General features: G+C 42.8%; 7 protein-coding genes across 19 annotated transcripts in view; 5 read left to right on the forward strand and 2 right to left on the reverse strand.

Moving 5' to 3' along the window:
- Positions 1-1,394: 1,394 nt before the first annotated feature.
- Positions 1,395-15,079, forward strand: kcnj12a (potassium inwardly rectifying channel subfamily J member 12a). Its single transcript, XM_071462293.1, has 2 exons — positions 1,395-3,270; positions 8,781-15,079. Exon 2 carries the CDS (start codon positions 8,941-8,943, stop codon positions 10,240-10,242), a length of 1,302 nt encoding a protein of 433 aa, XP_071318394.1. The 5' UTR covers positions 1,395-3,270; positions 8,781-8,940; the 3' UTR covers positions 10,243-15,079.
- A 5,735-nt stretch (positions 15,080-20,814) lies between these two features.
- Positions 20,815-34,885, forward strand: med24 (mediator complex subunit 24). Of its 3 annotated transcripts, none has more exons than XM_071462283.1 (26): positions 20,815-20,954; positions 21,252-21,385; positions 21,485-21,567; positions 21,657-21,695; positions 21,782-21,855; positions 22,764-22,987; positions 23,170-23,281; positions 23,406-23,556; positions 24,072-24,185; positions 24,586-24,639; positions 25,380-25,462; positions 25,554-25,640; positions 25,919-26,030; positions 26,441-26,583; positions 26,758-26,795; positions 26,907-26,989; positions 27,245-27,423; positions 28,392-28,491; positions 28,829-29,004; positions 29,134-29,398; positions 31,287-31,468; positions 31,562-31,655; positions 31,786-31,885; positions 32,848-32,928; positions 34,023-34,171; positions 34,500-34,885. In XM_071462283.1, the coding sequence occupies exons 2-26, from the start codon at positions 21,256-21,258 to the stop codon at positions 34,614-34,616; spliced, it is 2,970 nt and encodes a 989-aa protein (XP_071318384.1). In that variant the 5' UTR covers positions 20,815-20,954; positions 21,252-21,255; the 3' UTR covers positions 34,617-34,885. The 3 variants fall into 3 exon arrangements, with proteins under 3 accessions (XP_071318384.1, XP_071318386.1, XP_071318385.1); XM_071462285.1 differs by having other exon boundaries at positions 25,931-26,030; XM_071462284.1 differs by having other exon boundaries at positions 20,845-20,954; positions 21,255-21,385.
- Positions 34,886-35,325: 440 nt separating this feature from the next.
- On the reverse strand, positions 35,326-39,618 carry csf3a (colony stimulating factor 3 (granulocyte) a). 9 transcript variants are annotated; one of them, XM_071462305.1, is made up of 6 exons: positions 39,355-39,616; positions 38,962-39,067; positions 37,294-37,466; positions 36,331-36,438; positions 36,108-36,248; positions 35,326-36,018 (listed from the first exon to the last, which is right to left on the reverse strand). In XM_071462305.1, the coding sequence occupies exons 3-6, from the start codon at positions 37,444-37,446 to the stop codon at positions 35,827-35,829; spliced, it is 594 nt and encodes a 197-aa protein (XP_071318406.1). In that variant the 5' UTR covers positions 37,447-37,466; positions 38,962-39,067; positions 39,355-39,616; the 3' UTR covers positions 35,326-35,826. The 9 variants fall into 9 exon arrangements, with proteins under 9 accessions (XP_071318406.1, XP_071318405.1, XP_071318404.1 ...); XM_071462304.1 differs by having other exon boundaries at positions 38,962-39,087; XM_071462303.1 differs by having other exon boundaries at positions 39,248-39,616.
- Positions 39,619-44,041: 4,423 nt separating this feature from the next.
- lrrc3ca (leucine rich repeat containing 3Ca) lies at positions 44,042-48,638 on the reverse strand. The gene is made up of 2 exons (XM_071463365.1): positions 48,423-48,638; positions 44,042-45,424 (listed from the first exon to the last, which is right to left on the reverse strand). Exon 2 carries the CDS (start codon positions 45,339-45,341, stop codon positions 44,547-44,549), a length of 795 nt encoding a protein of 264 aa, XP_071319466.1. The 5' UTR covers positions 45,342-45,424; positions 48,423-48,638; the 3' UTR covers positions 44,042-44,546.
- An 8,442-nt stretch (positions 48,639-57,080) lies between these two features.
- top2a (DNA topoisomerase II alpha) lies at positions 57,081-69,791 on the forward strand. 2 transcript variants are annotated; one of them, XM_071462918.1, is made up of 35 exons: positions 57,081-57,236; positions 58,087-58,236; positions 58,464-58,554; positions 58,660-58,723; positions 58,909-59,054; positions 59,634-59,731; positions 59,827-60,039; positions 60,539-60,712; positions 61,093-61,194; positions 61,373-61,510; positions 61,605-61,743; positions 61,825-61,982; positions 62,230-62,355; positions 62,479-62,589; positions 62,877-62,982; positions 63,158-63,267; positions 63,434-63,526; positions 63,614-63,728; positions 63,813-63,934; positions 64,298-64,446; positions 64,565-64,796; positions 64,885-65,019; positions 65,151-65,351; positions 65,444-65,639; positions 65,902-65,993; positions 66,099-66,245; positions 66,365-66,448; positions 66,678-66,884; positions 67,046-67,166; positions 67,556-67,720; positions 68,088-68,268; positions 68,366-68,421; positions 68,512-68,631; positions 68,954-69,192; positions 69,314-69,791. In XM_071462918.1, the coding sequence occupies exons 1-35, from the start codon at positions 57,219-57,221 to the stop codon at positions 69,461-69,463; spliced, it is 4,749 nt and encodes a 1,582-aa protein (XP_071319019.1). In that variant the 5' UTR covers positions 57,081-57,218; the 3' UTR covers positions 69,464-69,791. The 2 variants fall into 2 exon arrangements, with proteins under 2 accessions (XP_071319019.1, XP_071319020.1); XM_071462919.1 differs by having other exon boundaries at positions 67,559-67,720.
- Positions 69,792-70,298: 507 nt separating this feature from the next.
- On the forward strand, positions 70,299-72,150 carry LOC139608825 (gap junction delta-3 protein-like). The gene is made up of 2 exons (XM_071462920.1): positions 70,299-70,432; positions 71,077-72,150. The coding sequence occupies exon 2, from the start codon at positions 71,145-71,147 to the stop codon at positions 72,009-72,011; it is 867 nt and encodes a 288-aa protein (XP_071319021.1). The 5' UTR covers positions 70,299-70,432; positions 71,077-71,144; the 3' UTR covers positions 72,012-72,150.
- A 36,185-nt stretch (positions 72,151-108,335) lies between these two features.
- Positions 108,336-143,281, forward strand: part of raraa (retinoic acid receptor, alpha a) — a 142,777-nt gene continuing 107,831 nt past the window's right edge. Inside the window, exons 1-2 of one of the 2 annotated variants that reach the window (XM_071463666.1) lie at positions 108,336-108,739; positions 126,317-126,386. The gene's annotated coding sequence lies outside the window, so the exon portion shown is untranslated. The remainder of the gene's footprint in view (positions 108,740-126,316; positions 126,387-143,281) is intronic. The other variant, XM_071463667.1, reaches the window with a different exon arrangement.

The following is a 143,281-nucleotide window of genomic DNA, read 5'->3' on the forward strand; positions in this document are numbered from 1 at the left end:
GACATAAGAGGGCGTTTTGCACATTTTTTAAAGTCACACCCAGTCTATTAGGCTCATCTGTCACTCTATCAAAAGCTCCCTAAATTAATCTTCACCTAAATTAGAAAAATACACATGCTAATTTCATTAACTTCAAGCATCACACATTACTAAAGCAGCATGTGGTTCATATGCATTTCACTTTGTGTGTCAGGACCCTGTTGAAGATATTTCTTGATTATGATGGAGAGAGATTGAGCTGTCAGCAGCAATAAGTCAATAGAGCTCCTGTGCAGTGTGTGCCCTAGGCGAGCGTCACAGTAAAAGATGAAATGCCACGATCACTATCACCAGAAAGATTGTGAAAAGTTTATTCTTAGGACCCTTCTGATTAATGCAAATTACACCTTACTGAATACAACTGACAAGAGCGGAGAAATCTCCAACTCTCCTTTGTCTTCACTCTCCCTGCTCAGCTGCTGTTTTAATACCTGAGCGTGTCATTTCTCACTTCTATTTTCATCTTCAGGCTTTACTTCAAAGATCCGTCTGTTTTCAGTTACACTATGACTACAATTTATTTTTTTTAAATAGCAATTTATTTTTTATTTATTTGGTTAATGAATTATTTTCCCTCAGAGATAAAAGGGTCACAATACTGCATTGTAAGGAGGAATTTCAGTTCTTTGCTGCAAAATTAGAGAGATGTTTGTGAATATTTAGTGACTGGAGCCAATCACACCAGATATGGTGTACTGACCAGAGTAACTGTAAAACATATTTATAAACATGCCTTAATTCAAAATGTAGCCATTTATGCAAAGTAAAATTTCACTTTCAAGTTTTAACTGCTTATGATGTCCATTTTTCATTTTTACAAAACAGTCTTTCTTTGGTGAGTCATGTTCACAGTGGCTTTAGTGTAGCCACAGCCTCTAGTTGACCAACAGCCCTCCTCTCTTCTTTCTTTGTCAGTCTCTCGCTTTGCTTCATTTCCACCAGTTCTTATTGGTCTGAAAATAGTCAAAATGTGTTATACCTGTAGCCATGGAAGCGGCAGTGAATCCCACTTAGCCATCTCCCTAGGAGGCAAAACCTTTTCATTTAGACACAGACATGCAAAGGATATGTGAGCTGCCACCTGTGATTATGGTGCAGTTACATAACGAGGTTTACAGTCTGGATGTGTGAACCTTGTGATCTACTGTTCTCCAGGCTTGCAGTGCCATGGCGGCGAAGCCTTACATTATGCAGGAACCGGTACAGTGCCTGTTGCCGACACAGACCGAGAGGCGCTTTAAAAGGACGCTTTGAGCTCCATTAGTTGACGTCCTCAGCCAAACACAATAGCCTGGTGATGATCACACACAGGCTATTGCAAATCACCCTTAGAAGTCTGAAATCAGAGGCTGTGAGGGAGAAAGAATAGGAGCACAGAGAGAGAAAGAGAAAAAGAGAGAGTTCCTGCACTGATGAATCATTAGTGATAAAGCTGGGGCTGAGCCAGTACGGCTGTATTTAGAAACTTCTCACTCTTTCAGCCCCCCTCCCTTACTAATTGTCATCTCTTTTAGCGTTTGACTGATGACCGGCTCTCTGAAAAGACGTGAGAAAAGGGGAGTAGGCACTCAGCTCTGAGGATAATGTCACACTTTGAAGCTGTCAAGGGTAACGGTAATGTACTCAACAGTGTTGGCGACGGGGAAAAAGCTACAGCTTGCTCTCAAAAAACAAGTGAAGGCAAGAACCAGGGACACTGAAGAATTTGTCAGCGATGCAGGCATAGTGAAACATATAGTCATGGTTTCCTAGAAGACTTTATATGTTCAACAGTGTTACTAAATATAATGAAACAAGAGAGATGACTAATAGAGTGATTGGCATACTTCAATTTCAATTCGTCTGACATGAGAGTCCTGGTGTGGTGAGACTGTCATATTGTCAAACACACATGCACACGGGCACACATACGCACATCCTCAGGTCAATTGTTGTTGATTAGTTGTTGGTGACAAGTGTGAAAGGCATCACTCTGCACTGAGACACAGCACCCAGCAGCCTGATATATTGATACACACTTTGCACTGCACAGCACACAGAGTCTTTCATTACGGCAACTGCAGGTCAAACTGATACAGGAAGATTTGCCCTGGTCATGTTGCAGCTGTGCAACAGTTAATATTCTCACCTGATGCTGCAAAGGCCAGGTGAGTTTCCACTACTCTAATAGAGGAACCTTAATGAATCAGCCCTTTTTCCCATTAGGGTTAGGGTGAGACAACACGACTGATCTCAAATTAAAGCAGAGCAGATGGGCTAAAAAAGGCAGCAAACTCTGGGTTGTTAATTTTATGTGGGAAGTCATTGTGAAAGCCTTTCATCCTCATAATGTCGCCTCCATTTACTTTTGATTAACGTGTGATCAAATACAATAGTGAATTGTCTGCTCATGTTTTCTCAATGATACGTCTGTGCATCAAGTTGCTGTCAACTGGTAGTGCCATGATGTAGGAGGGAGGGAGAGAGATAACAAGCGCGAGAAAGAGAGGAGGGGAGGAGAAAAGAGAGGGAGGGAGGGAGGGAAGGAGGGAGGCTGCAAATGGCAGCTTCTGTGACACCACGGGAGAGAGGAAGGGAGGGAGGGAGGGAGAGAGCGATCAAGAAATAGTCAGAGGGAGAGAGAGTGTGAGAGTGAGAAAGACAGAGAGAGAGAGAGTGAGAGAGAGAGAGAAAAGCAGTCCAAGTAGATCAGATTGCAAAAGATTGATAAAGAGAGCTATTCAGTTAATAAGTCGTAAGGGAGCATTGTACAGTTTTATGGGAAATGTGAAGGATAGACTTCATGTTAGCAAAGATGAAGGATGAGCAGAAGACCAGCTGAAGACATTTCCTGAGACGATGGAGATACAAAAACCTGAATTTTCACTGGGATAGTCCTCATTAAACGTGTCACACCTGTTTCGCACATCCAGCACTCACTGAGCAGCGGCGGCTTGGCCCAAGGTTCTGCTGTGATTCAGCCTGGGCACAACTGCATTTCATCCGCGCTCGCAACAGCTCCTGAAAAAGAGAGAGACAAGAGATCAAGCAAGGATGAAGAAATTCAAAGAGGGTCTGTGCCTTGTGCTGAAGATGATGGAGTGGTTTTCTCCACTATTAGAGTAACACACAAAGAAGGAGCAGCTGCGGTGGCAGATGCAGAGAATGCCTCAGTTTGGTTAACAGGGACACTTGGAGAGAAGATACAACGTTTTACATCTGCAGGCTGGTGGAGGACAGGTGGAAATAAAGGTAAGAGAAGGACAGAAAACTTCACCGCAAACTTGCAGCCAGGTTGTCACATCAAGATTTGTCAGATGTCATTGATCTGTTGTGTTATAAAAGTGGCAGTGGATGACAATGTGTACTCACAGTCATTGTACTGGAATTCAATCATACATGTAATTTTATCAATTTATATATGTTTAAAAACTGTTCAAATCAAATCAATTTAAATTATACTACACTAGTAATTGATTGCAAAGGATTTGCAGCCAAAATTAAACATGATGACTTTATCAATGCTCATCTCCAAGCACATGTTGTCCGTTAAAACAAAAAGTGTAAAAAATGTATAAAAATGCTATAATTACTTGACTGTTTGCCTGATGTAAATGTAAACACAAAGTCTTCACTTTAATCTAATTGGTTTTTTAAAATCAATTGTGTCGGAATTCAGAGCTAAAAGAAGGAAACAGCACTGTCGCAGATTACATAAATACAAGTTCACTGTATAGTTTTTATAAAGCAGAAAACCTTTTCTGTAGAAATATGGCTATGATGTTGATTTTTCCAAAACTAAGGCTCTCATGAGTGTTGATTACCTTTAGTCTTTAACTTAGATTTTGGCCTTTCCTGTCAATCGATATTGACAGATATTGACAGGCTGCCAGCTCCCAAAGGGTTAAAATGTAGCTAAATGTAGCTAAAGGTAGACAAAGACAACAATTAAAAGTTGTCAGTTAAAACAAAAATTATATCCTTTAGCCAATGAAATTTGAGTCTATCATATCACAGCTTGTTCACTAAGACAGTAAAGCAGAGTGAGAGGATTTAAAAGCATTACGTTACGTGATAATTGTATTGCTGAAAAGATCAAATAATCAATTATTCAACTGAAAGCAATTTCATACTGACAATCAATTGAATATTAATAACAGATCAATAAATAAAGTCATTTCTTTTATTAAAAAAACAAAATATTTCCTGGTGACAGCAGCATGACAAATCCAGTCAAAGTAAACAAACAAGCATATTTCTGCATTACATCTTCCCAGTTCAACTTCAACAAACAACCTTGGTAATAAATCCGCTGGTTAACACTTGAACACTTTTTAGGCGCCTAATTTTGTGCAAGCGTTACATCAGATAACTAATAGTGGCATCTAATTTAACATAATAATACTGGAGGGCAGATATGGTCAGGTATTAATGGATAAGTGGTAAGTACTGCTTCAGGTACTGCACATTTTTATCAGTGTATAATGAAATCACTGATGTGAGGGTACAAAAGAGGACGAAGAGGACGAAGAGAACAAATATTATGCAACATTGCCTGACAGTTCAATGACCTCATCCTGCTTTTCATCTCAGCTTAGTTTTGATTCACTTCATTATCCAAAAGGGATATTTAGTGTGAAATAGGACTGAGAGAAAACACAAAATATAACACATTCACAAAAATGATACAATACAATATCAAACACATGGAATACACCTTATATATCTTCTTCTTCAAGGGAGACTGTATCAAAAAATACTATATGTAAGCTTGTGTGCTTTGACCAACAGGTGTCACTTAAAATTGGAAATTACAGAGTTCAGGTTTATATGGGTGATTCAGCCTTTGTGAATGGGTACAAGTAATTAAAAAACTGCACAAATAGAGATCAAAAAAGCCCAGAGAGAGAAGCTCACATGTGGGAATGATCAATCAATGAGAACCAGGTGTTTGAACGGTGGAAAAGCTACAGGTGCAGCTAGCAAAAAACTACAGATTCTGTTCTACTTGCATAGATTATACCAGCTGTTCTAACAGTGTGAGAAGGTGACTCAGTTCTTTATGAACACTTCTCTCTACCACTTCTCTCAACAACCACCTGAGATGGCATTTCAGCACAGGGGATGGCCTATATACAGAGTCTAACTGCCTCCAGGGTGGGTTACTGTCTGGTTCTTATATTTGTACTTATGTTTGTGCTTTGTCACTTTGTCTAACAGCATTTTAATATGCTGTTACAAATGGAAATGTCACAAATGGAAATGTCACAAACTACATTTGAAAACAAAAGCAAATAAAAAGCTGTGAACTAGTTTGGATGAGATACTGCCAATCAGACAGGATCTCTGCCTGGTGAAGTGGTGTTCCTTTCTATAGGAAAATACCTGTAGGTCACTTGAGACGAGATGAGTTACGCGCAGTGAGCTATAGGAAAATACAATGACACCTGAGCCTCGACTCTTCCTTCACAATGGCCTTGGGAGGTGGGCCGGGATCGTAGTGGTTGAGCTCAGTTTCCTGCATCCTTGTCTTGAGTTGAAGTACCCTCTCCCGCTCCACCTCATTGTTCCTCCCAATCCCTTCCATTATTTTGCACATCCAATTATTCATTCTATTCATCCTAATCAGCTGCAAGCTTATCATCTCCCCTAGTAGCTCCTCTCCACTCCCCAAGAGGACACACAGCAGACTAGGTCACAAAAGGTTATTCAAGAAATTATTGGCAGTAGTGCAAATCACTTTCTGTGTCCCGCCTTATGAATCAAAGATGCATATTCTTTGGTTATAGACGTATTCTAAACTCCAAGTTTTTTCATAACAATACACTCCTAAAGACCTCCCTTTCAGCTGTCACTTCATGTTGCTTGTAGTATAAGATTTGCATGGTAGTGCTGCAGTGCTGTAGGAATTAACAACGAGTATTAAAGGCGCATCTGTGATCTCAATATAAACAAAAAGGTCAACCAAAATTCAAAACACAGCATTGGAGCATGCTATCACTTCAGACTGATTGACCAGACAACAACTACATCCATACACCTTTAAAAGCTGCAGTAAACTCACATTTAGTTGCTGAAACAAACAAAACAAAACAAAAAAAACGTTGTTTGTGGGTAATAGCTGGTTCCAATCCTGTGTTTTGAATGGTGGGCATGTGACTATCCTTTTGTTTAAATTTGAAAAAAATGTAAGTTGTAATTTATTCGAATCAAGGTAATTAAGATTTATTGGTATTCATCTGTCACCTGCAGTTTCTAATCCAAGTCAAAGAGCTGGTGACAACGATTAATCTTTAAGCACCATGTAGACTGAAACCTCACATGCAAAACCCATCAGAGGGACAATCAGATTTAAAGAAATTTCCACGTGGCTACAGCAAAAGCTTTCTATTGAAACTCGAAGGCACCCCCTGTATCTAATGACTCCAAGGACACAAGAGCGTTTTTACTTTCATTTGACCAATTCACTCGACACCTGACACCGCATGACCACAGTATGATATGGAGACTGCTCACCGTGTAGGGCTGCTCAGGTCATGTGCGTAGTGTGGAGACAAAGATGTATAATGTGAAATGTTGAGATGACATTCAGGCTCAAGATTACTCTCAATTATGTGACATAGTCAGTCAGCTCACCTGCCACCTGCCAACACAAACCTGGTTAATTAAACTGTCTGTATAAAAATTAAGCACTAGACACGATAAGAAAGGATCAGACAATCTAGTTTGGTTAACATACTAACAGATTTAAATATCTGAGAGGAGTACGAACACTATCTTTAGCTTTAACAGCTGTGCTCTTTTGGGAACGTAGTGTGATATTGTCAAAAAGCAAAAAGAGCCTTTGGAAGTATAAAAATAGAACATAACATTTAGCTACAGTATGTTTTCCTGGTACAGATATGTGTTTGACTCCTAAAGGACAAATTTAGGATTGTGCATGAGGTAATGTGGCTGCAGATCAGGAGAAGAGTGTGAGTGAGGAGGGAATTAGTGTGAGTGTGTGGCAGACGGCAGGGCACCTGGGATTTGGGAGCGCACATGAGTGAATCGTCAAGTCTTTAGGGCCCAGATCAGGCAGGCAGACACAGAACGGATGTGGCCAGGCGATAAAAGCTGCACCCAGAGGGGCCTCAGTCCATTTCCCCTGGGTATAACTCCTTGACCCTGAGGCTCAACATCCACCCCGTGGTGGACATGTCAGCTGTACTGACATGTAATATTTTGACACATACACTAAGAGTATGTGCTTCATGTTGTCAAGTGTGTTGTATGTTTAATCAACACACTTGATATTTTGTAAGCTTAAGTTGTAATTATAATCAATATGTCATACATGGCACTGCACAGGGGAGAAATCTACTATCTACTTGTATGGAGCACTATGGGAAGGCGCTATAAATTTATTGTATCTTCATGACATGATTAATAATACCGCAAATTGTACATAATCAGGTCAAATCCTTCTCTCTCCATCCCTATACGCAGCATAGGGAAGTGCATGTCTATGCAATCAATTACATACATACAGTTCCCTTGGGAGTTTAAATACACACACATATAACCCTCTCTACTCCCCTTACAAAAGTATTGTAGTGAAAGGACTATGGTAAACTTAGGCCATAAAGGAACAGATAGAGAGGCGCGGCTTGTCTGTTGGATGTGTGATGACTGCATGGCACGCTGCTGATAAACTATAAATACAACCAAGACGTGCTGAAAACTAACGTGATAGCTTTCCCTATCACTGTTAGGCCTCAAACATGACAGGCATCCACACTTCATAAAACACTAGATACAAGCAGTGACTCTCACATCAGCCATTTCTTCATTACATCAAAATAAACATCTGGTAGGTGAAGACTTAGTTTGACTCTACTGCCAACCTTCTTTATAATTTGAAAGAGAAAAGCTCAGGAAATGCCATGTGACAGAAGTGGATCTGCTGTGAGCTGTCAGCTCTTCACTTACCCAGCCGACATCAAAAGACATGAGGACCCTTCAGTGAGGGCCAATTGGATTTTGAGTCGTGACGTTTAAAGAGAGCAAGATGGCGGGGAAAGGGAGTGTGAAGTAACTGGTATTATGGATACTAACACGATAAACCATGTACTGGGAAGTTGGACAGGGAATGAAGTATAAACCATGACAATGTAAACCTACTGTAAAACTTCATTGTTAACACAATTATGACAATCTTACTTGTTTCCTATTATATCTATTATCAGTTAGATTTGTGGCAGGATAAACGTCACGGAAGTTGCACTCTAATTAATGTGGACATCAGTTACTGGTTGATCTTATTATAGGTCACATTAATATAGAAATACATGACAAACATGGTAAAATAGTATTTTTTTACTTTAAAAGGTATTGAGAGAAACTGCTGAAAAATAGATGTCTATATATCAAAAATCAGTTAATCTGGTGCAGGATTATTTCGTATTTGCGGCCAAAAATATATTTATTTTATTCACATAAGAAAAACAAAACTGTTAGTGATGGTGGTGATTGGTCATTTCGGCTCTAACACACAGACAGTTCATTCAGTGTAATAACCTATTAATATCAGTATCCTTCTTTTTGGGCCAGTTACAAAAATCTGTGTGTGAGTGTTACTTATGTAACAGTGTTTTGCCATTCAGTCTCTAAAAGCTTTCATGGTTCGCTCTTTGGTTATGTTTCATACACAGGTACCGTGTGGTTTGACCATTATGTCACAGAAAGATGCTCATATTGTTCTCTCCTGACACACTCTACAGGGATTGGATTAAAGCACAAGGCTCCGACCCAGCTCCCTGTCTATGACTCACTAAAATGCAGCTTAGCCAGTGATCAAGCTGTGAGGGGCCACGATCACACACTGGGACTCCAGGCCTGCCCTTCTGCTCTGACCCTGCAGCTGGAGGTGCCGCCAGGAGCATGAGTGTGGGAAGGATCAACCGCTACAGCATTGTGTCATCTGAAGAAGAGGGCCTCCGCCTCACTACCATGCATGGCATGAACGGCTTTGGCAATGGCAAGATCCACACACGCCGCAAGTGCCGCAACCGTTTCGTCAAAAAGAATGGCCAGTGCAATGTGCAGTTTGCCAATATGGACGACAAGTCACAACGCTACATGGCTGATATCTTCACCACATGTGTTGATATTCGCTGGCGATGGATGCTGGTAGTCTTCACTCTTGTGTTTGTTGTCTCCTGGCTGGCCTTCGGCTTAGCCTTTTGGGTCATTGCTTTGCTGCACGGTGATCTGGATAACCCAGCCGGAGATGACAATTTCACTCCATGTGTCCTGCAAGTCAATGGATTTGTGGCTGCCTTTCTATTCTCCATTGAAACACAGTCTACCATAGGTTATGGCTACCGCTGCGTGACTGAGGAGTGCCCAGTGGCTGTCTTCATGGTGGTCTTCCAGTCCATAGTGGGCTGCATCATTGACTGTTTCATGATTGGCGCCATCATGGCCAAGATGGCGAGGCCTAAGAAGCGAGCACAAACACTGTTGTTTAGCCACAATGCTGTCATTGCCATGCGCGATGGAAAGCTGTGCCTCATGTGGAGGGTGGGGAATCTTCGCAAGAGCCACATTGTAGAGGCCCATGTCAGGGCACAGCTCATCAAACCTCGGATCACTGATGAGGGGGAATATATTCCTCTAGACCAGATAGACATTAATGTGGGCTTTGATAAAGGCTTGGACAGGATTTTCTTGGTTTCACCCATCACTATTCTCCATGAGATAGATGAGGAGAGCCCCCTTTTTGGGATCGGCAAACAGGACTTGGAGACAGCAGACTTTGAGATTGTCGTCATCTTGGAGGGGATGGTCGAAGCAACTGCCATGACCACGCAGGCTCGCAGCTCCTACTTGGCCTCTGAAATCCTTTGGGGTCACCGGTTTGAGCCAGTCTTGTTTGAGGAGAAGAACCTGTACAAGGTGGATTACTCTCACTTTCACAAAACCTACGAGGTGCCGTCCACCCCCCGCTGCAGTGCCAAGGACATGGTGGAAAACAAGTTCCTAGTCCCCAGCTCCAACTCCTTCTGCTATGAAAATGAGCTGGCCTTCCTAAACCGTGATGATGATGAGGAGGATGTAGGTGGTGGGAGCAGGGCACTGGCGAACCTCAGTCCAGATCGGAACAGCCGACATGAGTTTGAACGCTTACAGGCCACCAGGGCACTGGATCAAAGGTCATATCGTAGAGAGTCGGAAATATGACCTCTACCCATTGACCCAGGGTCAACTTCAATAACTTTATCCAAGGATAATAATGCAGAACAATGCAAAGTGCCATAGGAAAAGCTGACTACTGTGAAAGATTGGAAAAGAAATAGGATGACAATATAAGGAACTTAACTCAAAGGAAAGGGGGAAAGCACGAGTACACAGCTTAGAATTGTGGTGAGGAATGTCTACAATCAAGGAAAAGGCTAGAGAAAGACCTTCTTCCTTCATGGAAACTTGAATTTTTTTCACATGGTCATTTTGAGTTATGAGTGTTCAATGATAGTGCATAAAAAACTATTATGACAGAACCTTGTAATCAAATTTTAGGTGTAAATACATTACTTAGGTAAGTTATGTTTTGTGTGCAGTATCGGTTTCCAAAAGCACCTCTAAAAAATAGAAGTTGCAATTTCAACTTGTTCTTGGGCACAAATAACAGTGTTACAAGGCTACTCTTAAGCTCTCCTTGCATTGCTATAATTTGCTGGACCTGTGTTCAGTGACACGTTGAAAATTCATGCACTGTAGAATTCAGATGCAATGAGCCATGATAAAACATCTGACCGTGAGTCACTGAGAACAACATAATTCAACACCTTCATTTTGGTATTGATGTGATCCCAAAATCTACCAATAGGCAAAATTAATTGCACTATAAAGAACATGAAGGAATATGTTGAACAGAAATAAAACTGTATAGAGAAATACTATTTATATAATCTCTTAATGCCTCATATTTTAATCTTCTCTTACAACTAACATCTTACAAGCCACCAACATCATAATTTGGCTGCACTGGCCTATAAATGTTGCTAAGCAGTCAGGTAAAACAAAACTATAGCACAAATAGTGGACAACCAACTAATAATAAACATCTTGTAATTTCACAAAATTTAATTCTTGCAAGATACAGGTTGCAATATTCAGGTCTGCATTGATCAAATCAATAAATTAATAATAGCAACTTGTACTTTGTAACCCCACTAAGAAATGCACCTTAAAGTCCACCTTTACTTTCACAACTTGTAAAAATATCTAATAAACCAAGTTAAACTAAAACCTGTATGTTAGCAGTATTTAAAATGTTTTCATCCATTCCATATGGAAATTAAGACTGTAACTTCTGGCATAAATTGATCACACTTAATTTGTTTTTGTTCTCTTTAAAAATGAATCTATGCATAATCTTAACCGTATCAGGGGACAGAAATCCTAACAAGTTCTGGGTGAGATAAAATTATGTAATGACATTGCTTTATTCAATGGCTAATGCTTAGAAAAACAGCCTGAAATTAAAAAAATGCATAAACCTAATTTCTGTTTACATATATCAGATCTACTTGATGAGTTAAATTACATATATTCCAAAATTTCATGTCTTATATTTTTTAAATGTACACAGGTAGAAAGCAAGAAGTTTTCCTGATGTCCTACTGTCAAGCTGAATTTGAAATGTAAGGTTTGGGTGTTTCTAACCATCCAACAAACATCCCTTCCAACTGCTAAACAAACCCGCGACATAAGGGCAAATGTGTCTACAACACTTTGCATGTTATGGTAATAAGGTTAGAATTGTCCAAACATATAAGCCAACTTACAATAGCTGGGCCTACATTTCGATTCATTTTACATCAACAGTGGGTAAATTTAGCTACTCTTTATAATGATACTAGCAGAGTTAGTACGTTTCAAATTTTGCCTGGTTTATAGACTAATGATAAGACAAAATATGATGTGATTATCATAACATCATTATTACAAATGTATCCTTTAAATGTAAAATGAATGTGTGCAAGACTAAGTTTTGGCTAAAAACCTGTTATTAATGTCACTGCTATCCAAACATATACATGAGCAACAGCACAAAGAGAAAATAGCCTGCTCTTTTTCCCTCCTCTTATTGATCCCTCTGACATTTACAAACATCACGAACTGTAGACATTTAAATGCATTTTAGCAATATGCTATTATGGTGAGTTACAACACTGGACCAAGGTCTGAATGGAAGCAATAAACACTGAAGCACACCTTTTGGAATAATTTTACTAAGCATATTCTTAATGAGTCTCTTGTAATACACTGAACAAGCATATTTATGATTCTTGATTCACAGATAACAATTGAAAGGAATGGTGTGAGGAGAATGACCCTACGTTTTTTAGTTTTTATTGTGCTTGTATGCTTATGATTTCTTTGTGCAGATGTTTAACTCAGATTTGATACCAAAGTAATGGCGTGTAGCTCAGACTCGAGTTTTAAAGTGATTGTTTCTAAGGTAATCTTCCAAAAACAGTTTAGGCTGATCTTGAAAAATGGGTAGTCATATGGCGAAAAGGTGTTTGAATCCCCGGTTTGTAAATTGCCTCTTTATAGATGTAAATTGCTCCTAATTAACAAAATGTATTAATTAAAGCAAATCTCTGTTCAATCAAAAGTCCAAACAAAACCAACTAATACTTTAAGTTGTATTTATAGATTAAATCATTTGCTATCAGTATATACAGTAGTTTAAGAGACAAAATTATGATGCATGACAACTTTTTTTCTTTGGCATGAACAATAGCATTCTCCCTTATTCCCTTCTGAAACAATTTCAGTCAACTTTCACACATAAAATTTATGTATGTGTGAAGCTGGAAACCTACAGGATGTGGTGAAACTCCATGACATGAAAACAAAGAGAAGAACCATAAAATGGTTGTTATGTTGGTCACAATGACTAATACTTTCTTAATAGTCATTTAACTCTAGCAGTATGCTTGACTCTATTATATTCCTTGGTTATATGTTGCTTTCTTTTAGACTATAGTAGGATGTAATAAAAAAAATTTTGTCTAATAAGTGAAGCGTTCTTTACCCAACCCTAAACATTTATTATGCCCATTGCCTTCTGGGAAGGTTCTATACACTGATGTGTGAAGCCTCTGCACCTAAAAAAAATGGTCAAGCATCAACAGCTTCTATGCTGCATCACTGAAATGCATAGTTTAGTCATTTCTTTCTATTGTTTTTTTCAGATTGTTTTAGGTTTGATGTTGCCCACCTGAGCCCTTAAAAAGAAACACATACAAGTTTTAGACAAATAGATTTATAGTGTAAAAAACATAGTAACATTATAAAAATTATAATAGGAGCAGCCAGGCTAAATAAACCGGCTTATTTTTATACAAAGTTCTTTTTGATAGAATATAGCAGTCAATATTTATCTGTTTTTATCAGAGTAATACGATGAAATCACTATTGAGAGGCAACAATTTGATTCTTGTCTCAGTTTTCAATGATTTAACTTCTGTTGTTTCATTTCAGCACAGATGCTCATGATTAAACAGGTATTTCTCTTAAAGGGATGATTGGAAAAACCTTTGACCTCTGTAGAAGTCTTCCTATGTCCAGCAAATGTCTACTGGGCGTTTGAGTTTAATTTAAAGTCATTTAAATTATTCAATTAAAAACTAATTGTGAAAAAAGATGGGTTTTATCTCTTTTGTTGAAAGTGGTCCACATGTCTGGGCTGTATTGAAATGTAAAATCCAATACAAACTGCGGACCAATCAATGGATGAGGTGGAAGCTGAGGTAATACATCACCATGAGGGGTGGTTTGAGATGAGAGATCAAGATTCATGTCACCAAAGTCAGATGATTCTCCAGTCTTGGGCCAATTATTCAAGAGGGCTCATCAATTAATCACTGTGACACACAAACAACCAGCAGGGCCAGGGGCCTTTTGGCCCTGCTGAACTAGGCAAAGGGCCTTCAGCTGACTTTGTCAGATCAATGGGGGAACAACAGACAAGAGATCATTAGTACCCTTCTACCTCAGAACTGAGGAAACCTTAATAGTTTTTAGTATTAAATTTCACTGTGGGCCTTTTTTCACTGAAGACGTTTTGACATGTCATGGTAACAGCAGCACAGATGTAAATAATAACATTAATAATGCCTGAATTCTGTTCTGAGCTGTTTCTGTTTCAGGGTCCTGGTATCGTGTATGTTTGACCACTGTCACACTGTCATGTTTACCGAAATCATCAGAATGGAGCCTTTGTTCATGTTACAAGTAACGTCTGTGTATTTCCCACTATGACATGTCAAATGTCTGCTGTGAAAGAGGCCTACTGCATAATTTTGCATATTAGCTCCTCTTGCATGTTAAGGGTCCTGCATGGTTCAGCAGCCTAATCAATACCAGATATTTTAGGCCTACACTGACTATGGTACTTGAAAGTTAAAAAATGTGATATGTAATATCTGAATGATCAACTACTATTTACTTTTTAACCTTTAATGCATCATTGAAAAGACAATTTTTGATTTTTGAATCAACTTGTCAGTTTTCTCTGGCTGACAACCTACATGATGGCAATATTGTTTCTACATTACAGCAAGAAAATATGTTTGGCATTTCTGTACTGCAATGTCTTGTAACTTATAGGCCAACATACACCATTTCTTCTCTATGATGAACTGATATCAGCCGATATTATTGAATGACACATTGCACGCAACATGGAATACAATGACCACGAACAACCAATCAAAGAAAAAAATATATAAAAGATATACATAACATAAACGTAACCATGAATGCATCTGTGATAATTCAGGGCCACCTTAGAGAAAACAGTTGAAAGAGTTATGCAAGTACCAGAGCTTGCTAGTGCAAAGCCGTCATCAGCGCCACTGAACAAATTTTTTACTGGTGATGAATAATCCTGGATTCTTTGCACGAGATCTGTGGCCATCAGTTCTTTCTAAATAATTCAGGTTGGGGTGATTAAGTCACCCACAGTGAGTGACAGATGTAGGATTAACATGCTGGCCACTGGTTGTGCTGAGCTCAGGCGTTGGGTCTCAGAACTAACTGACACTGGGATCACAGAGGCTATGCTGGAAGCTTTTGCCAAGTTTGATTATGTAACATGGCCTGGGCAGGGTTTGTCAGGCTTTGTGTGGCTTGGTAACATAGACATAGTTTAAGTGAGGCTTTCAGGATTAGTGGTGGACAGTGTTAATGAGTGCCTAATGCATGAAAGCATTATAGATTTTTTTCATCAGTGTTACATGGGTTGTGGAACTCTGAATTTGACTTCACTCTGAAAGTCAGCCATCTTTTGATAGCTGTGATGTCAAACTGGTAATGTCATAGTAGGATTAGATGCCAAGAGGTCCTGGATAATTAAGGGCATGTCAGGATAAACTGCACTGCAAGTGAGATAGTTGCTATATAATCCCAAACACATGGCATACAGATGGGATGAGTATATAGCCTATTGGGGTGGGTAGACTATGATTTCAGTTACTTAACTTGTTCTGAACAGGTAGAATACCATGGTAGTGTTGTATTTTTGGGCAACCATGTGTCCATGTCCACCATACATCATAATTTATCTTTACCATCTTGGGCCACGACTCAAGGATGCGAAATGCTGAAAGGTGCCTGTTGTTGATACACTTTGGCAACAAGATAAGGAAATGTGAAAAGCATAAATACCTGAAAATGACCTTTTTTCAGTATATTCTCAATTTTTTACTACCTTTTTCCCGTACAGCATACTGGCTTTGTCTACCAAACCATAAAATGGTACAATTCAATAATGTTTGTTAACAGTTGTTTGTATCTATAGAGCTATGAATGCCACTGGAGCACCAGCCTCTCCCTTCACACTCACAGCTCCTGCAAATAAAACCTATTAATTACCATATGGAGGCTGTTGCCACGTAACCCGCTGGCCAAAAAAAAAAAAAAAAAAAAAACCAACAAAAAAACATGCAGCTGGGGAGCAAACCAGACACAACCTCAACAGAGACCAACACTTCCAATTACGTGTATGCTATAATTTGGTTTTATACAGACCGACAGACACATAGATAGACAGACACATAGATAGATAGATAGATAGATAGATAGATAGATAGATAGATAGATAGATAGATAGATAGATAGATAGGTTTTCACGATATTTCCCTATGTCTTCAGGATATTTTGTCTAAATTGCGTAACAGTAGACACCCAGGATCCCTTGGGAATGTCCCTTCTGTGATTCCCAGGGAACAGTTGATTAAGCCAGCTGGGGCCAGGACTCACACATTTGTTCACATGATATAAAACAAAAATTGTTACACCTACTGAAGACTTCTGGAGACAGTTAAAGGATGTGAAAAGATGCAAGGAAGTGGCTTTGCCAGGCTCTCTGCCAGGCAGCCCGTATAGACTAGTTATAATTAATGCTGGAACAAACTCCCTGTAGCCTAGACTCTTGATGACAGTAAAATGAGGGGAAATCGTGTTGAAGGGGCTATATAAAGCTCTTCAGTGTCAAGCCGCATGTGGCTCTGTGGCCAACACTTTCACCGGTAAAAGTACTCCCTGTTAGTTCCTGTGATAGTATCACTCAATCAAGGATACTTACTGGGTGTCTGAGGTCAATGTCATTATAACTACGCCTTTTCTCCCTTGAGAATATTATCCACCACAGAGGAATTTATATACATGAATATATAAGCCATTGAGTTACAGTGATGGACAATATAGTATGTAATTTAAATCAAGTAAAATTAATAATGTGCAAAGTGAGGGGTGCCTCAGTGGCTCACCTGGTAGAGAGCGTATCATTAAGGTTCAAATCCAACCCTCATTGTGACTATGAATAAAGGCATAAAAAGCCTGAAAAAAAAGATGTAGATAAAGTAATCAGATTAAGAACTCCATTGTTAAAAGTGTATATAACAAATTATGCTAGAATGTAAAGACCAGTGCAAAACTTTCCATCGTGATAGTATTAATAGAATCCAGAATTAACACAGAGACTTAACAACAAGTGAGTGATACATCGTACTGTATTAGGAGATCAGTACACACTGAAGTATAAATCAAGTTTTTCTATAAAGAGATACTGACTATGTGTTTTTTAAAGACAGACTTCACAACAGAATGCTTGCCAACACACAGGCTTGAGTCAGAAAAAACTAAAAACGAAAGTGTTGCTGAGTTGAGAAAAAGTACAAATGCATCCTTCTTAGGTCCTCAGGTGTGATGGGAATTTATCCAATCACTAAGACATGTTTTGTAGTCTGTTGCCCAAATGGAAGAGACACGACAGCCCTGTCCCATTACCCATGTTTGTCGTCCTGTGTAATAAGCCAAGAGCCCACTGGGGTAGCCCATTAGCTGTCAACAAGGCCCATTACAACATTACAAACACACAGGGTTACCCTCAGTAGATGCCATCATCCTATCACACACTTAAGTAAATACATGGTCTTAGAGAGGGAGACACTTGAACATAACAGAGCCATCATTAATGTTATTAGTAACACCTGTGCTCTTCCTTCTTGGTAATCTTAAACTGTCACAGACTGTCATGATCTCATCCTGCTGATGAGAATCAATAAATTACAAATTACAGAGCTAAAACCATATCAGAGGAGCTGATGACTAAATTTTGCCTTACTAATTAGGTTTAGGTTCTAGGCTATCTTGGAAAAATACAGTAAACTTGCTGAGGGCCTGGCACACCCACACGGTTGCTTTCACTTAGTCAGGTATGCGAGATGTCAGTAGACCTTTTTGATGGCACACATTTTGGCAAAACAGGAAAAGCACAGGTGTAATTAATAACATTAATGATGGCTATAGGTGAGCTACTTCCAGGGTTTGGTATTGAATATCTTGGCTTAGTGGATTGGCTTTGTGGGATTCTTAATTGACACTGCAGTTGTTAATGTTTGTGGTTCCAACCTTGCTTTTCCTGTTATAATAAGTCAAAATGTCTCTTGTGAAAAAGGTCTACCAAGCACAGGACCACCAAGTCCTGATAACAAGTCTAAGCAAGCACAATAACTGAAAACACCTATGTGAGTGACCAAATGTTGTATAGTTTCTTAAGAACTGCAAAAACAACTGATAAAATGTATTATACCAGGTATCAATAGTTGTATAGAGCGTTGCACTGGCCCTTTCACTTCCACTATTAAAATAGGACCATATGTATTGCTTTCAGGTGTGCATTGCAGTGATTAGATTTTGGTGGTGAAAGGTCAAAGGTCAAGGTCAGCATGACCTCACAGAACACTGAAAGGGGCAGAGAGAGGGGAATGACATGCAGGAAAGAGTCGGGCTAGTCAGGGAGTCGTCATTACTCAAGACTTCACACAGCAATTATGAATTATTTCACACAAGTGGTTAATATTTTATATGACTCTGGATAAACAGGGATGTAATCTGAAACTAGTCTGAGTGACGGAGGCATACAACAGTAATTCTTGTTTTGTCAGAAATTTTTAAATCCTCCACATACACTTGATTTGCTGCAACCATAGTTGCTCACTACAGCTTTGACATGAGATGTTTGCAGCCAAATGATTATGTCTCTCACTTTGTTTCTTCATTTCTATTATCTTAATAATCAGCCACTCCAACACTGACTGCATCCTCCCCTGACAAGGCTGTAATTTAGAGCTCTAACCTGAGACAGGGGCAGTGTGCAGCATTAAGCATAGTGGTACATGTGCCTTATCTTCTCCTAGTCACACCAGGTGCCTCTAGTCTATCCTGATTCATGATGCAACATGAATGGACAACCGGAGGGGACATGAAGGGGCCACTCTCATTTCCTGGCTCTCAACCCTTGGTAATTACCTCTGTGTGCCCAAAGGCCCTCAGTGTGTTGTAGATAAAGAGAGAAAGAAAGAGGAAGACAGTGAAGTCATGTTGAAAAAACAAAATAGCCTTACTGTACATATACACAGTTCGACAACAGCTCAGAGGCACAAGCCATGATATATTAGTTCTATTTACTTGAATATCCTCCTATATCTCTGTGCACACCAAACAGTATGTTTTATGCATTAGTTGCCAATTTCCCCTAATGGATTTGATACATAGTTTACGCAAAAATACAATAAATATAATCCACATAGTTTCAGCGTTATTTTCTGAGGTTGGAAGATAGCAGCTGTTCTTCAGCCCAATACAATGGAACTCAGAGGTATTTTGTTGTGCTCAAAGTGCTTGTAAAATTACATATGAGAAACTGATGAACACCTCCATCAAAATAATGATCATGAAAAACAACAGAACATGTTGTGAACATTGTCTTCCTTTTGGATGAAGTTAGACAACTGGTGGATATACACTTCTACAAAAACAAAGTTTTAATTAAAGTATTTGCACTGAGGTCATTTTGGGGGACTTTAAGTACCACAAACCAACTGCAAGTGAGCTCCATTTTAGTGGGACAAGTCAATAGCTTCAAACTTAAGCAATTCACATAATCTCACAGAAGAAAAATTGGAGTCAGCAAAACTGGGTCTGTACCAGCAGTGAAGTCATGAGAACAGACACAGAGCTGCGACTACAGTCTCTCTGGTCTTCCCAGGGGTAGACTCAAATCTGTCAGCACCCTTCTCTAATGCAGCTCTCAGTAGAAAGCAACGTGGATAGGATCCTTCTCCCCAAATATCCCTCCACACACACAAATACACCTCACACCCTCATCACCCCTCCAACTCCAGCCTACCTCGACTATGCCAACAAGCATGGATCATCTCTTGCTGGCTGGCACTGCTCTGTCCCAGGACACAGGCCTCGCACTAACCAGGACAACATCTCCAGTGTCAGGCAGAATGAGGCTCTTTGTTGGCACAGACTCAATACAGGACCTTACTTGCAGGGGTAGTTTGGTGGTTTTAATATGGAGAACAGCATCCTCTTTAACACATTGAAGACCTGAGTGCAAAAGTGGAAATGAGACAGTTAGAAAAACTCTGCAGACCATGCTTGAATTTATGTGGGGTTTTTATTTTTAAATTGAAAACACTTTCAGTACTGCTTTAAACTAACTGTGGTGTGTGGAGGCTTCTGTTGTGAGTAACTAGGTTAGTATTTACACTAATAGACTAGTATTTTTATCCTCTCAATAAAGAAACCATTCCCAAACGTTTGTGCATTAGATTCTGTTTCTATCGGATTGTCTTGAATGTTGTCAAGACGGCTGTTATTTTTTTATTTTGCTTTTCTTTCCACCTCAAATGTGTGACATGATAGAAAAAAAGAACCTGTTAGAAAAGACTGAACTGACACAACTGAAACACAAAACAGAAACTGCAGTGAAGCAGTGAATCACACAACTGAATGGGGTGGTTACATAAGACAACAAAGCATTTCACTGTTACCACTGAAATACACAATTGAAAAAACTCACATTATGTACTTTACCAGACAATAAGACTCGACATTATAATATTTATTTTGTATATATGAACATGCTAGGTGGCTGCTAAAAAGCGTTTTCTAGGAAAAAATGAAGTTCCTAGCTTTAATTAATGGTAAATTTCAGCTGGGCTCGGGAAAGTCCCAGACTTAAAAGTAATGTATTTGTATTTCTTGAGTTAGTTTTGTTTTAAGCCACTGAATTAAACGTTTATCTCACCTTCCTCTCTGGGTTTTCATTAGCTGCCGAGCTCAAACCCTTTACTTTGTAAAGTGCGACATCTTGTGATGCTGTTCAGTCATCACTCCGCCGTTCAGCGTTGAGCGATTGGGCCCCTTTTCTAACCAATCAGCGGAAGGAATACTGACACGTCCTGGGATTAACCAATGAAAGCTCTCGTCTATTAAATGAAAAATGGCGTATGTTGCATTGTGAAGCGGAGGAGCAACAAACAAGTATTTTTTGTATTTTGAAAAACTGGAAAAGTTAGGTAAGCATCAAACTTTGTAGTAACGCAGTGTGACTGTGGTTTGTCCTATTTGCTGTGACATTTGTGTGTTTTTGCCGCCAGCAAGACGGCTTTATTTTTTTAATCCATTGGTGAATAACATCTGTAGCTAACGGCTAACGTCAAAGAGCTAATGAATGAATAACGTTAAGGATGCTTCTGTGCCGTATATAAAGGCGCGTATAAGTTACGACGAGACTTCTTCTTGAAAATTTTATATTATTTGTTTATTTATTTATTTATCTATTTATTCTTTTACAAATGTGTGGTCGTTCCCAGCAGGATGAAGGTGGTCAATCTGAAGCAAGCCATTCTGCAGGCATGGAAGGAGCGTTGGAGTGACTACCAATGGGCTATTAACATCAAGAAAAACTTTCCAAAGGGAGCAACATGGGACTACCTTAACCTTGCAGGTTAGCAGAAAGAAAACAGATACCATGCTCATTTTTAGTTACTGTGCTTGTCTTACTGTCGTTTCTGTTGTGTCTCTAATTGCTGTTTGCGTATTCCAGAGGCTCTGATGGAGCAGGCAATGATTGGTCCCTCTCCTAACCCCCTTATTTTGTCATACCTCAAATATGCTATAAGTTCCCAGGTAAGACAGAAAATGGTGTAAGTGAGCAGTGTTTCAAACAGTAACGATAGTATTTTGCAAGCTGTCAACGTTGCCCCCTCTCTCCCTAGATGGTGTCATATTCCAGTGTGCTTTCAGCCATCAGCAAGGTAATTTATGCTTGATTAAAATGATGGTAACATGCATTTTACTATAACATGCAAGATATTTTAATTTTATGTCTTTTTTCTGTTAGTTTGAAGATTTTTCTCGAGAGCTGTGTGTCAAGTCATTGTTGGAGATAATGGACATGTTCTGCCATCGTCTCAGGTATGTGAAATTATCCATTCAAATTGTGTATTGTCTTAGTTTCATATATTTTGCACACATTCCAAATTTAACACTGCAGCCAATTGTGAAAACCATGTTTTGCATCTAAGGTCATATGCATAACTCACACCAACATTATCAGTACAAATTGCTCAAACTAAATAATTTTCAAAATACAGAACTAAACCTCTTTCAGTTGCATAAATGTTAATGGTATAGTTTTATGACATTTTAAGATAAAATGGCATGTCACCAAAAACACAACAGATGCCTGAAATCTATTTTGCCTCGTTTAAATGACAGGCTAATGCATAATATACAGTTTAGAATACACTCAGTACACAACAGTGCAGTGACTTGCAGAACTTGGCTTCAAACAGAAAACCTGTAGCCAAGAATCTGTTTTTGTTTGCATAATAAACATGCTGAATTGGATATGCAGTAGGAATTCCAGTTTCTCTTGTTTTGCCAAGATGTTTTATGAAAACCTGCAACTCATCCCGAGTACTGCTGTGTTCCGTGATAGAAGTAGAGATCATGTAAAACCGAGATCAGCCTTCTTTCATCGGTCCCTTTTTATTTACTGTTTTTGAGTAATGAAACCATTGACTATAGCTGTATGCCACTAAGACTAGATGAGTTATTTAGGATGTTTGGGCATATTTTGTGCCTGTTCCATCTCAGTTTAAACACCAAGAGTCCAAGCATGTGAACTTATTCTATATTATTTTAGTGGAGTTTTTAACCTTAAACTACACTAACTGGTCTTTTAATTTTACTTTTGGAAGTTCCCAGGCACTTTGTTGTTGTTTTTTATTGACTGTTATTACTCTTTACAAAAAGCTGCAAATTTATTCTCATTGTTCTTTCATGTTTTAACTGACTGCCTCTCATTTCTGACTCTGAAGCTGTCACGGGAAAGCAGAGGAATGTATTGGGCTGTGTCGGGCTCTGCTGGGAGTGGTGGTGTGGCTCCTGCAAGGCTGTGCCTGGTACTGTGAGCGGCTGAGAGAACTGGGCCCATCAGCCAGCACAGAGGCCAGTCTCAGAGCCTGCCAGGAGAGGCTTCACAATCTGATGAACAGCACCAAGAACAGAGCCCTGGTCCACATTGCGCGGCTGGAGGAACAAGGTGTTAGGATTGTTTGTGTGTGTGTGTGTGTGTGTGTGTGTGTGTGTGTGTGTGTGTGTGTGTACATACACAGGGTTGTGCACAATGCATTAGGAATGTTTTTTTTTTTTTTTTTTTTTTGCTGCCAATACTGTGGTGATTCTTTCCCTGCCAAAGCATCATTCTTCCTTATTCCTCCACAGGATCCTGGAGCAGTGTGGAGCAAGCAATGCTGAGATTGACAGATGGTCTTAGCAGCGTATCCAACCAGACACTGAGGGCTAAACTAGAAGAGAGCTTGTCAGTAGTGAAAGGGTGAAGATTCCCATCTCATTCCTAAACTGTGAATACACACAGAGCTAAGTAACTGTGGCATTGCATTCCTTTAAAGACCATCAGAGTCTGTCTCCCTCATGCTAAGTCCTCACTTTTTCCTCAGTATTCCTCTGATGCTGTCAGTGCAGTGTGACCCACCGCTCCATGCCTCCTTCCCGTCCGTCCATGCCTTCATCATGCTGGAAGGGACCATGAATTTGACAGGAGAGACACAGCCACTAGTGGAGCAGCTGATGATGATCAAGAGAATGCAGGTGAACATTTAGATGCAGAGCAATATAATGTTAAATCTATCATTGACAGTTTTGCTTGAAAAGTCCTTTAATGCCCAGAAATTAATTTAGCATAAAGGGTACTAAGTGAGGTAAGTTTTATCTGAATGGCCAGTGTTATGTTATGTGTCATGATAAAAATGAAAAAGGTGCAGGAGAAGTAAAGTATCTAATGTAAGAGAGTCCAGCTTTGTGCAGACAGCCATGTGATTTGTCCGTTAACACTGCAGTATTGTAATGTAAAATGTTGCCCAGTGTGCCTGTAAATTTAGCGTAAAGGTTCAGGTAATGGAACTTAATCTACCGAATTTTCACTTACACTTTGTTATAGTAAAATTTTCACAGCATGTAACTAAAACCACTCAAAAAGTTTTAATGTACAGTTTGTACTTGGAAAGTTTCAGTGTTACACTGGCCAAATTAAAGGCTGCACTCAGTTAGTCTGTATATTTGACTTTTATTAGTAGCAGTCTTCTTAAACTGTTTGTCCTCCTCAGCAAATTCCGGCTCCTATTTTTGTCCTGGAGATCTGGAAGGCTTGTTTCACTGGCCTCATTGAGTCACCAGAGGGCACAGAGGAGCTCAAATGGACCGCCTTCACGTTCCTCAAGGTGAGATCTATTTCAAAGATGAGGACTGGACCCTCAATCTGCTCTTCATCTACAGTTCTCTGCCTTCTCTGCCCCTGAGTGTTGATTGTATTTGTGACTTTAAATAATGACAAAAGACAGTGCTAAACTCCTGAGGAGAGATTAAAGTGCATTATATTATCCACTTTCTCATTCATGTTTGCGTTGTCAGGTTTTCCACTGAGTAATGGATAGACTTGATTCTGTTTTATATTGTTTAACTTTAGTTTATTGCTGCAATTTACTGTGCAAGGTAAAATAAGGTCAACTGATGTGATGATGCCTCTGTGAGCTGTAGGTGCCACTGTCAGAACGACATTGTCACCACCAGACACAACACAATGACTCTTAAAGAAATCCATTTCTTGTTTCTTTATCCTAGATCCCACAAGTTTTACTCCGACTAAAGAAGTATCCTCAGGGTGACAAAGGACAGGTCTGTCTTTCTAACAAATGAACCCACTGATACATCATCGTGGGCATTTAGTCCTGCCAAAGCAGACGTAGTCTGACATAGCAATAACTGTTGGTTATGTGTTTAAAGCTGGGGTAGGCAGAAATCTAGAAAAAAAATGCCAGGATTTATGAAAACCACCATCCTCCTGTAGCTCTCCCCTCATAGGCATATGCACACACTTCACACACACACACTCAACACAAGGAACACAGCGATAGACGTGAGCCTTTGGCTACAGTTAGCAGAAGGCTAACCGATAGGCAACATTCAACATAAACACTCATCATATGCTTCATGGTAAATCTGCTTACACATCCAACCACTACAGTACATTCAGATATTACAGGAAGATGACGTTAGCAGCCTGTTACCTGTCCACGGAAAGTACAGCAAGTTCTCTCCATCTCTGAAGGGACATGCACGTGCATCTGCGTTTGTAGAACAGCCAAAAGGAACGCTCTGGCCAATCAGAGGCCTTTTCAGAAAGAGACAAAGTCCCCCGTCACAGGCTAGATTTCCGTGAGTCTGAAACCAGAGCCAAGAGGAGGTGCAGATGTCTAGTTTGGTCTCTCAGACCACTTGAATTACAATATTCTGAAAGGTGATAATGAATTTTTTTGCCCATTGATGCCAATAAAAAATGACTGCCCACCCCAGCTTTAAACTGTAATGTGTGATCCTCCACTGCCACTTTTAAACTTGACAAACATATTTTGCAGGACTTCATGGAGGACGTAAATGTTGCTTTTCAGTATCTACTCAAGCTCACTCCACTGCTGGACAAAGCTGATCAGAGATGCAAGTAAGTGCTGCAGTCTGTAAAACAGTCAAGATTAGAAAGCTGCCCAAATGCGTGTAATTTTTGATCCTTTTTCTTGTGCTTCTTTACATAGTTGCGACTGCCTCGGCATGCTCCTACAGGAGTGTAACAAGCTTGGTCTGCTCTCAGATTCAAATACAGCCAGCCTCACCTCAAAACGGTACGAGTTCCCATCTCAGAAGGAATACGTATGATGCAGAACAGGAAAAGGGCTGTATCCAGAATTAAGTGCACCAGAAACCCTTGTTATCAGTCTTTTTTTCTGAGCTTTTGGTTAATATGATCATTGATGCAATTTTATTCACCATATTCACACAATATCCCTCACACCATATCCCCCAATCCCTGCATTCTGTCTACCCCCCCGCCCCTCTCTATCTCTCTTTCTCTCTCTCCTCTACCCCTTCCTGTCCCTCTCCCCTTGCACATTTGATTCAGGACCGAGGACAGGGAGTTCGCCCCAAGGTTAAAGACAGCAGAAAATGCTAACATCCAGCCTAACCCTGGGCTTATCCTGAGAGCTGAGCCCACTGTCACCAATATCCTCAAGGTAGAGCCCTGCAGCCTCATCTCAACTGCACAGAGAATTCTTAGAGTATTAAAGTGTTGATGTAGAGCTGATAATTAATAGTCTGGCCAATAGTGTTCAGAATGGGTACACAAATGCCCAAGCTTTAGAGAATAGGAAGAGAAATTGTATTACACATATGTATATGTAATACAATATATATATATATGTATATGTAAGTAACAGTGAGTGATCCACAACCATTTAGTTAGTAATAATACAATATAAAAGAAATGTTACTTATCTCAGGGGAAAGAGTAAGAAGAGAAGGTACTTGCTCAAGCAAAAATGTGTCAGTGAATTAAAGTGGTTCTCAAAAGATGACATCACTATAGTGAGTAGACCTGTGTAAAAAAGAACAAGTGAACACATTTTTCGTTCATGTTGATTAGACGGTGGATGCAGATCACTCCAAGTCCCCTGAGGGCCTTCTAGGTGTCCTGGGACACATGTTGTCTGGGAAGAGCCTGGATCTTCTCCTGGCAGCAGCAGCAGCCACTGGGAAACTCAAATCCTTTGCCCGAAAGTTCATTAAGTGAGTAATGACTTGCATGCTCATTTAGAAACCACATTTGAAAGGTTGGCGGATTATTAATGCTGCTGCATTTGCCTCATTGGAAACTCCAGTTGGCTTAAGAAATTGATTTTTTCGAGGATGTTTCATATCTTATACAATTTTTTTTTTTTTTTTTTTTTTTCTTTTGTTCAGGCTGAATGAGTTTCCCAAGCACATCAGCGGCGAAGGATGTGAGTTCAAAAACAAGAGTGACATGTACCAATGTGGGAATTTCTTTTTTCACTGCCACTCCGTCTTGAATTAGATACTAACACTTAGGATTTTTCCCTCCTCTCTCACAGCCAAATCTGCGTCAGTGCGGGCCCTGCTCTTCGACATCTCCTTCCTCATGCTCTGCCACGTGGTACAGACTTATGGTTCAGAGGTTAGTTCATGACAGTTCAATCAGAAAAAGAGTATGGTGATGATGAAGGGAACAGCATTGTGTGTGCAGTCTGCTCTTCCAGTGTAAGGCCACAAGATGTCCAGAGAGGGTTGTGCATTATTGACCTCACGTTTTCTGCAGCACCTCTGCTTGCTGAACAAAGTATTGTAGATTAATTAACTGTCATCTGTCCATTTTGATTAAGCCTTAATTGATTCACACATTGCATGGCTGCCCTGTGTTTCCCATCTCCAGGTGATCCTGTCAGACCCCAGTCCTTCAGGGGAGACGCCCTTCTTTGAAACATGGCTGCAGACGTGTATGCCTGAAGAGGGCAAGACTCTGAATCCAGACCACCCTTGCTTCAGGCCTGAGCCCGGCAAAGTGGAGAGCCTGGTGACCCTGCTGAACAACTCCTCAGAGATGAAACTAGTGTGAGTTGCACACTAATCTTGAGTTAAAGAATGCTTTAACCCCTTTATTGATAATCACTTCACATACTTCACCTCACTGCTGACAATTTTCCTTAAGAAAAGATGTTTAATAGTCTTTTAAGAGGGGTTTCATCCAATGTTCCCTCTAATTTTTCATGTGTCTGGGCATACACACAAGCTCCCTGAGCACACTGAGGACCATTGTGAGCAACATCAGATATGCACACTGTGGCCACACACCAGTATCACACCTGATCAACACCTGGGATCATAGCAAGTTACATGGCTGATTAAAAGAATCAAATTACAGCAGCAATTTCCATTCGTTTACTTTTAATGTAAGTGATTCGGCCCACTTAAAATGAAATGCACTGTTGTTAGCTAGTTAACTTGCACGGCGCCACGGTGCGTATGGGAAGGGCACCTACGTAAGCAATGTCAATGCTATGATTGGCTGCGTAGCGTAAGTGAACCGTATCGTATCATTGGCTGGACATCTGTCACTCACAGCGTTACACTGCAAAAAGTTACAGAAAAATGTTTTATCGCTCTAATTAATTTACAGTTTATGTTGAATTTTATTTTATGCGCTGTATAGATTTTCTTGTGCGCTGAGAATGTGTGAGCAGTGCGCGATTGCGCCATCGCGCAGCTTAGAGGGAACATTCGTTTCATCTCTTCTGAACAACTGGTTTCTGTTCTGTTCATTTCTAATGACATACCATACATACCTGATAGCTGTTCACATTCCCCTAAAACTTTTTTGTGCCAGAAAATAATTCACAGTAAACATAAATAGCATTTGTAATTGCAGCTCTTTTTGGCTTTGGACTATACAGCACTTCAAACTTCTTTACCATTATTTGTGTTTTCATTTCAGTTTTGTTTATGTAGTGGACATTTCTTAAACCTGGTGAGTCATGCTCTAAGTATGGAAATTCCTCTGAAGTTCTCTCCTGTTGTGACAGTCAGGTGAAATGGCATGAAATTTGCCTCAGCACTCCAGCGGCCATCTTGGAAGTTCTGAATGCGTGGGAGAATGGTGTGCTTTCCGTTGAAGCAGTGCAGGTCAGTCCGCCTTTGGATATTGGTTTTCCTGTGATTGGAATATATTCTTGTGAGATTTCCTGGAAGTCAGTTGATTGTGTAGTTCTGGTGACCTCACCTTAGTTTGCCTTAGTTTTGCTGTTTGACTCATTATTCAAGTGAGTGTGATGTATTCTATGGAAACTGATGAACATTGCGTCAGGAATGACGTCCCAAACTCCTATGGATGTAGCTCACTTCTCATTTCTTGCCCATTACATTCTAGTTTTTCTATTACGCAATGTGGAAGGATGCCATTTTAGTCAGAACCCTCTCCTTCCTTCCTCTTTTCTTTCTGCTGTCCTCCCTCTGAGTATAGAAGATCACAGACAACATCAAGGGGAAGGTGTGCAGTATGGCCATCTGTGCGGTGGCTTGGCTGGTGGCCCATGTCAGGATGCTGGGGAGGGACGAGAGGGAGAAGCCCCAGACTATGATAAGACAGCTTGTGACTCCGCTGTATGGGGAGAACACGCTGCAGTTTTACAATGAACGGTAACAACTGAAACACACATTTATACCTCACACCCTTCGCCCATGATCAGGTGCAGATGACAGTATGTTTAACCAGTCTCCATTATTACATGGATTAACAATTACGCCCTCTCCCCACACCCTCCCCAGTGTCATCATTATGAGTTCCATCATGGAGCACATGTGCGCTGACGTCTTCCAACAAACGGCCGCAACTCTGCGCCCCCCAGTGGAGGGCCAGGAGCCGATTCCATACCGCAACCTGCTGCCCGCCAAAGAACCAATCCACAAGGCCCTCAGCAAGCAGTTCCAGGCGGTGCTGCGCAAAGGCTGGGTGGACAGCCGGGCCCTTCATCTGTTTGAGAGTCTTCTCAACATGGGAGGAGTTTTCTGGTTCACAAACAATTTGGTCAAGGTAGGAGAACGAAGTAAAGGGGCCGATAGCTTAAAGATCAACATTAGCAACTCTGGATATGCACTCACCAGCCATTTTATTAGGTATACCTGTTCAACTGCTCGTTAACGCAAATATCTAATCAGCCAATCACATGGTAGCAACTCAGTGCACCTAGGCATGTAGACATGGTCAAGACAACCTGCTGAAGTTCAAACCGAGCATCAGAATGGGGAAGACAGGTGATTCAAGTGATCTACTGGGATTTTCCCGCACAATCATCTCTAGGGTTTACAGAGAATGGTCCGAAAAAGAGAAAATATACAGTGAGCGGCAGTTCTCTGGGTAGTAATACCAGATGTCAGAGGAGTATGGCCAGAATGTTTCGAGCTGATAGGAAGGCAACAGTAACTCAAATAACCACTCATGACAACCAGGATCTGCAGAAGAGCATCTCTGAAGGCACAACACATCGAACCTTGAAGCAAATGGGCTACAGCAGCAGAAAACCACACCGGGTGCCACCCCTGTCAGCTAAGAACAGGAAACTGAGGCTACAGTTCACACAGGCTCAACAAAACTGAACAATAGAAGATTGGAAAAACGTTGCCTGGTCTGATGAGTCTCAAATTCTGCTGCGACATTCGGATGGTAGAGTCAGAATTTGGCATCAACAATATGAAAGCATGAGCATCGTTTAAACACCACAGCCTACCTGAGTATTGTTGCTGACCACGTCCATCCCTTTATGACCACAGTGTACCATCTTCTGATGGCTGCTTCCAGCAGGATAACACACCATGTCACAAAACTCAAAAATCATCTCAAACTGGTTTCTTGAACATGACTGTACTCAAATGGTCTCCACAGTCAGATCTCAATCCAGTAGAGCACCTTTGGGATGTGATGGAACGGGAGATTCACATCATGGACATGCAGCCGACAAATCTGCAGCAACTGCCTGATGCTATCATGTCAGTATGGACCAAATCTCTGAGGAGTGTTTCCATGTTTCCTGCACCTTGTTGAATCTATGCCACCAAGAATTAAGGCAGTTCTGAAGGCAAAAGGGGGTCCAACCCTGTACTAGAAAGATGTACCTAATATAGTGGCTTGTGAGTGTACACAATACAAGACAATATTTGCTTGAAAAAGTACTATCAGTTGATTATTTGCCTCTTAATTTTCTGTCGACCTGCTAATTATTTAATGAACTAATTTGTTTTCAAACAGCAACACCTGTCAATATTATGACTATGCTAGAGTAACCTAATTAGAGCATACTATGATCCTCCTTTATGGCTTTTTCAGCTTACACTCACACTACAGAAGTCACTGTGGGTTTTACCATCTGTGCCACATTTTGATATCTGTGATGATCAGGAATAAATTTAGTGTGTTGGAAGCAGCCTGCTGCTCAGTAAAAGAGGCAATTTCTTTTAAAGCTGTTGCTCATGTTGGGAAGGCACCATGACAACAGACTCACTGTATTTGAGGGTACCCTGTAGAGTGGTGATGAGAATTTTCCACCAAAATGCATTGTGTGTTGAACACATTTGTTTCCTGACTGAAATATTTGTTTAGCCGATTTGGTTTTTGAATATTTTCCGCTTTCGTGTCTTTTGCTCACACATTGGTCAGTTTCTTTGCACATCATCACCGCCAACTGTTGGATCAGTGGAATAGCATTAAACCATTCGTGTATTGGTGCAACTTTGAGAGATACACAAATATGTGTGCATATCAAACACTCCATTACACCAGTAGTGATCTTAAACTCCATATGACACAAGACGATGAAAACTCAATCGTATGAGATGAAAGGTTCTTGCAAAAAGACTTTAATGGAGCATGTGAACAGCTGGATGATAACTGAGGTGTGTAATTGGAGTACTGCACGTTATTTCAGGAGCTGCTGAAGGAGACACGACAGGAGTGGGCCAATCGGGTGGTGGAGTTACTCTACAGCATCTTCTGTCTGGACACTCAGCAGATCACCCTCACCCTGCTGGGTACCATTCTGCCCAACCTGCTCACAGACTCCGCCCACTGGCACAGCCTGGCAGACCCACCTGGAAAAGCACTGGCCAAGTAAGAGAAGCTTAATACTTTGATGTCAGCAGTGGTTTTGTTGTGTTTATTTTGGCATGTGGTGTTAACTTTACTCTTGGGATGACTCCTCAGGCTGTCTGTGTGGTGTGCTCTCAGTTCTTACTCCTCTCACCACAAAGGCTCATTCTCGGCTCGTCAACGCAAAAGGCAGCGAGAAGATATTGAGGTAAAACTGTCAAAGGGGCATCTTATTGTTTTACTTATGGCAATAGTATTTTAAGCATGACAAAGCAAAAATTATTATTTTAATGATTTCTAATACACTGTTGTCTAAAATAATATATTATTGGCCACAGGACTACAACAGCCTCTTTCCCTTGGATGACACTCAACCATCTAAACTCATGCGTCTGCTCAGCTCCAATGAGGATGAGCCTGTAGCCCTTTCCAGTCCAGGTCAGTCTATTAATGTCTGGTTTTTAATACACACAATCCTGTATTAGGAAACCTCCGACCATTCAGTTGTTAGTCTGTCAGTCTGAGCTGGGGCTTAAGCAAATGCCACATGGTTTTCAAAAGAAAATAGAGCAGCAAGTTGCTTCTTGTAAGCTCTTTCAGCTAACTCAGAAAAGCAATAAGTTAATTAACTGTTGAGCATCTTGCCCGTCAGCGTGTCCCAGCTTGAGCACTGCAGCGTATTATTGGAACAATTGAATACCAAGCGATAAGACTGATATTGATATTATAGAAATGTAGGTATTGTATAGTGCAGCTGTGGAAATTTTCGCTACAGCTACACAGGGAAATCCCCAGAGAGGGTGTAAAAAAAAATCAGTGTGTTGTGTGACTGAAGGGGAAAAAATGTATTAGCTATTTCACTTGGTGTTTTTTTTTAACCCAGAGTCAATCAGCTTGATCTTTTCCATTGTTAAAACCAGTCACTTAGAAACTGTCTGAATGATTTAGATTTATAGGATAAGATGAGATTGTCCTTCATTGGTCCTACAGTGGAGACACTGACAGTGTTACAGCAGCAGAGTGAGCGGCACAAATATGACTGTTTTTAAATTTTTAATAAAATAGAGAAAATGACTAGTACTTTTGTTGAGAATGTGGCTTTTGTTTTGTCTGTATAAATAGAAAAGTCTGTCCAACATCTTTAAAAGAACAAGGTTATTTTTGGAACAGCAGAAGGTTGTGTAAGACAGCAGTGGAAGGAAGCTTTTTAGACTTTCACAACCTATAGTTGACACACAATATGGATAACTTCAACTTCCCTGTTGGTTGATATTTTGTTTTTTGTGTATGGGTTTTTTTTTTTTTTTTTTTTTTTTTTTTTTTTTGGTCAAATGATCACATAAAATGAAAACAAAACTCATCAATTGTTCTGCTGTTTCTCATGCCATGTTATATCATAGGAGACCGATCTATGAGCAGTTCCCTCTCGGCCTCCCAGCTCCACACAGTCAACATGAGGGACCCTCTGAACCGAGTCCTGGGTGAGAACCTTGTCCACACATTTGCACAGAGAAATGAACCCTCAACTGTTTCCTCTGTATGCCTCTCTTTATAGAATAAAGAAGGTACAGGGTGTTCTGGTGGCTGAATGGTTATATCACACACATCCATGGTTCATTTCTGGCCATGGTCCTTTGTTGCATTTAATATCCCTTCTCTGTCCCCATGTTTCCTGTCTGTATCTTCGCTGATGACTATAAAATAAACCAACAGATAATCTTGAAAAAAGAATAACTAAGCTCTATAGGCAGATGGAAATCTTGACTAAATGAGTCATAATGAATGCAAATGCTTCCATAGGGGTCGATGAATGACCCCTATGGAAGCATGCCTGTTGTGTCAGTTAACACAATCAAAACACAAATTCAGTGGAAACCGCTTTTGTAAGGCTGGTTTTACTTCCCTCCACTGGAGTTAGACAGGCTCGTAGAATCTATGCCAAAGAGCAATGAATGTGTGCAGGTGGGTGCCTTGTGGTGACCTTTCTAAAACACTTTCTGTTGTTTTGTTTTGTTTTGTTTTGTTTTGTTTTTTTTTTTTTTTTGAATCCCTAAATTTGTCACCCAGCTTAAAGTTAGATAACTTTCATATGCAATTAAGTAAATGTTTTTGTAATCAAAGTTAAACTAATGGGAAAGTAGTTCTATACAGCACAGGTACTTCCATGGCTGCCAAACATGAAATTGATGTTTTATATTGTTTGAATGGAAGGAATCAATGTGATCATTAGTCGAAAATGTCCGTTCTCCACAATGTTTTTACTGTACTGTAGTCACTCTGAGAAACCTGCAGAAGCTACAGTTGCACAACTATGATTACATGATATTATCTGTCAGGATTTCAGTGAGTCAGCACTTCTGGCAAGTTTTTTTTTTGCCAAACGAAACTTTCGACAACTGCTCTGACGTAATGGGTAACCTTAAATTTAAAAATAAATAAATAAATAAATAAATTCTTTCTCCGGAGGGCAGAAATCTCTGCAATAACTGCTCCTCGCCTCAAGAAACTGGCATGAACACAAAAAAAAAATGTTTGCAACCATGACGATGCATACCACCTGTTCTCTTCTCCCCAGCCAACCTTTTCCTACTAATTTCCTCCATCCTGGGCTCTAAGATGGCTGGACCCCACACCCAGTTTGTACAGAGTTTCATGGAGGAGTGCGTTGAGTGCCTGGAGCAGGGGAGTCGCGGGAGCATCCTGCAGTTCATGCCCTTTACAATGGTGAGTTATGAGGTGGGGGAAGAAGAAACAGGGAGGAGGAGGAGGTCAAACCGTTGGAGATAGGGAGGGAGAGGAGTGGCTATTACATCAGACATTACTGGGAAGGGTTTGGACGTCCTCCTTAAGTGTTCTACTGATTGAAGACACATTTTTTCAGGATTAAGTGCTTTGGTGAACAATCTTCAAAGAGAGAGAATCTAAGGGTCATGATCGATGGCTGCTGTTTTTATTTACACTTGTAAAAAGAGTATTCAAGAATTTGGGCTGTATGAGTTGTTAAAAATGTACTTTGATCTTCAGCTGGTTACTGGTCTTTCTGTGCATCCAGGTTTCTGAGCTGGTGAAGCTGCCTGCTCTGGCCAAACCTAAAGTTGTCCTGGCCATCACTGACCTGACCCTGCCGCTGGGGAGGAGAGTAGCTGCCAAAGCCATATCTGCCTTGTAAACTGTGGGTTTAAATTTACATCTGTACCAAATTAACACTCTGTTGACCCAGTGCTGTCTCAGTGGGTCAGGTACTGCAGAGAGGTAAAACACAGCTGTAATATTAAGTTGTTCTATACTTGGCAGGATCATCCATATAAAGGGATTCTCTTTGTTGGAAAATAACATGTCTGTAACCATGTATCTGTAAACACTGTTTTGCTACTGTTTTTTTTAATGTGGCTTTTCACTCTTGAGGAAATGTGTAAATAAGATTTAGACTAAAAACCCGTTTCTGTTTTTATTTACTTACTCAAAGTGAGTTAATTTGGTTGTGTGGTTATTGCTCAGATCATATTATGATTACATCACATTTGGACATTACAGTAACATGACATCCAACCTCTGTGATCACAAACCCTGAGTCACTTGATTGGTCACCTGCTAGTTTACCACATGACACTACGTATGGACATCCTCTGACTGACAGAAGCTCATGGTTGCCAGGCACCCACTCACCACTTGCAAAACTCCCTCAAGGAAATCTTGTCTGGCTGCTGGTGTAGCAGAAATAATGACACAGAAGAATCTATTTCACTTTTAGTTGTACTTCCCTATTACAATATTAACTTTACTGGAATTTATATCTAATTTCATTGATGAGACAGCATGCATTGGCGTGACCCAGTGCCTTATGTGTCAGAATACAGTCAGTGACAATAAGGAGCAACTCCCTTTTTCTTTTTTTTATTAAAAGATCAGAAAATACAGGTTTTAAAAGAAGCTTCCACCGAAAATAAGTTACATGTAATAATATATATATATATGATTACAATATTAATGTGCTCCAAATCCCCTACAGTGAGTTTTAATAGTTGATTAAGTGCATGACTTGCTGTTCTCCTCCTATACATTATTATCAAACTCTGCAGTGGAGAGCAATTGTAAATATATTTTTTGGACAAATGAGTAACGGTTTGTTTTTGTTGTATGGGAGTTGAGAATTGCATTTTCAGTTGTTTTACAATGTAAACAAAATGAAGTCAGCAGACCTTAGCTTTCAACAGAAAAACAGTGAGGAATACAAATTTTTTTTTTATCAAAAATAAATTCCCTAAATAAATATTTCCAGTTCATGAATAAATATATAAATAGATGAAGGAAAAAAATAAATAACATAAATAAATTAACATTGTGCCATAAAAAAATGGCAGGAGTATGGCACCTATTGGTCAGCTTTCTGTCTCCTCTTCATTGCTCTGGTCCAGACTCCTGAGGCAGCGGACTGTGTCCTGCCCAAAGGCCTGCAGCTGCACCAGAGTCAGATGTGCTGCAACCTGCACGTCGTATTCCCCTTGTAGACGTAAAGCCATAGGGGTTGGGCTGGGCTGCACCACAGCGTCTTTCTGGACCATTTTCAACAGCTGCAAAAAAATGGGAAGAGGCATTACAAAGGTGCCAAAAGTGCAAAATATTTGTCAGGACAGACAGTGATTTAGAGGAATTCTCCTACCTTATTGATCTGAATGGTGAGGTCTCTGATGTCTGCCATTAGATCAGTCACTTTGTTTGTGTTTTCCAGCCGCTCGGAGATGGCGATCAGTAAGGCCTGGTGCAGCTGAAGACCTTCAGACACCTGTGTCAAACTGGTTTGCTAATAGAAAAAAAAACAGCGAATGAGTCCTGATGTCCCTTCTTTTTACCCTCATTACATTCAAGATGCAGAAGATGCTTACCACAGTGACGCTCTCTGACACTATTCTGACTACAGGAGCAGAGGGGATGCCAATCTTGGTTGCCATTAACTCAAACTTTGTATTTTCTGAGGAATTCAGTTGTAGTGTCTGCAGTAGAGAGATAACACAAAGATGTCATGGATAAGATTAGAGCTTGACATGCAGCAGCAAACAAGCATGACCTTCACATGCTTGTAGGCTTATTTATTTGAGAATGCTCGGAACAGTGATGGCAGAAGTCTCCTATGAGCCAGAAAGGAGCCTGAGATCCTCAAGTAAGGCCCTTTTAGTTTCCCACAGTCCAGGCTCAGACAAAGGGTGACTGCGCATTTGCTGTGAGGGCACTTGTGCTCTGGAACAGCCTGCCCGAGAATATTAGGTTAGCAAAATCCATTGAGTCCTTCTTAAAACGCACTTTTATACACAGGCTTTTGTGTGAGTTTATTTTATTTTATTTTTCATTTTATTCTATTGTATTTTAGTTCTGTATCTTAAGGGATAAGGATATTAATTTTATGTAAAGCACTTAGAAAAGTGCTATATAAATAAAGTTATTATCATAATAATAATAATAATAATTATTATTATTATTATTATTATTACATATAAGTAACTTTCCTCCACTGTGTAGAAAGCATACAAGCATGTGAAGACTGGCAGGCTTAGTTCTGAAAATAAATCCAGATTTAAGAGATTAGTGCTGGACCCTCTTACGCAGCGTCAAGAAGCACTGTGACGACTGCAGCAGCTGACTGATAAAAATCACATTTGCACAGCAACAGTTTAGCCCTAAATGGACAAATATCAGACCCGACTCATTAAACAGCCTCTCAGAGTAGTTAAACAGGCTGTGCACTGCAGGGGGAGCCCCTTTTTACGGGCTGGTTCACAGACCCACAGTCGAACCGGGCTGCGACCTGAAAGCTCCGCCTGAAGCAGCAGCTCACATCCGCCGCGCCTCACCTCCGTGTGGACGCAGGAGCTGTGCGTGTCGGGAATGGAGAGGAGGATCTTCTCCACCAGGCTGCGGCTCCTCTGCGCCATGTCCTGGAACAGTGGGTCCTCAACAAGCGCGCTGCTCTCCGGCAGAGGCGCGCAGCGAGCGGCGGCGGCCATGTAGGAGGAAATGACGAGAACTGCGAGGGGAGATAAATCAAAACGTTAGCGCCGTAGCATTAAAAAAAAAACCTGTTACAACGTGTGTGTGTGTGTGTGTGTGTGTGTGTGTGAGAGAGAGAGAGAGAGAGAGAGAGAGGCAGAGGACAGGGGGAGCAAAGCCTGGCTCTCTCCTCAGCTGATCCCCTGCGCTGCAGCACCGGGCATGCCCCCTTTCTGGCTAGATAACTGCATGAGTTGAGAATAGCCCCTGTAACGGGAGACCTTGAAGTAACTGCAGTAGTTAAACATAGAGTCCGTGACAGTTGAAGCAGATGCAAAAACAGCAGCGGAGCTAAACTTTAAAATAAACTGTGCATCCTCAACGGCACCTGGGTGTTTCCCGGTGGCTCCCCTCTCTGAGTCTGTGCTGCCTCTGAGGAGTCTGTGGGGCTGATCAGCCAGAGGGAGGAAAGCAGCATTTTACAAGCATTACCTCACTACTCACCAATCAGGGTGTTCATGGCCTCTGTTGGGGAATGTCTTAAAGTATTGACCTCAAGTGAACACTATTAGTGATTTATAGTGCGCTTATAGGCATATATATAGCAGGTCCTTGAGGGATTTCCCATCATTTGTTCATGTGAAGTAGTATCATAATGAGTGACAGGATGTTTCCATGAAATCCACACTCATTCAAAGGATTGGCTACTTTTCTTTTTCCTTCAACCTGATGTTATTCTAATTTTGGACATGGTGTTAAATTGAACCCAGGCACGATATCACATTTTCTGTTCATTCGTTTAACATTGGGTCTCAATATAGTAATAAATAACAAATCAAACATGACTTATTCAAATTATTGTTATTTTTAAAAGTGATACAGGTGAAAAGAAAAACATACCAGTATGATAAAATGACAATAAAAGGGTAAAAGTGAATTTGACTGTATAGAACTCTATGTCTATTTTTTTTTTTTTTTATTTTGCAATACAATTTTCAACGAAAGCCTCCAGAGTAACACAGTTCAAGAGTTTCATTTTGAGAACTGGAATTCCTTTATTACTGATTTTTTTTTTTTTTTATATTAAGGTAATTCAGAAGTAATTCAGAAGTTGAAGTAAACGTCACGGAGAGGAGATCGGCATTGAAATTGAAAGTACTAACCGCTTTGATGAAAATTTTGGAAATTCTGTTTTTTTGCGTAGGAATTTTTCTTATCTCATGATCTCTGTGGTCACCCTGAGAGCTTTTGGGCCATCGTGATTCTCCTGCAGCGAATGACTTGCAGTTTTTGGATTTTTTTGTTAATGGATAAGAAAGGCTGACACGCACAGGGCGGATATATTTGTGAAAGATGATGAAATGGGAGCGTTAATTACTCCATAGAGATGCGTTCAAGTGCACACACCAGCCGACTGAAAAAACCTCAAAAGAAATGATTATTATACATTTCGAATGATTTTTAAAGTGTGGCCTTTTTTTTTTTTTTTTTTTTTTTTTGCAGCTGTTAGAAAAATCCAAACTGTGTCTTACCTGGAGTGTCCGTGGTCTCAGCAGGTGCCCACTGCCTCAGGCATGGTGGGCTCACCAGACTTTAAAGGCACATTGTCTCACGGTTTGGCAGGTACAAGAGTGCCACCTGGTGGAATTATATATGACCTACAGAATAAACCTCAGCTGTTTTCACTCTGAAAAAAGTGTGATGCACATGATGACAAAATCTCAAAGGCTGAAAGATTTCAAATAGATTTTTCAGTTATTCTTTGCCTTAAAGGAGCAGTTCAGTTCAAGTTCATGGGAAATAAATGCACTTTCTTACCTAGACTCCAGCAAGTGGATTGATACCACTGATGCCACTCTGTTTGATCCTCATTTCAAAAGTGAAACCTCCAAAACATATACGGTTATAGTGAGTTATGTAATCACCTCAAAGGTCAATCATGTGCCTCCATTGTAGCAGATCGGTTTTCTTCATGCTCTGACGCGAGGCCCCTTGATCAGTCAGTGTAGCTATGTTACATCTGGCCATGCTTGATAGGCCGTGAAGTGAAGCTGTCAAATCTGATCCCTGAAATCCACACTGGTCCGATCTCCAATCAGTCCTGCACATGAAAGGAGGGCATTATTCACTGCTGAGGCCTCGCTCTGTGGCCCCGTCAGTGACCCAGTTGGAAACCAACCACATGGTTTATTTGATGTACGATATAACACAATGTCACCTTTGTACCTGCTCGCTACAATCCTTTCATTGCAGCAAGTGAAAAGATACGTGGTGCCCGAATAGATTTACCCTGATGCATCTGTAGCCTGTGAAAGCCTTACGGTATTAAGAGGAATTTAAAATAAGAAGTTTAGGTTTGAGATGGCAGGGAAGGAGCGTATCCACAGTGAAAACAGAAAGAGGTTTTTACACCCAGCCCTCACCTCTTCATTCTCTCATTTACTCAGGAAGCCATTAAAGGACCCGGGGTTATAGAGCCCAAAGATGGACATAAAACGACCCAGTATTTAACATGTTAAACAAAGGAAATAGTTTCTAGGGTTAATCCCGATTTTTGGGAACAATTAAAAATGGTAACATCATTTCCACAAAAAAATTTGTTATCAAATCCTTGCTTTGCTTTTATGTTAAAATGCGTAACATAAAAAAATATTCATCTAATTGATCTTGGAAGATAAGTAAATGGCTTCTAACATTTAGTACTAAAAGAATTTAGTCTAAACGAACTGGCACTGAGTCATCTTAGCATTAGTGTTAATGAGGAACATCAATCCTGTAATAAGAAAAATTTCCCTTCTGAATACTACATGTGTTCCCATTTGACAAACAGAGAATTCTACCGACTGTATTTCAGAAACAGTTTGTCAGAAGGTTTTTCCCATTTTTGCAAAATCATGGGAGTTTAAGATAAAATGGATCGGTGTTCTTGGGTCAGATCCAAGAACAGGCTGTTGTGTTTACGTGGGAAGACTAATACCCGTAATCCACCAGGACATCCAGGTTAGATTTCTTTTGAAACCAGGTTTTAACGGCCGATTGTATCATGAGATTTCATGTGGAGTCAGAGTGCGATACTCGGCTGGTCTTTCTCTCAGGAAATTGTAGAGCTCAGGAATTGGGAAACGTGTTTTAGCTGGAATGTATTAAGCCAAGTCAGGAGCATCTGTGTTGAAACAGGGTAAAATGAACAGAGGACTCTGCTCTTCCTCAGGAAGGAGGTTTAGACAGGAATGGACGTTACTCAGGAAATGATTTCACAACAAATGTGATGATGCCATGACTTTTCATTCCCAAAAATCTGACTCAGACACAAAACACCTTTATCAGCTTAATGTCACTTATCAGTACAACTGCTGTATTTCATCTTTTGAGGGTGATTTACATCAGAATAGATACTTAATGTGAAACTGCCTATTTACCCAGTCACAGGAAGATCGCATCCACATGGCCATCACTAAATCTGTTTCATATTAATAGACTATTAACCTCCTGTACACTTGTACTAATGTAATACTTACACCAAGGTTTCCTGCTGCACTGACGCTTTACTGATGTCCTCCACTTGTTTATCGCTTTGCATAAAAGCATCTGCCAAATGAGTAAATGTAAATGTAAGTGTAATACCCATTTACTGTGTAGTAGCTGTGTGAATAACCACTTGTACGCTGGTGTGTGCACTTATATTATAGTATGACACATATGGTATAGTAATACCAATATAAGGGGATATATAATCTCATCCTTTAAATACCTTTTGATGATAGTATGCTTACATATCCCCTTAACAACTTTGAGTTTAATCACATTTTCAGCTCTTATCATAAAACACCACTGTTTGCTGCTACGACTGTGTTTTTTGGTTCTGTATGCCTCTAACATGCACTGTGTGTTGTTGCAGATCTACATTTCTTACATGTACAAAAGTGTATATGACTACTAAATTCTAATCTTAATGTGAAAACATAAAGGTAAAGGCATTTGTTTTACACACACTTACAAACTTACCACAACAGAGGGAGCTGTGTGACACAAATTGAGTCTGAGATCTTGACACAGTGCTTTCTCCTCAGACAGCACTAACCTTCTGTCTTTCGTCTCTGGATCATCCCCTGGGGGACACCATCAAAAAAAAAAATAAAAGGAGACCATCTCAGAATGTTGATACTTGATGTCCTCGTCACTCTCCTCAGATGCAGCATCTTTGGTGTCACTTACCTTTTTAAGCTAAAGGAGGAAATCGACGGGTGCCCACACAGGCCCCTGCTGGGAGACCCCATGCGATCTCGGCGCTTGGAAACATTTTCACCTGCAACCCAATCCCAAACTGGGCTGCGCTCTGTGGGATTGGATGCGTCACCTTATCCCCCACTTTGTGTCCCATTACCCAGCAGTTGTAATGCTCACACCAGTGTAACGTGTCTAAGGTAGCAGGTGGGGCAAGCTGAGCTGGCCTGAAATTTAAATTAACCTCAGCGACATTTATGTGCGCTGGGGAACAGAGGTGTTACATTACCAGTACCCTCACTCCTGGCATGCACACACACCTGTCTTACATACAGGTGAACAAAAGAATGCGCACACTCACATACATTAGCTCAGAGAAGTACACAGTACGCACACTAGTCTGTTACTAGCTTTATGTTTATCTCCTCGAGCGCTGAGGCTCCCTTAACAGTGGCTGATTTCAAAGCCACCGTGAGATTCTGTTATCAGGGAGCTGTGTATGTGTGTGTGTGTGTGTGTGTGTGTGTGTGTGTGTGGCAGGAAATGTCAGAGAGAGAGGCTTACCATCTATTTTTCAGTACTGTTGAACCTCCTGCTCGTCACAGGAGGCTGTACCAGGGCTTCCTTAAGATTAACTCTGTCAAGATCAATATCATTGTTTTCTGTAAAACAAACTCAGTCCGTTAAAAGAAACTATGGAGCATGGATGCTGTTAGCAAAAAAAAAAAAAAAAAAAAGCTAAGCCAACTGCCCCGGCTACATATTTGCCATACAGACTTGAGAGTGGTGTTAATCTTCTCATTGAAGTCTGAACAAGAATGTAAATAAGAGTATTTCCCAAAATGACAAGCTGTTCCTTTAAAGAGTAAGTGTTGCCTTTGGGAAAGAGGCAGTTTGAGGATGAGGTGGAACTGACTTTGGCTGCCACTGAGTCGTCCGGACCCTCACTGAGCTGGCAAAGGGCATCTGAAAAAGTGCTTTAGCCAAGCGAGGGTAAGCCAGACAGCAGGGAGGAGGGCATCTGATCCCCTGTGGCATTCTCCCTTAATTTCTCCTCAAGAAGTGGGTCATACAAGATGATGGGTCTTTCTGTTCAAGTGTTTTTTATGGCCATCATAAATCATTTATTGGTCTTGCTCTGCGCTAGAGGCATTTGTGTGTCTGACAGAGGGGAATCCTTGTTGACAAACCATTTCCCGCATCTTAAACATCAAATTTCATTATTCAAGACAGCACTGGGTTATTCTTACCATGGAGCACATCTTAGAGCACAGTCTGACATGGATTGAATTACCTCTCCACTCAAATACATTTCCCCTTTTTGTTTGTATTGATGATCTCATCAGAGGAGACATAAATTTCTCTTCGTCTTTGCCATTGTCTGGTGATATAAGAGATTCACATCTCTGGCAGCTCTTTAAAATGGACCAACAGGTCATAAATTTTATTTGGAAAAACCATGGAATTGACTGCATCAGACGATTTGTCTCCAAGAAGCACCTCCGCCGCTCATTAAAGACATGAGAGAGAATGAAAAACAGCACAGAGGCAGGTTCCCTCTAGATAACCACGGATGATCATGAAAGTTCCCTTAATTACTCTGCGTGAAGAGGTGAGAGTAATGAGTGTTTGCTGAAGGGCTTTTCCTACCAGAATATGAACAACTTGTTTTGATTAGAGCCCCCCCTCCCCCCCGCGCTGAACTGCAGTAACCTCGAATTCTCAGCTTCTCAAATCAACCTTTTTTGACAATTAGATGGTATTGCGGCTTGTGACTAAAGATTAGCATGTCAATATTAGCGTTATGCTAATGAGTAATTCAAGAGCGTGTCTCTGGTATCAGGTAGGAATTCAATGTAATACCTTTGCAAAGTTTGCTTCCATCAGGTAGATAACAGGACTCTTCAAATCTTCTATCACCCTTGGGTGACAATGGGTTTTGGATTGTTTCCTCTTCACAGACCTGCAGGTTTCTGTGTCCCTGCATTTGATAAATAGACTTTTAAAGCGCATCAAGAAAGCAGCAAATTAAAAGTGAAGGATAGTCTCTTTATGTGCAGTGCAGAGTACTGATGTGTTGTATAAATTATTTAGGGTATGTGAAGGTTATGAAGGTGAACTATAGCCACGGGTTTCCTGTCAAATGGTCTTAACAGACAGAGGCAGCTTGGAGGTTGTTCTCATCAGTATGGCGCTCTGGTACAGTGGCTACTATCAAAAACCTTGTAGAATAACTGATAAGTGCTTTAGTCACACAGTGATCTGATGCATCAGCACAATCAGCTGAATATGCATGTGCCAAAAAGTGAAGTGATCCAAATTCTAAATACTGTATGTATTTTTTCACTTTTCACAGTGAGTTCAGTACAAAAAAACTCAAAACAACAATTTAAATGGAAAAAAAACATTTTACTTGTTATATACTGGGGAATAGTGTAAGGATTTTAATGGAAAACAGTACACAAAGTTCCATGTTCTAGTGTTGCCTTCACACACTATTCATTTTGCTGTTTGACGTTGCCTCCTGGATTGTCTGTATGTGAAGGAGGCACATCACGGTGCATGCACCACTGGATAAATCCCATTTGTATCCCATATTTGGAGTTCACCAAAATCACGGAGCTGCTTTTACTCCCTTACCGTGCAGACTAGACCATCAACTCAACCAATAAAAACTCCTAATGGGGCGCAGAAAGATGAATTATTCATCAGGGCTAGGTTGCATTGGCCCGGTTTTCTTGTGCAGGCACATGTCTCGTTGCCCACCTTGACTCTGTGAATATAGCTGGGCAAAACTGTCTGAGACTGATGTTGATTGTGTAGTGGCAGGTTGTAGCTCCATCCGATTTTGTGTGGGTTACAACTTCTGGTCCCATGTGTAGCTCCACCAGCCCTATACCACAGTACTAATGGTGGAAGACTCCTCCGACTTGCCCTGTCTGCTGGGCAACGACTTGAGATACTCCAGATGTCTGCGGGCGTCCTCTTGGTTAGCCCTGACATAGTAGACCAGGTAGGAGATGACCATGGTGAACCAGCCGAACATGACGACCAGCATGGCCACATCTGTAGTCCTCTTCATCACCACACATAGGTCTATGTCTGGTTCCAACAGAAAGGCAAGTCCTTGAACTCCTATTTCCTCGGGATCTGAAGTCTGGCACACAATGCCCGTCAGTGACGCAGGCTCCAGGTCCACACGAGGCAGAGCCATCTGTAAGTTGCAGTCACAGTGCCATGGATTGTTTGTTAGATTGGCGCGAGCCCGCAGGCCCTCGAAGGCCTCAGGGTTAAAATTGACTAACTTATTAGAAGAAAGGTCCAGGAACTGTAGTGAGGAGCCCAGGCCTCGGAACGCCCCTGGTTCAAGCTGGCTTAATTCATTGTGTGATAGATCCAGTTCAACCAGATGGGGCAAACCTGCAAAAGCATTCGTTGGGACGGTGGTGAAGAGGTTAAAGTCCAGGTAGATGCGTCGTGTGTCATTGGGGATGTCCAGGGGGATCTCTGTGAGCTGCAGATTACTGCAGCGCACCGTCTTGCCGCTGCTCTCATTCTCAGAGCAGTAGCAGCTCTTGGAGCAACTGGTGGCAGCATGGTGGAAGCAGAAGGTCATTAGCACCAGGCTGTGGAGCAGCAAACACATGACCACTGAGTGGCGCAGTAGCCAGTCTGCAATTAGGGACATTGTGGGACACGAGCATGCTCCAGGAGGGACCTCCTGGTTGCATGGGGTGAAGTCCACGTCAACCTCCCCAGAAGCTGTTGAGCCTATGACATTAAAAAATAGCAGAAAGTCAAATTAGCAGTGGTGGGAAGACTACCCTTTGAAAAAAAGACATTGCAGATAGTACTGTGAAACACTTCAGCCATAGAAAACAGGGATAATTAACAATCTTCTTCAGAGGCCACGCTGTTATTTAACATAGCAAGTGGGGGGTGTAGTAGCTTGTCTAATTGCAGTGAGAAGGCAGCGGGAATGCTGGATGCTCATTTCAGCATGTTGTGGCCAGAAACAACTCCATCTCTGTTGTATTTTCAAGAAAGTCTGGGGATCAAACATTTCCTTCAAACCAGCACAATAAACAAGCAAAGAAAATCCTTTGGTGTCACTGTGCCTCCTTTATAATTGACATCCCTGCAGTGCAGGGCTATTTCCGTACACAGACACTGGCATTAACATAGTGATGTGACACCATAAGGGACAAAATGTTCTGAACAAATAATAAAACCAACAATATATTTAATGGAGTTGTATATATCATATTTCCAGTTTCCAGTGCTTTCTAAAGGTGTAGCAGCCATTGTGATGCAACATTGTTTTCTATAAAAGTGGCCATTACAACTTGGTGTCAGTCAAGCATTGCAGTTGCTGGTCCATAAGGTCAGTTACTCAAAAGTTTGAGTAACACAGAGGTAACAGCTTGTTGTGTCAAGTAAATTACACTTTATATTTTGTGTGTAAGAAAATGGCAGGTCTACCCACCCTAACACACTTCATTAATAGCTGATCAGGGCTACCTCCTATCCTGTTACTAATCCTCTTAAGGAAAAACTCCTTAAGTCAGTGTAGCATCAGTGTTGGCCACCCAATCCTTTTGTTGGGGTAAATGCTAATGCTATAAACAGCGCCAAGCCCAACAAAACAGACAATGTGATGGCCTGTCGTCTTTGAGACAAGAAGGAACCACAGAGTTCAACCAGACTTCTTAATTTTTTCAAAATGTCTGGAGACTCGCCAAGATCCGCTTACCAAGATTAAAAAATGAAATCGATCTCTAAGTACCTCTAAGTATCACATGACGTTGGGGGGTAGAGGACAGAGTGTAGTGGCAACAGTGGCGTGTATGTGTGTGTGAGGGGGGACCGATGATTTGTCTACAGGCACAGCTAATAACACTCATTGTGTTACGGCAGTTAAAGAGATGCCTGCCAGACAATCCCAATAATGAGCCATTGGGGGGGTTGGAGGCTGGTGCACAAGAGCAAAGCGCAGATGAAGCTGGTGCTATTAAGCTCTGACTGCTGTAGTTTGCCTCCCTCAGACATGAGATGTTTTTTTACATTTATCTTCAAGGCCAGGCAAAGCAGCGTCCAAAGGATTTCCCTCTGCGCACAGTGTCAACAGGGTGTATGAGAAAGTAAAATAGCATGACAGATGCAGTTAAACACCCAAGGAAATAAAAGGTCTCGCTTCAACTAAATGGGTGACGTTCTGCCCCTGTAAAGACTGTACTTTTCCTGTCACACGGCATGCCAGCCTAGTATTTTGGTGAGAGGTAATGTGGGGGGAGAAGTAGAAGGTTGGTGACAGAGGAGGAGAAAGCATGTGGGCAAGAAGGGAAATTGGACACACAAGCGCAGGGTTTGTGAGAGAAAGCATGATATCAAGAGGATTTAGAGGGAGAGAGGGGTAACATTACAATTACAACACAGAGAACAGTGTGTGACACTAATGAGATATCGAGGAAAGGGGAAAACGTTAGTAAGTCACAAGGACGGCTCATGAAGACAGCTGGCAGTGAGAGAATAACAGGGAGAGGAAGGAAACAAGTGTTGCCTGCAGATGAGATACACACACATAGGGGGTGGGGGTGTAAAACTAATGAGGAGCAGGGTGGGGCACCAGAGTAATTCAGATTCATATTTTGATAAACTGGTCTCCATTCAAAACATGCTTCTCAAAGACATCATTGGCAAAAAAGAGTCCTTTTATCAAGGGGCTATATCCTTAAAACAAGCATAACTCCTCTCAGGGCCATATGGTGTGAATGTAATAAATCCACAGGTGAGGTCTTCATCAGTGTTCCTAAAGTCATAGCCTACTCCCGTGATGAATAACTCTCCTGCTTTTAATATACACAATAAATACAGCGCTCATGCAGCCAAATGTGAGTCTCACTACATAAATTCACCGCTGTCACTGCTATGCTGACAGGTCTCTGGCACCAGTTGTATGAGAGGCAGTCATTTTTCAAACCCAAACACCAGAGGCATTAAAATGCAGCACTACTTTATTATGGTAATGTTTTGTGCTATATTGTTTTTTTGTTTTTTTTTTATGTGGGAATCTGACCTTTTCATGGCGTCACATCACAGCTGAAAGCAATGCATGAATGGTAAATAAGCTGCTGGTTTCTAATTATCAGTGACAGGTATGGATGACAGGGAGGGAAAAATGAAACATCCTTGTCATCTTGAACTTGAAAGGCAGACTTTTAATGCAACTATAATCATGTTCCACTGCTTTTAGCTCCATCCTCCTCTCCCGATCCCTTACTCAGTGTCAATCTCAATTTCTTGGAGATGCACTTTTTGTTCTTTAGAGCAAAAGCACTGTGCTTGGCAGATTTCTATTGTACTTTGAGTCCTCATTACACTAAATTGGTACTGATCCAATTACTGTCAAACTTCAAATCATATTAATCACAACACAAGCTCAGCACATTTAAGAGGCAAAAGAGAGTTAGGCTAAGTAAACATCAGTGGGTTAAGAATCATGTTCTGCTGTAATTTAAATTCTGCCCATGAGCAACGAGCATCTGGTGGGAAATTAACCCAAAAGACAGGAGATAATGACGATTCTTCCTCTTGGGAGCTCACAGCCTTGTTAAGTTTGTCTTTCATCCTGTTTTAGTCCGAGCCAGCCAGAACTTGTTTTCAGCACCAATAATTCAGCGACCTTCATTAATACTGGAAAACATCAATATCACAAAGACAACACATGCGTTTTGGTTAGTACCACACACACACACACACACACACTCACGTCTGTGCCGCTTTTCCTCTCCTGTCCATGGTGTGTTTCCCGGCAAGTGCTCACATGAAATGCCCCAGCAGACCAGCGCGCTCTGCACACACCGTCAATATCTTTGGTCCGCTTCCATCAGGTCCTCTCGCAGCCGGTGAAACTTGCGCTGAGAGCCGCTCTGGCCACCACGACGCGCCACTGGAAAATGCTCCCACAGTTCAGGGCTTGCTCAGTGCAGCCCCTTTTTTTTTTTTTTTTTTTCCTTTTTTTTTTTAGTTTCCACGCAACCAGAAAACCAGGCAACACTGGTGGAGCCACTGCGAACTGACAAGGACGCAGCGCAAGAGCATGACTGTCACTGATGGCGGCATCTCACTTACTCTGATCCTGGATCCTGCAAAAAAAAAAAAAAAAAAAAAAAAAGCCTAATATTAATGCAAAGTTAAAATGGCAGACGCATGGGGCGCACTGCATTTACGCACGGAGGAAAAGAGCGTTGATGGCTGGATATGTTCGCTGCAGGGGGGGGGATCTGAGTGTGGGGAATGCACTCATGCAAATATGTAACGGTGTGACTGATAACATTCACTCTGTCGATTGGTGTGAGTGAAGTGGATTTGTTGTGCATGCAGCAGGTGCTAGGAAAGTATGGAGCACCCCTCCCTCACATACACACATACACGCAAACCCTCTCACACGCAGAAACACACAGAAGTGATCTCATACACAGTCCAATGCTCATACACAGAACAGTTGGGCTGGAGCTGCCTCCATTAATCATACTTGATCTGAAGCTTGTTGTTTCAGAGATGCAGCCTGGCTGCCAGGGCGGTGGATCGTTGGCCGTCTCCAGGTCCTTTTCCTGCCTGCTGCCAGCAGATAAGGGAGCCCAGTCAAATCCACTATGAAAACAGACGTGCATGGGCACCGGCCTGGGAGAGTCTGCCAAGCAGCCAGGCATAAGGTATTAATGGAATTAAAATCAATAAAGTGGGATACTCCACCCAAGCTCTTGCTCTGGAGCTCCAGGATGGCAGACTGTGTATGATTAACTGCAGCTTTGGTCTTTCTTTCTTTCTTTCTTTCTTTCTTTCTTTCTTTCTTTCTTTCTTTCTTTCTTTCTTTCTTTTTTCTTCCCTATCATAGACTGTCTCCATAACTAATAAGAGTGAATAATAACCATGAAGGCTGAAAAATCACTGTTCTCTAACATTGCTGGCAATTACTTTGTTATAATTTGATTATTTGCAGTTTTGTTACAGCACTAAGACAAACTGAGGGTGAGGTCGCTCATGCAGCTTTACCTCATCTTTTGGCTCTATCTCATACACCGGCCTGTATATTTCAGTTGATATTATGCTTAGATAGAGTCTTTAAATAAACTTGAGATGAATCATAATTTTCACAAATTAACTTACAGGGTAGTATTCCATATACTGGAGTGCTGGTTTGTTTCTGGAGCTCCAGGCAAAATGGGTTGAGGAAACAATTGTAAGGGAGGAGAACAACAGGGGCCACACAGCTAGTATTTGCTCCAGGGCAGTCTGATCCAGCCTGGACTACATGAGCTTGTTTTCTAGTGATCAATGGGAGCTGTTGATAAGAGGAAGGAAAACAGGAAAATGAAGCTTCCTTGATAAATTTAGCTTGAGTCACAAGTTTTTAATAGAGCTTACAGAGTATTTCAGTGCTCAGTGGTAATAACACAAACTGTTATGTCCAGGAAAAGTTTAATTTTAGTTTAACATATCCTTTTCACATCACTTATTTTTGGACAGATTATCCATAGGTTTGCCAAATTTTCTACTTTCCACCACTATTTTAGGTCATGAAAACGCTGTTGGAAATTTTGTCGGACCTTTCAGTTGTGCTATCCAGATCATGTCACTTGTCCCACTGTAAACTCACACTGACGAGCAGGAGCAGTTTGCCAGTGCAAAAGGCTGTCATGTCTCTGTTATTGGGCCACAAGGTTTTATGTTCATCCTCCAAACAATTGCATTCCTAATTAAGTTTAGGTTTCACTATTTATAGGTCTGCAGAGGCTTGTATTTCTTTGCTTCATTGGACTCTGTTGTAAAGCCGCTTCCTGCAGAGAACTAATGTCTGCTACACTGAAGAGGGTGAACACAGTGTCACCTGTATTTTTGCCGAAACAAGCACAGTAAGACGCAGCTCATAAAAACAGAATCTTAATGTTATCATGGTGCTTTTTCCTAGTATTACTTGCTAGTGTTGATGAATTGATAGACGAAACCATCATAATACAATGGTTCCAATGAGAAACACATACAACGTGGTGTTCACTGCTGTTGCTCTATATTCACTGCTTTTATAGCCCGGAGGTTGAGGGGCTGCTCTTGTCAGCTAGAAGAAGATCAGATAGGTGGAAGAGCGTATGACAGTGAAACAGCAGAAAATGGGATTACTTTCCTCATTGACAGAGGAGAGTGCATTGGTAGTCAGTCCTCCCAAGCTTTATCAGATTACTTCAAATGCACCACTGCGGTTGGCAGCTATACGGGGCGCTGTATGCATTATCAGCCAAGCATTAGTCCTGATAGACTACACTCTCAAGTGGATCAAAGTTTCTTTTTTTCTTCCTTACTTTATTTCTCTCCAGTCTGTCAAGTATCGCAAAGCAGACTCAGGCATCCTCTATGTTATACATGTGCAGGTGGCGTACAGTACCCGCAGGCTAATACTAATTCAAGAGGCCAAAAGTGCTGAGTGGGAATTTTGCAGAGGAAATACTCGTACCGAAGTTTCCACAATGTCACCTCAACAGGGTGGGAATGCTGTTGGCTTTTTCTGTGTGCTCCAAGTTGCAGTGGAACAAAAGGACCCACATTATCCTACCTTGTCTTTGCCTGCTAACACAAACACACATACATGCAAACGTATATACTTAAGCACACACACTCTGTCTCTGTCTCCCAGCTTACTCCTCGTCCCTGAGCAAGATCAAAGTCCTGCCTTGTCTTTGTGAATACAACATTACCCTGCTTTATTTATTTATTTCCTTGCCTGTCTTGAACCTTTTAATCTAAAGTTGTGAGAAAGGTGTATTAAAAGGATTTTCCTGCTCCCGCTAGTAACAAGGGAGTTCACCTCACCTCATCTTCCTTGTGAGGAGCCTTGTCTTTGAAGTCTGATATCACTGACATTAAGGAAACAATGGACTAGCCGTATGAAAGTGTTGTAGGTATTCATTGATCTTAGTTGAATTCCCCACCGGCAGAGCCATGGCTGACTGAGTGTTGTCAAAAGCTTCCAACCACCAGCTTTGGAGTCTTGTGGAAGCAGATTAGAAATGGCTTTATGCTCCGCTGGCTTGTTCCAAATAGCTGGTGCTGTTTGTAGCTCATAATTCAGTGAAAGTGTTTCCAACAAAATAAAATAGAATAAAATGTGGGACCCTACAAAGCAAACTTGGGGGTCATGGGATGATTAGCCTACGGTTCCAATTTTTTATTTTTCTTTTTTTTTTTAAAAAAAGTCTTTCTCTAATATTTGCTTTTTTATTTTCTAATAGTTGGGAAGTAAGAGTTGGGAAGTTGGTCTGTTGTTTTTGTTTTGCTTTTAAGTCTGAATGTGGAAACAACATGGACACAACAAAGACAAAGTGATGTAATTTATTGTTCAAAGCATTCAAATAACACGTTAATAGCTGTTTCCAGTATTTGTGTTACTTATTATGAGGGTTACTGCTAATAAATAACTTTACAACCTAATTCCCTATTACAAATTAATAAATCAAAAGTTTTTCACCATCAATAGAAATATTTGTCGCCATGTTTCTCCTTATATGACTTCACTGGAAGTTGTGAGGCCAATTTTCCGAGTCGTTGTTCCAACATGATGTTCGCGTGAATTTTCCCAGTCAGAAACAAATTTTTCCAATTATTCTGACACCACATGAATGCAGGGTAAGACGTGGTGCTGTAAGCTAAACGCTACAATCAGCACGCTAACATTAGCACAGTGACAATGCTAACATGCCGATGTTTAGCATCAATGCTTACTATGTTCACCATCTTTAGAGTGATCTTTGAAGTTACTTTGGGTTAGCATAATAACTTTTGCTAACTAGCGCTACAGCATTTGCTCGTATTTGCCTGCTAGTATGGCTTAAGATTAGCATGAGAAATGATAAACACAGGCTCGATCTGCTCACAACTTCAATTATGAAGTAGATACAGCTTCATATCAAGGGGTCACAAGCAGAAAAGGTTGCTAACTACTGTTTCAGGGGTTAAACGCACTCAGCTGAGGTGGCACAAGGTTTGGTCAGAGCAGTCTGAAACCTAGATGTCTGAACCTGACTGCAACAAGCACAGGAACAGTTTATTCATTCATCGACTTCTTCAGTCTCAGTCAGCACTATTCAGGTCATGGTACTATATTTCACTCTATCAGCTAGTGAAGCTGGTGAATGTTTGGTGCGACCTTGCCAATAATGTGACCACACGGCGTTCCATTTGCCGCTAAATTATAGCAGTTATTTCTATGAAACACCTCGTGGTAACATTTCTTACAAGTGTGAACAATCAACAAAGTGGCGTCACTGACTGTGAAATACAGCATCCTAAATGTTAAGTTGTTATAGTTGCCTGCAGTTCCTGCCAACACAGGATAGAGTTGGTAGAAAATGTTTTCCACTGCCCTTTTAAAGTAATTAATAATTCTTAGTCCTTCATTGTGTCTCTCAGACATATTCACAATGACAGCCAGGGTGGGGTGTTTACCTTAAAGGTCATGTTATGGGCGTCCAAGGACATTGCTAGAAATGTGATGCTGAAAATATGACCTCAAAATAAAAGTGAGTAGACACAAACTGTCTCTCAATGCAGCAAATTTTAGAAAGTCGCTGCAGAGGTTTATTTCTCTAAACACTGTCGGGATGTCTGTAAAGGTTATGGTATGAAAGGTATAAATATTTATGAGTCGCATCTCGAAAAATATCACCATGCTTTTCATTGTCATTGAGTTTAGTCTTCTCTTTTGTATTTTTCCTGTGAGCGTCCACACATTCAACATAGCTTGAGCTGCTGAGATTTGTTTTTCTCTCGTTTCCTCCGTCACACACCTGGTGTCTGAGCTAAAAGCTGGCAGAGAACATGGAGCTGTAATTTAATTTTCAGAAGTTTCTCTTTTTCATCATTATTTCATTTCTAGATGAGTGTTCGTATCAGTATGCACATTACGCTCTACATGCTCCACGTCCTGTCAGGACTAGTCTTTGCCAGAAAATAATTATTCAGAAACATTGAAGTGAACTCAAGCGAATTCAATTAAGCAAACTAATTTTAAGAGCAAACTCCAGGGGGGAGCACACATCTCCAAGTCCAACACTGACTTCTCTCAAAGGACATTTTTTGAACAAATTGGTGCTGAAGGCTAAAGTTGAAACATTGCAGCACACAAATGGGGGCAGAGGTAGTAGAAAGACACCACTTTCATGTCTGCATGGTGTATATGAACCTACCGCCAGTTAGCTTAGCTTAATATAAAGACTGGAAACAGGTGGAAACAGCTAGCCTGACTTTGTCAAAAGGTGAAACAATTTGCCTGCCAGCACCTGTAAAACTAAATAGTACAAAGTTAATATTGAATCTGCTTTTTTTTTAAGTGTATGTATGTCAAAAACAGCAATCAAATTTCAAATAGCTCCGTTTTTGCAGTCTGTCATTGCATGAGTTTTTTTTTACATATCTCTGATCATGACTTTAGATATTGTATCTTTGGCTTTAGTGGGTGTAAAGCCAAATGAAGAAAAAAAAGATGCATGTTGACAATCATCCTTATCACTGTCAGCTGATATATCTTTTACACACAACCTGAGCTCTCTCCTAGGACAAGCTCTGGCATACCTGTCAGATGCTCAGTTGGAAGCAGTAGCTGTTTACCTGTCACCTTAATATCTGTAAAGCAGCCCTATCCTTGTATGACACAGGGCATCACGCTGCACCAAACAGGCCCGTTAGACACCTATCAACAGATCTGTGACACATCAAGTTTCTTTCTCCCCCACTTCCCCAACAGTCAAGCTGCGTCGGGCCTCGGCAAACACAGTGCCATCAATAAATAAACAGGAAAGCCGGTGGCACTGAGAGCACCGGTGTCCAGCTACTTTGCTAACGTTTCTCGACAATTCAGATGGGTGACTATTTTTGGACAAGTACTTAGTATTCCATTTCAAACTGCCCATTAGTACTAGAAAAGAGGAAGTCACTGTGTGAGCCTGTGTTTGAGTGAATTTCGTGGTTAGAATATTAATGTTGCAGTTGCAAGCAAAACTGTATTGTCTCAAATAAACAGAAAAACATGTATTCTTAAGCTGGATATTACTTAAGGAAAAAGTTATCAGAAGTCAATGGAAGGTCTACATCTCTAAAATGCAAATGCATGCACAATTCAAACATAACACTGGCTTGGAAAACTACTTGATTTTCAGATTTTCTTGCATGTAGCATCTTAACATGAAAGGACTCATTTGTTTTCTTGTCGAAAGGTAGAGAAGATCAATACCACTCTCATATTTGTCTGTGAAATATAAAGCTTGCTCTTCTCCTTTACCATGTTAAGTAAAGTACAGCATTTTTCATCTAAAACATCTCAGGTACAGAATAGTTGCATATCCAATCCTTTGTGTTGTGTGTATGAAAAAAGGATGAGGGCAGCTGACACATTCTTTTTATTTCTTAATGGACATAAATCATTTTTTCCAGCTTCAAAATCGAACTGCAGTGTGTTTTTTTCACCTTCAATCACCTTCATTGAGAGGTTGTGGGTGTATTTATGTACATACACTGCACTTCATCCTGGACTACAGCTCAAGCTCTTCAGCCCTATTATTATCATGCCAAGGTCAGATGAGTGGGCAACATAGCAGAGGAAGACAGATAAGAATGACAGAATGGTTAGATAAACCAGGTTACTGCATTTCCACTGACTGATAGCCACCAGAGCAGACACGTAAAGGCTCATGTTTGCTTAGTATTGAATGAAATCCTCTGTTATTTCACTTTGGTGCTTTATTAAACCCTGCACTTCTGAATCACAGCTGTAAGACACAAACCAAAGCTCTGCATGATGATACATGGCTGCAAAAACACATCAGCCGAGGGCTATCATAAGCTACAGTAACACACTTCTGGGGAGATAAACCCATTAACCACTAAATAGCTTTTAGGCTATCATGTACAGTGTGTATGCATGTGTGACAGAGAGATTGGAGGAAATGAGGAACGGGGGAGGGGGACATTGATAAATGAAGCAAAATTGAAATGGAGCTCTTTCGGAAAAAGGGAACACTGCACTCCTACAAAACGTTACGTAACTCCTCCTTGCAAGGCAATTTTTGTACATTTGTTAAAGGCTAAACAGTGATGGTTTGTGCAAACATATGACCACCAGGAGCCTATAAACATTGGTGTAATCATCAAGAAATAGTGAGAAAATCAGTGTGCTTCTTTCCCTTTGCCCTCTCAGTTTGGAGGAAAAATGTCTATTCTCCATTTTCCTCTCTGTGGCTGAGGAGTGTGAAGAGGAAGAGAGACAACATTGACACAACAGGCAGGAAATAATCACCTGCCAGCCTCATTAGGACTGAGCCAACTGAGCCTGGATCTCAGCAGTGGAGAGTTCATGGTTGCCCACCCGGGCGACCCAGTCCTTAAATCAGTTTTCTTCTGTAACAGAATGTAACTTTACTTCTGACTTGACTCAATATATATATTTTGAAATGTATCAGTGGCCACTTGTTAGTTTCTTGTGAATCAGACGATATGCCTTTCAAACCTTATTTGTCCTCATTATTGCACATCTTTGAAAAATGTACATCTCTCGTGCTCAAAGTATTTCCTTCTGTGTGACAAGCAGTTGCCACTTGGCTCTGTACTGTGGCTGATACAAAAACCTTGGGTCTTATCTTGATCAACACCTGACTTTTCAGAAATGATATTTGCTGGCAGGTGTGGCTTCGAGAAAATATGCACAGATATTGAATATTGCACCTTCTCTTAGAGCTTTGAATCGCGAAAGGATTATGAAGCCACGAATCTCACAGTTTCCCTCATCACTGTAAATCCTGCTGGATTAAGTAGCTAACATATTAGGGTTCAAAGAATATGAGAAAGATTCAAAAAGTGCTATACAGTATGATATGCCATCAAGAAAGAAAGGCCCATGAGTTGGTAACCAACTGCATTATACATCTACAATTTTATTATGGAACAGAATAAAATTAATGGATAGACCTGAGAACAGGCAATAGATTGTTGATATTTGGTCTAAGCCCAAAACTTAATATTAAGTTCACAAATGTGAATCTCTCTCTCTCTCTCTCTCTCTCTCTCTCTCATGAATCACAAGCTTTACAAAACGTAACGTTAATTTCCACATTGGCCAATTATCCAAGATCAGAACCGAATGGACAGTTTTTTTTTATAAAGAACAATAACAAAATACAAATACTTCGTCGCACCTTTCATTAATTTTCACTTTAAATACACTTACTCTGAAAATATATTTCCTGGGAAACTGATTGGCTGCGGGAACAACGTGGGCGGGCTTATGCGTCTTCTGCCGCCGGGGATTGGTTATTCACTTACAAAAAGACTCTGTGAGTTCCTCATTGGAGAAGAACATCGAGGCTTGATTGGTCAATGCGGCTGGCGCCAGAGGTTTCCATTAAGTTTTGAATTTTCAAAGCGGGGTCTTGATTCACTGCGTTTCAGTGCAGGCAGGCAGCAGTTGTTGTTACGAGTTAGCTAGTTATAAACGTAGGGTTTGGCGATAAATATAAGAAGAATGGCTGACCCACTGAAGGTAACTTTATGGTCATTTCGTTAATTATATATGCTAATAACTTGCTGTGAAACTAGCTAACCGTTATTTTACGTGTTAGCTACAGAGGAACTTCTTAGCAACGGTTACAGTTAGCTTGCTAACATCGTGTAGCACAACATTAACATAATCATCGTTAACGATACTTAAAACAAAGTAATGCAACATATAAAAGGCACATGCTGTTGTTTTTTTAAAACAGCAGTTCTTAATGTGTGTCTGTTCGGAAGGTAGTAACCCCCCCTCTCGACACATGGCAGGACATCAAATGTTATGTAGCCCAAAATAATATAATCCATGACATTAACGCCACAATTAAAATTAGTTATTTAGTTTTTTAAAACTTAAAAATCTAAATGTGTTAGCAACGCTAACATTAGGCAAAAGCATAATCTCTTGTCAGCAGTGTTTAAATTTCCAAACAATATGATCTCAAATTGGTGAGGTAATGATAGATAGTATGACTTACGTTCGTCTTATTTAAAATAAAACAGCAAATGGTAAGCCCCAGCATGTCTAACCTTCTGAAGTGTCCTTGAGCAACACAATGAATCAGGTCACAGCAACATGAAAGAGGTGTCTTGTAGACTGTGAACAGATTATTGAAGTTTTTCAGTGGGCGTTATTGTTCTCACTAAATACCCTGAGGTTTTTCAAATAAAACTCGAGAATGAAGTATTTACAACCATGTTAGGCTGTTTGTGCAAATGGCATTGAAGATGTTGTTTGTCATTGTATGAAGGTTGCCTTTAACACAAATAGATGCCCTGCTACTGTCTTGCCTGCAATCCAAGAAAATTCACATAAAAGGATAATCCTGTGTCATTCACAGCAAACCTTCTTTGAAAACAAGCCGGTGCAAAAGACAAAGAAAGATCCGAAACGGCTGTCAGTGGAGAGGATCTATCAGAAGAAGACACAGTTGGAGCACATTTTGCTTCGACCAGACTCCTACATAGGCTCTGTAGAGCCTGTCACCCAAGTAAGAAGTCACACTGCTATGCAAGTGTCTTTTTTTTAATTGATGGCTTCTCTAAGTAACCTGTATTGATTTTAAGTCCTTCAGTAAATCTCACAGGGGCTGGCGTGAGGGTGGGCTATTTCAGATATTATCTGAAGAATTTTGCTCTCACTACAAAGTTGCAGGATGTCAGGCTGCAGGAGAACAAATTGTTAATGGTTAATATTATATGAATTTTTTTTCCTTAGCAAATGTGGGTGTATGATGAGGATGTTGGACTGAACTGCCGTGATGTGACATTTGTACCTGGGCTTTACAAGATTTTTGATGAGATCCTTGGTGAGTAATTAATTTTAGATGGTGTATAATCTAAATGGACAAAATCTTTGTCATCTCATGCCAGGTCTATTATAATGAAACTATTTGTTTTTATCCTCCCTACAGTAAATGCAGCTGACAATAAGCAGAGGGATAAGAACATGTCCTGCATCAAAGTCAACATTGATGTGTGAGTAATAAATAATACTGTAGGACCAGTTAAGATCTCAGAATATCCTATAATCCTAACACACTGTACCTTGGCTTGTAGGTTGTTATATATCAACAGCTTTCCTAAGTATCACAGAAATACATAATATAATATAATAAATAAATAAATAAATAATATATGTGTGAACAATCTTTTCCTTTTAGTGAAAACAACACCATCAGTATATGGAACAATGGGAAGGGTATTCCTGTGGTGGAGCACAAGGTGGAGAAGGTCTATGTGCCTGCTCTCATCTTTGGACAGCTCCTCACCTCCAGTAACTATGATGATGATGAGAAGAAAGTCACTGGTGAGAGCCATTGTAGAATTACGAAGACACATTTGTTGGTTGATTGATGTATTTAAATGAAAATGCTGTTTGAACAGCCTGGATTTTATTTGTGTAGTTTTGATCATCTTTGGTTCATCATTGGTTATAACATGTTTCTCACCAATGAAATTGCTGTGATTTGGGCCCAATGCCAATGGTAGACACAACTTTACAATACAATCCAACAGTGTGAGCAATAGGTGCAGTTTAATGATCAGGCATGTTTTAAAATCTTATGTCTAACCATAATATCTGAAATATTTACTTGTAAGTGAAAATTACAGCAAATTCCCCCAAAATGTTTGTTATAGTCAGTAATAATTAATCAATGGATCATTGCACAGACTCCTTGATAAGAGCACTGATCCAGATACAATGTTTCATCATAATGGAGGTTTGGGAAAACTATGAATATAAGATCCAGGTGGTAAACGGAAATGTAATGTAAAGCCGCGTATAGGGTTTTGTATAAACTTGCCACAAGCAAGCTTGGTATTTATCAGTAGACCCTTTTCTAGCATCCTAACCCACATTTTCACACCAATACTTCTTCTTCAGGTGGACGTAATGGATATGGTGCTAAGCTTTGCAATATCTTTAGCACAAAGTTCACTGTCGAGACTGCCTGTAAAGAGTCGAGGAAAATCTTCAAGCAGGTGAGAGGAAGACCAAACTACATTTGCTCTTTTCTATTCATTGCATCCTATAAGGGGAAAAATGTAATTTTACACTAAATCAATGTTTTCCACAGACTTGGTATGACAACATGGGCAGGGCAGGGGACTCTACCATCAAATCATTTGATGGAGAGGAATACACATGCATCACCTTCAGGCCAGATCTACCCAAGTTTAAGATGAGCATCTTGGACAAAGACACAGTGGCTCTGATGACCAGGAGGGCCTATGACATTGCTGGATCCACCAAGGGTGTCCGTGTGTTTTTCAATGGCAAAAAGCTGCCAGTAAGTTAATGCGCTGTTTCACTCTTCTGTGTTTTATTCTTTGCCTGTTGCTTTCTGTCAAACACCTATCAACTGTCTCTTTCCAAATTAGAAATGGGTTTTATTTGTCCTTTCAGATATCAATAATTAGATAGAAATTGTCAACAAATGAAGAGACCACTTCTACAAATGTCAATTTTTAGTTTTAAGTTTCAAGCAAACTGTCTTCAAAAAATGTAACCATTTTTTTGTTTGGTTTTTTTGGGGGGTTTTTTCCAAGCATTTAGACTGATACTGTGTATTATTTTGGCATTTCTCATTTTCTTTTTAACATCAACTTTTACATAGTTTTGATGTAGGAGAGAGTTTAAATGACAACAATAACACCGTCACTCTTTTTCTATCATTTTAAACTGCCTGCCTATTGAGTTTAAACTCCTTTGACTTTGCTGGTGATTACCTAAGCCTGTATGGCTGAAATCATGTGATTTAGACTAAGACAGTCACTCTTGTACTCCAGATTACGGGCTTTCGTAGCTATGTGGACATGTATGTCAAGGACAAGGTGGACGAGCTTGGTGGTACCCTCACTGTGATCCATGAGGCTGTCAACGAGCGCTGGGAGGTCTGCCTCACCATGAGCGAGAAAGGTTTCCAGCAAGTCAGCTTTGTCAACAGTATTGCCACAACCAAGGTAATGCCTCAGTGTTTTAGCTCTTGTGTAGAGCATTTGGGTTTTAGTGTATTTTATATATATGTGTATAGTTTGTGTTTGTGTGTGTGTAATGGAGTGATTGATACACCTCCATGACAAACCCATAATGTAGATCTTTTTTATTAGTCTTTTGAAAAACTGATTGTCAATTTTAATTTTATCTAATTTTGTCAGTCCTGTTTAAATGTACATCTTAGAGCAGCTATGAATCATTTTAAGGCTGACTGAACTAGTAGACCAGGTTCCTTTGGCAGCTAAGTAGAAGTTTGGCTCCTCTCCCAGCCACTTTGTGTCACTGTGATTAAGACTTATGACATTTATTCTGTAAATGGGATTGTATTTTTGTCCTCTGAACCCAGGGAGGGAGGCACGTTGACTCTGTGGCTGACCAGGTGGTTGGTAAGCTTATTGAAGTGGTGAAGAAGAAGAACAAAGCTGGGGTGGCTGTCAAGCCCTTCCAGGTACAGTTACATTGTAAACTCTGATCTTATTTATTTATTTATGTTTTATGAAGCTAGAATTCACTCATTACATTGTTGTCATAGTAGCTGGAGCAATACTGAGTAGCTAAATTTAACATATTCCAAATATTCTGTTAAAAAAACCTAAGACAGTATACCTCACTCCCTCTCCATCCAGGTGAAGAACCACATGTGGCTGTTTGTTAATTGCCTGATTGAGAACCCCACCTTTGACTCTCAGACTAAAGAGAACATGACACTGCAGCAAAAGAACTTTGGGTCCACCTGTCAACTCAGTGACAAGTTCATTAAACAGGTGCTAATAAAAAATTACTGAATTTCCATTCTTACCCTCAAAAGTGTAATCATCCAGATTTCACTAATTCCTCTTAATTTTTCGGTCTCCATAGGCCACATCCTGTGGGATTGTGGAAAGTATCATGAACTGGGTGAAGTTCAAGGCTCAGTCCCAGCTCAACAAGAAATGCTCAGCTGTCAAACATACAAAAATCAAAGGGGTGCCTAAACTGGATGATGCCAACGATGCAGGTACTGCATACCAAGCTCCTGTCTGTCCATATCAGTCTGGCCATTTATATAATGTCCTGTGATAACCATGTTCTCTGGCAGGTGGGAGGAACTCTATCGGCTGCACACTGATCCTTACTGAGGGAGACTCAGCCAAGACACTGGCTGTGTCTGGGCTGGGAGTTGTCGGCAGGGACCGCTATGGCGTCTTCCCTCTCAGAGGAAAAATGCTCAACGTCCGGGAGGCGTCACACAAGCAGGTTGGGCCCAATGGAATTTTGCTCAGTTATTAGATGGCAGCTGTCTGTTTTTACAGATGCATACAGATTCATAAAAGGTGTCAGTAAAATAAAATAAAACCATATTTAGTGTGATCGTTTGAATGAAACATTTTGAGCTAAAGCAGGAATAAATGTTTTTATTTCACATATTACTGTTTAATTATGAATTTCTGTAAGTTGAGAACAAAACTCCTAAAAATGTAAATTGTTTGGTCTTCCCTCTCAGATTATGGAGAACGCTGAGATAAACAATATCATTAAGATCCTCGGTCTTCAGTACAAAAAGAACTACAGTGACCCAGAATCCCTCAAGAGTCTGCGTTATGGCAAGATCATGATCATGACAGATCAGGTGTGTTTGCCCAATGTAGTGATGTGTGACATGTCTGTTTTCTGTGCTTTTGACTCTTACCAGTTTTAGTTCATTTGTTCAAGTGGCAGTGTTGACTAAACTGTATTCTTGTGACTGTGACAGGATCAAGATGGCTCCCACATTAAGGGCTTGCTGATCAACTTCATCCACCATAACTGGCCGTCGTTGCTGCGCCATAATTTCCTGGAAGAGTTCATCACCCCCATCATCAAGGTACGTAATCTCACATGGTGTGTTGGTCAAATTTTGGTTGAAGTTGCCAGCCACTCACAGGGATTGACAGTTGAATGAATGGAAACCCATTTCCCGCCCTGATAGCAATCCAATCTGTAGTCTGCTTGAATTTGCAACAATACTGCCATCTGGTGATAAAATCCTGGAGCTCTTTGAACAAATTAATCTTTGATTTTGGTCTGTATTTTTATTGTAATCATGTAAACACTGATATGACAGGATGTAAAGGTGTGAAATAGTTTCAGACTTTCTGTTTATCTCTTTAGGCATCTTACAAGAAAACCCAGCTGTCTTTCTACAGTATCCCTGAATTCAATGCATGGAAGGAGAGCCAGTCCAACCACAAATCTTGGAAAATCAAATACTACAAAGGTTTGTTACAAACCCCTGTGTGGTAGTAAAACAGACAAGTAAGCAACCCTTCATATCTGACAAATGTCACGGTTATAGTCTTGTGCGTTATTATTATTATTATTATTATTATTATTATTATTATTATTATTATTATGCTTTATCTAATGGGCTCTCTCTTCCTTTGTGGACACAGGTTTGGGAACCAGCACATCGCAGGAAGCCAAGGAGTACTTCTCTGAAATGCAGAGGCACCGTATCCCATTCAAGTACTCTGGACCTGAAGACGATGAAGCTATCACCCTTGTAAGATGTTACACATCTGTTTGGCTCATCTGGGGGAGGATCGCATCGAATTCAGTGTTTTTTAGACTGTACACCCAAAGGATACACTATAAATTATCCCAAATTTCAGAATATGATTCGTATTTGGAGCATAAGTATTTTATTATTGCATCCTCTTTTTTGCCAGGCCTTTAGCAAGAAGAAAGTGGAAGAGCGGAAAGAGTGGCTGACTAATTTCATGATCAACAGGCGCCAGCGCAGAGAGCACAACCTGCCTGAGGTAACGTAAAACATTTTTGTTGAACATTATGAGAATTATTTCTGTCTTGTGTGAAGTTTCACTGTATCTCTTGCTGTCTCTTCACAGGAGTACCTGTATGGTCAGACCACCACATCACTCTCTTACAATGACTTTGTCAACAAGGAGCTGGTACTTTTCTCCAACTCTGACAACGAAAGGTCAATTCCTTGCCTGGTGGATGGTACGTGAGATAATTATGATCAAGATCAAAGTTGTAACACTGAGAGTGTGGTCTAATGTGTGTGTCTGTGTGTCTGTGTGTCAGGTCTAAAGCCTGGCCAGAGGAAGGTGTTGTTCTGTTGCTTCAAGAGAAATGACAAACGGGAAGTGAAGGTGGCGCAGTTGGCTGGCTCAGTGGCTGAGATGTCAGCCTACCACCATGGAGAGGTGAGACGACTTTACACTTGAGTGAGCTGGTTTTACAGTTAGTTTACATTAGTCTTTTCAGCACTGAAAGTACACAGTTGTTTGCTATTAAATGACTACCAATTGTACCATTTATATATGTGGAAAAACAGTTTGCCTATAATTTTTTTAGTTACCTCAGCTACTTTGCTATTGGACATTTTCCTTCAACTTTTACATTGGTTAAATTTTTTTTTTTTTTTTTTATTTGTAGAGGAATAAATGCAAAACAGCCTCTCATTGCAAATATGTATTGTACTGACTGTGGCAAGAAATTCTAGCCATGTTTTGATACAATTTTGATAACACTGAGTATTTAATCTCTTAAATACTTTTCCTTTTCAGGTCTCTCTAATGATGTCCATCATCGGTTTGGCCCAGAACTTTGTGGGAAGCAACAACTTGAACCTGTTGCAGCCTCTGGGTCAGTTTGGAACCAGGTTACATGGTGGAAAAGACTCCGCCAGCCCTCGATACATCTTCACCATGCTCAGGTCAGCAGTTTCCCTGCGTCCTACAAAAATAGTCTGAAGCTACAGGCCTCCTAATTTAATTTCACGGTTTGCTTAGTCAGTGATTAACTCAAATTCTCCCACCTTTCTGTCCTTCCAGCCCTCTGGCCCGCCTTGTTTTCCCACCTGTGGATGACCACCTGCTCAAGTACAACTATGATGACAACCAGCGTGTTGAGCCAGAATGGTACATGCCCATCATCCCTACTGTGCTGGTGAATGGTTCCGAAGGTATTGGCACAGGCTGGGCCAGCAAGATCCCAAACTATGACATACGAGAGATCATCAGCAACATCCACCGTATGCTCAACGGCGAGGAGCCTCTGCCCATGGTGAGGACAGGAAATGACTTGACATTGCTATCTTGTGTCCTCTGGTGTACAGAAACAAAAAAGGATGTAATTTTTTGTTGTCCCATAGCTTCCAAACTACAAAGGCTTCAGAGGAACAATTGAGCAGGTGATGGACAACCAGTTCATGAACAGTGGAGAGATCGCCATCATTGATTCCACCACCATTGAGATCTCTGAATTGCCTGTCAAATCTTGGACACAGGTTAGTCACAAAAACTTTATCCTTCCTCTTAGGAATGTATTCAGGGTGTTCCATTCAATTCTGTTAATTTTAAGTACTTTTGAGACCATTAATGACCTCTATACTGTATGTCATTTCACATTACTTTCCAGGCCTACAAGGAGAATGTGCTGGAGCCAATGTTGAATGGCACAGAGAAGGTCCCTCCTCTGATCACAGACTACAAGGACTACCACACCGACACCACTGTGCGCTTTGTGATCAAGATGACAGAGGAGAAGCTGAGGGAGGCAGAAGCTGCCGGCCTCCATAAAGTCTTCAAACTGCAGAGTCCACTCACCTGCAATTCTATGGTAACTGCTGCCACTTATATGCACACATCTAATATTCCCACGACTACGGATGACTCCGAACCTTAGTGTTTGTTTTTTACCCCCTTTGTTAGGTTCTGTTTGACCATGTGGGCAGCCTGAAGAAGTACGAGTCTGTGCAGGATATTCTCAGGGACTTCTTTGAGTTGAGGATGAAGTACTACGTGCTGAGAAAGGACTGGTTGGCTGGCATGCTGGGGGCAGAGAGTGCTAAGCTCACCAACCAGGCTCGCTTCATCCTGGAGAAAATCCAGGGCATCTTGGTCATTGGTTAGTAGCTTGATACAATTTTAGCTTGAAGCACATACTGCAAGTTAATTTTAAAAACATACAAACAAGAAAGATAAAAGTTTGTATTTTTACATTTCTGCCCACTAAATGTGAGTTATAGTGAGCTAAAGTGGAACATCTGAAACTGTAACAATTATAATGGCAGTCACAGTTTAGATCATTGCTTTAGCCATAATTGTGCAGATTGTGTGTTTTGATTTTTCCTTGATCAAAAGTATTAATACTGTTGATCTACTTGTAGAGAACAAGCCGAAGAAGGAACTGATCCGCATGCTGCAGCAGATGGGCTACGACTCTGACCCAGTCAAAGCTTGGAAACAGGCTCAAGAGAAGGTTAACACTTGATTCAAATGGCTCTCAGCTACATCAGTGAGGAATGCTAAATAATCAGCTGCCACCTGAGCAAATAATGTTATATATCTGTGTTCATGCTTTTAGAATGAGGAGATGGAAGATGAGGAGGAAGAGGAAGGAGCAGAGAAGGAGGACACCAGTGGGCCGGACTACAACTACCTGCTGAGCATGCCCATGTGGTTCTTGACCAAAGAGAAGAAAGAGGAGCTGTGCAAACAGAGGGATGCTAAGGTGTGATGCTCTGCTGCAGATGCTATGCTGCAATCCTACCGATGGTTCCAATGTAAAATTTAAAATTGGTCTACCTCATCTAAACTATGTCCATTTTTGACCAAACTGCTGTTTTATAGATGACAGAGCTGAACACCCTGAAGAAGAAGAATCCAGAAGACCTGTGGAAGGAAGACCTTGCTGCTTTCTCTGAGGAACTGGAGGTACTGACTCTTTATCTTTCCTCACTTTGTTTTTCATTGTTGTTACTGCGTGTCATCAGTCACATACGATCACATACATTGTGTCCACCATAGCTTTAGCCAAGGATCACCAATATGTATATCAAGTGTTGATCCCAGCCTCTGGAAAGCCAGGTTACATTCAGTGATGTCATTGTCAAATATTTTGCTTCTCAGTCATCCATTGACCTCCATTCTTTCTTGTCCTCAGCGCGTTGAGGAAAAAGAAAAAGAGAGTGCCACCATGCCTGGTGTAAAGAAGACTGGAAAAGGCAAAGCAGTGAAAGTGAAGCAGGAGACCCTGCCTACACCCCAGGGTCGCCGCGTTGTCCCTCGTGTTACCAGCACCATGAAAGCTGAAGCTAACAGGAAGGCTGACATTAAGAAAGGAGAAGGAAAGAGGGGCAAGAAAATCAAGGTATATATTTTCAAAATTGGTGTTTGAAAAGAAATTTCAAACTTATCCATACTGTCAGAAACAAAACTCCTTTGCATGTTGTAAGTCAGAGGTCTGCATCACACTTGGATACAGTACAATCTCCAAATGAATTTAGCTTGACCTTATTTCTGTAATTGCAGAGTGAAAATGTGGTGGTTAAGATGGAGTTTGAAGAAGATGCAGAGAATGTAGGCCCAAGTGAGGAGCTTGGCTTGGCTGCACGACTGAGCAAGAAAACGAAAACCCAGCCAAAGGAAAAAGGTGAGGTATCGGAGATAAGACATGACATATATGCTTTAAAAATTTACAGCAGCAATTACTCCACTCCCCCAACCATGATAACAAACTGACTTGGGTGATGTGTTGTCATAGAGCTTGAGGTGCTGAAAGAATATAAAGTTTATATTCCGAGTAAGATAAGCACATTGACTTGTACTGGATGTTAGTTGAATAACTGATTGCAATGTGGTGCCAAGATTATGTGGATAGTGCTGGCTACATTAGTTTGCCAACAACATAATAACAACTCTGCATCTGTATTGTGGTTTGTTCAGGGAGACGATAAAATATTACAGATTTTTTTAAATGCTCTATCTAGACTTACTGTTAGGCTTCATTGCATTTTTAATGACTAACATACTTCTCCACAGCAGTATCAAAGACGGGCACGCAGAGCACTCTTCAGTTCAAGCCTGTTACCAAGAAGCCCAAGAAGAGCCCGTGGTCGGACAATGAGTCTGACAATCTGTCTGATAGTGAAATGGAGGCAGAAGAAGTGGTTGCCCCCAGGGAGCGTGTTGAACGCAAAACTAAAGGTGAATCTGCTAGATCACCCTGACCATCATCATCACTGATAGTTCTATTGTAAAGACCCTGTCTCATCCATCTGTTTGCTCATATACACTAAATACTCTTAGCGCTTCATTTACCCAGACTGTGAGGCAAGATGAAATCACTCCAGTGTGTTTTGGGGTTTTGAATTAAAACACTGATAGAAGTAATTTCCTGAGGCTATTTAAATTTCTTATCTCAGTTTACTGATCTTTGCAACAACTGCTTGGTGACTCATCTGTTATGGGGCTCTCGTAAAACAAAATTCTCATACTCATTTTTGTTGGAAAATAAATCAGTAATACATGACAGAATTGTTAACTCGTCTCATTCTGTTGCTCATTTCTTTAGCTGCAGTGAAGTACAGCATGTCAGACAGTGAAGATGAATTTGATGACTGGGGGAAGAAGGATGCTCCAAAACGCAAAGCTGTTATCAGTGATGATGATACCAGCTTTGCCCCAGAGCCCAGCACCATGGCTGACAGTGACATGGATTCTCCAGCTCCACCTCCCAAAGCCCCAGAACCTGTGTGAGTATGACACAACAGACTTGATTCAAAAAGCTTTTTTCACATCAAGGTTTCTTCAGTCAGTTTATTTACCTCAAATGTCTTCATTCCTATGCAGGAAGAAAGTTCCAAAGAGCAAATCAACAGTAAAACGAGCTGAAGTCAAGTCAAGCTGTAAGTATTTTCACAGCACACCCATGTGATGAGTTTGAGAAATGTTCAGTCCGTGAGTTTTAATTATTTGCTCTTTGTGGAACTCGGCAGCTCAGTCGGATGATCAGGTGCCTGCATCCAAGGCTCCAGTTCAACGTAAAACCAAAGAGGCTGCCCCAAAGAAAGCTGCAGCTGCCAAGAAACCAGCTGCACCCAAGAAGAAGGCTGCAGGTACTTATACAAGTGTTTAACCTAATTACAAACAGCTCAGTATGACGGTATGTCACACAGACTGAAGAGCAGATGCATCAGATGCATAGTTAAAATTCAAAAGTTGTAAATGTGCTATTTTTTTTCATATCAAATGATAGTAAGTAGTAGTGACAATTACAAAAGTTAAATTGTAACAATAGGTTGCCACACATTTCTTGTAAGCACATGTAGATTAGGCACATAAGAAACATGATGGTAAAAAAGTAAATAAATAAATTACACACATCCTTCCCTTATCTATATTCAGTATGGTTTGTTTTTTTCTGTTACTTTCTCTCAGATGTGAAGCAGCCGTCTATCTTGGATGCTCTCTCTAAGGCCAAACCTTCATCCAACACTGCTGCTTCCAAGAAGGTCCCTTCATTTGACTCCAGTGACTCGGAAGGCGAAACTAAATCTGCAGCTGCAAAGGCAAAGCCTGTTCTCAAACGGAAGCAGGCTGTCAGTGACGACTCCGACAGCAGCAGCTCAGGCAACCTCATGTCACGGCTCAAGAGCAAAACAGCTGCCGGCATCAAGGTCAGCTTTCGCATTGATTTCTGATTTCAGGAAGGCCTTAACAAGCTTTCATGCTTTTAGTTGATTCATTTATTTAGGCATTGTATTAATACATTATTATGCCTGAAAACCTTCTCTGTAGAAAACCAAGAAATGCATTGAGGATGACAGCTTCCGGGTGTCAGACCAGGAAGCAGCAGCTCCCATGGCTGTGGCACCGCGGGACAAGCCCTCACGAGCCCGGAAACCTGTAACCTACAACCTGGACTCCGACTCAGATGAAGACTTTTAAATTTTAGCCTTTAAGACAGTGTTCATATAGGCACTTATTTTTTTTTATATTAAAGACAAGTTCTTTAGTAAGTTATACATACACCTTGTACCATGATATTAATATGGCTTCACTTTTGTTACTTCACTAAGCATGTTTGCATTTACTCTCATGGCTTAAATGGACCTTAGACCTGCAGTCTGTTTGCGCTAAAAAAAATGTGAATGTTGAGGGGGAAAAAAAGTTAAAAAAAAATTTCTGCTTTTGTAATTAACTTGTTTTGTCTTGTCTTGTAAATATTTCAATGGCTGTTCATTTTATATGATGAAAAATAAAGCTAACGTGTTTGTACTGATTGTGCAGTGTATGAAACCCAACTCGAAGGTTAACCTCTGGTGTAATATACAAGTCAGGGTCTGAGGCGCACATCTGACAGGTACACTGGTGAACAGGTCATCGGGAAATTAGAAACAATCATAACAAAAAGAACAAATTTTGATCTTAAAACCACTAAGTCCAATTTAAAAACACTGCTGGTCATTTCTAACTGAATGAAGCAGACTGCATGAACAATTAATTGGGGGGCGCTTTAGTCATGTTACATGTTCTCATGTTATCCCTTGTGACGAGGGAAATTGGTGGTACAGCTTAGAATATATCCTTCCTGCCATTTAGGAAGCTCTTTGAAATGCTCATCAAGAGTTAGCCTTTCTTGGGTAAACATCACTTCTGTCTGGACTCTAGATGGTTGCAGATTAGGACTTAACAGGAATTTCCTTAACTGTTGCCGCCCTCTCAATTAGAAGTGCTGCAAACCTAAATCATTTGCCATTTGGAGAGAGCTGGTATGGACATGAACTTAACGCCTTGAGTGGACACAATTTTTTGTTTTGGTTTTCCATCGCTTTACCTGAGGACATACCTGAGTGGCAGTAGACAAACGAGACGAAGTTCATCAGAGGAGTTAGGTTTTGCATGTCTCTGCATAAGGTAAGTAAAACAGCCTCGGTTGAACCTGTTTTGTCATCTTGCTGCAATTGATTTGTGCAAAAATGATGCATCTCAGTTCGATTTCAGACCAGCTATAAGCAAACCAGCCAGTGTTCTTCCACAAGTAGCTGCTTGTGGGCGACTGAGAATGTATTCATAAATTCTGAGCATTTAAAATGAAGTTCAAATGTGTGGAGAATAACCAGTATTAAGCGTATTTCTTTTACGCACAACCATAATGTCCAAAAGGCATTGGTCAGTATTCGAAATGGCCCTAAATGATTTTTACCTTTAATAATAGCTGATTAAGAATTGACATTATAGCAACTATTGTTTTTTCAGGTGCCCCAGGATTAAACTGTTTTCTCTTACAGTCTCTTCAAATGAAAAGAGACATACCTTGGTGTTTATTGTTTTATTCATTGAGTGATATGATTGATATGCTTGAATTGCTGTTATTGCCGGTGGTATAGTCGTGTTACATTTTTGGTTGTGGGCCATTTGAATGTGAACCCTGTCACCAAACCTTGCACCCCAACCCTAACCCTTTGACCTGCAGATTAGTCTCACTATGAGTTGTGAATTGAGCATTATGAGATATATCTTAGTTCCTTTTTTTAATTTTTTTTTTTTTTTTTATCCAGCAACAGCATTTGCCCTGCCAAGGACAGGTGGATCAATCTCCAGTCATACCTGACACAGCGCTGCAATCATGGGTGAATGGAGCTTCCTCGGTGAACTCTTTGGTAACCTCCAGGCGCACTCGCCGATGCTTGGTCGTTTCTGGCTCTTACTCATGCTTGTGTTTAGGATACTGATCCTGGGAACTGTTGCCAGTGACTTGTTTAGTGATGAACAGGAGGAGTTTGCCTGCAACACCCTCCAGCCAGGCTGCAAACAGGTGTGCTACGACATGGCCTTCCCTATCTCCCAGTACAGGTTCTGGGTGTTTCATATCGTCCTCATTGCCACACCTTCCCTGGTTTTCCTCATGTATGCCATGCACCACCATAACAAGAGGAACAGCCGCCCCAAAGTCATCCAAATAGGTAGCCAGGAGTACAGAGAGGCTCGTCATTTAAGGAGGCTCTACATTGTCAACGTGGCCTTCCGCATAGTGGCAGAAGTTGGCTTTCTAGTGGGCCAGTGGTTTCTGTATGGCTTCAAGGTGGAGGCCCAGTTCCCCTGTAGCCGCTTTCCTTGCCCCTACACAGTGGACTGCTTCACCTCCCGCCCTGCAGAGAAAACTATTTTCCTCTGCTTCTACTTCATTGTAGGGGTGATAGCAGCGGTTTCCAGTTGTGCAGAACTCTTCTACAGCTCCACAAAGCTGTTTTGCTCACGCCAGGGGCCCTCGTCCCTGGAGCACCAATGTGTCTGCCAAAACCTCCACAACTTGAAGCAGGAGGAAGCAAAAGCGGAGGTGAAAGCAAAAAGAAAGACAATGTCAGACAGCGAGTCCAGCAGTGTGAGGCAGAAGGGAGGATCGCTGAGTAGCAGCGCCAGCAGGAAGTTCTCCAGCATCGGCTACAAAAACAGGAGAGGCAAAAATATGAGCAGCCGGACGCTCACGGTGTGATTCAAACATGCATGAGTCTCTTTTTTATTTATACGTTATGACTGTATTTCTATTTCCTGTATGCCATTTCATCTAGTAACTATTGCATAATATGTTAGTGATTCAAGGAGTTATTATGTTGGGAGACATAAGGAAATGCTTGGGAGGTAGTCACAAGATAAGAAAAGAAAGCAAAGACAAGAGTGATGATAAGACAGATGCATGCAAGGCATTGTTTGGTCGGTGACTCATAAGAGACTGTAAACAGTTCAGGAGGGAAAAGGCCCTGGATTACACTTGGTACTCTGTTCAACACTGATTGCATCTTTGTTTCAAAGAGAGGTGATTGTACATCCCTGTGCCGCACCCTGTCTTTCTGCACCATTTGAGCTTAGCTTTACTGGGGAAATGGGGAAATTAATTGAAATGAAAAAGTCGAACCTTTTCCTTTTTTCATGAGTTGAGCTGGTCCGACAGGGAAATAAGTTATTTTCTGTATTATGGCACTAAACATTTGCACACTGACATAGCAAGGTTGTAAGACTGTCCTTGTCTGAGGTCTGGAACTACTTTATAAAGGGTTGTAGGTAATGACTTTTACTAAAAACAACTTTTCCATTGCCAGGTTGTGAAAAGTGCCTTTGACTTGACCTCTAACCTCTGATTGGACTGAATGATCACAATACCCTCTGGAAAAAGGCTTTAGAGGACTAAAGATCAAACCATTCATTAACAGCTTATCAAACATTATAAGTTGTATCCATAACTGTGTTCTTACCAAATAGAAAGTATTAAAACCAACCAAAGGGATTCTTCTCAATTTTGCCACTCAAACATTGTTCCTATTGATGGCTTGTAACTAGTCTATAGAGCATTAGTAAATTATCGCCTAAACATTAATATATTGATTAGTTACAACTTGCAAAAACCTTTTGAGGGGTAATTTATTTTAAAGTAGTGCTCAGTTTTTTAAACAGGGACAGTCAAGGACAATATGACCTACCTACTTCAGAACCTTTTGTGAGATTTATAATATCATGCACTTTCATTATTCTCACCGACTGACGTGTGTTACCTGCACTTCTGTTCGAGACAACACTTAAATCTACAGAAAACTGTAAGGTTTTGGTTAAAAAATGTCATTATCATTTCAGTATTGTAATATTCTGAAAACATGTTATCTATTGAGAAAGTTGTATGTATTATTATTATTATTTTACCCATCACCTTTGAGTGAATTCATTTAACAGAAGGTTGGCAGTGGTATTGAGGACCACTAGATGGAACTGTTAGCTGCCTCACGAGCGCAACATTTGGTCAAACCGTGCTGTCAGTGAAGGGAAGTAAATATTGGAACAGCAAACCACTTGCAATAAGGGAGTGTCCCACATATCCCACTGTCAAGGCACATCTCAAACACTGGCTGGAGTCAGACCAGATCTGTGATCACTGTTAACTCAGCATGTTGCGTTTCTCTTTTCTACATGTCTGTTATATGTTTGTATTTTTATATTTTGACTTGTAATGTTCTTGTTTCATGCCACCTGCCCATTCTTGCTACAAATACACACATGAAAACGGTTTCTGCTTGAGCAGCACTATAAATGTGCCGGTTGAGTACAAAGCAGTTCCTGTAGCACGAGAGGACTTTCATTTCCTACAGTATGTTTCTGTTTGTGGCTGTGAGAAATCAGCCACCAGCATCAACAGATATTTAAACATGCTATAGTTATCCTTCAGTTTTACTTTTACGTTCCACTTGCTTTGGTGTAAAGAACTGAAATAAAACCAGCCTCATTTCATCGCTCTTCACCTGCAGAACATGAATATTAAAGCCCCCCTCCACCCAGAAATGTGTTTCGTGTGTTGTCACTTGGCTCGCGATGATGACCTTCACTGTGCAGAGTGGTACATTTGTTGGTAAAAGGCTGTTTTCACATTCAGCCACTGAAGAGGGGGAAGTATTGTCTGTGCTCACCTTTGGTCTCTGGTAAACACTAATATGTACCTACAGCACAGCTGGTGTGGATATGTTGTTGTATGCAACTGCCACAAGTCAGACGTGGAAAACTGGACGCTGCACAGACATTGAGAATGGACTTTTCCATGAAGTAGGAGACATACTGTTAGTATGAGCATGTGCATATTCAGAGATTTTTTTTATTAAGCGAGAAAAAGTAGATTTTTAACAGGGTGATTATTATTAATAATTCAGAGCAGAGGCAGGGTATCTGGAAGTGGAATTCGCTGGTTAATACTTTCTAATAATTTTCTTAATCAGATCTGTGGGAAAATCTTTCTGGCATTTCAAATTAAAAGACTAAATATAAATTTGACAGTTTACTTCTCCATGGTTTGTCCTTTATGTATGTGACTACGATCCTGTTGTTCCTCTGTGTGTATGTATGTATGCATGTATTTTCTAAAAGCAGATGAAAGGTTTTTGATCTAGCAGCTGCTGAACAAGCATCATAACACCTGCACCATCCATGAAAATACAGTGCAAAATCATTCGAAAATAAACATAAAATGACACTAATCAATTTCCTGGTAACAAATAACAGCCTCAAGCGTTAAGTCGAGCAAATGCTCTTGCATGAAACTGCGTTTTGTAAGCAGCAGGTGGCAGCAGCGAAACAGGAAATGAGGCTCACTTGCGTTATGAGGCCCTGATCTTCAGTGAGATGACTTCATTTGCAGCCACATTATTCCTTTGACAGCATCCACTATTCCAAGTCGTTACAAGGGTGGATTTGTTTTTTCTCGAGACCACTGCACAACGCCGTGACTGCTAAATTCATGGATATTCAAACAGTGTGATGTCTCACTCAGCCATTCCACCTTGAACAAGCTCACAGCTCCATGTAAACTGGATTACTTTCTTTTGTTTTTAATAATGACTTCCACATTCACAGTCTCAGATGAAGAAAATGTGATTTTCTTTTTTAAGACTTCAGCAATCACAGATCCAAGTGGCTAATCTAAACACAAAGTCATCTGAGTACTCTCCAAAGAAGCTTATTTTTGACTCAAACAGTCTTTCCAGACTGCACACACACACACAAACACACACACACACACACACACATACGCGCACACACACCCCTCCTGCTGTTCCCTGGACGCATCATATATGCAGATTGCAAAGCGGTGCAGGCTCTTTGATGTGCATAGAACAGAATTCTAGATGTGTTTTATGTAACCACTGGAGAGGGAAGGAAAGAAGAGTCGAAGAGGATTACCGTCAAAACTTTCCCTGTTTCCTTTTGTATGCCTGCGTCTCTACCTTTTCATGTCTGCCTTGTCAAACTGGAAGCCTGCCTGTTTCTTTCTTTCTATACCTTCTCCCCAGACTTTCTTTTTTTTTTTTTTTTCTTTTTTCTGTGCCTCTCCATTCTTCGCCCTGTCTTTTCTGAATGCGGGGAGGCCTCACTGCTGGAGTCTCTGTCTCAAAGAGAATGTAGGTCATCTGTTTTCAGTCTCCCTTCACACCAACACGGAGGAGGAGATGGAAGCGATCACTACCTCTTCCATTCTCCCTTCACTTTGAGTGAGACACTTCAGGGGCGTCCTCTGTCCCCGGTCCGCTCCACGGAGGCTCTGTCAATACACACCTGGCTGACTGACAGCTCTGCATGGAGCGCCTCCGAGCATCTCACATTCTGCTAAGTCATGTAGGGACAATACTTGAGCAAGTTGCTCTTTTTTTTTTTTTTCCCGAGAAACATCACCCCTGCAGTTTGCTTTCTTTGCTCCAAACAAACAGTATTAACAGCTCACTCTGTTGCATTACCCTTTGATTTGGTTTGTTTACGGCACAGTGCCCAGTTCTAAGCAAATCAAGCCAGTTGTTTACTGGCCTGCGTTTCGGTAACTTGTGACCCAATAATTTTGAGTCCAGTCTCTTGAAATTCGGATAAACATGACGTATTTTAAGAACATGAGAAAATTTACACCTAATTTTAACATGTGCTATAATTTCTCAGTAATTTGCAAAGAGGCTTCCAGGGAATAATAGTTTTATTTGTGACTTAGAGAAAGAAATAGACAGTGTCCTGTGGCAGGACACGTGGTAAGCACCCATTTATTTATTCATTCAAGTTCATTTGAGAACAGCAAATGTGAGTTAAAGTTAAAAGTTGATTTCCAGGCGAGTTTCCTTGAAAGAACTCCTAAAATGTTCAAGGAAAAAATTACTCAAGTAAGACATGACCCATTTTACATTTGTGCATCAGCTGACCTGCTGTGATATAAGGGAGCTTTATATTTTAAACAAAACTTTATGCTAATTTTTGGCAAAAGAAGGTTATGCTGTCAATGGTTTAGATTGAATCATAAATGTATCAGTTGAACACAGTTTCCATTTTTCTTATATTGGATTCCACATTAGAAAGTCTGTTATAAAAACTGTGCTTTTTGCAGTACACTGTACATACTGGCTTCTTTCTAGCAAACTAATTGGAATCAACAGAAAATAAAGCATTACAAAAGAGAACTGTGGAATATGAGCATTTGTCTTCGCTGTGTTACCCTTTATTCTGCTTCACTTTCCAAGCATGACTACCTGCTGGCTATCAGATGTCAACATCTACCCCCTTGTACCTACAAACCCCTGGCCTCATGCCTTGATGTGATGGTTTATTTACTTATAGTCAGGGCCAGATTAACCCACCAGGAGGCCCAGGGCAAAATTAGGAGTGGGCCCCAACTCACTCCTGGGTCCTACCGCACACTGCTGGTTGGTCGGGGGGTTTTTTTTCTTATTTTTTTTGCACAACTATACAAGCGAATGCAACACCAGGAACGCTTTTCAGTACCACTTTTCACGGCAGTGCATCTAGTGGACCTCAAGACATTTTGCTTTAAACAACAAATGTCAACCTCATGGTGGAGCTAGAGGAAATATCAGGAGCTCACTGGAGTTTCATCGTGAATCTCTGTACAGAATGTCACAGAAATCCGTCCAATAGTTTGAATCCATCCTGGAGCCATCTTATAATTTCAGAGCTTGCATAGATGTTTTGTATGTAAACAGTAGTGCGCCCCCGTAAAGGATATTCCTTTATGACCATCTGCAGTGCTGACGATGCCATATGCATTACTGTGTGTACCCTCTGACCTCTGGCCTGCCACACAGCCAGCGACAGAACCGGAGGCCAAGGATAGCGTATATCTCTCTCTTCCTCCAGAGCTGCTGAAGCGCGCCTCCCAAGTTTATGGCGTCACCGAAGAGCTCGGGTCACCGCACATCACACCTCGCCACTCCATCTCCTTTTCCCTCCTTATCCGTCCATCTGCACCCTTCCCCCTCCCTCCGCCTCTGTTTCTCTTTCCATTGCCACAGGGCGCGCTGTGTGAATGCAGCATTTACAGTGAGATACCCTTGCTGCCTCATCTATTCCTCTATTCCTTTCTCTCATCTCCCCCTCCATCTGCTTTCTTCACTTTCCCCGCCTGAGGGGGGGGCTGCAATGTGAATGGTGCACCGTCATCCAAACTTGCTTCCTCTCTCCTTCCTCCCTCCCTTTTCTCTCATTTTCTCAAAGAAAAGACTGTGGCCCACAAAGCCATGTTGCATGAAGTGACCGGGGAGTGGATGGTGATGATGCTCGGCCCCCGCTGACACAATAACTTTGTTTGATGAGGATGATGCTTCTCGGCTGCTCTCTTCGCCCAGCGCGGCAATGTGTTTGACGGTGGTAAAGTAAATTGTTATGGTTCATTTGTAGCTTTGTGAAGTCTGCACATCTGGGTTTGAAGAGCTTCTTTCCAAAACAAGATTTTGCTTGTGTTACTGAAGAGCTGAACCAAGAACATCAGGTTGGAATATTTGAACATGAATACACAGTGTTTTGGGATGGACGGACATCATTTGGCTCTGATTTCTCCTTCTCCAATCATTATTTCCATTGAGTGTGCACATTTTTCTGAGAAACAGAAAAGGGAAATACATATTCCTCTGTGATGACTGTACCCACAAACTGCTGATAGGATGGATAGAGTGCTGTAATGATGGATAAATGAATGGATGGATGGATGGATGGATGGATGGAAGTAAAGTTGGGAGGCCGAGCACTCTCCCCTGGTTTCTGTCAAACCTCCATCGGTGCTCACTTGTTTTGGATGTCCTTGTGGTCCTCGTGGGAGATTACAAATTGTGTGTGTGCACTCAAGTGTGGGCACTGTGTGTCCTTGTGAATTTAAACCTATGCGTGTGTGTTTGTGTGTATATGTGTGTGTGTGTGTGTGTGTGTGTGTGTGTATGTGCCTCGCCCCATGTGTGCAGAGCTGTCCAGAGTGGTGTGCTCAGCAGTCGTGCTCGGCTGCACACTAACACGATGTGACAGGGTAGAAATACCAGTACCGACCGCGCTCTCGCCCACCCACCGTCACACACACCAGCTCTACCCGCCACAGCCACCATCACCCCCTACCCACTTCCCCATCCCCCACTCACTTCCCACTCCGCTGCAACCGCGCCCCCACCCCATTGGCTGTCTACTTCCGTCACTCCACGTCTTCTGCTCAGAGACAGAACCATAAGCCCTCCATGTCCTCCCTCCCCCTTCATTTCACCTCACCCAGAACAAACCTTCCCCGTTCGCCTGCTTACCATCAGTATTACACGGGGTCCTAATATGCATCAGTGAGTGACGTGGTCTCAGATGGGACATATTATGCAATATCCCATTATGCAACACGACATTTTCATATGTTCATCCACCCAGTCTCTTGAGAGGAGTTTTTTTTTTTTTTTCACGACTTTGCTTTCTCTCCTTTCTACTTTCAATATCTTCCTGCTGCTTGGTTGGCTTCCTAAACGATGAACCAAGGTGACAGCCACAGTAGGGGACGAGTCATTTGACATTTGCGATTGTCACAGTTTGAACCCTGACCTCTGTTCCTTCACAGCTGGCGGGTTCAAGCTGATAGGACCAGGAGAAATTTAAATGCCACACTATCTTCTCATCCTCACATCCTGACGTCACAGAACAAGGAGACACCTTTCTTTTAACCTTGAGCTACAGTATCTGGTGAAAGTTGACCTGTCATGCAACACCTTGCCTCATATTTATACCATTACACATTTTCACGCCTGGGTGCTGCTGGATAAAAGCCCAATCTCTGGCCACTAAGCAGCTCCACTGAAGCGTTTGAGTTTTCGATGCCTTGCTCAAGGACATTTCTCTTTCACTTGTTGGGTGAGGAGAAGGCTGCTGTGTACTTTTTTCAACACGTATTGAGCAACAAAAGACCATGAAAAAGGCAAATATAAGAAATCCCTCTCTATTCAGTCACTCAAGGGCTGCACTGGCGCAAGCTGTGGGCTGTATGCATATTTGCATATGCAAATACACGCACATGCACATGTGCACACACACCTGCACATTTCATACACAGCAAGGTTTATCATTAACAAGGTCATACTTTAACTTGTTCCGTGTTTTCAGACCAAATGTCAACACTTCCTCCCTTAATCCCATGCTTTCTTCTAATATTGGATATACTCATATACTTAACACTGTGGATGATGTGTATTTATGGAGAAGAGTTTAATATTATTCCAAACCAGTAGAAGGTGAATTATTCAGAGTCTTTACTTAACTAACTTCAGTAGCCAAACTGCAATGTAAAAATATTGCATTATAAGCAAGAGTCCTGGATCTAAAGTGTCACTTAAGTAAAAGTCTGAAAGTATTGTTCGTAAAATGTATCAAAAGTAGGAACAGATCATTCAGAAAAACAGCCTCTCTGACTTTTATATTATGACACATTATGTTATTGAATTACTACTGATGCATTATTGTCTATTAGCATTTTACTGTTTTAGTTGATGGAGGTGAAAACTATTTTAACTTTGCTTCATAATTAAATCTGTAGCAGTGCATTGTGTTTCATGAGACTGTATGTAGATTAAAAGGTAACTAATGCTGAAGATGAACTGAAGTAGCTATGTTACATGAAATGGCACAGTGCTTGAGTAAATGTGCTAACAATGTGTCAACTTGGAGCCCGTTGTTACATTTCAGACATCTGTGACTTGTTAGTAGCTCCACAAATTGTGTGATTTCCCCAAAATAACATCTAATGTTTAGACAAATGCAAAAATTAGAGAGAAGTTGGAAAAAGAAATTCTGTGGGTGACTCACTGTTGGGGGATCAACACCCATTTGACCAAACCCAACAGGTAGCATTTGGCTAAACAAAGCAGGTAAAAACAGCTCCACCTCACAGCAGTGAAATGCTAATTACAATCAATGCTGATGAATCGGTATTTACTATCCAACAATTTCAGTAACGCAGGTGTATTTTGCCACTGTTGGTCCTGTACTTAAGTAGAGATCTGAGATCTTCTTCCACCGCTGCCGACAGTGAAGACGTCAGGCTGAGAGAGAGGGAGAGGAAAGGTGCTCAAAGCCACAGAGGGGACAGCATTACTCCCTCCTTTCGCCACTTTGACCTTTTATACAGAAGAATCTATATTAGGACCGAACACGCTGTTTATATTTTCTTCCTGCATCACTCTCCCTCTCACCTCTCCTCCACTCTGACGGTTTACGTGCACTTTTTCTCCCCCTCCCCCCTCCTCCTTTTCCCTCTCACCCCCCCCCCCACCCCCCCTTCTCCATCCTGTGTTTTTCTCCACCCTCAGGGAGACAGCTGCATGCAGAAGCATTGTGGATCACTGAGCTTCAAGTCACCGTCTCTAAAAATTGCTCCATTTTTCCACAAAGCATTTTTCTAAAGCGCTGAGCAGGACAAGCAGCTTGATATGATGCTGCAATTTCTGCCTTGGAATTTCTTCTGTGAGCTGATGTTTGAGTCACAAAATGGTTCAGATATTGATGCATTATTGATGTAATGCAATTTATTTGTCCTAGCCACAGTTTATTGAGTCATATTTTTTAAAGTAGTTTAAAGCAGGCAGTTTTGGGTCAGAAAAATCACGTGATGTGAATGTGTTCTAACATCAGTTCTTTTTTAATATATAAAAATTGAGCACTGGTGGATGCAAAGCTGGTCTCTTCCAGGTCTCATCTATAATAGTGTAAGTTTCACAGTAGTACAGCCCTGGAGGCATCCATCTTGGATCTTCTCCAGTCCAGTAGAGGTATGAGGGAGCAGGGGGTGGGGGTGGGAGGGGGGGGGCCTGGCGGAGACTTCATTTTGGCTCCCTTCCAGTCCAGTGGGCATGAAGCAGGCCTCAGAGGCTCCTGGGACCTCCCTTTAAACCAGACCCCTCTGTCCTCCATTAACCAGTTAGAGGAGAGAATTGCTTAACTGGACATATAAAAGACTTCGTGCAGGCTGCGGGACCAGGGATAAATCAAGAGTAACTGGTGTCACGAAGAAGCACCAGTGGAGAGTAGATGAAGGAGAGAAGGCACAGAGAGAAAGTGAGTGTGTGTGTGTGTGTGTGTGTGTGAAAATGGTGGATCCCTAATATAAAACACAGAAAATATCATAACCTTGCCCCCTTCTGCTCCATTGCATCTGATTCATCTGCCGCGCATTCCACACTCAGACGTGTGTTGCCGAATACACAGGCCTGTGATAGATGTTTATGAGCTAATGTCAATTTTCTTCTGTGAAAATTTACTGTCAGTGGATGATGAATGCACTCAATATCGCTGGTTATTCATCTCATATATTCTCTGCAACGGCTCCCATTGCGGGACAGTGTCTCGCAGGCACCAATAGGTGTCGTCATTGCCCAGCTTGTCGCCGAGGCGACCAGGCTGACAGAGAGAGAGGGAGAGAGCTTCCCTTTCAAGACAACTATAGGGCATGATGTGGTGTAAGGCTGCATTGTTGCCATAGCTGTCAGAGGAAGTGTGATGAAGACAAAGACACCTTCCCGCGTGTGTGTTCGTGTGAATTTCACTATTTTATGAATAAACTAATGTTTTGTGTGCGGATGCTAAGTTCAGAGGGCGCACGTCCACGCTGCAGATGAAAGCAGGTGACAGGTGAAGGACAGCATGTGTACACAATGTCACTTCAACCTTGTGGGTCATCTTTGTGTGTGTGTGTGTGTGTGTGTGTGCGCGCCTGTGTGTGTGCCTGTCCTTGTCCTGGCCATGCTCCTGTAAGAGACCCACATCAATTCATAAGGCCTCTGCCCTTTTCCTGGGGCTGCCTGGGAAATGTGATGTGACATGTGGGATGAGCAAGACGGAGCGAGGGGCGAGGAGGAGGGGGAAGGGGGATAGGTGAGGTTGTTGTAGGTAGATTCCAGAGGACACTTCAATACACAAGTGTGAGAGATGAAGAGAGTCGGGCTGTCAAACAGAGAGACAGACTTGCTGTGCCCTGACAAACTCCTGCATACTTTAAACAGACAACGTGAGACAGATGCTCTGTAAAGGGAGATATACATACAGAGACATGAGCTTTTATGTTGACAGGACACTAGAGCAGGTTGCACAAAAGCAACAAAGCATAAATGCTTGCTCAATATCATATCTAAAGTTGCACCAAAATATGCCAGTGTTGAAATAACACAGCAATTCTGACACAGGGTATTTTTATGATCAGCTGATAAAGGCTCCTCACCTCTTGAGACACTGACATGTGCCGCAGTGCGTCGGCTGATGTTGAAATCTGCTGGCTTGCTGTTAGGCACGAATCATTCATTGTGTTTGGTTTTTCAAAAATGACATTTTCCATCAATTGCTGACGTCACACTCGATAGCATTCATCGTGAGCATGTTAGCATGTAGCTGAAAGCACAGCTGTGCCTAAGCGCGGCCTCACAGAGCTGCTAGCATGGCTGCAGACTCTCGGTCCGATGTCACATTAGCTGACCACAGGAGAGTGTGTGGTTGCTGAGTTTAACACTTTTCATCAGCTTTTGAAAAGTCCTCACATGCACGCCAGGACCGGACTGTAGACATGGCGTGTGACAGACTTGCGCCATGAGCAGCAAGTTTGAGGAAGAAAATGTCTCCGCTTTGAAAAATTTTTAATTCCAAAATGGACATGTTTGCCACTTCACTCCAGATATTCAATCCTGACCCCCCCCCCCCCCCCCCCCCCTCCCCTCAGTGCATTCAGCTACAGTAGCTTGTGGTCAGGCAGACGCTTGTGTCTGTAATGGGCAGCAGATGAGAAAGAGGGTGAGAGAGGGAATGACAGCAAGAGAGAAAATGAGAGAAGGTGAAATCTATTAGTGTGACGGGCTCCCTATAAAGCTGGAGACCTCCGGGGACACACTCCAAGCGCTTAGTGCAACAACAAGCGAGAGAGGCAGAGACTGGGTAAAAGACACACAGGATGAGACAAGACATGAAAATTAAAGGAAGTAAAAGAAGCCAAAAAATGACAGAAACAGAAAGAAAATAGTCTTTATGTGCATGTAGAGAAACCACTGAAACTGAGGGATTCATGACTTTATGCACTGGATGGAGGAGTGAATTTACTGTGTACGTAGATAGTGTGTGAATGCATGTACCTGGAGATTGATAGGCGCATATGTACATGCGTGTACGTCTATGGATTTGTGTGTGTGTATGTTCTCCCGCCTCCCCCCTCTTTTGAGTGCTACCAGGATGAGTGTGCTCCATATGTATGTCAGCTCCAATCACTCAGTGAACCAGGGGGAGAGAAGAAGAGGGGAGGGGAGGCTGTGGAGGCTCATTCATGTCTACATCAGTCTATGGGTGACTGAGCATTTCAGACCTGGGGTGAGAAAAAAAAAAAAAGTTACTGTGTTTTTGGGAGGAGGTGATAGATGAGAGTTGAGAAAGGTGTTCTTTGGGGAGGGATGGATGGATGGAAATAATATTCTTTTAGTGGTTTCAGCTTCTCTGGAGAATTATTGGTTTACTGCTAACATTCATTCCTCCCTCCCCTTCTTTCTTTCTTTCTTTCTTTCTTTCCCTCCTCTTCATGTAGCCTCTCTTCACTCTATCACTTTCTCTCCGCTGTCACTCTCTGGCCTTCTCCCACTGCACTGCCCCACCCATGTGTACTTTGACACCCAACTCCTGCTCGGCACGGCAGAGGGCCAGCTCCGGCTTTCAGTGTCCTAGACCTCAGTCATGTGACACTGACCTGCTATGTTTTACAAGGCTGCAGTGCAGCGAAGGGGCCTCCGAGGAAAAGGGTTGCGTTCACCAGCAGCAGGAAACAAAGCACAACTCGGAGGGGAGAAGGGGAGTGTATGTGTGTGTGTGTGTGTGTGTGAGTGGGGAGATTGCGTGGGTGGGTGGGTGGAGAGGGGGAGTCAGGAAGCAGTATTTCAAGAGATGGAACTCCACTATAAAAAGTTTGACATCAAGACACACAGAGTTTTCAAGCGAGGCCGCGTTCAAACGTGCTGCGCTGTTGTCTGCCTGAGACGGAAAGTCTTTGATCAAAGCAAGTTGGATTTTTTCCACCTGGCTGACATTAGATTTTTCAACTCTTATTGACATGCTTAGATGAGCTCTGGCCTTAATCTCCTTTCTCCTTTACTCTCTCTTCATCTCCCTTCCTCTCCCTCTTGCATTAAATCTCACGCATCTGAGCCTCCTCTCCCTCTCTCTCCCCTCCTCTCCAGCTCTAGTTTATTCCCAAATGAGTTGACCTTCACTACGGCTCAGCTCTGTAAAGCCGTAACTCTGCTCTCGCTCGCTCTGTGGCCGTAATCTATGGCTGTAGACGCAGACGGATCCTGTTGCCCTCCCAGCCTCCCACGCACAAGTACTCACATGTACCAACAGGCACATAGAGTATATGCACGAAAGGAACTTCACACAGCAAAGTAAGTGCATGAAGGATGATCACAGATACTCACAGGCAAGCATGCAGTCACACACACACACAGAAATAAGCACACACACATCTGTGTCATTCCTGGGAGATTTTGGCCCATTAAATGAGCGCAGCCCAGTCCAGTCTCTCAGATCGCTGCCGTTCCCCCCTCTTTGTTCCCCAAATCAGGAACAGCTGTGCTCCTCCACAGTTGTAAGTCACTCACTCAGTGGAAATTTAAAAGCCATTAACCGAGCCCCTCATTGCTACCCCACCCCTTTGTGCGCATGAATGTGTGTGTGTGTGTGTGTGTGTCTGTGTCTGTCTTGCTTATCTGCTTCTCCACACAGAGACACATTTATGTGCACACTTGTGGGTACATGTTGAAAGTCAAAATACCCCCTTGGCCCTGCGGAGTGCATTGGAGACAGCGTCTCTTAAAGTGGCCTCCCTTGTTGAATCACAGGGTTTTTCAAGTAAAACATTTTTGGGCAAAGCACGGACTCATTTGTGTTCGGTGCACTGCGTGGTTGTGCCGTGATCCGCCTCCCACACCTTGAACACTTCGCCGTGTTCCAGCCGTGAGTAGTTGGGAGAGGTCACATGAGGTCATGTTGTCTTTGAGCGTGGAACAACAAAAACAAGGCCCTGCTGAAATAGCTCGCTGCTTGTCCACTTTCTTGGCTTAGCCAGCGAATTACTGTGCCAGGAAAGAACAACAAGCCTGGAGCCTTTCATAAGGCGAGCCCTTCGAGTTCACTATATAGACGCATGCAGGCACAGCTGCATGCACGAACACACACAGCAAGCAGATGTTCACGGAGACAGAGACAGAAAGACAGAGAGACAAGGAAAGCAGGAGATAAAGGAAAAGGGAGCAGGACCATGACATGAAGAGTGGACATTTGGATGCCAAAAGTCAAATCTATGGTTCTTTCCGCTGTTTTTCTTTTGTCTCCTCCTCCTCCTTCCCTCCCTCCTCTATCTCCTGTGGAGATCTCTCATTTCCTGCAGGCCCAATGTTGATTTCATACTGAAGCTCGGGGCTTAGAGTGGGAGTCTGTGAGATGGTAAGGAGGAACACGGAGAGGAGAAGTGTGGGGGTATTTGGGTTCAGGCCAAAAACAACTTTCACCTCCACTTCTCTCAACTACTCTGTGCTGATTTTAAAAACGTAAGCATGCTAGTGGAGGATTTTTTTTTTTTATTATTTGCTCTATAATCACACACACCTCAACACCTGGGAGAGACCACAGTACAACTACAGTCTTATATCAGCCAAAGACATGCTCCACTGGGGCAGCTGATACCGTGTCTTGCTCAAGAGCACCTCCACAATAGTTTAGGGAGAGGAGAGCGCAGTTCATTCACTCTCCCTGTGGGGACTTTTCCAGTAAGCAGGGTTGTCCTCCCCTCGAATTATCTTTACCCCAGATTCCGTCCCTTTAGTTAGTTTTAAAAAATAAAATGGAGGTAAAAGCATACAGATTCTTACTTTGGTTAACCATGTCTTCATTTGTTAAAGTTTTGTTCTTGACTCACATGTGTTGCAGCAATGACAAATTATTATTTAGCTACTCTTAGCATTTCAGCTTTTCATGACGTTCTGCAGCATAACAGGTTTGGCCACATTAGGAAAAGTTGATACCACGCCTATATCTGTTCAGTTAATACGTTACTGGAGCCAGTAAACAGTTAGTTTAGCTTAAACTAAAAATAGCAGCAAAAAATAACAAAACCCACTCACCAGCACTTCTAAAACTCACCAATTAGCATGTTATATCTGTTTCTTGGCTGGTAAAAGCAATTTCCTGGGACTTCCTGGTATATAAAATAGTACAGTTTTACATTTCAGTTTTTGCACATATATAAAAAAAACTAAATTTGTGTGATTAAGTGAGTGTTAGTGGTGCTAGTAGGTGGATTTTGTTGTCTTTGAATAAAGCCAGGCTAGCTGTTTTACCCTGTTTTCAGTCTATGTGGTAATTTCTTAACTAACTCACATTATTATTCCATATAATATTCCAATAATGCTGACCTACTAAAAAAGAATTTACTAATGTGTCAATCCATCATTTAGTAATGTATATACTCATGATGTGGTCATTTTATGAATAAAATGACTGAGAAAAAAATGTACTGTTCATCAATTAAGTGTGAAAAGCATGATTCAGTTTTAAGACAGAAGTCCTCAAATAAACACTCACTGACTCACCGTGACCTTAAAATCCAAGACGTTCGTGGGAATAAATGACACACAGCCAGATGGAGGAAATGGCTTAGGTGAGGGTTTTCAGAGTGCCAGTTTCAATGTGATGTTACTTTGACCTTTTCTAGTTGAAGCAGATGATTTCGTCCTCATACAAAACCAGAATGAGTCACTTCAGTTTTAATAAGTCGCATAAAAAAAAAATAACAGCTAGATTTCTAATTGTAATTTCTACTTTTCAGCGTGTGTCTATTGTGTTGATGTCAGTAACCAAGGAAGATGACAAGAGGTGAAAAACAGAAGTCCGACTGTGGTGTCTCGCTGGGACAGACACCACGAATGGACACAGTTAGACTCACATGTATAACAGATTGTACCACACGGGCACACGGGCAATTTCTGCTCTTTACTTCCTTTCTCATATTGTTAGCATAGATGAGGCCTTCTAGACATGAACAGCTGCGGCCCTCAGCTTTCACTTCCCCTTCTATGAAACCACACATGTATCTCTCACCACAACAAGTTCCCCAAACGTGGCCTCTAATGCCCTCTGTACCTCCCCCATGCCAACACATGCACACATGTGCCTGCAGGCAGACTCATAGAAGTATAGAAAACTGCTGCCACCAAGTTTCAGATGAGGCAGTTCAGTGTGTCAGTTTGTTAGCGAGGTCGTCCCTTGAGTCCATTGTTGTAAACTAATCTAGCTATTTCCAGGCCTATGAGCAGCGGTGAGAGGTTTTGTAGAAGGTGCAAATTTGTTTTTGAACATTTAAGGGTGGTGTCAGGAACTATGACTTCCTGTGTGCAGGTCTCACAATGTTAGATTGTCACCTTTGTGACAAGATGCACTCGCTATAGCTAACCACAACATACATACCTAATTTGGCATACTATTGGTGCCATAGCGCCAAAAACACACGCACACACACACACACACAGAGCCAAACAGAGCGGCATTGCGTGACTGAGGCTTCACACCTCTCTGTCTCTCTTTCACTCAACGAAAGCATGAAAAAAATCCCTCACCCACAGTAATGTGAGAAGTGTGTGTGTGTGTGCGTGGGAGTGCCGGCATGTGTGCATGTGTTCACTGTCTGTCTGGGGCACAGACTGACTATGCCCTTGTTTGGCCTCTGTCTTTGTCACCTACACACCTACTATATATGCACTCTCGCACGCGCAGAAATAGACTGAGCCCATGTGCCCCCTCACACACTGTCTGTTAGCGCAGAAACAGTCAAATCAACAATGAAAACGCTGCTCTCATGCTCGTGGGGTTTCATTGTCTGCAACTTCACAGCTTTGTTTACATGCAGTCCAAATATGCTCCTACACGTTCACACTGTAGCCTCAGAACGTAGTGATTTGTGAATGAACTCGCTGACACAGTAGCTCATCCTTCTCATTGTCTCTCATTGTTTTCTTTTGGGATTTCCAGTAAAACGCTGCAATGCAAAGGTGTGGGCTGGTTGTGGTGAACAAAACTCTTGGATGATCTCATTCTTTCTACCAGTGCTCCTGTCATAGAGACAGTTTATGGATGATTAGGGAAACAAAAAAAACAAACAAAAAAGTAAAAATTACCAACACTAAGGAAGGTGTTACCTTAAGCCTGTGTCTGCAGCTGGCTGCCAAAAAACATCCCATTCTCTCGATCCACTGCACCTCTACCCACAGGGCTGAAAAGCTCAGTCTTGTGATGGGGAGACAGTGGCCAGGTGGCTAATTGAGTTGTTCCCAGGGCAGCCTGTGACAGCGTGCCACCCTGTGCCAAGGTGTTGGGGTTTCCCAGGGCTCAGTAATAGATGCTTTTAGTCCCCGTAAAGTGTGTCCAATCGCCCTGCCCTGCTGGCAGAGAGCAGGCACACAGTACAGGACAAGCAAAGGACAGAGCGGTCACACTTATCCCAGTGGAAAGATGTTGGGTCGAGTGAGCCTTTTGATAATGTACTGGATGCTGACCATCACTGTTTGCATTTGTGAATGCTGAGTTTTTTTTTTTCTATAGAAAGAGACAAAGATACATAATGTGACGCTCTCTGGTAGGGGAGCACATTGTTTGGTCGGAGTGATGATTTGCTTCAGTGTGACATTATCTGAATCATTTCTACATGATATCAGTGCTCATGGTTGCCACAGGGTGACTAAAGGTATGATCTCTTTTCATGGTATAAATGAACACTGGCAGTTTGCTAACTCAGCATGAATGAAGGAAATGAAGGTCTGCTGCACATCCTGCAAAAAAAGAAAGTGTCTGATAGAGTGTAAATACTGGACAACACCACGGTTGTCTTTGGTTAAGTAAATATTCATCTATAACTCTAAACCACAGTTAATATACAATATTGTCCCATTAGTCTTTAATAACATATTCCTTTCATTGTCAAATGCCATTTACATGTCAAATGGGGTTGGTATCAGATAATCAGAGGCATCATGTTGTTTTCTTGTCAGCACTGAAAAAGAGTGTACCATCAGCTGGAAGCAGTGTCAGTAGATAAATACACTTGTTTTGTTTTTTTTTACCCATAATGTTGTGGCTCCAGTTAGTCAGTCCACCACTTTCCACAGGAGGCTAAATTCAATTTGTTGCTCATAACCAATTAGCTGCAAGACTAACGACATCAGTCTGAGCTGTGCTGTGTTTTTGTGCTAATAAGCAAGAGGCCGAGTCGACACTAACACACTAAACTACGATGGTGCAGATGGTGAACACTGTACCCGCTAAACGTCAGCATTGTCTGTTAGCATTGTCAGTGTAAGCATGTTGCCATGCTAAAGTTAGCCTTAAGATCCAAATATTGCTGTGCCTATATACAGACATACACAGCTGTTAATGGGGCGGACTGTCACCTCTGACTCCCACTGCAAATTTTGAATTGAAATTTAATAACACAGCCTTTTTTTTTTTTTTTTGATGTATATTTCTGTCGTCCAACATCTGCATTACTGTAAAATGTGATTTGATCTTGAGGCAAAAATATTATTTCCCAACCAAGGCTGGTGGTTTTTCTTGTGGACATTTATACTCACGACTGAGCTGCACATGAATCGATTGTGTGAGATTGAAGACTGTGTGATCGGTTGCGCTGAGACTCTCAGAGATAGCTGTGGCAGACAGAAAACAGACTTGTTAGTCGCTCTTTCACAGAAACAGTTGACCATGTCTCAGATGGCTGATCATCTTGCATCAATGTTTCCAAAAAAGCTTGTTTTGCAGTGTCACATCATTTTCAGATGTACGCACTCTTCTTTGAAATGCTTTATTTGTGGCTGTGGAAACCGAGCAGAAAGAAAAGGAGATGTGTTTTTATTTATTTGCGCACATTTGTGTTAATATTGCTGGAGCTTCCATCCGATTCCTCCGGCATTTCACTGAAAAGTGGAACCAGAGCCACATGATCACTGCGAGCTCCGCGCTGAAATGACAGACTCTAAAAGTGTAAATAGACATTTGAAACATTCATATATCAAAACAAAAATTTCCTGTAGTTTCTCTGTGTGTGTGTGTGAGTGACTTTTTTTTTTCATTTTTGGGGAGGGACAGGGCGGGGGGCAAAGCTGGAGGGAGAATCGCCGGCTGTGAGGGATCAGTTTCAGGGTTGTAAACATTGCTCAGACCCCAACCCCTCCACCCCCCAAATCTGAAAAGTGCCTCTTTTGAAATGGTTGAGCCTATGGGTGTGCGCCCCCCCCCCACCCACCCACCCACAAAAAAAATCCCACCCCCTCCAATCTCCGCACCCCTCCACCCCCACCCCACCCCTCTTTTCCTCTTCGTGTTTCCTGTTGAGCTGGCTAGACTCCTTTGACAGATTTACAACTCCGGGGTCAAAGTTTTCCGACAGCAGCAGATAAATCTTACACCCCCCTCCCCAACCCTGCTTCTTCACCTGATAAAAAGACACACACTCTGAACAGCCGCCCTGCACTGGCCCAACACAACATACTAGCCCCCCCCCCCCCCCCCCTCCCCCCCCACCCTCCTCACCCCTCACCCCTACCCCTACCCACATCCTTTCATGTGTAACGTTTTAAAGAAAAGGTCTGTCTCTGTGCACCGATGTGCATGAACATGTGTGTGCGGACGCCTGCATTTATGTGTTCTGGAAGAGGTGTGTGCAAATGCCTTTATGCGTGTGTGTGTGTGTGTGTGTGTGTGTGTATGAGTGTGTGTGTGAGTGTGTGTGTGTGTGTGAGTGTGTGCACACTGAGGGGAAAGTGCCTTTGCAGTTCTGCGGTTAAGAGAAAGAATGCAGGACATTGTTCTTAAACCATAAAGGCAGGCTCTTCTTGCTCCAATCTTTTTTCTTTTCTGGGGGGGAGGTTTGGTGATTTTGCTCCCCTTGCTCCCTCGTCTTTTCCCTCCATCTGATTTTTATGTTTTGGACCCAGTGTGATACAACGCTTGCACCTCCTCTCCTCCCCCAGATAGATAAGAAGAACAGGAGTATGCTCCATTCCACCAGCATGCCATCATTTGCCCCCCCCCCCCCCCCCCCACCTCTCTCTCTCTCTCTCTCTCATCCCACCCACTGTAACATTCATTTCTTTTTATTCGCCTGCCTTTTATCACTCTGTCTGTGTCAAACATCTTCAGTTCTACTGGGGCCGTCTGCTCAGAAATGGAGAGAAGTATTGAGGGAGAGTCTCAGAAAACACACAGGTCTTGGGGCCATATCTCTCCCACTCTCCCTCTTTCTCCCACTCTTTTTGCTCCCTCCCTCCTCTTCATCTAACTCTGATCTCTGTTCCAGGGTGGGAGGCAGGATGATCAGTATTCACAATCTCCAGCCACAGAACAAACTTTTTTTTTTTTCTCCCGGTTATACTAATAAAATCTTCACATTACTTTTCTGCTGTTTGCAGTGGGTCTGAAATGATTTGGATTGGTGACAGATCCATAGAGGAGGCATTGGTTTTGGATTACCCTGTTGCCTTCAAGGACATGGATATGTGAGGGAAACTTGCAGCTTTCTTAAGACCCTGACCTAAACAAACCAAGATGAGATGAATAATGATGAATGAAGAAGCACATTCGTCTTGTGGGAAGTATGAGGTACGAGTGTAGATGAAATAAATCGACTTGGTGTTTTTTGTTTGTTTTTGTTTTGTGTAAATAAGTGTAATTGTGAAATTTTAGAATGAGGGACCTCGTGTACAGAGCTCACGGAAATTATGGTATTTGTATTATTATTATTATTAATAATAAAGAAGTGGACTGCACTAAAACTTTGTGCAGCAAATATCCTGCATAGAGACCTATGCAGGATAGCCTTGGTCTGTTCTAGTATCTTTCACACAGGCCTTGTACAGCCCATGCTGTTTTATTGAGTAAGTGGAGAACATGCTCTTTTTTTTTTTTTCTTTGCTTGCGCTCCTTGTAAATCACCATTGATTTTCCTCTAATTTTAACCTTACAGTAATATCATATTCTTTATAGCCCGCAACAACAAACATTCCCCAATATACACACACACACACATTCTTCCCATGGCGTTGGATCAATGGACATGATTGATTTGAGGGTCCGCTGGCAGCCAGTCCTGATCAATGTTAGCTTGGCTGATGGCCGCAGACCGTACATCACTGTCATTCATGATGTGTGTCGAAATAAGTGCGAGTGAGTCTTCTGTTACTTCCATCGCTTGTGATAGATAGTTGTTTTATTTTATTCTGTTGCATCATATCATATTTGGCTTCCGTTTATTTCAGTAAAATGTTGTTGCTAGCAAAGCAAAGCAGATTAAGATGGATTTTTGCATTTATTTGATAACAGGCTCAATAAAAGGGGGGCAGGGGGTGCTGCAGGGCAGGAGTTTAAGGAGCACTACCTCCTCTAAAGTTGAGAAACACCCTCTAATCTTTAGGTTTATGCAACTATCAAGCTGAAAACAGTTTCCTTCCTGTAAAGTCATCATTTTGGAGATACAAGGTTTTCACCAGACATCAGATATATGTGAAAGCATTCCAGTTTGACAAACTACAGCTAAACCCATGTGAGTCAACCCGGGTCTTAAGAAAGAGCAATGATGTTGGAACAGAAAAGAGTGTAAACACTCTCATTGCTGAGACACACCCTGTCCACAGGTCATCCTGTTTTGCAAACTGCACACACACACACACACACACACACACACACACACACACACACACACACACAGTCACACATGCAAGAACACACTATCAGATTTTTTGCGGGGAAGCACATCAAATATTACAAAACATCACATGCCTTGTGAAACACTCCACGCGCTGCAGCATACGCTTTGTCAAGCCGTGACCTTGAATACTTAAGAGGCGCCTCGGTGGAGGTTTCTCCCCCTGTGCTCTTCACACACCAGTGCGGTGGGAATGAGTGATATGATGGCAAGAGAGGGAGAGAAGAGAGGGACTCGGCGAGTGACAGAGAGGAGGGTTAAAACAGATAAAGGAGAGGAAAGGAGGTAAAGAGAGGTGGGGGAGGAGTAGTGCCATCTGACTCTCTCCAGGGAAATCTTATCATAGTGTAGTCGGGGGAGGTGACTTTCTACTGGAGCGAAAGATTGGGATGAACAGATCCGAGGTAGGGGGGTTTTAGGGGATTAACAAATGAACAAACCTGTTGTCCTCCTCTCCTCCGCTCTCTCTCTCTGCCCCATCATCCTTTTCTGCCAACTGGACATGCTCTATATATCTGGCTGAGTCCCCACATAACCTCTCTGGAGTTTTTATTGTCTGCGTGTCTTTTCACAAGACCTGTTATTGGATTACATTTCGCTCCAAAGACTCTCTTTCCTTCTCTCACGGTCTGTCCTTCCTCTCTCTATTACCGGTTGAGCTACTCATTTCTCTTTCCCTCGTCCACACTGCCTTTCTCTCCTTCTTGTTCTAAGCATCTTTGTGTCTGTTCGTGTCCTGAGGGATGGACAGAGAAGCAAGGAAGACACAGAAAAAGAGAGCTAATGTAGCCATTTGGTCTAGTTTAGTCGGGCTTTTTCTCAGCTCCGCACACCTTGTGTCACTCCACTGGTGCTATAATATCAAATGACAGGCCGGCTTTCCACTCCGACAAGCCCGGGTCCTTAAAACAGGACAAGTGAGGAAGTGAGTGGCTGACAGAGAGACGGCGAGGGAGGGGCGTAGAGGGATGGGAAAGGAGGGGGATATCAAAAAATAATGAGATGTGTAGATGGAGGGGTGGTAGGTCAGGGGATGAGGGAGGAGAGGATAAAATAAAATTTAAAAAAAAAGTAATGACATCCAGCCTCCAAAAGCACAGCCTTCATCGGCTCACCTCCTCCCTCCAGCTGCACAGAGGTCGACTCTTCTACGAGAGATCCAGTGACCTTTCAGAGCAAACTTTGATGTTAACTTTGCATGATTTGTCTGGCTGCTCCAATGTGGCGGTGAAGAGAGACACAGAATAGAAAGAGAGAGAGAGAGAGAGACAGAGAGCATGGACTGTATTCCTGAAACTAGGCCAGTTACTGTCTAGAAATGTGGACTCATGTTCCCGTTTCCAGCCATTCCCCGGAGGAGCTAGCCTGCCTGCCGTCTGCCTGCCTGCCTGCCTGCTCGGAGAGTCCTGTGTCTGCCGTGCTGCCTTCACGGCTCTCGTCTGTTGTCTGTTTCCTACATTTCTGTTGTCTGACATTCTGTAGTACTTGAATGATTAGTTAACAGAATATTGATAAATAAAAAATGTGGCTTAGTATCTGTTAAAGTACAAGGCTGGTGACATTCTATAAAGCAAAAGACCAAAACCAACGATTAGCTGCTCACTCTACTAATCAGTATTGCATTTGTAGCCAAAGTCAGCTGAGGAAAAAACTCTTGAAAACATGAGTAACAGATGTATATGCAACTAAAAATAGTCCCCGACACATGCACTATTTACCCCTGTTTGAGTAACATTTGCTAAAAACTACAGTGCCCAGCTGTTGTAGGCAATTACTCACCATTTAAAAAAACATATTTGTGACATATTTGTGGTTTCAAAGTGACACAGACCAATGTTTTGTTGTTTTTGGTCTTTTTTATGGAATTTGCTGACATTAAGAAGAAAATTCTCTGGTGGCAGTTTCTGGAACATGTTTTCTCACTTTTCATATATTTATAAACAGAATATTTTTTGTTCTCTGGACTGTCAGTCAGACACAACAAGCTAATTGAGGAAGTCACTCTGGGCTCTAGGATAAAGGATGGATATGATGGATTCTGACATTTTATATGTCAGATATGTTTTATTGACAGAATATGATACTGAAAATAATCCTAAATTTAAAACATTCTGTTTTGTTCTGTTTGCGTATTGCAAATGTTGCATTGCAAATTTTAACTGTGTCAGATATAGTTTTGTTCACTTGTTTTGTCACATTTTTGCTGTTTATGCTCTGTTCTGGGTCAGCTACAACAATAAACTTAGTGCATCCAGTTATCTGTGCTCAGCTGCACCTTCAGTGCCTTTACCTTCCTGCTTCTAGAGCACATGGACACAGTACCATGTAACACCTGGTCTCATAGACTCAGTGCCTCTCTGATGCGGTCTTTACAATAAAAGCATAATAAACTTTATGGTGTTTGTCTTTATTGCAGGGCTATTGCACTGAATTGCATTAGATTGCGCAGGTGCTCGTGTCCACACCTTATACTGTATATCTTTTTATAGTTCAGGCAAAGCCTTTTTCTGTGTTTAAGAATGAAACATTTATTTTGTAAGTCAGAGGAGGGGACATAAAAAAAAGCGTCTTTGAGGGACAGAGGAAATGAGATAAAAGAGATGCAGAGAGTTCAGTAAAGAAAGGCCAACTCTCTAGCCACCATTGGATCAAGAGGTTGGGGACCTTTGAGTGCTGTGGCTTCTTTCGTAACCCCAAATGCTGCCACCGGGCCTCTTATATCATCACTCATCTGTTTGGGTAGAGTTAAGTTGGCATGCGGAGGGGATGGGGAGCTGTGCAGAGGGAAGGTCCGCGCACAGACATAAAAGCCTTGTGTTGACATCTGCCAGCCTACCTATGCCTCCACTCTGCCTGGCACTGCCGGCCCATTAACATCATGTAGCGCCTGGCGCTAATCCAGCCAGGACAGTGCGACCTTAATCTCTGTGCCTGTCACTGATCTTCCAGCACATCTGGCTATCCCCGGATGCAACAGTCACGCCTCCCTCCTGCAGTGGGCGTCATAGTCCCTGACTGTTTTTACAACCTCATCCCAACACCACTATAGGTCAGCCCTTGTTAAACTGCGCTCCCTAATCAGCTCTGGCATAATGAGTGACTCCAACTTGTTGTGGATCAACATGGACACGCGGCACTGTTCCAACATGATAACACACTCCCCTTTAACGTATCTCTCTCTCCATCACGCGACCTGTGTGTTGGTGCATCATCTGACCATCCAGCCCAGCATTCATCCATTTTTCGCTCCTCTTGGAGACATTGTGCTCATGACGGTTACACTGTTCTCATCCTGCCAATATAGAACAAATTTCCATCACTGGCAGAAATAAAATACCAGTCAGCTCACTGGGCAGACCACTAACAAGTGCTGTTATCTTAGCTATCACCCTATAATGCCTGATTTCAGCCCTGAATCTGTCTCCGCCGACTAATTTTAGAATCCGATCAAAATTGAGCCACGTTGGTTGGATTTCTGGTGTGTCAGCAATTTTGGTTTGACTGTCTCGGTCTGAGTAACCTCATGGCTGCTGTCAGAAATCTGTTATAAACTGTACTGAGCTGGTTTTAACCTTACTGATGTGGTAATTTGATGATGTTGCAAGGCTGCTGTGATACTGGGGAACAGACAGTATCGTCTGCATCTTCCAGCCATCTGCTCTCTGTTCATTGTAATGCTGCCTTTCTGTCTGACGACTCCGCCATCTTGTTTGAATAAACCTCTTTGGAATTGTCACTAGACAAAACTGACTTTGCGCATCATGTTTACGTTCACCAAGCTCCTCATCGTGGCCAATCGCTTGACCCGTACAGTGAGAGCACCGTGAGAAGTCGCAGGTTTTTTCGGTGCAGGACAGCCGATTAAAAAGTTTTAGTTAACACATCTTACACAGCTTTAGGAAATTAACTGTCAGCACAGGGGACGTTTTGATTTCAAAGCTAATTTAGATTACTGCAGCCTACAGTGGTCTCCTGCCAGATTTGGGTGCTTCGTATTGATACGTCAGAGAAAGAATTGGTTCTGCAAAAAGAAACATCACAGTGCTTTGTATACTTATGCAGCAAATGTGTGAAATCTTATAGAAGAGCAAGTAGCTGTAGACTATAGAAAAGCTACACTTCCTCTTCCCTTCACCCCTCATAGACACGCAGACAAACCGCACTGCCAGTGGCAGAGACGACAGGAAAAAGCTGTTAGTGTTTTTGTGAATTAACTCAAGGGTACAAGCAGTAATGATGCCCTCACTGGGTGCAATATAAAAGACAGGCAGTAAAAAGGGCAGGATTCGAACATGCTGAACAAATCAACACATGTTTTGTATTTGCTGTTATATTAAGCTGAAGCTGATATTTGGTAGTTACCCACTTCTCCACTAATCTTCTGCACAAATCACACAACAACGAAAAAGCATTAAGCAGTATCAGTATCCATACGGGTGTCAAGATATTACTCTTGGTATTGCATGATTAAAATCTGCGCTGTCATCCATCCCTGCTGTGTTTAAATGCCTGTCCTTGGAGCCACAGGCATAGCTGTGCAATAACACCACGCATACTGCTGCAGTTCTCTCGCTGCCACAGTGTTTTTGTTTTTTTTTATCCGTTTTTTTTTCTCTTGCAGAGAGAGATCAAGGGATGGAGTTTTCCTTCTCCGCCTCATTTGGATCAGATCAGCAGCAGGTTCCTTGTGGATCGCAGGGGGACATTTGAGGATTACGGTCACTCATCACTGCCCTGTTTCTGTCAGCCTCGAGCGCGACCACTCGAGTGTTTGTTGCCCTGGGAAAAGCAGCAGGAGTCACAGATGAGCAGCATCTGATCCTGACTGATCATTATATGTGGGTATCATTTCTAATTTGTGCCTGGATGTGATGAGTCACAGTGACAGTGAGTCAGAGGTTCAATATAGATGCAGAAACTAGTGACTGGTGAGAGTCTGCGCTTATGCATTAGCATAATTATCTCCAAATAAAACTTACTTCACAGCCGCAGCCGCACTACCACCGACTTACATCACTAATGATCTTTAATTTAGCACCGCCGAACTAAGTGTTATTTTTCAACAAGAGGAAGCGTTCTCTCGAGTGAGGGCGTTGAAAGTACATGATGTGATAAAATCTCCCCTTAAATTCCTTTGATCTCAAAAACACGGACCTACAGTGTTCTCATAATAGAAACACGGTTATTAGATTTTGCTAATCACAATGAGAACCCTGCTTATTCAATATGTTGTATTCATTTATCAGATTAGTCTGGGTGCCTCTTTACTTTTCCCTAGAAGTGAGCTGAACTCTGTATTTTATTCTAACCGCTTGTGCAGCGAGTCGTCAAGGGCACATTAGCGTAATGGTGACTTTCACAGGAAACCCAAAAGAGATAGAGCTGAAGATCCGGGTGGTGATAAGTGCCTAAACCACAAACTTCCGTTGCCAAGCTCATGTTGTTTTTCTCTTTTACAAAGAAACACATAGTTGATGCTCAGATTGACAGCTGAGGACAAGTCTGCTTTTCTCAGTAGCTCTCTCTCTCGCTTTTTTTTAGAAGCCTATATTAACAAACAATAGCTTGCTTTAAAAGTGGACCCCTTCTGTGAGCCAGCTCAGGGTGTGGTTTAAAAAAAAAACCCTTTTATTTACTCTCCAGCAGAGTTTACTTTACATTTGCTGCCCTCCGAGACAGTCTTCTGCTCAGCCATGCATTGCACCCCTCACTTCTCATCACTTCCAGGTTTTCCTGTGTTGTTTCCCCTGTTTTTGTCACAGCATGACACAGTAATCAATAAGCAATTAAAAAAGGCAACAGGGCACAGGGATTACACTGCTTACTTAGTTTCCAGTGTATGTTTTGCCTTCTCAGGGATATGGTACAGTGTGTATTTGGGGCCATTATTACTCACACATGAATATATGACATTTATAAAAGCTCGCCACGCTGCTTTTACCTTTTGTGCCTGTGGTTACAGGTATAATATGAGGGTGTTTTTGTTGACAGTACTATGGTGTTTGCCATTCTCCTGACATTTGAAGAAGTTGACGGTGCAACTTCTTTGAATCACACATAAAGCTGCAGCTTGTGATCGGTCTTAAAGGAGGGGAGGACGAGCCAGCTCAAGGTCAGACGATACTCGGCGGTAATCTTAACCAGGAAGAGGTGTTGAAACCACCCATCCTGTGCGAAGGAATAGCTGCTGTTGGTTTACAAGGAATTCACACGCAAGCGCCTGCACCTCTGACGTTCCACTGTCACTCGGCACTGCAGCGACCGGAGGCCTTCACGGCGTTACCCAACAGTTGCACTGCGTCGCGTGACATGTCCACTCATCGCTCATTACAACCTGACGACTGTATCAGTGTCACTTGACGGTTCAGACTGTGTTCCCTGCCAGTTCGGTGGGAATAAAATGTGTCTATGAAGTGGGTTCTTTCCCAGCCTGCGCCTTGTGTGTTTTTGTGCACGTGTGTTGGTGTGCGTGGTGTGTTTTATCATAATGCTGACACCTCATCCAATAGTCTTTTGACCCAGATAGATAGCCGGTCAGGGCAGATGTCTCGCATCAGCTGTATCCAGTCCAAGACCCAGCACCTCTGGTTTGACAGACCTGCTTCTAGAGGGTAAAGGTGTGTGTATGAGGTGAATGTGTGTGTGTTTGTAAGTGTAGGAGGAAGGCAGGGAGAGAAGGGGAAATATCTTCACGTGACATTTTGTGTTTCCTTGTAATGATAATGTGTGTGTGTGCATGTTTGAGTGTGTGTGTGTGTGTGTGTGTGTGTGTGTGTGGATTCCACACTTTCCTGCCTTTAAGTGAGCAGCTCCGTGTGTCTGTTTCTGCGTGTGTGGTACAAGCCAGGAAAAAGTATGAGCATGGTATGTTTTGCATTAATGTGAGGGATGAAAAAAGAAGAAGAAGAAAAAAAAAATCACTTCTGTTGAGGTCCAGAAACTTCCACCTCTCCCCTTTTCTGCCTCTCTCCCTCCTCTCCTCCTTTCTCTAACACTCTTCGTTTTTTACAGGCTGCCATTTCCACTAAATTAGTGCCCAGGGTTTTAATTGCAGTTTATGAAGCTCATTTATTGGCGCAAGAGTCTGTGTTTGTGTGATCTGGCATCCAGCGAGGCAGGCCAGTCCTCTCCAAGCCTCCCTGCGGTTTTGCATTTCTCCCCCCCCCCCCCCCCCCCTCTGTTGTTTTTTTCTCCCCCCTCCTTGCTTTCTTTTTAACACCAGAATGTTGCTGGGCTTAACCGTACATGCTGCTGTTTTTATAGAGAATTAGCACTTCTCTACCCAGCGCTGGCTGTGTGGCTCCGCACTGGAAGTGTTGCCTTTAAATCAGCCCTCCCCTTTAAAACCGCACTGGCACGTGCCAAGAGCCACACATTTAGCATGCACAGGCTAGCATTTCTCATGACTTTAATCAAAGCGTTGGGAGCATGAAGTCATGTTATGACAGCAAAGCATGACACACAATAAATGTAGTATGTCCTTTATGATCGTTATACATGCAGTAAGTTATAGAGCCGGTGATCCTTGCAAAAAGAGCGGACATTGTTGTCGTGACCCATGACGATCTCACTTTCTCCAAATTTCTTTTTCACCCCCTCCCTCTCTTTCTCTTCTCCTCCACATCATCCCCTTCGTGGCATTCCAGTGACACCCTGGAGGCTAATTAAGCCTTAATTACATTTGTTGGAATTGATTTGTGATTTAGTCTTTCCTCTGTTGTTCCAGCTCATTGGCCCCCATAGAAATGTCATTAATGCACCATTATTTTCACGGGCGGTCTAATTAAAGGGACATACTCTCTGGGTTTCCTCTGATGAGATGCTGGGAAGGGGAACATGTTGGCGACTGGCACCCCGATGATCCGAAATGGAGGAAGCAGCAGCAGGAGGGTGAGGGTGTAACATAACCTTATGTGTGGGTATAAAGGCGCTGTACAGGCGGAGGCTGCCAGGTGGTTAGTTTGGGAGGGACGTTGAGTTACATGAAAGTATCATCTGACTTGTTTGTTCGGCTTAGATGTTTAAGAGGTGATTTTGTTTTGATAATTTTGATAATTGCCCCACCAGCTTTAAAGGAACAGTTCAACATTTTGACGGAGAATCGGATGAGAAGATCGGTACCACTCTCATGTCTGTATGGCAAATATAAAACTACAGAATTAAACAAATGAGCAAAGTGTGTTTAAAGGTTAGCTTTGGAGGTGTTGAAAGGTGCGTAGCGTTAGACAGGCTAGCTGTTTCCAGTCTGTATGCTAAGCTAAGCTCAGTGACTTCCAGCTCTACCTACATACTTCATGCACAGACATGACGGTGGCATCAATCTTTTCATGCCCTCAGCGAGAAAGTGAATAAAAGTATTTCCCAAGACGTCAGACTATGTCTTGAAGATAACTCCGAACCTAAACGTCACAGTAATTGCAATCTTAGTTTTCAATCTCCAGAACTCTGTGTTGAACCTACTAGATAACAAGAAAAGCGGATATTTGATGTTAAGGGGTGGAAATGAAAGATACACAAATATGGCCCTATCGCACATTTAGCCTAATCCCTTCTGGATATGATCCCAGCTCTCAAAAAAAAAGCGTGCTGTGTCTTAATGGGTGACCCGAGTAACAGAGCATCAGACCACTTGCAACACAACACGGATAAGGGAGCATAAGTAGCCTATGCTTGATTCCCTTTCAGAAATAAAAAGCAGAATTTGGAGTTGGCAGTTGTTTGTGCTTCTTTTAAAACGCTGGTCTTTCCTTAGGGAGGCTTGTGGGAGGGAGGCAAAAAAAAAAAAAAAAAGAAAATGGGGAGAGGGGGTTTTGCGGTGCATTCACATGTGGAAGCTCAAAGCAGTAACAATCTTTCCCAGCCTGCTCTGGCCTCATATGGCCTATGGTATCCTGCTAAGAGCCTCGTAGCAGAAGAGTATTCCCTATCTATCACTATTTCTCTGGCTGCTCCTCTCCTCTTCCTTTGCTCGCTCACCCACTTGCTCTGAGAGCGACTGCCTGCCAGTCTCCTCTGCCCTCAATTTTAGTGCACTTCTATCAGTTGTCTGCATGTACCCTTTCTGTCTGTTATGATTGTGTATAATGAGACTCAGTCCAAAATGCTGGCTGGCCGGCCGACGGGCGTGTCGGACAACTGCTTCACAGTTGGCTAGGCTGGTGAGAGAGAGGGAAGTATGGAGTGAAGGAGAGAGAGAGAGAGAGAGAGAGAAAGAGGCTAAAAGGCGGAGGGAGGGAACGACAGAGTTGGAGATAGAGAGAGAGGCCAGGGAATGGGGTCACTTGAGTTTGTTGCTCATAGGATATCAAGCGGCTCGCTCTCCCCACCCCATTTACTAGCCTGGCTCTTCTGTTACCTCCCTCCCTATCTCATCAAAACCGCCATCTTTGGGAGGGTTGCTACAACAACAACGTCCTTCATAAAACGGTCCAGCAACCCTGTTTTGAATCCCATCGCAATCGTACCCTGTAAACAATGATGATGAAGTTCGAGTGAAGCAGAAAGAGAGCTTGACTCTTGTATTTCTTTTATATGGCATTGGCAGGGAATTGATACGCGAGAAATGTCCTGCCTTGTTACAGGTTGCTTTGCAGTGGGAAAAAAAAGCAAAGAAAATAGTGTGTTGAGCAATGCAGAGGGAAGTTAACCGTGTCAGGAATATGAATTGTCCCTCATAAAGGTGTTTTTCTTATCTTTGTCAGGTCCCTGCGATTGCTGAGTCATCTGGAAAAAGCAGTGTTCTCACATTCTTTATTCTTGGGTAATGCAGCATAAGAGGGACTTCCATTTTTAGCTTTACGGCAAATTACATTAAGCCACAGTTCAGTGAGCCCTAATGCTTTGAAAGTAACAAAAATCGACGGAGAGGGATAAAAGTTTTTTGATACAGCTCAGACTTTCTCCCGGCAAGGCCGCCTTTATACCTCCTCCCTGCCGCTGAGCGGGAAAAGAATGGGTTAAACCTGTCTGCGGCCCACATCTGGGAATCATTTGAAACATTCCACAAGGCTTACCACATGTTTTCAGATGGACTAAATCCTGCAAAAGGCTCGGCTGTCAGAGGTTTGAAAAATCATCTTTTTTTTTTCGCCAGGAGGGGAAAAAATGAGAAAGAGAAAATTAAACTGTATAATGGGTTTTCTCTCTCGCAGGTGAGATTAGGCAGGGATATGGGTGGGTTTGCAGGGTTGTCCCTGTGTGTGGCAGCAGCGGTGGTGGTGGTGGTAGTGGTGCTCTGTGTGTGTGTGTGTGTGTGTGTGTGTGTGTGTGTGTGTGGAAAAATGTGTGTTTCTGTGTTGTCCTGCATGTTGGTGGCATGTTATTCAAATGTGTTCTGAGTGAAAGCTCTTCCTTAACAGCTATTTGCAGTTCAAAGGAGGCTTTGGGGCTTGGCTAACTGTTTCCATGCGGCTGATACAATCTCATCTACGCTCTCTTTCTTCCCCCTGCTCATTTCTTCTTTATTCTTCACAACCTAGCACCATAAAGTAAACTAACACGAGCTGGTTATGTAGCTTTTCAGCATGCCTGTCCAGACACACTTACGGAGCACCAGTGGCACATTCAACTACTAGCAGGGTGGCTACTTTTGAGCACTACAGTGGTGTGATATCTTCACTTTATTGTGATATACACAGAAAGGCTCTATTATTAAGACCAATGGTGTAGCCTGCAGCCTTGCTGGGAAGTGGAGGTGTGTTTCTCTCATGGCTCTTTGATGATTTCACCATTATGCTCTACTATGGTTGACAAGCTATTAAAGGGGAGTTGCAGAGTGCATGATGAACAGTTGGTTGCTGGGAGTTCCAAATAAATATGTGGATTTAAGACGGCAGCAGCAGCCTGGATGAATTAAAAGTCAAAGGACTCTGGATGTGGATGGTTATTGACCACCAAGCCATGGTTCTCCCCTATAGCAGGTCTCATATCGTCTCCAAATGTATACCCAAGAAAGGCTGGTAGACTGCTGGCCTTTCTGACGTCAGGCCCCAGGGCTCTCATGTTGCCCCGGTGCATTAGATGCCCCACTGTAATTGTCCATTTGGGGAACTGGAAATGTTTCTCTTGGGTGTGAGTGACACCCTACGCAGAGGAGGGGCCCCTTTGCCTCTGCCACCCTCTTTTTTTCTGTGAACCAGGCTGTGACATGTGGTATGTGGCCCCATGCTGGGGGTGAAAGCATTCATCAGGCTGGCTAATGTTACAACACTTTGGAAATAGCCTTGGACTTTCACACTGGACAGTAAATAGGCACCCGGCGTTTAGAGGCAGAAACTGAGCACCTGCTGAGGGGCTCACCGGATGCCTTGTCAAATGAAACATGAGAAAGACACTTCACTGCAGTCCTGTAACAATAACCATCTACAGAGCCTATTTCATGTCATGGGTTTCATAGGAGGGAATCACATGATTTGGGCAGCTCCTCTCTATATAAAATCTGTGTCTATATTAAGTGATGCAGTGGTTATCACCCTTCTCAGCTGGTGTCATCATAAAGAAATAGGAACATTTCCAGGAAATGGGCTCATTCGCTGCCTTGCATGATTAGATACGGTATCTGTATGGTAAGTATGTAGCTATGGCCCACAGCCAGTTAGATTATCTTAGCATAAAGACTGGAAACAGGGGGAAACCACTAGCCTGGCTCTGTGCAAAGGTAACAAAATTTACCTAACTTGACTATCTGAAACTCCAGGAATGGTCCAGCACATAGCTTCCTGTAAAACCAAAACTAAACAAACAGGATATAATATGCTAATTAGGTAATCAGTGAGCTGGTGAGCTTTAGCGGTACTGGTAGCTGAAGTTTGTTAGCGTTGGATAGTGCCAGACCACCTGTTTACACCTGCCTCCAATCTTTATGCTAAGCTAAGCTAAACTGCTGCTATGATCCAACTATTCATTCATTCAATTTATTTGCATCATGCCAAATCACAACATTATTATCATTAAGTAATCTCAGGGCACTTTTCATATAAAGCAGGTCAGGACCATAATCTTTATAACATTACAAACCACACACAGCTTCCATATGTAGCACAAATATTTGTGTTCGCTTCACACCCTTTTGATCATCATCTCATGTTCTGACCCTTTAGGGGATCTCGACCCTGTGGTTGGGACTCACTGAAGTAATGAGTCTAACTAGAAACATCACTCATCTACTTACCAAAAGAATAGGCACTAGAATGACACTCAGTAGAGCACTTACCTCCGCCAAGGCCAAACAACATTATCTGGATCTGGACCACACTGTACAAAGTCACAGATCTCAGGACCATTAATACGTCTGATACTTCTGAGACACTGATGAAAATATTGAAAGAAATCTTGCAATGTTCAGGAAAAATTCTAGGATCCATCAAGTTTGGTGTAAATTTGTTCAGTACTTTTTGCATAATCCTGCTGACAAACATAGGTGAAAACATAACCTCCTTGGTGGAGGTAAACATGTACGTATACTGTATTTACCACTTCGTGTCATTGTTGCTCCTTGAAAGTCGTGAAAAGGTTGCAGGCAGCATTAGACGTGTTAGATCTTCAAAGGGCATCCAAGCTCTGATTTTCTTTCTGTGCAGTATCCAGATACAAAGCTAATGCATGTGTCTTACAAATCACTGCATTAGCAAGCCTGACATACATGGAGACTATGCAAGGCATCACATGGAACACGCATCACATCACTTTTCACTATGCTTGACATGTCCTTGTGGCTGTACAGTACATGCTGAAATGCTGTCTATATCTGTCTCACAGAGTAGAGGGGAGCTGCACGAGACTGGAAAGCCATTAAGATTCAACTCCAGTAACTTCCAGTGTAAACCTGGCTACAAGTGGAGGATGCAGCTGGGCTGAGGAGACCCCAGAGGCCTTACTATCCAACCTAGAGATATGTAGAGGAAACCCAACGCTACACAATACAAATCCCCACACTGAAATTGAGTAAATGAGGGCGAGCCTACACAGTCTACATGAAGTCGTGCTATACACACACACATACATGCTGGGCCCCAGTTCCACCTGTCAGAGGTCGGTGAAATGAGACAGCTCCATCTCTTCAGCTATTCTGTTATGACAGCAACTATTTCCACCAGTGCATGCTTTTAGCATTTGATGACTCCCTTAGTCCATGGTTACTTGCATGCCCCCCCCCCCCCCGCCCCCCCCCCGCCAACAACCAGCACAGCATTCCTCACTTGTGTGGCGATGTGTTACAACTGACACAGCTTAGTGCCAATCACACCTTTTGAATAAGAAAGCCTTGAAGGCAGCAGGGAAAACAAGGAGGATACTGTCACTTGCACTCTCTCCGTAGCAGTGTCATTGCTCCCAGGAAAAGATGAAAAGCAACTGAGGAGGTAACATGGAGGCAAAGTATGTCACTAGCTGTCTTGTGGCCTTTTGTCCAATCATATGGGACAAGGGGTTTCACATCTAGCACCTGTCACAAAACTTTGCTTTCTGGGGCGGAAAGCTATTGAGTGTTGCTGTTACATCTGAGAGACAGGAGTGAATCTGAGCCTTCCCCCGGCACACAAATCCCTTGCACGCAAACATGCATGCATTTCTTGGCACCCACTGCTGTGCGCGCACACACACACACACACACACACACTTGAGAATACATGTGAATATTAGGTGCTGCAAAAAAACAGTTATTTTAATAACTGATTGATTAATTGTTTGTTTTTTGCAGTTTTGCAGTTTTTTTCAGTTATTTGCATAGTCAATAAACTGTGCAAGATAAGAACAAATCACAACAGGAGCTTCAGTTGATGTCTCAAAAATCAGCTTTCATTGACCAGTTGTCTGGTCAATGGTAAAAAATTGTTTTGGATTTGTCATATTTTTGAATCTGTAAATTATTTTTTATAAACGTTGCCAACACCTAATTTACAGTTTGACTAATAATTACACAAGTCCATATCTATGCATGCACAGAAAAAAACTGACACCCCTATTACAAGTTTAGCCTTAAATGATTGATTACATTTTACAGAAACAACTTGGTTTGTGAGCTTATTTCATTATTTTATATTATTTCATTTTTATTTAATCATGTGCAGCATCCAACCTGGTATAATAATACAGTATAATATTGGATCCACAATTAAAACAACCAATCAACAATTAGAGAGATAATTTTCACATGCAGTTTCTTTGTAGGCACAATTAAAAACATGCAAACAGGCATACACATATTGCAGCTCTAATAAAATGTAAATTACAGACAAACTTAAAAACAAGATTGTGTGTAATATGAAAAATGTACAATATAAAAATGAAATGAAGTCAGTGAGCACGCAGCCGGGTTACTCACTCATACACATGTATAATTTGGCTTTAGAGCTACTGCAGCGTTTGGTTCAACAGAAGATGCTGCCTGCCCAAATGCAGTGTGACAAAAGGGTACAGTCTTTGATGGAAGACATTTTCGAGGCTCTAATGGTGTTCTCAGCAGGACGGGGAGGCATAGTCACGCAATGGAGGAGGGGCCAGATTGTTTAAAATTTCATAAATATTTCCATATCTAAAAATTCTACAAAAACAGCGTCTGAGACGGATGGTGTCGAGTAAGCATTTTGTCCAGAATTATTTAAATTTGACAGAAAAGGGAAAGTACTGTAAGGAAACTGAGATCTTCCTGTAAAGCTTAAGTCATATATGACCTTTGGCTGCTGAAAGATGTGGTTGGTGGTTGAGCTATGATTATGACAACAGCTAAAAATGCGCAGCATATGTGTGCTTATCTTTGAATATTTGCAGTGTATGATTGAATGTGTAATGAACGTGTGTTTGCTCTTGATGTTCTTGCATTTGAAACTTAAGAATTCTCTCTTACGTCTTGCAAAAATAAAACTAAAGAGATTTTTCATCCGTGTGAAAATTCCGCACAAGGCTGCAAGGATTGTGTAAAATTTTTATTACATTGTGCTGTTTTACTGTGCTGCTTCACTCTGTTTTGCAAACGGTTTTGGTTGCGTTACTTTTAAAATATCCCTGTTACATAATCACACATTGACTGGGAACATCACTGTACCTAACCTCACATCCAAGGTTAAGTATTAGGGTTGATCTTTTGCAACACAAAAGCTGTCTTTGGCTGCCTGACTGAGAATGGAAAAGGGAGTGTTGTGATATTTATTGAGGCTTAAAGGAGCAGAAAGAATGAGATACACTTAAAAAAAAAAAAAAAAAATGCGATTGAAGAATTGCACTTTTGTTGTTGCCTCACATCACTTCAGCAGAGCAGAGAGCACATCTGGAGGGAGCAGGGCATCCACCTCTGAGCACTGGCCCCCATAAAAGGAAAGGGGCGGGGTCAGAGCTGGTGTTGAATTTCACAGCCAGAAAACGTGACTGCAATGGTCGCCTTTGAGAAAGCCGAGCCAAACTTGCTTGCTCTCTGAAAGCGGCTCGCCGCCTCTTACCTACGGTTTTTGCCGGGGGTGGGGGGGCCGATTTGACTCTGCGCTTTGTGAGAGCCACCGTTTGGAGACTGGAGGGTCGGTAGGAAACTTTGAAAAGAGACCCCACTGCGGAGAAATACAGCTGCGCGGCTGAACTTCCATCAGCGGAGGAGAAGAACCTCAGCCAGCGGTCCGAGGGGACCGGGAGGAGGAGTCAACAGGTCCCAGGTACTACCATCCACTTGTCATTGACAGCCTGTCAACATTTGACAGCCTGCCTCCAGGTCTCATTCTCCGTAGTGGGGGGTCAACCGAGTACCGTATTTACCCGTAGCCCTTTTCACCTGGAGGATTTTGAATGCGTCATGCTTGGCCACGGTCATGATGTGCAGGAGTGTGTTACAGGTTTATTTATTTATTTTTCCTGCATTGACAGAAACGGGCTGAATAACTGGAGTGAGAAACTCCGGTCAAGTTGGTAATTCACGGCCACTCAAGCAGCACCGTGTCGCTGCAAAAAAAAAAAGTAATAAAATAAAAAAAAACAAAAACAAAAACATTATATTCAGTGGATGCGACGTGTGTTAGTGCAGCTAGCATGCCAAGCTAACGCCTCGGTTGAGCCTGCGAAGACACCGGGACGCGTTTCAGCGCAGACAGTCAGTCTCCGTGAGTCAATTAGCAAAAAGCAACCCGCTAACCACCCGGCGCGGTGCCGCAGGGGAGCGCCGGTGTGTGGAGTCAAAAGCATGTGTCTGTATCGACGCACGGCTAGTTTGTTTTTGCGGCATCAGGACAACGGAATGCGGAGAACATGTGTCTCTGGCGTCGTGCATTTGCAGATGTCGGTCAGCGTTGCTTCGCTGTGGGCTGCCCCCGGCTTGAGATGAACTTTGCTCGAGTGCATAATACACTTTGCTGTCGATTACGGATCATTATCATGAGCCCACTTCCTCTCCTCTGCGTGGACGAGCAGACACAGCTCGCAGAGGGGCAACTGCAGCCTGCATGCTCCTGATGTGCCCTAATAAAGAGCTGGAAACTTAGATGAGCCCACACACACACACACACACACACACACACACATACACACACACACACACACACACACACATGCATTCCTCTGTCGCATAAACATCAGGAATTAAGGCTTGACGTACGACTGCAAACTGACAGACATCTCAACCAATTTGTTAACACCCCTGATTAACCCCTGTCAAGATAATGTGCCAATTTGAGGTGTCTGGATCTCTGCAAATTAAATGTCAAGACTGTGTTATAACATTTCAGTTACATGCCCTGCAGCACCAGAGACCTGCGGTGTTATCTTGTAAAATGTTGTCTTGTAAAAACCAGTTTACGGTGCTCATTACCCTCCATTTAAGGCTGTAACAGGCTCTCTGTAGAGGTCTCCTTTTGTCTTGAGTGATCTGTGAAGTCGCTGCACCTTATGCATTTGGCACAACATGATTTGTTGATTGATGTTTTTGATGCTACAGATTTTATGTTGCCCCTGTCAACCTCTCTGACATTGGCGGCTGACATGGCAGTGCAGATTGTTTATTTGTTGTTGTTGTTGTTGTTGTTGTTTTTTTGTTTGTTTTTTGTTCTTGTGAGGTCGGGCCGGAGGAAAAAGATGCTCTTTCCTGTGAAAACCTGTGACATTCAGAGCAAGACGTGTTAGAGGCCCCAAGTCACTCAGTGGGAAATTTGGTATTTCTCAGGGTTTTCCCTCACTTGTCACCTCCTCTTTTGGTGTGATTCACAGTTAAAGGTTGTGCTGTCATCATAATTGGGAGGGCTTGGGCTAAGAGCAAGATTGTTAACCTTCCTGCTAAACTGCTACATATGTTAATAATTATGACAATAACCTTTAGATGTTTGCGAGAGCAGTTTTAATCTGCTGTTTATCCGTCTTGTTTTACCTGATGCCAGGACCAAAATATAGTTGCTGTCTCAAAGGTAGGAATGAGGTCATCTGAAAGGCATGATGTTTGCATCCATAAGTAAATCTGAAGAATTACTGTCCTCAAATCATTGTCGACAGCAGCTTTAGTCACATGTTTTGTCATGCTGCCTCCTCCCAGAGCATAAAGGGAAATTTACAATAGTTTTTGGTAACAAAATATTCAAATCTGTCATACTTTGGAAATTATGAATGTGTTCCTCAAGATGTCAAACTGCCCAGTGTTGTTTGTGAAAATGCCACGGTGTGCCGTTTCGTGGGACAGGGCGAGCGCTTTCTGCGATGCAGTCAAACCCTCCCTGTCAGGCGTCAACGGGAAGTCAGTTCGCTCCTCGTGTGAAGAGTGCCAGTTAAAAGCTTCACACGCCTCGGTTTCACATGGTACTAAATGTGTCATCATCATGGAGGCAGTGGCACACTCACTTTGACTCCTCACAACTCCCACCCCCTCACCATGTCCCTCTCCTTCCTCTGCAGATTGTAAAGTCAAGTGCGAACAACACTGGAAAGGAAATTTTTTCTTCTTTGTTCTTGAAAAACAGAGTTAGTAGTGAGTCAGTAGTTCCTAGCTTTATCAGTTTTATTTGTCAAATTTGATGACAGTTTTTTTTTGTTTTGTTTTTTTTTTTCGCTCATCACATGTGGAACAATTGACTTCACCTGATTCAGTTCAATCAATTATTAAAAGCAGGTTTGTTCACATTTAGGGAAAATTTGGTGCAGGAAATGAGAAGCTTCAATCTGCCAACTGAAGCAGATTCTGCCGCTGTGTTTTTCTAACGTATTCAATATATTTCTCAAAATTATATTTTCGTCTGATTTTCCTTTGAGTAACGGTATAAAACTAAATCAGCTTTGCATGTTGAATTAAGAAATTTTTCAGTGACCTGTTGTCATATTGCATGACAAGTTAGAGTGTGTGACAGGACTTTGGCTAAATTTGGCTTTTGGTCTGGTTTTCTGTGAAAAAGTCTTCAGTGTGTCAGGTGTTTTGGTTTGGTTTGGTCCGTGCTGGTCTATACACAGCCTCGCCACAGCAGCCTGCTCTGCTGTTGACGAGCCAGGCTGACTCACGAGGCCGTGGCTGTGCAGCACAAACTCATCAGGCTCTGACAGATGAGACATGCTCCCCACAATGGCAGGGCACCATGGAGATGTCACCCAGCTTCTGCTTAACGGTAAACACCTCTACCCAGTCCCACACACACTGTCAGTAGTAGCTGTGTTTCTGGGGTAAGAAACAGGGTGGTTTTCAGGTGAAAACCACTCTGCAGAGTTAGAGTTTCACTTGCTCTAAACAAGAAAAAAAATGGTGGGCTAGGTTTTTAGAATTAGTTTTGATGTGCACATGTTTTTACTGATGTTGCCAAGAATCGTTCAGTTTGTCAGCAAATAAAATCTCTGGCCTCAGAGAGAAAGAGTTGCTCCTACAAATGGAGTCCACTGGAACCAAACAGTGTAGTTTTACACTAATAAAACCAGTCTTGACCTACATGAAACAGGCTCCGACTCTGTCAGAATAAGTAGAAATAAATTGGGATATTACAGTGGTTTGGCCATGGTGCCCAATGACGTAGTCATTGCCTTAGGGAATGGGGCGAGTGTGGGAAAAGCAGGAGAGAAGAAGGGTGGGAGCTGATACCAGGGGAGTGTAGCCGAAGCCGAGTGGGATTTTTTCGGAGGGGGAGTGGAGGCGCTGTGATGTGGGGATGTGGGAGCTCCACTCACGTCGGCCGGCGGCAGTTAGACAGGCCTGCTCCTGCATACTGATTCTCTTTCTTTCGCTGCTCTCCACACAGCAAACTGGCCTACACGGCCCTGCCAGCCACGCGAGGGTAAACCCCCCCCTCAAACCACTCCACTCTCTCTTTTGCACCGCCTCCTTTTATTCCTCTTTTTATGGCTTTGATGGTATTAAATAATCTTTACGTGTCAGAGTGCACAGCTCCCAGTGTTCATGTCGAGAGAGCGAGAGAGCAATTAGGTCAGAGTGGTAGAATAACTTGGTTTCATCCCAGCCTTAAAGCGGCAGGGTACCTCACTTCAGCTGGCGCTTTATATTCACCTCAAATCTTCAGAGTGAGATTTTCAAAGAGGTCCAAGGCCAGTGGGGTTATCAAAGCACTCGGAGAGAACTTCATATCTCTCCGTTTATAGTCTCATAATAAAATGTCCCAGAATGGATCATCGGTTGTGATATTTTAGGTTTCTCACTATGTTAATTTGCCTCAAGAATCAGGCCACGTTTGTCTCCGTTTTTCCTAATGAGGCTGAGCTAAAGACCCATATAACCTATTATCCTGGTTATTGACTCGGGATGTGTTTCCAGCTGCACGTTGTTTTAGTAGACCTTGAAATCATTGACATATTTATCTGCAGTTGTTGTGCTGATATTTTTTATTTTTTTTTAAGTCAACAGTAATAAACTCAAAGCCTTGTGTTTCTGTTTGTTGTTATTTCTGTTTCACATGATCTGTGTTGTAAAGTTTCCCATAGCCTGTTGTCCCATGTTTGAGATTGCATTTCTACCATTTGGCATGTGAACGTTCTGGCCCATGGCACAGCATTTCATCGCCCTCTTCACAGAGTTTCATACTATTTTCCACACTCATTTTGTACCTTGGCTTTTTATGAAAGTGTCTCTGCCCGGTCGGACAGTCCCCCGGTGTGACGGCTGACATTTCCACTGAAAGAGCACTATTGTTGCTTCTCAATCCCCCTCCACCCTCCTCTCCATAAAACAATGGTGTCAATTGCTTCCACTGAGTACATCCACAGCTCTGAGTGAGAGACAGGCTGGCCGGGCCTGTTAGCTAGCCTGCCAGCCGTCCTACCAGGCAGCCAGGCCGACCTCTTCATTCCCAGTGATAGCTCTGTGCTGGAGCCCACAGATTCCTCCTCAGGCATCCGCGCTAATATTATCTCTGTAGCATGAGAACTAGCCCTTGATCGTGGCTGCACTGCCACCTCGTAAATGCACAAATAATGGCTTGTGTATATATTTATTTTCCCGGGGAGACAGTGGAGCAGACCGGTGGCTTCGACACACCCCCATCCCCCACCTTCTTAATGAATGGTCTCCATTCTATTTTCCTTCATTTTCCCCAGGACACTGCCATTAACTTTGACAGATGATATGTTCTTTCACTGAAACAGTGATCCTGAGCGCACTGTCACTGGAAATTGGATTCGCACACCCACCCCTTTGCTCCTCGCCTTCCCCTCCATCTCTCCTCCTCTCTCCGTCCTCCTTTCCTGTTGCTCTCTCTCAGTCTGCACTGGGGGACATGCCGTTAATATTCCTTTTAGAGCTGCGCTGTACAGCTGAGCTGCCAAGTTAACCCTCTGCTGCCATGAGTCAGACACCAAGCCAGATAGCCAGTGTCACTTACACAGATGTCTGACTAGCCAATCTGTTCTTAAGCGTGATAATACCAGTACTACTCTGAGCCAAGTGTGTGTCTGCAGTCATTGTTTTTGTACAGAATAACAAAACCCTCTACTCTTGGACAATAGAATATATAAAAAACTGCTGTGCTGCCAGATGGAGAATGTCCAAGACACTGGTTTGCTCCAGATTATGTCTGAAACTAATGGTTACTTTCTTTACCCATTAATATGCTGATTATTTTCCCAATTAATTTGTTAATTAATATAATTACTTGTTTAGTAAAGTAGTGGGAATGTCTATCCCTGTTTCCCAGACTCCAAGCTGACATCATCAGATGTGTTGGTTTGTCCGACCCACGGTTCAAAATGCAAAGTTGGTGAGATTACAGTGAGACAAAAAAACAGAGAAAAGCAGAAAACACTCACAAGCTGAGAATGTTTGGTGGTTTTGTTTTGAAGAAATGACTGGAACGATGAAGAGATTGTCAAACATACGACACTGTAGTGGTTGCTTATGGGCTGGACTGCTCTTCATCACACCGGATCTCATCTTCCTAATTAAGACATTTGAGAGGGTCTGTGTCTTTCCCATTCGGCTCTAAGAAACATTACACACTCGTCTCCTGTGCAGTGGCCATGTCCAGTTTCCAAGCGCTGCACAAGCCAAAGCATCTTAACACTGATTTCAGTGGAACAAATCCCCTCCATTGTGCCTCCTGTGTGGGCGTATGTGGCTGTTGATAGCGTGTCACCCAGCTGCTGTGGTTGCAGCTGCCTGCACATTAGCTTGAGCTGCTAGGCCACATTTATCAGTGTGAAGTGAACACCACGGTGAAAAAATAATGGACCTGAACAAAGATGATACAACTCTTGCTGCTGCTAGCTCGAACGAGCTAGCTGGTTGTAAGTGACTCAGCTCATCGCATTGGTATCGTACTGCTCTGCTGCCTTGGCTTGTGCCCGCCAAGACCATGTAGCCAGTGAGCCTGCTACTTATTCTGTCTCCACTGGCTGTCATCACAGCGCAGCCAGACACAGTGAAGAGCCATCGCACCAAATCACTGTCACGCTGAGAGGTTGCAGCACAGAGCCTGTTCAATGACTGATTCCTGTGTTTGCAGCTGGAGGAGTGGACATCGAGCCAAAGTTACCACAAAACAGTGCAGCAAAGGTCGACTGTGGGCTATTTACATTTACCGCTGTGTGGGTTTCTAAAGCTCTAATTAAGCACTGTCTTCTTCCTTTAAAAAGGTACAGAAATATTTGTTGTGTTTGTAGTTTACACTGCATGTACAGAATATGAATTTGTGAGGAAAGCATCTCAGAAATGCACCCAACAAACTAGGCTCCAGCCTGTACGTGTTTGGCAACAAGCACGCACAACTGGTGGATATAAATGATACGCCTTTAGTCAGTGAGACTGTGAGACACTATCAATAATGGCGGATTCTTTGATTGGTTTTGTGTTTCATTTTGTGTCAACATAATTTCCATTTCTCTTGGCTTTTTGTGTCGCAGTCATAATTCTGTAATGTGGCCCACCAGGCAGCATATGGCTGCCATTTATGATCAACAGCCTCTGTAAAGAGGTGACTGCAATATGCAAATGTCTGCATGCTGATGGAACAGTAATGTAATGAAGTATGTTGTGTATGGCCAATAATGAGCTCTGGTTATTGAGCGTTGATGGCTTCTTCTCAGCCTTTGTTGTTTCACATACTGCAGCTTTCTTGTTTGTTTTTCATGGAACACATACACACCACCATCCAGATCACACACACACACACACACACACACACACACACACACACACACACACACACACACACACACACACACACAGACTTAGATACATGAACACTGCATTCTCATTGATTCATTGCATTGGATGAAAAGCATATTGATAAATACCTGGAATACTTGCCCATTGAAATTGTGAAACTAAATTGGCCAGAACTGAGACAGATGCGGCGCAGTAAATTAAACAAGCAATCTTCTCTGTTGGGTGACAGCACAATGGTGATTAGGATTTCATGTGAGCTGCCCTACATTATTTATGGCTGTGCTGTGGGCTGCCTGCAGTTGAATAGACCCACAGTCCATTGACTGGGCACATTACAGGAGGCCGACTCGTAGCGAGGGGGGGAGTTAAAAATGGCTTTATTTCCTCTCGAGGAGGTCCATTTTCATCTAAATGAAGGTGGAAGCCCCAAGCGTGTTGTTTCCAGGCTCTGTGTGTGTGAAATGTGTTGACTGTGTTCCAGGAGGCTTCTCTGCTCAGTTCTGCTCTGTGTTCCAGGGTGATTTCTGCAGAACCTGCCATTTGTACAAATCAACCATCCCTAGTTTTCTTAGTCACTGCCTACTCAACTTTGTGCCCATTGCTAGTTCACAGTTTGGCTTTTTTTTTTGTCCACAGTTGAATTTACACATCTGTTCAGCTTCAAATGTCATTTGATATCAGGTATTTGATTCTATATTTATACTTTCCTACATATTATAGTATTTGTATTAAGAAAACACAGCCATCACTGCTTTCCTTTGATAGTTTCGGTGGATAGTTTGGGATCAGTATTGTTTTGTGGGGAGTCCACGGAGAAAGAAGTGTCTATCTCTTGTGGGAGGAAGGTTTGGACAAGATCTAGATATTCTCTCCTTATCCACAATGAGAATGAATCTGAAGTTCAAATTCAGCACTTGAGAGGTGTTTCCATCTGCAAATTGGCACTGAAATAGAGGCAGAAGCATCATTGCTTGTTGATGCTGGCTGTATGTGAGGAAACATTAATTGAAACTCCTGGCTACTGTTAATTTGTTCATGCTGCCTTCATGCAGTTCACTCGTGTGCAATGAAACGCTGCAGATTCCTGTGTTTAAGGAAAGCAATGGATTATGACAAACAAAGGATCGGAAAGAGATTGAGTTTCATGTAATGCATTAAAAAATGCCTTCATGGCCTCAATATCCCTTTTGCAGATCACCCTGGGACACACCTAGTTTAAGTTTGGCATTGAACCCATTTCAATTACAGATTTTCCTCTTATTCCAATTGCTATGCACGTTATTATTAATTAGTTTATTTACCAATATTAGTTTCTTTGTGGATATCATGTAGACCCAGTGTGGGGAAATCCAAGCACAACAGGATGTGGGTGTTAATTAGGGCTGCATGATTAATCGTAATAAAATCCTGTTCTCGATTCACACCACTATGCGATCTCATTTCTAAATGACAATGGTTCTTCTGTATTTTATTACATCAGCTGCATAAAAACAAGCGCTCCTACTTGACCCCAGATAATCTCAAGCACCCCATAATCCTGCATTGTCTTTGCTTTCTTGCTCAACCAATGACAGCGCGTCTTTACACCACGCGATGCAGTGTTGCAGAAAGCCGGCAGTAGAGGAGTAGACCGAATGAGAGAGACAGCGGCAATGTATGAGATAAGCAGAGAAAAGTTTGTGGTAAGGAGAAATGAATACAAAAAAAAATACAAAATGAATCCAGAGGAAAACCCAGGTGATAGTGGTGGAAATCATATGGCACAATCATATGTTTTTTTGTGCCTACTTTTGCAGGTTAATGAGTGCAATAAACATTTAAATTAGAAAAAAAAATTAAAAATCATGCCAGAGAATGGTGATCTCAATTCTAAGCCAAAAAAATTGTGATTCACTTTTTTTCCAGAATTGTGCAGCCCTGGTGTTAATGCAATAAAAGGATCCACACCATCAACAGTATTAAGCAATGAAAACTCATCTTAAGGAGTTTGTGCTGTATCTGCTTCATGTCAAGTCCCTGTGGCAAACAGAGGCCTTCTGTGTCAAGAGAGGGATTTTTTCCTACACTCAAGGACTATGAGAGTGATATGGATGTGACTCAAAGATCACATTGTCCAACTTCATAAGCAGAGATAAGAGAGGAAGCCATAGACATGAAGGCACTGACGCCATATACAAGTGCGTTACTGTATGGTCTTAACAAGCATGTTGTATTTACATCAACACTTCTCTCAGACCCCAGTAACAAAATATAAAGCAGTATTCACTGGTACATGAGATCCATAAACAGGCTACAGAAAATTAGGTCTCTGGAGGTCTCTAAATCAAAACAATCAAAAAAGACGGCGTTGGGTGATGTTGTGAAGTAGTGAAGGATCATGGGAGTTGTTGTCTTCAACATTGGTAGGTGACAGCAGATGGAATGTACAGTTACATTTAGAGTCTCCTATTTCTTGTCAGTACGCAAGTCAAGAAATATATGACAAAGATCTAGTTGTTTTTAGACATTTTAATGTGGAAAAGTTGCACATTATAACTTTAAAGTGTTGACTGTAAAAAATAAAAAATAAAAAGAAAAATTGTTTTCAGACCTTGATGCTTATTTCGGTTGCTCTCGCTGTTCCTCCATCCCAGCTTGGAGGCGACTGGTGTGGTGTAGCAGTGAACGCAGACAGCGGTGGCAGCAAGAATGTGAAAAATGAAGAGAAAACAGTTTGCAGAGCATTTGGAGCTCTGCCCACTGTCACACCTATGCACATGTGAACAGGCTGCTTCCTTTTGCCTTTTCAGTCAGCGCTGTTCCCCAACAATCACTGGGCTGCCTGAAGTGTCAAGCTCAGTTGCGTTCAGCTCAGTGATTTACTGTTTATGTTTATCAGTCAGTTGTTACAAAGACCACAGTTACAGCATGGTGATGATAGGATGTTTGTACGAGGATTTCTTCTTTCGGCTCGGAGGGTTGTTGTTTAGTGACAAAGTGAAAACAGGTGTGCCTCATCTGAGGGCTGCGTGAGCTCCGTCAAGTTGTTGAAGTCAGGGCAAAACAGTTTTACATATCAATCTATTAAATTTGATGTGTTCACATGTGCTCATACCTGAATTTAGATATCAAATAACCGTAATAAGCTTGCTTTTTGTTCATTGTTGTACTGTTTTTGTCTGATTTTCTGTGTTTTCCTTACTGCTGTCCTCACTGGTCTCTTGTGAGAAGGTAGCTCTAAGGCTGTGGGTTTACAGTGCAGCTCTACACCTCCTGTATGAATGCCTGAAAATAACTTTTCGCTGCATTTGGATTCTTGAGTGCTTTGAGTGATTTGCTCGAGGGACTCTGAAGCTTGTGTTTGCAACTGAAAACTGTTCATCTTCTCTCTGCGTTGGAGGTGTGGGATATGAAAATGGAATGCCATCTCTAATTTGTGTTTTATTTGTTTGCATTTCACTTCTAGTAGCATCATTGTATATTTTCTGCCCATGCACAAGTTATGAAATGGCTAACAAGAAGGCTATGTTTGTTTTATTGGTGAAATTAACTGCCATCTTCACTTTGATGGATGTCTGTTGCGTGAGTGTGTGCTAATTGTCCGCACAACAGCGTGTTTTCATTCGCCGTTGGCCTCTGGCCCGGGATACCCACTCGAACTCCGGTCCACTTGTCCAGAGCGCCAAAACAATGCTGAGCTGCCGTGCTTCTTCAGAGGGCCTCTGTCGGACAGTCCCCTGGGGGTGGGGTGTTTTCTGATAAGTCTGTGCCAAATCTGGTCCCTGCACTCAATTGCTTCTTTGTCATTTCCTCCATGTGAATGTCAGTGCGGCTGAGCTGCGGCTCCATGGATTCCCTGCGTTCAGATACCTTGCGTGGCTTTCAGCAGGGCTCAGACAGCGCTGCTTGCCTCCCCCTCAACCACAACCGCAGCCCCTTCATCCTCCAACCGTTGTTTTCCTATCGAGTGAAACTTACTTTTTACCCTCTCTCATGAAGCATGAAATACAGGCTTTTATATTGGCATTGGCAGGTATTTAAACTTCTGATATGATCCAGGCTGTGCTCATTAAATCGTCGGGATGATGTAACGTTTCGCTGCCGCTGTTCTGTGCCAGCATGGCATGTTTTTCTACTTAGGGATTCCAATATTTGTCTCTGTCATAAACACATGGCATCTGGTTGCCAGTAGTCGGCCCGGCCTTCATTTTGGTCATTGACATCGAAATGTGCTCTGAATTCTGTGGAGAGAAGCTGCCTGGCTCCTCATTTAGCAGCTTGCGTAGGTATGATAAATGTTATTAATCACCTATTGACCCACAGGGGTCAAGCCTTTGCCCTGTTGCCCATCACACTCCTCCTTCCTGCTGTCTTCTCTCTGCCTCTGCACACCGTGGATAGCCTTTACCTAGCTTGGCCAATAGTTTTCCTCTCCAACGCTGCATGTCCACCAACAGATACCAGGCAACACAACTATGCACTTTCCTTGTTTGCAGTCAAGTGTGAGATTTTTTTCCCCCCTTTCTAGATTTATCTTTCCAAAAATATCTTGTAGTTCACCTGTTGGCCCCTGAAATACATTTATGTTGTGAATGTGATTAGATACAGCGAGGCAGAACAGATATGCTTTCCTCTCTGTGTTCTCAGCTTTAGTTTTGACCTTTGCACTTCTAATATCGCAGCCAGTTTTTAGGACCTTACTGAAGAGATAAGTAAATAGAAGAAAGTGTGAGATTATCGGGGAAATAATCTCCTGAAAGAAATGAAGTTGGTTGAAATACCAAGGACAGGGAGGTATAAATGTGTACACACGCACACACTGAGTTTCTGCTCTGGATGGGGTTTCTGTTCAGCTTTTTTTTTTTTTCCACTGGCAGTGTAAAGAATCGAAGGGGAGCTTTTGTTCTTTTGAAAATCCACCTGATAATGTTGGTAGCTGGCTCCTTGCCTTAGCTGGTCAGATTTAAAAGACGAAAAAAAAAACCAAAAAAAAAAACCTTTCAGTCTCCAGTGCCCAGCCCAGTGTTACACACTTTACACACCCAACACAGTGGCCCAGATTTTCTACAATCCCCCAGTGAAACAGCTCTTCTGTTTGGAGCCTTTAGAAATGGATGGCGAATTTTATTTTCATGGGAGAACCCTCAGAGTTGAAGAGTGCAGCGCAGGTAGGGATAATAAGGCTGGCAACACAATAACGGCATCAGTGTGATGCTAAGTTTTCTGGGTTCACAGATAGGCCATTACTCCATCCTCTCTTCCCCCTTCCAACTTTAATGTTCCACATGAGACTGATTGAGCCATTTCGTATTGCTAAGCTGCGTGAAGAGTGCTACTTTTATAATGAAAGAATACTGCTAAATCAAGGCTTGACAAATCTACTTTCTCCATGTCCCCACATTGAGGGTTGGTGGATTAGGCTCTAATTTTAGTGCCACTTATCTCTTCAGCTGCTTTTACGAATTAGTTCCAAATAACAAAAAAGTGTGAAAAATGTGAAGGGTTTTTGGGGGTTGGATGGGGAGGGGGGTGGGAGTTGGGTATTGTCAGGGACGCAAGGCTGTGAAAAAGAGATTGTCTAGTGGCAGTGACAGCCTTTGCATAAGAGTTCAAATTTAAATACAAATCTCCAGAAATCTCCTGTTTGTGGCAGTTGGGCAGAAGGCAGTTGTTAGACGGAAATCTTCGAGGAGTTTTTCAATCGTTGTCGGTCCCACCGCATAGCGTCTCAAGTGGCTGCGTGAGATCACAAAGCCTGATGGAGTTTTCAAACAATGCAGACCGAGAAAAATTTCACACAACTTTTTTTTTTTTTTTTTCTTTTTCCACCCTCTCTCTCTCCCTCTCTCATTCAGTTTTCCAAAACAGAAACTTAGAGGCTTGGTTTTTGTTATTGAGGCTGAATGTGCGATGAATGAACGGTTGGTCAGAAAGCCGCCGTGTGTTTGTTTCAGCAGTCCACTTACTGCAAGTCAGCATTCAGTTCGTCTAGTCTAAACAAAGTCACTTTTCTGGACTTACCCAGATCGTTCAGACCTTTCCATCTCACATGTGTACGGCTACTGTGACACGTCATCAATACTGAACAACCATCAATGCGTCACTGGAGGCGGTTGCATTTAAAACAATGGAGGACGCGGCGTTGGTGTGCATTCAGCACTTTTGAATAGCCGCCAGCTTATTGATCCTCCTTCAAGGTCGGCATCAATTCCTCTCTGCCCTGTTTTTTCTGTTTTTTTGACAGCGGAGGGCAAATGCATATTAGACAAAAACTTGCTCAATTGACTTGGGAGGGAGAGAGCCATAAAAAAAAAAACGGCCATGGCAGTTTCCACTCAGATTTGCTTCTCTGGGAGAGGAGCCCTTGTCGTTGCGGGCAGGGTTTGGGTGTGATTATGTAATCCATCAGGGTATTACCATAAAGGGGAGGGGGGTTGAGGGGTTGGAAGGTAATAGTGGGGCTACTGATGATCATCGTCTAGCAACTGCCCAAGGGCAGGAATGTTTTGTGCGCCAATGTGTCCGACAGGTGGCTAGGAGACGCTAATTGATTAATGATCAGGGTGATATATGAGCCCCCGCGGCCAGCCTAAACATAAAGGCTCAGAGCACCGGTGTCGCCCTAAATCATTTCCAACCAGGCCAGTAAACCCAAAACAGTTCCCTCATTAGCATATGAAAGACCAATCAGGAGGGGGACTGTGCCTTCCAAGCCCTTTGTGGACTGCCTATTGTCAACATCCTGAGTCTGAATTAACAGGCTAGCATTTTACGCCAGATGAATAATGACAACAAAGATGGTTTTATAATAAGGGTCACTCAGCACTAATGAATGATTAACATCACCACAATCTCAGCCTTTGATATCGTTGGGATCTGAACCTCGTTCTCTGCCTGTGCACAGCTTTGAGGAAAGCAACACTCATCCAGATGACTGTACTCATAAAGAGAACTCTTGTCTGCTGCACCGTACCAGACGCAAACTGCTGTTATTTTACTACATGGCATAAAACATTGTTATAAAAATCAAGGTTGGATTGATGTCTTTTCACCATGTGTTATACTAGCTATAATTTCTCATACCTCGAGGTGAGATAATTTACATTCTCTCTGTACAGGGGTCAGATTCTTCCTGAGTGATTGAACATTAGTGGAATTCACCTGCCCCATGATGATCGTATTTTGCACTTGGTGTTCCATATCACACTGTCACAGTGGATTAGTCTCTCTCAATCTCTGTCTCACTTCCTCTCAGTCTCTGCTTCTGTCTCTCTGAATCTCGCTCTGTCTCTTCCTCTCACTCTCTCTGGTTATTTACCATTCCGCAGGGGGCCTTGCGTGACTCTCTTCATTGTTTTGTTTGGATGACTCTGAAGGACAATGGCAGTCTGGAGCCTTGGCCGGCGCTCAGCGTGTGTGAATCTGCATCTTTCCATTGGGAGTGCTGTCCTCCGATGTCAAGAGAGGTTATGTGATCTATGTGTGACTGAAGGGGGTTTCCACCGCTGAGAGCCAGAGCCTCAAGGAGAGGGGCTTATATTGTGTGAATGTGTGTGTGTGTGTGCACGTGGCCGGTGGAATTTTATACAACCACGCGAGTCAAAACAACACATTGTGACTGTTTTAATGTGAGCTCATGACTCTCGCTGCAGGGCTGCCATTCCCAAGTAACCGTGCACGTGGAGACTGCTGGTCGTACCCCCAATCAGTTTTTTTTTTTTTTTTTTACACATTTGTGGAGTGACGCTGCTGTCACTACAAGGAAGTCAATGTCCCAGGGCCAATGAATGATTTCACTTGAGCGCTGGACTGCCTCCCATCAAACCTTTTTAACCATCAGCTCTCGAGCAGCTGAAATCCCAGTCCCAGGTGCTAATACCAGGCCATACACTGAGGATCGGGTGACCCTGCTGTATTATCCTCTCAGGCTCTCTGCCTGGTGAGACTGTGGGTCCCTGAGCAATTGAGGCCTTCTAGGTGCGGTAAATTGGGTTCCATTTGAAAAGCAGATGGACTTGTCTGGCAGAGCTCCAGTTGTGAGGGCCCCTTCTTCTGTGTGTGTGTGTGTGTGTGTTAAAGGTGAATGTCTGCTATTAGTTGCTTTAACCCATCAGCAAAGATAAAGACGTGATTACCCAAGGCTACTCCTGTCCACTTTCATCAGTGTACACACAAACACACACACACACACACACACACACACACACCCTATTACAGACATACGTGCGTGTGCGTAAACTCTGTCCTCATTTCATCCTACCTGCTTTGCCTCTAAATTAAGCTGTTCTTGGTCTGGCGGACTAGTAAAACCACACCATTCAAACACCATTCAGATTCACAACAGGAAGTGAGGGCGTGTAATAAGACAGGAAGTGAGATGAGGAGTCATTCAGGGCCTGGGCACTGGCCAACTGATTGTCACGTTGGAATGGGTACCAGAGGGAGCAGCTCAGAGCCAGAGTCTTACACATTCATGTGTTGACAGCTCGAGTAACAAACATCCTCTCATTACCGAGATCATATAGGAAGCTGGATAGCCTGCAGCCATATGTTGCATTTCAGTTGGTCTTTGAATTCTCAACACACATAGCAATGCACCAGAGCCATGCTTTCACTGAGGAGGTGTGGTCTGATGTAAAGCCTCATTACACCCCCTAAAATCAGTGTGACTGTACAAATTTCAAATTCCATTTAAAGAGGAGTTACTTAATTGGCTTTTGTTGTCCTCTGTCACTGATGGGTGACCTGCAACACAGTCGACCAGAAAGAATAGTTTTAAAATCCAGACATATCAGAGGACAGGACACAGTATAAGATGCCATATATGCCAATGCAAACAACACACATGTCAAACCTCTAATGCTTATTTCTGGTGTTGATTTTGTTTGTGATGTTGTGTAATTGTCATAATAGGTGCAGGGCAACACATAGAATATGAGGTTGTATTTGTTGCATGGCATTAAGGTGCAAGTATTTATAACATATTTATTCACACATTAATAGCATTTTGTGGTGTGAGGCAACACAAGTCTTACATGATATGTCTGTAATGCACAGGGTTAAAATAGTTTTAAAACTACAATGATCTGCATATGCATCAGTGGGCAGTGATGTGTCTGTGTGTTTTCTCCCTTGTGTTGTCAAACAGACTAAATATGCACATTTAGCAGAGAGGAGAGCTTTATACTCAGCGCATGTGAGCATCATTTGCTAAGATAGAAACGCCAACAAAGCTTGTTTCATTCATCAGGACAAAACTTTGCGTGAATCTGAAAAAAGAACTGAACTGAAGGTCTGAATATTGAATTGAGGTCTGTACTCCAGCCAGTTGGCAGTGTGTCACATGGGGAAAGGAAACTTGTCTTTTGTAGCAAAGCTAAATGAAATAGTTTGTGAAAAATGCTATATTTATATCTCTGCTGTTTGACTCTCCTCAGGAGCTTGTGATAACAAATTAGTGTGAAATTCATTTGCTCCTTGTAAAATAGCACCGAGGCCTCTTTGACCTGGAGGGAGGGGATTTTTCCTTTTTTTTTTCTGTGGCTGTATCATGACCCTTCTAAAGAGCAGCCGTCACCATGGCTGCCAGCAAAGCTCTGTCCTGATATAACTTTCTGCTTTCTTTGTTTACTGAAGTACAGAAAGGTTCTTTTACTATGACAAGTGCTTAGTGATGTGAATAAATCCAAACAGACCACAGTTTTAAATGTCATTGGTTTTTCTTGAACATGCTTTTGGAAAAAAACTGGCCTGGTTCTACATTTTATTGGACCTGGAGGGATCCTGTAGCCAGACAAGCTAAAAAGAGATGGTCTCTGTTCTCTGCTTGAGGAGGAAGACAGGATAAACTCGCTGCTTTTGAATGCTTTTGACACAAACCAATTTTCCATTCAAACATTATTGACCATGATTGTGCTGTCTGGCCTTTTCTGTTGAATCCATGAAATCCAACAAAGTGTCCTTTACCATGTGCAAACCACTATCCAGTAATTTTTACTCAGTTGTTTTTGGTTAAAAACAATCCCACAAAACATTTTCCGTGCTTTATGCAGCACAAAGGTGGCGTTTACTAGTGATCCGAAGTGTCATGTGACGCTTCCAATTCAGATCCGCAAACCAGACATGTTGATATTTTATCAACGCACACAAACAAAATGGCATTGTTCACACACTCGCTCCAAACCAGATCCATGTCTGCGGCAGCCGTTCATCTCGCACAGCATCGGCCTAGCTGTCCCTCTGTGAAGAGATGACGCGCCACTTTATATTTGTCTCCATCTTGGCAATGAAGGCGCCTCTGTGTCCCTATTTGTGCATCAGGCTGAGGGGATTTCTAGGCCGCCACCTGATTCACATTGCTGTAATTGAGTTGTGGCCATAAGCACTACTGTGCCTGCCTGGGCCTTAGGTAATTCACACACCACAAAAGCGCTGTTTCACTCCAGTTTTCACATGATGTCTCGGACACAAATGTCGTGAGTGAGAAAGTCCAATCTGTTGGAGAAGGGCGTGGAGATTACAGGCGGTGTGAGAGTGAAGAAAGGAAAAAGAGTGTAAGAGTTTTCATGTAGTGAAGCAGTTCTGTGCCAGACAGACAAGGGAGTCACTGAGTCTGCAGCACGTGGATAAGGACCACAAAGCTCTTGGTTTCAAATATCTTTCTCTCTCTTTCTTCCTCTCTCCTTAGAGCTTAGGAGCTGCAATCGATTCAAGGGGAGATTTCCTTGGCCAAGGACAGGGAGATTGACGTTTTTGGGGTAAGCCCGAATTTGTCGCTCCTGTCAACTCTGTGTAATTGGACTTCTGCACACTCCACACTTGTCTCTGTGGGTACCAAACACCTTCTCGCACACCGTACAATGGCATTGTTCCTGGGTTTGTGGTCGTATTCAATGTGTGGCTCATGATTTAGTGTTTTTTTTTTTGTTTTGTATTTTCCCCGTGTCATATGTTCTGCTTTTCTCTGCCTTTGTAAAGGTCACTGTTTGTGCTCAGCTGAATGGCTTTTCAAACCAGTGGAATGGCTTCCAAGCACACATGCACAGTGCTGCACTCTGTACTGTTTAGAGGAGTTACTGTATCTTGTGGCCAGCACGCCGCCAGTTGTAGGATCAAGTCTAATCCTGGGTCTGTTGCCTCAGAGTTGGAGCGTGCAGCTCGGAGATTTGCTCTGTCATGTTAAAGTGACAAAGACCAAACAAAAGCAGCCGTTCATCATTAGGAACTGGCTTGAAGAACTTGGACCATTGCTCAGTGGATATAAACTAATTTATTGGGTCTGATCATCTTACTTGTATCAGCTGCAGGACACTGTGGCAGCAGAAAGAATAGTGCTATTCATTTTATTCTGACATTTCCCTTCATTTCATTTCATGCTGTTTTGCCAGAATGTTGCTACAATTGTGACTGACAGAAAAGAGCTGAAAAGGATGGTCAGTTCCTCCCAGCCAATCAGGACTCAGGCAGAATCTGTGCTGTCCTGTCCTGTTTGGCCTTCTCCTGCCTGTCCAAACTTGTGTTTTTTTATTCTTCTACTGCCCTGTCGTGTCTTGTCTTGTCTTGTCTTGTCCCATCCTGTCCTGTCCCTTCCTGGCTCCAGGGAAAGGCGATCCTTTCCCCCCGGAGGAACACCTCCCACCATACCAGCCTTCAAGCAAAAGCAAATAGGATGGCATGTGTACCAAGATCCCAGCCAATACCCAGAAGTATGCAGACAAATCGCCCCCTTCATTGGATGAACACACCAGAGAGGGTGTGTGTTTTTGTGCACAAACACATATTCACACCCCCAGAAGACGTCCATGTGTTGTAACTGGGCATGACAAGTGGTCTGGCAGACACTCCTCTGTTCGCAACCAGTTTTGGCATACGACTGGCCTGATGAACAAGACTAAGGCTGGCACTTTGGTCATATACGCGTACAACACTGATTTCCTCTCCCCTCTTTTGTCTGTCCTCACCCTTTGATTTGTTTTCTTGGAGAAAGTTGTGCCACTGTGCTGTCGTAGCTTTTGTGAGGTTAGAAAAAGAGAGCCAGAAAGACATGTAGGATTGAAAGTGATTCGGTTTGGCTGAAAGGATTCAGTTGTTGAGGGCATAAAACCTTTCTCACTTCATCTGTTCATGATGAAACATCGCATTTTCTGGAAATCATGCAGTTATTCCATTAGCTGCCTCATTTACTCATTGTTGTTTTATTTTGTGAACTGGCGGAAGGTACATTCAGTACTTATATGCAGTCATTTCTCTCACTCTCTGTCTCTGAGTGAGCAGGTTTCCGGGTTTTCATCTCCAAGTAAAAGCGGTATTTAACCCCCCCCTCCCCGTCATAATTTAGATCCAGTCTCATAAGTGGGTTGGGAAGCGGCCCCGGCAGTTGATGTGGAACACATGCCTTTAATGATTCACACTCAGTGTGCGGTAGGTCGGTGGTGGCTGCCGAGACCGCTGCCTCTCCCTCTGTCTAGAATGGGACTCCTGTGTTTTTTTTAACTCCACTCCACACATGGAAACTTCAGGGAAGTTGAAATGTGTTGTTTAGCACAGTTGTCCCTGGATAATGACGGTTCTTATTCTCTGTCGAAGCTGGGCATAGTTAGTAATCAGCATTTGACGCCTTTGCTGCAGCAGCTTTCCCACTCTTTTAGTAGATTTCCCCATCTTAGATTAAAACTGCCTTCCTTTTGTGGCTGTGCTAATTTCTTTTTGTGCATTATTTTATTTGTTCAGTCATTTTACTGTGGTGTTTGACGCTGGGACTTTCCATCACTCACATTCGGATTAACCAATTTGATTTGTCAGATTTACACAAACCTCCAAATCTGAGGAGCTACAGTTGAATAAACCACTTCAAGCTCAGTTGGTATTTTGTGCTGCTGAGCTCATTTATCGTCAGGCATTTGAATAGCGAGATATTGTGCCGCACATTACTTCCTCACCCTCGGCAGAATAGCAGAAGTGTCCTGCAAGTGCTGATGCTCAATTGATTTAAGTTTTCGGCTGCGAGTGTGCCCTCCTCCTACTTTAAAAAAAAAAAAGGAGAAGTTTGACACAACAGCATGAATTTCATTCAAACAAATGCAGCCAGTGCATTTCCCCAGAGCATTCATCCACTCCGCCGTTGGTTTACCTTTCGTTGTGTGCGTAAATGTGGAGTGTCTGACTGTACAGTCAAAGAGCAGTGAAATGTGCCAGCACGTGACAGGGAGTGGGCGCTGTCCATCCAGGCTGACATAAATTGCTTCCTGTTTTTGCTTTCACCCACCCCCGTCCCCCCAACCAAGCCCCAAGCCAACTTCTTTCCATCCATGCTTCCATCTTTTGTTCTTTCCTCTTTTTCTCTCCATCTCTTCCTCTGTCTCGCCATCCTGGGTCCCACGCCCCTTTGTTTGGCCTTGTTTGACCTTTCCTTCCTCCACTCACTCACACATATGTACATCTCTCTATTTCCCACACACACTGACTGGACATCTCGCAAGCACGGTGGTATGAAGACAACTGTCCCATGTCCTTTGTCCTGTCCTTCCTTTTTGCGCAGGGACAAACTTCCGGGTGGCCGCAGCACTCCAGAAAGACACTAATGCACCCGCTGACCTTGCTCAACAGAAGAGCTGCTCATGTGCAGCAGAATGACTGGCATGTACTGTACACGCCAGGCCGGAGCATTGTATTACCGTGCACCAGTGATGTAGTCATTGTTTCGCTGGCAGCACTGAATCGTATTTTTGTCATGATTTGCGGAAATGTTTGTGTGTTGTTGGAAGTGTTGGAGTGCTTTGTTCTTTTACATTAGTGGAGGAATAATTTAGATTCAGCTCTTGTGCTCGACTCGATGCCCATGAGTTTACCAGTCTTGTTTAATGTGTTTTTATGTAGTGGTGCTCAGTTTTTACAATACCCATAATCCACAGCATAACAAAGTGCCGCTCGTAAAGTGTTGCTTTAGTGAAACTATGCCTTTGTGCTGTTTTATGCACTGTGTTTTGAGTAAATTGGTGTTAATCTGTTTTGGGGTCATAAATTAAGCTTTCTGTTACAACTTGTTCCGTGCTCCCAAAGCTGGTTTTGGAACAACAGAATGGGTGCTTGAAGTATGGAGTGTGTGTGTGTGTGTGTGTGTGTGTGTGTGTGTGTGTGTGTGTGTATGTGTGTGTGCGCGCGTGCTGAAATTGATGAAGAGACCTCCCTGGATTTGAGTGTTGCTACAAAGCACCACCCGATACTGTATGAAGAAAACCCCAGCCACTCTATGCGAGAGGGCGTAGCTAACAGTACTGAGTAGTCTGCAGTTCCTCTTTGGGGCGCCTCCTGACAGGAACTTGGCAGCAAGGAAACATAAACAAATTCCCTGCGGTGGGCTGGCAGGCTGGGAGGCGCGGTTCCCCCCTGTTACCATACATGCACAGCGCAGCGCAGCCTGGCTCAGGCTAGCCCGCTCAGCTCAGCAGCCACAAGCTGTGAGAAATAGATCTTAAAGGGACAGGTGCCGCCCGCGCTCTTTAAAGGGGCACAGGCCCAGTCTGTGTCTGCTGCCTGTTTCCCCTGTAGTCGCCACAGTTGCACAGGCCGACACGTTTGCTTTCCACTGTATTGTTTCAGACTGACAGTGATGTGTGTTTCTCCTGGTGCACTGGCCTCTCGGAGGTTTCCAACAACAACATTCAGACGCTGCCTGGGGGAGGGAAACTGCTGCCAGGGGTCCCAAAATGGTTGTTTGTGCTGAGGTAGCAAAAACTGATGCAATGATGATGTAACAATGGAGGCTGGGGGGTTGGGAGGGAGGCCTTGCGAACCAGTGTAGGGGAGGGTGTGGTGGGCCCAATAGTCATAATACTCATACATGCACATGCTCACACACACATATGCAGCATTCCCACAACCAAAACATACATGCTTGCACACACGTACTTATTTATACACGTGTGTACACAAACCGGCGTGCATGCAGTTTTCTCCCTCCTGTTCTCTCTGCCTCTCCAAACACAGTGGTGTATTGTGCAGCCTGACCTGGTCCCTGTCCAAAGGCAAAGAGAACCCAGATTGCTGAAACAGAGGGCCCACTACTAACAGGCCGGCCAGGCTGTAGTTGTTATAGCCTGCTATGGCCTTCCAAACCAATGGGGACTGCTGGCTGAGCCCAGAAACTGTGTGTGCATGCATGTGTGTGTGTGTGTGTGTGTACGTGCGCACACACATGCACTTTCTTTTTGATCAGCCACTGAAGGGTTTTTTTGGACAGCAGTCGCCGGAGCCGACATGGCACCTCAGCACAATTTCGTAAGCGCTGGTAAAGACATTTGCCTGACTTTTAATAGTCCTTCGTCTCCACAACATCATCCAAATGCACTATTTTCAACCGTCCTTTAATGGCAGTGCTGGTGGAGATGGGCCGCAGAAAAAGAGGGCGATGGCGAGTAGAGGGAAGGGACCCTTCTCCTCCTCCAATTCTTACTTGGAGGATTAAACGTGAACAGTGAATTTCTCTTTCCCTTTTTTTTTTTGTGGAGCAGCGATGGATGCAAGAGCCAGCTCACAGTCTGCCTCGTTGGTTTCAGTCGCCTGCTTGACTCGCTCATCTGTGTGCACGTCTATGTTTAGAAACCGGAGAATGAATTTTTTGGTTATGGATATCATCGATATAGCACTCTGGGGGTAAACACATCCCTAAATGATTTTCTTTTCAAAGAGAACTTAACACATTTGTGTAACTCAGCCAATCTAAATACATTACACCTACATCAACTGAGTGCTTTCCCACAAGTCATTTTTTTCAGCTATGTAATTGAATTGGACCATGAGTAAACCTTTATGCAAAATAATTGCTAACGCCTCAAGAACATGTAAAACAGGAAGTGGTGGGGGATTATGTCACTGCGAGACATTTTGTGGAAGTAACAATGCTGTCGTTTCCCAACTCTGTGTGTGTGTGTGAGAGAGAGAGAGAGAGAACGGGGGGGATAGAACAGCCAGTGCTCTCTCTGTGAGCAGCAGAGAGGTGGAGGGAGGAGAGGAGGGGTGACAGAAAGCCTTAGGATCAAGCTGTTCCACTGATGGAGCACAGCACAGGCAGCTCTGGTGACACTGCAATGCACAGGAGGAAGGCGAGGGGAGGAGGAAACAGAGGAGGAGATGCCACCAAAAGTGAGTTAGGGAGACAGAAAGAATCTTTCCCCACAGGAAGACCGTAGAGGAAGACGCTGAAAAAGGACGACTGAGTGAAGGAGACAAGGATGAGCACTCTTGGTGTGGCAGCAGGTCTCCTGGGACGCCATTAGCCGGTGTGTCTGCGTGTGTGCGAGTGGACACGAGCATGTACTGTACGTAATGTTCTCCATTTAGCTCAGTGTGGAAAGATCTTCCTAATGCAAGCACATGTCCATGTCTCTGCCGCGCATATGTGTGTCCCAGCACTCGCCCTCCCACCGATGAGGTAAAGAAGACAGCAGCAAGGACCCAGATGCATCTCCACCCCACCTACACCTCCTCTCCCAGGTCCCAGTAGGCACATCTCTGTAATGGCCCCTTATCGATCCTGAGGCCTCCTTGTCCACACTCAATGCCCATCGATCGGCCCCTCACAAAGAGTCTCACAGGGCTGCTTCACATCCTGTGGCTGTGGCTCGCAATGTAGGTTGTGTGTGTGTGTGTGTGTAAAACAGTGCTTGTTTATCTTTTAGAAAAGAAACCAGCGTCTGCATGCCTGTGCCTTTGTCCGTCTGTGTACGCCTTTTGTGTGTGCGTAGGAATGCGTGTCTCTGTACCTCTCCGACAACCTTCCTGTCCCCCATTAATGTAGCCGCAGACCTTCAGTGAAATTGTCCTGTCGCACCATAAAACGAAGGCCTCACTCTCATTAAACCCTGAGCGATGCAGGCCTCCGCGACTAAAACCTTGCAGCATAAAGACATAAACACCCAACATAAAAAGACTTGCACAGCCACTCTGCAGACTCCCAGAAGAGAGACAAGACAGAGAAGGAAGAAAAGACTCCCTCGCTTCCCATGTCAGAAAAAAAGCCTGATTAATCAGTCAAGCCACATGAAAACTTTGCTTGTTATTGTTGCTGCTTGATTTATTGAAGGCCTGGATCTGGGTCAAGCATCCCCCCTTCTTTCTCTCTCTCCTCTCTTCCTTCATTCTTCCCCTCTTTGCCTTTTTTTTTTCTACCTAAATAAGGGCCCACCCCCCATGTCTCTTCCCTTTGTCTCTCATCTGGTTTTCTGTTTTTGTTAAAGGACAGTTGATTAATGGTGGCATAGACAAAGCCCACAGTCTGCTCTCAGCCCGCGCTCAGATAGGACTCCACTCTAGGTAAACCAAAACACATGTGCTCTGGACAGCCACTGGGGACCCCTGAGGAGAGAGAGGGAGAGAGAGAGAGATGGAATGGGAAAGAGAGAAGAAATTAACAGCAATAGTCGCTGATGTATTATATACAGTGATATACTATAGGCTCCTTCCTGCACTGGAAAATGTGCAGCAAGAAGAAAAAGAGGAAGGACGATGGAGTTGTGTATAATACGCTCAGGGTGTGGCCTTTTCACCACATTTTGTGGGTAACTAAAACGTAGTTGCGCCATGCTAGCCGCTACGTGTTCATTAAAGTATAAAGTTATCCTTGTGCTCAGGCTCAGTTTCACCCCTCACAGTGTGGAGTTGCACATATTTACTCATTTTAATGCAGCAAAGAGACATTTCAGCACCTAAGTGTTGTTGCTTGCCTGCAGGCTCCTGAGAGTCTTGTAGAAGAGAACGGCCTTATTGAATGATAAAGCAGCATATTATTGCTGTGACTGAACTGAGAGCTTTATTGTCCATTGTTTTCATAATGGCAGGGCCTGACACTCATGTCATACTTTATCACCCTACACTTCTGTCTCTGTGTATGTGGGAGCATTTATGTTTGTATGCAGCACTGACATGCTCTAATTGGCTGCGCTTGCCGCCTAAGGTAAACATGTCTTCGCAGGAATTATTACCCATAAGGTATAGTGGCTAATAACAATCACCGAACCACCTACTGCACTCTCCTTCAATTCACAGGCGAGCCTCCTCATGTAACTGTAATATGGACAGGATGTTGAATGTACTGTATGAGCAGAGACTGTAAATGGTGAAATGTCCCTTAGAACATCTCTGTAACCTGAGGGGTCCTGTTATCCCTTAATGTAGACATGTTGTGAGCGTGGAGCTCACCCACCAGAGATGTAGCCACACTGATGACAGGCTTGTCATAGCAGCAGTTTGCTGAGTGTTTATCATTCGAATGGGTAAAAACAGGAAAACTTCTGATTATTATTATTTTTATTATTTTGCATTGGAAGTATTCATGCTTGCCAGCGCTGGACGATGTGACTTCAAATCAGTATCACAATTTTTTCAAACTTTTACTTTAATTACGACGATTGAACGATTCCCTATTGTGTCTCTTTTTCTTGAGCTGCGTGCTCTTCGTATTTGGAAACGTGATCACGTTCCAAGTGATTCAACAAATTGATGGTGTTACCTTTAGTCTGGATACATGTCGCATTCACCACTGTCACTGACTGATAAGACCCAATCAGGAGGCTCAGTGTCTGCGCTCCTGTCATCCGTGTCGCTTTGAGTGAACATGGACTAACGTTGGTTGGGTGGGGCGGAGCAATGGGACTGAACGGCAGGGCGTATTTTTTTAAGGGGGGCAGATAATGTACATATTAACCAAAGTATTAACCAAATTAACCGACATGAGCAAGTTTAAGTCAGTGAGAAGATTTGATTCCTTTTCAGCCCCAACGTGTGCTACATCTGCATATTTAAAGTGATTTGGAAACAAGTGAAACCAGATGAAAACAGTGTATATCTGATTTAAAATTAGCTGAATCAATTGTATTTGTGTTATTGGATTTTATTTTGATATACCTGCCAGTGGTGGTGCATTTGCAGCCATTCTGCTAAGTTTCTCTGTAGTTCTTTTCACCAAGTGCACAGTATCATCTGTGTCAGATGTTCCTGATGTCTCTGACTCAGAACTGCAAGTCAGAGTGTGAAGTTTTTCCTACTTAAATATAGTTGAAAATGGTATTGAATGAACATTTTATGGCATTAGTGTCTAATGCACTTTAACACTTGTATTTATTGCTAGTAAGTGATCAAAAAAAAAAATTGTAACAATGACAGAGTGGCCACCGGCTGGCTAATCTCATTTTTTTGTCAGTTGGCTTTTTTAAGCATTAATATCATCATCATCAGATTTTTAACTCAGGCCTGCTCTCTGTTAAAAGAACAGTGCCACCGCCCAACCTGCAGTATGTGGGCCAATGTAAGCAGGGGCTGAGTGTTGGTTTTGAGGCAGAGAGATCCAGGAGGAGTCTAGCTGGTCAGCAAGGTCACCATCCAACAGCAACACCACCAGCACTTTGCAGAACTCTGCAAACCCACAGGATGGATGAAGCTCTTCAGACGAGTCGGCTGCAGCCATCCACTGCGTTGCACCCAGACAATATGTGCCTGCCAGCTTTCTGTCTTCCCCAGCTCACACATGGGATGATCCCAGAGCCTTCCTCTGGGTCTATGAGGGATTAGCAGTGGCATGTGGACAGCCGGAAGAGGAGGCAGGCAGAGGGCAGCCAAGCAGTGACTGTAGCCCTGGAGCTACATTGCAATACAGGCAGAAAAAATATTCTCCATCTCCTCCATCCTGTCCTATGACACATCAATGGACTAGATTTGTACAGTACGGAGTCCTGGGAGGGACATGCTGGTCAAACCTGTCACCCTGACACCTCCAGACACACATCAGGCTTAGTGAAATACGCGGCTCAACCTGGGACATCACTGAAGGCATTTTACATGTCAGTCCAACCTTCACACAGCTGGGGAGTTAAACTTATATACCAGTGGGAGGGAGAAAACAATACAGAAAAACTGCCTCCTTTAGTTCAAATCCCTGAATGTTTGACACAGATTGGCATGATTTCACAAGGCTGATGAGAAAATGCACTGGGGACTGTTCACAATAGGACGGGTGACTGGGACTCGCTGTGAACTGGGACTGAAGTGGGTGGGTTCTTCCTCTAAGAGAAAGGGGGCTGAATCTGCAGCACACAGGCCTCATCACCGTCCAGGAGCAGAAGAACTTTCCTTTTCCAACTCTGTGCATCAAGTATGGACTCTGCCACAGTACCGGCTTAAGTTTCCTTCCTTTGTGCAAAACTCACATTCGAAAAAAAGTTAAAAAAAAAAATTAAAAAAGAGTTTCCCACGCTCTAACTCCATGCAGTAAGTCAGATGACGCTCTGCCAACGGGTAGAGACCAGCTGACAGAAAATATGATTTGTCCTCTTTTATTATTGTCCATCCTTATGTGATCAGGACTCCGTTAAAGTCCATTAAATGCATGGTTGACATTGTCATTGAGCATGGTGTTAACAGGGGAAAGACAGTCAACACACGGCCCTGTACCACAGGTTTTTCCCACATACCCAGAGTGGTACTCAGAGCAGTAGTAGAGGTGTTGCGTCTCTTGTTGACACTGCAACCTGCTGTGGGGCCTGAGCATCGTCGTCCAAACAAGCGCGGCTGTCTGTTCTGATGAGAACGGAGCTGAGAGTCTCATCTTCACTTTATTAGACTGAGCGCCTGTTAATAATTCATGCCCCACTTTCCCTGGAAGCAAAACCAAAGGCTCAGCTGCGCCTGTCTGTCCGTGTTCCTTGTCACCGGACGTTTAAGCCTTTTCCCATTTTGCACTACGAGTTATTTACTCACGTACCCCCCCCCCACCTGTAATGTGCACCTGCCTGGATGAGCAGATGATGCTATAGAGCCGGAGGCAGAGGTGCAGCAGCTTTGGCACATATATTTTTATCTTTATTTTTTTTGTTAGCTTGTTTTTCTCTGTCATTAGCCCCCTCCTCCAGAATTGTTACTCAAAGATGATGTGTACCCAGTACCCAATGTACTCTGTGCTTTCTCTCCCCCTCCATCCCGAGGGAGTGTCTGTTCTTTCTATATTTCACTGTTTTTCTGTCTCTTTTTCCCCTCCCTGCTCATCGGCTCTTGTTGCACTACGCTGTCAGGTTTAGTTATGTGTGCACCCCATGTCTTTGATCCCCCCTGCCCTCCTGTGTTGTGTACATTGCATAACCAACTGCTGCTAAGCCTAGAGGTGTACCTCACCCCCCCCCATGCCTCTTTTTCTGACACCCCCTCCCCATCTTCCTCCTGCTTCTTTGGCAGCAATCCAGGTCATCACTCCTTTCCTCTCCCCTCCATCCTCCGTCCCCTCTGTCCAATCCCAAACCTTGAAAATTGGACCAGTTGGTCTCCTTTGCTCTCTTACTCTCTCTCTCTGTATTTGTCTTTCTCTCACTCCCCTCTTGCTATCGTTGTTCCTCTCATTTTCCCTTGCTATTCCTGTATTTCCCATCCTTTCTCTCCTCTCTCTCTGCTCCTCTCCCTCTCCCTGCCTCCTGCTCTCCACTCTCCCAGTGGTCTCATTAGGCATGAAGGAGGCTGCCTGGTGTTTGTGTGTATTATGTGTGTGTGTGTGCGTGCGTTCTCTTAGGCAAAGTCTCACTTGACTGAGCATGCCACTTGCACTAGCAGAGGCCCAGGCTTCATTATTACCACAAAGCTGTCACAAACAGTATATAAAGTAGCCTCCTGTTGCCGAGTTGGGGGTGAACACAGGGCAGTCTCTTAACAACAGCAGCGACCACTGTTCCGCTTGGCCTGTCCCATAGTGAAGCTGCCGCCATGGCTGTCGAAACCAACATGCGCACGCACAGATATGGAAAATGTAAACAGGAATGTCGGAAATATTTTCACGCGCACGTGACCCTGGCTATAATTTTGCTAGTGCCCGCTGATCCTGAAACTCAAAACCACATACCAGACACATCTGTCTCCTCTCTACAATGACACCCCACCTATGTGGTCCAACCTGTGGGATGTCTGATGCCCCTCTGTCTTCCTCTCTACTGAGTGACTGACTGATTGTGTGTGTGTGTGTGTGTGTGTGTGTGTGTGTGTGTGTGTGTCCACCACTGTTTTGCTAGTATCTAGTTACAGGGATGGGGCCACGCACAGGAATGGGCCTCTCTGCTGCCTCACTGGCAGGCCTGACCCCAACAGGTCAACGTCCATTACCACATGAAACCGAAATGTCAAGCACGCCCCCCTGGCTGTTGGGGGGCCAACAGCCATTTGTCTTTCTCTGTGGGTCAGCCGGCAGGGACATACATACACATATGCATGCAAACACACTCACCTGCTCTCACTGACATGCACAAACATCTCCACAACAAGGAAATGTCTCTTTGTACTGACTCCTTGATATTGAAATGAGCAGTAACAGCGGATCTTTCTTTTGCCTTTACTCCTCAGGAACGCCAGGGATTCATTTTCTCTGATAAGTTTGAAGTCATGTGTGCTATTGATTGGGCTGACAGCCACTTCAGAAACTTCTTGTACAGTTGTTTTTCTGCTTTGTGACAGGTAAAAAAGCTACATCTGAGTGCTGAGAACTGTAGCTGCAGCATCACAGAGGAACAGAAGGAACCCTTTTTATTCCTTAGATCCTTGACGGTTTGTGCTACGAGGTCACATTGTGAGGATTCTCTGTTCCAGCATTTGTAATCTCGCAGGAGATTAAGCATGGAGAGCATCTTGAAAAACTGAATGTCGCCTCATTTGTTCCCACTCACCTCATGCATTAAGTCCCCTTCACTTCTCACCAGTGAGCGCTGAAAAAGCTTTTTTCCTCCCGTGTTAAACAACTTCAGTCTTTGTATACAGTGATGAGAGCCCCAACAGCTTTTATCAGAAACCATACCGGCCAGCTCCATCACTTGTTCCCCACATTACTGAGCTATACATCCATCCATCTTCATAGATAAAGGACAGAGAGGGACCCTACATTTGCGAGTGTGTGTGCGCGTGTGTGTGTGTGTTATGAAAGCTGTTACGAAAGCTGCGGCGAATGTACGTGCACACACACACATGCTTATGCACGTATACAAACACACGACTTGTTTACAGGAAGCTGTCAGCCGCGTGTCCTCATGATAAATAAACAGTGAAACATCCCCTTTTTAATGATGGCATATACAGGCTTGCACACCGAATATTGACGGAAAGATTGAAAGCGTTCTCAAGGGCCTTTCCAACATGACGTATGGCTCCTGCTCTGTATTTTTTCACTCCTGCCCTTCATTTTTACCCCCCCCCCCCCCCCCCCCTCCACCATCCCTCCCCAGCTCTCCTTTTATTTATCTCAGACAGCGGCTTGTGCCGGCGTTTGTAGACTTGAAGGATGCCATAAACACATTTATCAAGGGGGGGCTGCCAATAGGGGAAACATCGGGCGTGTGGATGAAAAGAACGCGATAAAAAATGCGGAGAGAAAATCGCAGAACAATGAGAGAAGAGAAGAAAATGCAAACTGAGGTCCTTGGGGATAGCAGAGGGCATCCACAAAGTGTAGCGCCAAGAGGGAACAGGTTGTTTGTAAGTTTTCACAAACCTGAAGCGCAGCAGCTCATCGTCTGCCAGCAGTGGCAGCTCAGGATGCCGCAACAACAATGCCACCTGCATTAGCAGTCTGCCCGCGCAGCGCAGGAGATGCCGTACGCCCAGCTTTGATAAATGTTTCATTGTTTATGCTGTCTCGGTCTCGCTTTCTTCTCCCTCTGTCTTTCTCTCTCTCTCTCCTCCTCTTCTCCATCCTACATGCACACTGATGAGACTATTCGGAGACTGGCAAGCTTTTTGCCAAGCATTGTTTTAAGTGTTAGTCAAGCGTTTGATGTCTGTCTCAGTTGTTGTTCGTCGGCCTCCCTGGGCTGAGATCACAGGCAGCGTTTATTAATCTGCAGGTTCAGGCTCACAGCTGAGGGACTGCCACCAGCAGGTCCTCCACATGAATTTCTTTTTTTTTTTCCCCCTATTTTATGGTTTCTACTAAGAAACTATACGCTGCCCCTTTTTTTTGACAATTAACAGTTGACCTACTTTTTGAATCTAAACTTCGCTGCAGAGTCAACCCAAAGAAAAGCAGTGAGTTGATCGTTTTGCTTGTGAATATTTTTTGGGGGGGGGGGGTTAGGGGACACAGACACAGGGTGAATTGATGCATGCTGGTGTCACTGTGCTGATTGCTCACTTTTTTGCCTCGTTGGCCTTTTTAAGCTGCTGTTTAACCCCATTATCTGATTAGTTGTATGTGTGGAGGGTAGAGGAGGATATTTGTGTGTGTGTGTGTGTGTGTGTGTGTGTGTGTGTTTGTGTGTGTGTGACAGAGGGAGAGAGTCCTAGTTGCCTCACAAAAATGAAGAGCTCTCTCTTTACCTAAGGGGGATGGGGTTTGACAGTACTGCAGCACCTCCACCCACCCTCTGTCGTTCTATCGAAGACCCCCCCCCCTCCTCACCCACAATCCCCCACTGCTGATAAATGTGTTTTTCTTAAAGGAAGAAGGAGGTGGTTGGTTGAGAGGGGTTTTTTCTTTCCTGTGTGTGTGTGTGTGTGTGTGTGTGGCTTGCTAATGCAGTGCAGGGCCATGCGGCGGGGCTACAGGCAGGCAGACTCGAAGGCAGGCCTGCAACCTCGACCCCAGCATCATTTGTTTGGACGAGGGCCGTCAGCGCCTGTCGCGCAGCCCATGATGAAGTGTCAGTCGGTAATTGTCCCCACGAAGCATCCACATCTCAGGGGGTGATGGGGGAGGGAGAGAGGATGGGGGAGGCAGGGAGCTGACAGAGAGAGAAATGACACCCTGGGCTCCTCCTATTCTCTCTCTCTCTCTCTCTCTCTCTCTCTCTCTCTCTTCTTCTTCTCTCAGTCCTTTTCACTCCCCCTTTCTTTCTAGTTTTCCCCTCCAGTCTTCCTGCAGCAGCAGCTCATATCAAGGTCTGCTGTGTGCATGCCTCAGACCAGTGGCTCCCATGGAGCTTCAGCTGGGGCCCAGCGGCAACATAATGTATGTTTGTGCATCTAGCATCTACTGTACGTTTGTGTGTATGTGTATGTGTGTGTGTGTGTGTGTAGAGTTACTCAGAGCAGGACAGCATGCCATTGTGTTTGCACATTATCCAGAGAGTGTTTAGACCTTGAACATGTTCTTTCCTCTATCATGCAAGTACCACTCCTCCTCCTAATTGAGTCCTCCATTTTTCCATCTCATGCGCCCCACATCTCCATTAGCTCTTGTGCCTCGAGTTTAAAATGGGCGCTTTATTTTGGTAAGCATGCTCTTGAAACCTCTTTGCTCAAAACACTGGCTGCCTGTACTTCCTTAACCATCCAAATACACAGATATTGAACATTTTGGTAATTAGATTTAGCGAAGGTCTTATATTGATTGAATGATGTCTCTGTAATGAAAAGCTTTTACAGAGCAGCACAGCAGCTATATATAGTGTGATCCATAATGCGTTACCATGCAGCGGGGGCCCTAATGCACATCGCCCAGGCTCCTGTGCATAAATCGCCAGCGGAGGTATGAAGTCAGAGCCCAATGTAAGTGGCTCCATGATGGAGTTGGGGGTCGAATAGACACATAAAGGGGGGGGGGAATTGAAGACCAGACAAAGGATCAGGTGAGACAGGGGAGAAGGACGGGGAGGGGGGGGGGTATGAAAAACAGCATGGAACGGAGAGGATCTAAGAAGAAGAACAGAAGATGGATACTGAAAGGAGGGCAGGGCAGGAAATAGAGATGAGGAAAGAGGCGAAGCAGCCAAGAGAGATGAGGATATGAAGGAAACCACCTTCAGATATGAGTCCTATCTTTCCAGTTTCCTCATTCCTCCATAAGATAACCCCCCCCACCACTACCCATGAGTTCCTCATAGAGAAAGAATGAATTTAAAAAAAATGAAGGGAGGATGGAAGGAAGTAAAAATGAAGGATGAAATGTGGGACAGCAGTAAAAAAAAGTGCTGTAGAATAACAGACCATGGGAGGGAGACTCCATTATTTTGGTGTGTGGCTCCCTATGACACCCTGAGGACAGCAGGTGAATTAGTAGGAGGCAGATGGGGGGGGGGGGGTCCCAAGTCCCAAGTCCACATCCCACTGTCTGTCTGTCTGTTGGTTGGCGGCAGGTGGAACACAGCCTGCCACTCCTGCTGTCTAAATGAGGAGCCACTCTCCTATCCCTCTCTCTCTCTCTCTCTCTCTCTCTCTCTCTCTCTCTCTCTCTCTCTCCCTCTCCCTCTCTCCTATCTCTTTAATGGGGCACTGGCCTGCAGCAATGAAACAGCTCCCTCCGGAGTGACACACACACAGCGTGCACACACGCTGATCATACATTACAACCACTCCTGGATGCCCTTGCACATGGTGTGATATACATACACGCGCGAACACACACACACACACACACACACACACGCACACATGCACACATCCACAGAAAGGGAGAAGCGAGGGAAACCACAGCCCCCCAAATTATGCCCCAGTCTGTGAGATGATGAATCTGGTTGGTGATTAGTTAGTTGAGGAGGGAGGCACACTGCTTAGGCCCTTTAATGGGCCATAATTTGGAAGATAACTGTATTGTCCTATCTCTCTTGACATTTAAATCTAATCAGACCCTGCTGGTTAGCACTGTGGTCCAAGACGAGGGAGCCTGGGAGGGATGAAAGGCTGCTAGCAGAGAGGGATTGGCCCGTAGAGGGGCGTTCATCCTTACAGTCAGAGACTAAGCAATTAGAAACAAGGCCCAGACACACACACTATCCCCTGTGTTTCTGTTATACTTATTTTTTGTTTAACTGACAATCAGTGACAGAACAGCACAACTGATACACACAAATTCACACATACGTGCACATATGCTCACATACATACAGAAATCACCAGGGAGCTGCTCCAAGGCCTCTTCTCCGCTCCTTATTACCTCAGATGAGATGCTCAGTTTGATTAACACTTCTCTTTCATCCTCTTCATTAGCGGAGGAAAGCCACTGCAGCAGCCGCAGCCCATGAAAAGGGGGCATGAATTAGAATCCACTTATTCCACAGACTGCTACTAATTCCATACAATGGTGGTTAATGGTGGGGAGTAATAGGAAAAGGGTGTTTCTAATTGTTTCTTTGGACGGTGCAGTGCTCTCTGCAGCAGCTGTTTCCGTACAGCGCGCCCAGCCGCTCAAAGGGCCTGAACAAAGGCCAATGGCGGTGTTGGAGGGCCCGCACGACTCCGTTCGATAGAGCTCATGAGCAATAAATGCGTGTAGCCGAGCCAATTTCCTCTGGCGAAGTGTCCTGCTGAGTGGAGGAGCTGGGCCCCAGTCAATGAGAACCACCTGGTGCTGAGGGAAGTGATTAGGGTTGGCACCACAGTGAGCGAAGAGCTGTTTTGTTAAGGCAGGATTGAGATGCGGAGAGGGGGCGCTCACCCGAGTTTGGTTTGTTGGAGAAATATTGACGTTAGGTTTTTGTCGGAGCAAGATCTGAGGCACAGTGTTGTTTTGTTGGTGCTCAATTAGAGGGAATCATTTTGGTCACAGCATGTGTTTTGGGTTCTGACGCTGGGGCTGATTGCTGAGTTGGTCGGGGCGTGGGGCATACCACAACAGTGGGGTTATGTGTTGAGCTCCCACACAGACTACATACATATCAAGTTTAGAAGACAAAATAGCTCAGAGAGTGGCTAACCATGAAGA

Source organism: Trachinotus anak, unplaced genomic scaffold, assembly GCF_046630095.1.
Source record: "Trachinotus anak isolate AG129_WGS33_773 ecotype Australia unplaced genomic scaffold, CSIRO_AGI_Tana_v1 ptg000025l, whole genome shotgun sequence".
In the NCBI taxonomy this organism is placed as follows: domain Eukaryota; kingdom Metazoa; phylum Chordata; class Actinopteri; order Carangiformes; family Carangidae; genus Trachinotus; species Trachinotus anak.

What these genes read in the sequence shown, in the direction of transcription:
- kcnj12a (XM_071462293.1), top strand. Translation starts at nt 8,941, where the DNA reads ATGAGTGTGGGAAGGATCAACCGCTACAGCATTGTGTCATCTGAAGAA.
- med24 (XM_071462283.1), top strand. Translation starts at nt 21,256, where the DNA reads ATGAAGGTGGTCAATCTGAAGCAAGCCATTCTGCAGGCATGGAAGGAG. An exon ending in ATGTTCTGCCATCGTCTCAG is followed by an intron (nt 21,856 to 22,763) that starts GTATGTGAAATT and finishes CTGACTCTGAAG; the next exon opens with CTGTCACGGGAAAGCAGAGG. An exon ending in TCACAAACAATTTGGTCAAG is followed by an intron (nt 29,399 to 31,286) that starts GTAGGAGAACGA and finishes ACGTTATTTCAG; the next exon opens with GAGCTGCTGAAGGAGACACG.
- csf3a (XM_071462299.1), bottom strand. An exon ending in GCTCCTGCGTCCACACGGAG is followed by an intron (nt 36,439 to 37,293) that starts GTGAGGCGCGGC and finishes TCTCTACTGCAG; the next exon opens with ACACTACAACTGAATTCCTC. An exon ending in TCACCATTCAGATCAATAAG is followed by an intron (nt 36,019 to 36,107) that starts GTAGGAGAATTC and finishes ATTTTTTTGCAG; the next exon opens with CTGTTGAAAATGGTCCAGAA.
- lrrc3ca (XM_071463365.1), bottom strand. Translation starts at nt 45,341, where the DNA reads ATGTCCCTAATTGCAGACTGGCTACTGCGCCACTCAGTGGTCATGTGT.
- top2a (XM_071462918.1), top strand. An exon ending in TCATGATCATGACAGATCAG is followed by an intron (nt 62,356 to 62,478) that starts GTGTGTTTGCCC and finishes TGACTGTGACAG; the next exon opens with GATCAAGATGGCTCCCACAT. An exon ending in GCAAACAGAGGGATGCTAAG is followed by an intron (nt 66,246 to 66,364) that starts GTGTGATGCTCT and finishes GCTGTTTTATAG; the next exon opens with ATGACAGAGCTGAACACCCT.
- LOC139608825 (XM_071462920.1), top strand. Translation starts at nt 71,145, where the DNA reads ATGGGTGAATGGAGCTTCCTCGGTGAACTCTTTGGTAACCTCCAGGCG.